General features: G+C 54.7%; 21 protein-coding genes across 21 annotated transcripts; 8 read left to right on the top strand and 13 right to left on the bottom strand.

Annotated features, from left to right (window-relative positions):
- Positions 1 to 5,251: 5,251 nt before the first annotated feature.
- On the bottom strand, positions 5,252 to 9,184 carry UV8b_06123 (uncharacterized protein; the record flags this gene model as incomplete). Its single annotated transcript, XM_043143620.1, has 7 exons — positions 5,252 to 6,176; positions 6,254 to 6,619; positions 6,718 to 6,810; positions 6,880 to 7,829; positions 7,903 to 8,116; positions 8,212 to 9,014; positions 9,122 to 9,184. 7 exons carry the CDS (start codon positions 9,182 to 9,184, stop codon positions 5,252 to 5,254), a joined length of 3,414 nt encoding a protein of 1,137 aa, XP_042999555.1.
- A 928-nt stretch (positions 9,185 to 10,112) lies between these two features.
- On the bottom strand, positions 10,113 to 11,768 carry UV8b_06122 (uncharacterized protein; the record flags this gene model as incomplete). The annotated part of the gene is made up of 1 exon (XM_043143619.1): positions 10,113 to 11,768. The coding sequence occupies one exon, from the start codon at positions 11,766 to 11,768 to the stop codon at positions 10,113 to 10,115; it is 1,656 nt and encodes a 551-aa protein (XP_042999554.1).
- Positions 11,769 to 13,470: 1,702 nt separating this feature from the next.
- Positions 13,471 to 15,662, top strand: UV8b_06121 (uncharacterized protein; the record flags this gene model as incomplete). The annotated part of the gene is made up of 2 exons (XM_043143618.1): positions 13,471 to 13,562; positions 13,640 to 15,662. 2 exons carry the CDS (start codon positions 13,471 to 13,473, stop codon positions 15,660 to 15,662), a joined length of 2,115 nt encoding a protein of 704 aa, XP_042999553.1.
- Positions 15,663 to 16,921: 1,259 nt separating this feature from the next.
- Positions 16,922 to 18,913, top strand: UV8b_06120 (uncharacterized protein; the record flags this gene model as incomplete). The annotated part of the gene is made up of 5 exons (XM_043143617.1): positions 16,922 to 17,181; positions 17,262 to 17,289; positions 17,411 to 18,016; positions 18,134 to 18,769; positions 18,860 to 18,913. 5 exons carry the CDS (start codon positions 16,922 to 16,924, stop codon positions 18,911 to 18,913), a joined length of 1,584 nt encoding a protein of 527 aa, XP_042999552.1.
- Positions 18,914 to 19,076: 163 nt separating this feature from the next.
- Positions 19,077 to 19,445, bottom strand: UV8b_06119 (uncharacterized protein; the record flags this gene model as incomplete). The annotated part of the gene is made up of 2 exons (XM_043143616.1): positions 19,077 to 19,302; positions 19,423 to 19,445. The coding sequence occupies 2 exons, from the start codon at positions 19,443 to 19,445 to the stop codon at positions 19,077 to 19,079; spliced, it is 249 nt and encodes an 82-aa protein (XP_042999551.1).
- Positions 19,446 to 19,593: 148 nt separating this feature from the next.
- UV8b_06118 (uncharacterized protein) lies at positions 19,594 to 21,055 on the bottom strand (the record flags this gene model as incomplete). The annotated part of the gene is made up of 2 exons (XM_043143615.1): positions 19,594 to 20,883; positions 20,975 to 21,055. 2 exons carry the CDS (start codon positions 21,053 to 21,055, stop codon positions 19,594 to 19,596), a joined length of 1,371 nt encoding a protein of 456 aa, XP_042999550.1.
- A 1,169-nt stretch (positions 21,056 to 22,224) lies between these two features.
- On the bottom strand, positions 22,225 to 23,494 carry UV8b_06117 (uncharacterized protein; the record flags this gene model as incomplete). Its single annotated transcript, XM_043143614.1, has 3 exons — positions 22,225 to 22,420; positions 22,488 to 23,073; positions 23,227 to 23,494. The coding sequence occupies 3 exons, from the start codon at positions 23,492 to 23,494 to the stop codon at positions 22,225 to 22,227; spliced, it is 1,050 nt and encodes a 349-aa protein (XP_042999549.1).
- A 1,056-nt stretch (positions 23,495 to 24,550) lies between these two features.
- Positions 24,551 to 27,943, bottom strand: UV8b_06116 (uncharacterized protein; the record flags this gene model as incomplete). The annotated part of the gene is made up of 2 exons (XM_043143613.1): positions 24,551 to 27,471; positions 27,607 to 27,943. 2 exons carry the CDS (start codon positions 27,941 to 27,943, stop codon positions 24,551 to 24,553), a joined length of 3,258 nt encoding a protein of 1,085 aa, XP_042999548.1.
- A 1,123-nt stretch (positions 27,944 to 29,066) lies between these two features.
- On the bottom strand, positions 29,067 to 30,512 carry UV8b_06115 (uncharacterized protein; the record flags this gene model as incomplete). The annotated part of the gene is made up of 3 exons (XM_043143612.1): positions 29,067 to 29,469; positions 29,540 to 29,739; positions 29,847 to 30,512. The coding sequence occupies 3 exons, from the start codon at positions 30,510 to 30,512 to the stop codon at positions 29,067 to 29,069; spliced, it is 1,269 nt and encodes a 422-aa protein (XP_042999547.1).
- A 4,020-nt stretch (positions 30,513 to 34,532) lies between these two features.
- UV8b_06114 (uncharacterized protein) lies at positions 34,533 to 38,178 on the bottom strand (the record flags this gene model as incomplete). The annotated part of the gene is made up of 3 exons (XM_043143611.1): positions 34,533 to 34,961; positions 35,059 to 37,853; positions 37,998 to 38,178. The coding sequence occupies 3 exons, from the start codon at positions 38,176 to 38,178 to the stop codon at positions 34,533 to 34,535; spliced, it is 3,405 nt and encodes a 1,134-aa protein (XP_042999546.1).
- Positions 38,179 to 40,013: 1,835 nt separating this feature from the next.
- UV8b_06113 (uncharacterized protein) lies at positions 40,014 to 41,305 on the top strand (the record flags this gene model as incomplete). The annotated part of the gene is made up of 2 exons (XM_043143610.1): positions 40,014 to 40,248; positions 40,371 to 41,305. 2 exons carry the CDS (start codon positions 40,014 to 40,016, stop codon positions 41,303 to 41,305), a joined length of 1,170 nt encoding a protein of 389 aa, XP_042999545.1.
- A 406-nt stretch (positions 41,306 to 41,711) lies between these two features.
- UV8b_06112 (uncharacterized protein) lies at positions 41,712 to 43,091 on the bottom strand (the record flags this gene model as incomplete). The annotated part of the gene is made up of 3 exons (XM_043143609.1): positions 41,712 to 41,917; positions 42,173 to 42,622; positions 42,818 to 43,091. 3 exons carry the CDS (start codon positions 43,089 to 43,091, stop codon positions 41,712 to 41,714), a joined length of 930 nt encoding a protein of 309 aa, XP_042999544.1.
- Positions 43,092 to 47,731: 4,640 nt separating this feature from the next.
- Positions 47,732 to 50,654, top strand: UV8b_06111 (uncharacterized protein; the record flags this gene model as incomplete). The annotated part of the gene is made up of 2 exons (XM_043143608.1): positions 47,732 to 49,528; positions 49,617 to 50,654. The coding sequence occupies 2 exons, from the start codon at positions 47,732 to 47,734 to the stop codon at positions 50,652 to 50,654; spliced, it is 2,835 nt and encodes a 944-aa protein (XP_042999543.1).
- A 2,230-nt stretch (positions 50,655 to 52,884) lies between these two features.
- UV8b_06110 (uncharacterized protein) lies at positions 52,885 to 56,010 on the top strand (the record flags this gene model as incomplete). Its single annotated transcript, XM_043143607.1, has 1 exon — positions 52,885 to 56,010. The coding sequence occupies one exon, from the start codon at positions 52,885 to 52,887 to the stop codon at positions 56,008 to 56,010; it is 3,126 nt and encodes a 1,041-aa protein (XP_042999542.1).
- A 1,106-nt stretch (positions 56,011 to 57,116) lies between these two features.
- Positions 57,117 to 60,049, top strand: UV8b_06109 (uncharacterized protein; the record flags this gene model as incomplete). Its single annotated transcript, XM_043143606.1, has 3 exons — positions 57,117 to 57,220; positions 57,305 to 59,266; positions 59,443 to 60,049. 3 exons carry the CDS (start codon positions 57,117 to 57,119, stop codon positions 60,047 to 60,049), a joined length of 2,673 nt encoding a protein of 890 aa, XP_042999541.1.
- A 658-nt stretch (positions 60,050 to 60,707) lies between these two features.
- Positions 60,708 to 62,438, bottom strand: UV8b_06108 (uncharacterized protein; the record flags this gene model as incomplete). The annotated part of the gene is made up of 1 exon (XM_043143605.1): positions 60,708 to 62,438. One exon carries the CDS (start codon positions 62,436 to 62,438, stop codon positions 60,708 to 60,710), a length of 1,731 nt encoding a protein of 576 aa, XP_042999540.1.
- An 807-nt stretch (positions 62,439 to 63,245) lies between these two features.
- On the bottom strand, positions 63,246 to 64,690 carry UV8b_06107 (uncharacterized protein; the record flags this gene model as incomplete). Its single annotated transcript, XM_043143604.1, has 2 exons — positions 63,246 to 63,616; positions 64,198 to 64,690. 2 exons carry the CDS (start codon positions 64,688 to 64,690, stop codon positions 63,246 to 63,248), a joined length of 864 nt encoding a protein of 287 aa, XP_042999539.1.
- Positions 64,691 to 67,312: 2,622 nt separating this feature from the next.
- UV8b_06106 (uncharacterized protein) lies at positions 67,313 to 68,726 on the bottom strand (the record flags this gene model as incomplete). The annotated part of the gene is made up of 3 exons (XM_043143603.1): positions 67,313 to 67,623; positions 67,701 to 67,886; positions 67,967 to 68,726. The coding sequence occupies 3 exons, from the start codon at positions 68,724 to 68,726 to the stop codon at positions 67,313 to 67,315; spliced, it is 1,257 nt and encodes a 418-aa protein (XP_042999538.1).
- A 4,719-nt stretch (positions 68,727 to 73,445) lies between these two features.
- Positions 73,446 to 73,850, top strand: UV8b_06105 (uncharacterized protein; the record flags this gene model as incomplete). The annotated part of the gene is made up of 1 exon (XM_043143602.1): positions 73,446 to 73,850. The coding sequence occupies one exon, from the start codon at positions 73,446 to 73,448 to the stop codon at positions 73,848 to 73,850; it is 405 nt and encodes a 134-aa protein (XP_042999537.1).
- A 690-nt stretch (positions 73,851 to 74,540) lies between these two features.
- Positions 74,541 to 77,224, bottom strand: UV8b_06104 (uncharacterized protein; the record flags this gene model as incomplete). Its single annotated transcript, XM_043143601.1, has 2 exons — positions 74,541 to 77,107; positions 77,179 to 77,224. 2 exons carry the CDS (start codon positions 77,222 to 77,224, stop codon positions 74,541 to 74,543), a joined length of 2,613 nt encoding a protein of 870 aa, XP_042999536.1.
- Positions 77,225 to 79,168: 1,944 nt separating this feature from the next.
- On the top strand, positions 79,169 to 79,715 carry UV8b_06103 (uncharacterized protein; the record flags this gene model as incomplete). Its single annotated transcript, XM_043143600.1, has 2 exons — positions 79,169 to 79,359; positions 79,469 to 79,715. The coding sequence occupies 2 exons, from the start codon at positions 79,169 to 79,171 to the stop codon at positions 79,713 to 79,715; spliced, it is 438 nt and encodes a 145-aa protein (XP_042999535.1).
- Positions 79,716 to 101,183: the final 21,468 nt, after the last annotated feature.

The following is a 101,183-nucleotide window of genomic DNA, read 5'->3' as shown; positions in this document are numbered from 1 at the left end:
AGCCCAAGCCACCGAGGTGCTGCGACCTGGGGGGAAGGGGGATGGGGGGTCGTGGGCTGGAAAACGAGCGAGTCTTTGTGAGGGGCGTGCTCGGGAGGTGGATGGTGGATGGCGGGAGGGAAATCGGTCAGCACCAACTGCCGCTGCCGCCTTGGGGAAACCGTCAATCACTGAATCAATGCTACCAGCAGTTCTGCAGCTGCTTGCTTGCTTCTTCTCCGAGCTACCTAGTAATTTCAAACACGCACAGTGTGCTGGAGCTCATGGTCTTCTCCCCCGCACCCCCTCCCTAGCAACAGAGCCTAGGCCCAGCCCGCGGGGGCGGTCCTGCCGAAGAACACTACATGTACGCTTCTTCATGTTGCGTGGCGTCGTCGCCCGCACGTAGCGTGCCAAGCCTTGTTTAGGCATGGGAGCTTCTGCCAGGCCGGGGGGGGGGGGGGGGGCGGGGAAGCTGGTGGGTCCAGAGAGGGGTGGGCGCGCCCTGCGGTGGTTATCTGAATCCGATCATGATTGGCAGAGCAAGCCGCATGCCTTTCGCACGGTGCTGCCGAAGAAATCAGATGCTTCGTCGGATCCAAGATCCCACTGTAGGATTCGGTCCTGCTTGGTCGATGCCGTTTTCGCTGTAGACTGGAGCAAACTAGGACCGGCCTTGGCATCCGCACAGCCTCCGAGGATATTGCCGCCAGCCGACCCGCGGGTGCAACCGCAAATACCTCGTGCAACGCCAACCAGACCGCCGTCCCGATTCGTTTGCGTCTTTTTTTTTTTTTTTTTTCTCTCTTTTTTCTTTTTCTTTGTTTTTTTTTTTTTCCTTCTTCTTCTTCTTCTTCTTCTTAAAAACACGCTTCGGCTCCGCGGAATAACCCAGGCTTGTGGGAGGGATTGAGTGCTGCCGCTCTCGGAGCCGCGCTCGGAGCCGCCCATCATGCGAGGCTAGGGCGCTGCAGGACGGACTTGTGACGGCACCGACCGACCGACCCCAGACCCAGCCACCACGTACGGAGTAGAGCGAGCAAACAATGGTACATATGTCCCGAGCAGCTGCGTCCCCGGCTGCGGTCCCCGGCTGCGTCCCCGGCAAGCGTCCCCCTCCATTACGTCATGGCCATGTCGCCACGGCCCCATGCCACATGCAATCTTTCCTTTGCGGCTTCTAGCCTGATGTCGAGTCGTCGACAGCAGCAAGACACCGTTGCAGGCCACCCACCACCTGGACCTACCTCGGGCACCTGGTACCCAGTACTTACCTAGGTACCTGGGTACCTGGGTAGGTACCTGTCGTGTCCTGACGTACCTGCGCAGACGACGCCACAGCTCGGCACCCTTCTGCCCGGTGCGGGCGGGCTTTGGAGAAGTGAAGAATGCAACCTTGCGCGGAGGAATCAATCAATGGTTGGTGAAATTTCAACAGCGGGCCCAGCGTCTGACTTCCCCGGGAGAGCAACAACCTCGCAGGCTCGCACGCACCCATCGAGTCAAGACAAGGCAAGGCGGCACCGACTGGGTGGCAGTCGGCAGAGTCCAAACGGACCTTGAAATGGAGGCACTGGCCCGTTTTCCGCCAGGTACAGTACCTAGGTACGTACCTACCGACATGTACCCACCAGGTGCCCGTCAGGTGCCCATCAGGTGCCCATCAGGTGCCCATCAGGTGCCCATCACCTGGTGCGCAGGTGCCCTCCACGCAGCTACATTAGGTACCTACCTACCTAGGTACATAAGGTAGGTACATGTAGGTACGGAGCACTTGCCTGGGCGGGCAGCCAAGGGCCCACAGCTGCAGCCACTAGTTGCCTTGCAGCCGAAGCCGACTCCCTCCTCCATGCCGGCGCGGCAACTCGCGACAACTCGACGTCTGCTTCGATGGTCCAGACAAAGATGCCAAATCGCAAGGGACGCACGCATAACCGCGCCCTGCTTGAAGCCGCACTCCGCTAACCAGCTGCCAGGCTCCTCCAGGAAGCTGCAGCCTGGCAAAACGCTCTGTCGGCGCCAGCAATGCCAGCTCGTCGCCATGCCCGCACACCCACGCACACACGCCCGCGCTTGCCGCAGTCTCGGAGCACGCCGCATCGCCTTTTCCCTGGCTGTCAAAGATTCCACGTCGGCTGGCAAGGGGAGCTGATGGCCGGCCTGCCTTCTTCCGTTGGGTTTGGGAACCGTCACTCGCGCCGCGGGCGGGGGGCAGGCTTCCTCTGTCGGCCAAGCCCAAGCCAAGCCATGCGCCATGCGCCATGCGCCATGCCGGCCCGTGTACACAGCCAGCCAGTCGGCCGGGTCGGCCGGGTGCTCGCGGACGTTGCCCAGCCTAACGGTGGGGAAAAGCTGGCATTGCTCGACGAGTCGGAAGCAGCTGGCAAGCTGCTCGCGACCCAGCAGAGCAGCCGGGTCAGTAGACGAGGACGCCGCCAACACCTCCGAGTCCCGTCAGTGAGCGTCGAGGCGGGCGCAACACGTGCCCACCTCCTCTGCAACGAGGGGTGGTGGGCAGCAGCAGGGTGAAAGTTGCACGGGTGCATCAGGGGTTCCCGCGCGCGCGCATGCATAAATAGCATAGCACAGCTATATGGATTGCCGCTTCCGATGCGCATTTGCCGAGACGCTGGAGGCCATGGTCATTGCGCGCCGCGCTGCTGTGCTGTGTCGACGGCTGTGTCGGCAGCCGAGCCAGCAAGCATGGATGCACGAGGTATGTACATAGTTGGCCATTGGAATACCGCGAATGCGGCCGGCTTCCAACGGGTCTCAACAGGTACGAACGACAGATGATAACAGCGTCTCCGATGAGCACGACCTTGCTCGTCTGATTCCCTAGACAGCATACCTCGTTCCTGGTGCCAGGCAGCAAGAACCATTTGCGGGCGAACAACGTCGTTGGGCCATGCTGTCTTGTCTGCCTTGCACAAAGTGGCCGGCATCCACCAAAAGGATCCCAAATCTGGCCTTGCTGCGGAAGATGGCGTCAGCAACCGTCTGGCTGCTGTTTTGTGAGGGCTGGGCTGCTGGCGAGAGCGCACAAGCGGCATCAGTCATGAGGGGCCAGGGCCTCTCCGCTCCAGCCAGTCGGCGAGAGGTTCGTCTCGTCACTCGACCAGACCGTCTCTGCAGGCTCCTGTCGGCGACAAAAACATGCCATCAAGACGTCTGACCGCGCGGGGGGGGGGGGGGGGGGGGGGGGGGGGGCGCCGCCGAGATGATCCAGGGTCGGGTCGACGTGACCCTTTTGCGCAGGTCGGCTGACGTCCGTTTGCGCCGTGCCAGCCGCCCTTGGACGAACGCCCCCGGCCGTCGTGATTCGCCCGGCAAGCAGCGGGCGAGTCGACGAGTCGACGAGTCGCAAACGGGACACGCCCTGCGGGAACAAGAGCGCCACCACCAGCATCCATCCACCACGAAACGCATCCGGCAAGCTCGACTCGGCTCGACGCGACCCGGCTCGACGCGACTCGGCTTCAAGCCCTCAGGTGACCCACCCAGATGCCTCCTCCTTTCTCCCCATTTACCCGGAAAAAGGGTGGGCGTGGGGCGTGGGGCGTGGGCGCGCGCAAAGCTGCCCCCCCCCCCCCCTCCCCCCCCCGGCTCGTCCAAGGGGTCGCCAACGGGGCAGGCCGCAGCTTCGTCTCGACGGCAGACCTACCCGTCGGTTGGCCGCCGACCAAAAGCCCAACGGACAGCTCCGAACGCTGCCACGCGGCGCGGTCGTCCCGAAACCGGCAAGGGCAGAGCTGGGTAGCCCGGGGGACCCATGCAGCTTGTCTGCGCCCCCTTCTCGTCAATCTGTCACAAACCGACCGATGGCTCTGGCCCACCCGGCGCAAATCCCCGCTCAACAGCTTTTCCTTTTCCCACTCCCCCCACCCCTGGTTGTACATGGGGTCGTATGTACCACGGGGGCTTGAAATCAGGCTTGAAATCAGCCGTGCGACGGGGGGGGGGGGGGGGGGGGGGCGCACGCAGTACGTGCTGCTGCGATGCACGGCACGCCTTCACACCGGTCTTTTTTTGCTCCTTCTTCTTCTTCTTCTTCTTCTTCTTCTTCTTCTTCTTCTTCTTCTTCTTTTCGCGAACCAGGTCCAAAAGGGGCCGACTCTCCGATGATGGGGAAAAAGGCCACTGTAGTGTCGATCCGGGCAAGCCCAGCCGCGCGAGGACGGGGGGCCAAATATGTACCCGAGCGGCCGGGCGAAACCTCGGGCTAGAGGATCACGTGGAGCCATCGATCGCTGGCCCTCCCTGCGTGGCGGAGGCGCACGCAAAGCGACATGGACGACCGCCTCGGCAGGGTCGGCGGAGCGGGACATACATACTGTAGTCCGTACATACATAGCAAAGAGCAGCTGTCGCGTAATAACGCATCCCAGCCGATAGCCGCCTCGGCAGGGTCGACGCAACGGGACATACTGTGGCAAAGAGCAGCTGTGCGCGTAATACGCAACGCATCCCAGCTGATAGCCGCCTCGGCAGGGTCGGCGCAACAACGACCCGTGACAAGGACCAGCCATCGTGGAACGAGGACATCCCGCCTAGCCGCCTCGGCAGCCACCCGGCGAAACATGACAAACCAGCAGCGGCACGCGTTGGCCATGCCTGACGACGACTCCGCAGGGCACAAGACCTGCCTGTAAGGACGGCCCTGTAATACCGGCTGCCTGTGTAATGGCGGCGGCCCGACAAAGGATCAATTCTTTTCAATGCCAACAGACACCCTCGCCCTATACACAGCACACGGCACACGGCACACGGCACACGGCACACGGCACACGGCACGTCCAGCCATCCGGCTCGGCAACGCCAAACGCCCCGCGACTTGCCCCCTGGCACAACACGCACGATCCGCAGCTGCTGGTGGCGGCGTCCACAGGCCCTGCTGGCTGATTCTATTGCCCTCCAGAACGTCTATCCAGGCCCTACGACGCAGCAGCGACGGCACATCCAGGACACCAGCAGCTTCCGCCCAGCCCAGCCCGGCCGGATGCACCACCCGTTGCCGCGCCGTTCGCCGTTCCTTCCTTGCGTGCCATTTCCCCTGTGACACGGATATGACAAGGTAAGCGGGCAACAAAAAAAAAACAAAAGAAAAAAAACAAAAGCAGTCTGGTCTTGGTGTCTTGCAACAACCCCATCATCACCCTGATAAGCCTGTGCCCAGACTTCCCCCTTCCCCCTTCCCCTTCCCTTCCCCTTCCACTTGGCCTCCGACCTCCGATCCGATACTTGCACTCCGTACTTCAAGGCGCATCCCCCCTCATCCATCCGTCGTGTCCATCCGCGCCCCGTCGTCAGCACCAGAGGATGCGGCATCCGCAGCCATCCGGCTCCTCGCAATCTGGATCCTCTGTTCCCTCCACTCTTCGATCCTCGCCTTCAAATCGGCCACGGGGACGGCGTCGTCAATCGTCATCGGCTGTCTGGTGTACGGATCCTTGGCGTCGCTCAGCAAGTGTTGCACAATGGTGGATCGGTCCACAATGTGACGGCTCGGCAGCAGCACCGGGTCCTTCATCAGCTCTCCCATGATGGGGTCCTCAAACTCGGCCGGGATGTCGCCCAGGTCCAGCTCGGCCTGGTCGAGCTGGTGCTTGGCCTCGGCAAACTTGCCCTTGACCGCCTCCCACCTGGCCATGTCGGCTGCGTCTTTCTGGTTCCTGCTCGTCAGGATCCGCGAGACGCGGTCAAACACCTCGGGCTTGTAGGACCGGCCATCGGCAGCCACGGCGTCCACAAACACTGGCGAGTGGCCCAGATGCAGGTAAATGTCGACAAAGTCGGAGATCAGCTGGATCGGGCGGAAGTGGTACTTTTCCTTGTTGGACACGCTCAGCTCCGCCGCAGCCCGCTTGCCCGCCAACGCCTCGAGGTTAAAGTTCAGCATGCTCGCCAGGCGCGACACGATTTCCGGCATGATGAAGGACTCGCTCAGGGCCTTGGTAAACAGCTTCATCATCTCCAGCGTCTCGTTGGCCAGCTGCATGTACGACGTGGCTTGGCCGCCCAGCGTTTGCAGCTCTTCCTCCTTGTTCTGCCGGTCCTCGGCAGAGAGCGACGACGGCTCCTGCAGCTCCAGCTCCAGGGACCTAATCTTTGGGAATTTCGAAAAGGCTTCGAACAAGACGTACGTCGCGTCGTTGAGCAGCATGTTTACAAACTGCACAAAGAAGTCGCGGTTCGTTCTGCGTCGAGGCCAACACATGTCAGTCATGGCAAAGCATCTCGGTGCAAGAGCGGTTTCTTGTCAGTTTCGACTTACTTGCTTTCTCTTGCCAACTGCCGCTTGTACACGTCGTTGCTCCAAACGCACTTGATGACCTGGAAAATCTCATATCGAATGTTGAACTTGTCGTAAAAGGCCGTGTTCGCACCCGTTGACTCGCACTCAATGTAAAACTTGATCAGGGCATGCAAAAGATAGTCGTTGGCAAAAGGCAAGGCTATCAGCTGGTCGCCCAGGACTCCCTTCTTAAGGTGCATCAACGGCCATGTCCCAGAAAACAGCAGCGACACCAACGACGACTTCAGATAGGGGTTCTTGACGAAATCCGACGATCGCAAGAAAGTGATGCACAGCGCAATCATTTCCTCCCCCACGGCGCTGGGGAGGATTTTCGGCAGCCATCTACGTCGCCACGCACACGCCCATCAGCAGGCGTTGGCCAAAACATGGGAGGGTGCCCGGAAGAGGCGTTGGGGGGGGGGGAGCTGCTTCTCACTGACCTAAACACGAATTTGAAATTGTCCACGATGTTTTGCAAAGTATACTCGGGGAGGCAGGCAAACGCTTCCGCATTGTCAGTCGACAGTGGTAATCTGACTTGTTGTAAGCAGAGTTCATGGCCCGGCGCACCCCCTGTCCGGCAATTTTGAGGCAATACGTACTTGATATTCTCGCTTTCCAACCCCGGTTTGTAACTGGACCCCGTGACAAGCCGTAGCAGCCAAACCGCCACATAACGCATGAACCGCAACGACGTGCTCTGCATCCTCTCGTCCAGCAATGCCCCCTCTATGGCGTATTTGAGCGCAATCGTCTTCTCCAGCACGTTGGTGTGCCGTTTCAGGGTCTCTTCAAAGAGACGCAGCTGTGCGGTCGAGTTCAACAGCTTCTGCCGCTCCGCCTCCATGGCTTTGATGTGCTTCTCCAGATACTTGATTTCCCTGTCGAGATTCTTCAGTTGCGTGTTCAGGGCCTCGCTGCCGTAGTGATGCGCAGCAAGGGTGATGAAAAAGGCTTCCGATATAAAGTTTGACTCTCCCTCTTCCTTTTTCGCGTAAAACTTGTCGGCTGCTGCCTGATCGGCATTCAGCTTTGTCTCGTCGCTGATGTCGATTCTGGGGTGTCTCCGCAGGTACCGGACGTCAATCTTGTCCACCTTGCTAAAGTCATTGTCCATAAAGGGTTCGCAAAACCGATCCATGACTGACGTCACATTCAGCATGAATCCGTCAGAGGCCACCTCTCGTGGATCCACCTGCATGGCTCGCCGCTTGTGGTTGGTGTTCATAATGTAGGCAAACCAGTTCAGCGTTCGGCTCCTCGTGTCGGGACCGGCCCGTATAAAGGCGTTGGCGATGGAGAAGAGATCGTCCTGGTGGGCTCTCAAGACAATGCGCAGCGACTCCTGCGCGTTGGCGATTCGAACCTTGTCCAGGGACCGGGCTCCTGCAAAATAGCTCTTTATGGCTTCGGGCTGGAGAGGGGAGATGCGGAAAAAGGGGCCAAGAATCGTATGTTTCTCGATGCCAGGAGCGGACTGCGGCATGTTGAAACATGGATGCGCGGCAAGGTTTGCGACGAGAACAGGGAAATGCGTGTAGGTGAGAAGCGCCTGCAGATGAAGAATCCACGGTTAGCAACAATCATTCCTTCCGCCTTTACAGCCCTTCTCCGGTCGACCGCACCTGTACATGTGGCTTATAATCGTCCCCCAGTGACAGGTTGGCCAGCTGACTACTCAGCTTTACCATTGCATCGTTGAACAGGGCGGGGAAGGCTTCGTCGTCGTCAAATCGCTTGATGGCTTCCCTGATAAAGTCAAAACAGAGGCCGTTGTCTTCTTGAACACCCTTGAGCAGATATGGTGCCAGCGTGTCATGCTGAGGATTTGGCTCCCGACTAAGAAACTCTCTTGTCAGTAAGGAAAAGAACTGCCGGGACGGGCGGGTCAAGATCGGCAATCGCTTGTCTCATATGCCAGCATAAAAACGAACCCGTAAAGTGCAGGCATGGTCAAGGCAAACAAACAGTTGCTCATGCACAACCTCTTGGCCTCGACGAGCATCTCCTGCCTCTGGGCCGAAGCGGTCCTGGCCGTGTTGGAAGCCTTGACAGCTCGTTTCCAACAGGGTAGAAGGTAATCAAGCAACGGTTGGTCGGATGCCCAGTTGCTGCATGCTTCTATTATAGCCTGATCCAGCAAACCGACGGATAGCTTCAGGGGTTCACCCGCATCGTTGAGTTCCTGATTCAGATTCGGCAGGAAAACCAGCCGCTGCCCTTGGGCGTCGGTCATTTCGTGAGGGTCGACAGAAACGCGGAAGATGCGCGAAAGCATCCGGTGGGCATAGTCTTGGTCTGACTCCACCTGTTGTTGTTGTTGTTGTTGTTGTTGTTGTTGTTGTTGTCGTTGGTGCTGCTGCTGCTGCTGCTGCTTCTGGACCGGCTGGGGGGCGGCTGGTCGGGACGAGGACGCTGAGTCGCCATCGTCAACGTCTTTGGCAGATCTCTTGCGGGGAGTATAGGGTGTGCCCCCCGTGGAAGCTGGTTGGTTTCCTCGGGCTGGACAATTTTGCACACCAAGTTGGTTGAAAGGGTTCGAACCCGGCGTGATGTTGATCTGCGTTTGGGGGTGGTTGGCAGCGGCGGCTTCCCCGGATTTCCCGGTTTCGGCTGCTTGTGGTTTCGGTGATTGTGATGACGAGGAAGCTGATGGCCGATGTGGTGATTTATCGGAGCCAGGCTCGCCAGGCCTACGAGCAAACGACCCAAGCATGGCAAGACGGCGTGATCTAATCTATATGCGACGAGGGGTCAGAAAACAGTTCCATCCAAGCCAGGCTCAAACGGGCCCTCGAGGCAAGTGTCTGCCGTGGCAAAAGCAAGGGGGGAGAGCGGACTTGCCCGCTCCATGTCGTCCTTGTCTGGGGCATCGGGCCCGGTGGATGATGGATGGCTCGGGTCCATGATGTCGAAGCAGTGAGGTCCGTCCGGACGGGGTCCTGGGAGCAAAGCGGACAAAGCGGACAAAAATGCGACAATGGCCAATGGTCGACGAAGAAGTAGGTGGACGTTCAGAGATGAAAGGGCCCCAGACTCTCGAGGTGGGAGGTGGGCTGACGTCGACACGAGGCTCCAGTCCAGGCCGCTCCAAATGGTCTGGTGGGAGGTCGGTCAAGACGACGTGCTGGCTGGGGAGCCCCGCCACCAGACTGCAGGCAGGTTGCTCGCCGGCACTGCACTGAAGGTTGGGACGTGCAGGGTCTGGTGGTTCAGGGCAGGTCAGTGCTTACTGCCCCGCGAGCGGCCAGACGTGCTGGACCGTGGACGGAAGGCGGTGACGCAACTGGTGCAAGTAATCGACTTGAACCTTGCATGCAATGCAATGTAATGTACATACATAGGTAGGTACCTACCTAGTCAATGACCTGCCGCATCGCCTGCCGTGACCTGCAGCATGTAAAGTGCCGTCTCGCCTTCGTCAATGCTTCTCCCCTAGCATTGGGCTCGACGGGAGGACTCAGGGCCTCTGCAGCCTGGCTCGGCCGCGAATGCAATGGACACATTCGTCGAACCTGCACTACAAGAGATGAAGGAGGCCCGCGGCTTTAACATCATGGCGCCTCAATCCTCGTTCTGATTCACACGCGTGTGCGCCATGCCGAGGATCCGCATCGAAACGACATGCCATCTTGATACGTTCTTATTTTCAAATATTTGCCGCCAACCAACTACACCTTGCACCGTCTTGTCCGGCTTTGCTCGTCCCGCTGCATGCATCATGCATGCCCTGGCGTCCCAACTTCAAAACGGGGGGGTTGCCACCTTGTCCTCTCCTCACTTCCGTCCGCGCCCAGCTATTTCTGCCCGAGTCCGTACTTCCCCCCGTTCCCAGTCACAGGCGAGGCACGTCCATGTCCGCGCTGGACGATCTCCGTCTGCCGGGCAGTAGAGGCGGCCCGTCATCCGAGCTGTCGCGCCGAATGGCCGTTGCCGGTCCCGAACTGTTTGCCGCTCGGATCCGCCCTTCCTCGCGGCTCCGATTCAGCAGCCAGTTGACGTGCATGCGTATCATGTTGATGTTGTTCCGCAGCTCAGTCACCTCCTCGCGGATGGGCATGACCTGGTTCAAGGTCCACATGCTCTGCCTTGCCTCCAGATGCGTCAGGTTCTGGTGGACCTCCTCAAAGCCGGCATCCAGGTCCTGCATGGTCCTGTTGTCGCTGTAGCTGGAGCCGTTCCTGCCGCTCCTGCCGTCTGCGCCAGCTCGCCGGTTGGCCAGGATCTGGTCGACACGCTCCGCCGTCTCGTCCTGACGGAGCTGCATGTTGCGCAGTTGAACCCCGAGGTCGCTGTAGGACTGGATGATGTCGCGTTGATTGCGGATGACGATCCCCGAAGGGGTATCTGGGTGGAAAGCGCACGTGAACGAGTGCGCCCCCATCTCTCCCCGTACGGTTCGGACGGGACATCCCAAGTCCCCGTAGGCGCAGCCAACCTCGACGCCGTCGCATTCCGCGTCGTGGTGAGCGCTCAGCTGCGACCGGCAGACCAGTTGCCAGCACGCTTCGCACCTCGTCTTGGCCTGGGAGCACGAGAGCAGGTGGGCCTCTCGGTCCACCTGCTCTATCCTGTCGCTGCACAAGGCGCAGCCGACGAGGCTGTGTTGGCATTTATCGTCCTCGGGCTTCGTCGGCACCTTTTTGTCGCACGAGGTGTCGGGGCACGTGAATTCGCGGAACCGGCACTCGGCTGTGGCGTGCCGCTCGACGTTCTCGCGGCGCAGCTCCCTGTCGCACCCGCGGCCTTGGTGGGGGCATTTCACGAGCAGGCTGCTGAGCTGTGTGCGGATGAGCCTGGCGGAGCTGAAGCATTCCGCCCAGAGCAGCAGCTCGCGATCTATGGGGCACGCCGTCCCGGACGGGCTCGACGCAATGCTGCGGCGCAGGCACCGATAGCAAAAGGTGTGGTCGCACGGGGTGGTGACGGGGTCGACGAGCGGATCGTGGCAGATGGGGCATAGCAGGTTCGGGTCGGGGTCGGAGACATACGTCAAGGCGTACAAGTCGAAGACGCAGCCGCCGCCGTACCTCTTGGGAATGTCGAGAGACGACGGGTGAGGGGGCAGCAGCGGGCCCGTCCTCCGGTCGGGGCCGGTGTTGGCGGGTCGTCTGCCGTAACGCTGCGACGCGGCGGCAGCGGACTGCAGCAAGGCCCGCTGGCGGAGGCGCTCGTGGGCGTCGGGGGCAATGTAGAAGGCTTCCGGTGACGGCGGCCTCACCAGGCTGGTGACGAGGTCGGGGGTGGCGGCTGTTCTCCTGAAGTTGCGCCGAGCAAACCGCCTCGCGGCGGCAGGGCTCATCCGCACGCCCTCGTCACTCGAGTCGGAAGCGAGGCCCCGTGGCGGGTCGATGCCGGCAGGTCTGGCGGCCGCGCGCGCAGTTGACGATGATGCGGCGGGCGACTGTCCGCCGCCCTCGACAGCAGCGGTCGGTGCCGGGGTCGGGGCGGCAGGGTCCGGTGCGGATGCGGATGCGGGTGCGGATGACATGCTCTGACAAGCACGTCGGGGGCCAGAGATGTTTGCGAGATGGTGTTGCGTATGTGCCTGTCGCCAGGGCTGGGCTGCTGGGAGGAAAATCCGACGCGAGGCAGTAGTCAAGGCGAAAAAGAGTACCGGTACCGGTAGCCAAACCTGCAAGTTATTCCCGCTCGAGGTGGGGAGAAGGACGACGAATAAACCAGGAGCGGACTCGGCGGAGCTGGATGGGTTTACTTGGTCAGTGAGGAGGCGTTGGGACGACGTGTTTGTTGGTCGGCCATCAACCTGTCAACTGATGGTTGTATTGATCGGCGTCAAGTCACTGGAGTCGCCCGACGCCGACGCCGACGCCGACGGCACAGCCAGCTAAGCTCAGCTCCACCCGACGTAGCGCAACAACGAAGCTGCAGCAGGAATAAGGCGTGCCGTACTTGGGTTCATCGCTGAGTTTTCCAAGGAGTAAGCATGCCCTTTTTTTTTTTTTTTGGTTTTTTTTTTTTTTGGGCAGCCCTGACCTACAGCAACAGCCCATAGATTACGTAGTTGTTAGATGTCCCGTCTGGTCGCTACAATCCCAGCTAACGGCGAACGGAGTACTCCGTTGAGAAATTTTCTCGGATTTACTTTATTTAGTGGCAGCGCTTAGCGGGGATGACGAAAGGGTCCAGCTGGTAATCGATAAGCCGTGGGGCAACCAACCCTGTCAAACACACCCGGCACTTATCCGCCAATCAGCCAGGCGGGTGAATATTGGTCCGCTTCCGTTCCTCCGTGCCATGTTGGCAATGAAAAGGGCCTTACTGATGACTGCCACAAAATACATCGACCACGACAGATTAGCTGCTGTGATGGATGCCTGCTGCCACGTTCGATGATCGAGGGTATGGGAGTAGCGACAGGTGCTAGTATCAACGTACCGTAACAAGGATTGCTACACTATGCGCACGTGAACAGTGTCCGGGTTTTGTGGCCTACCACGTGCCTACTGCCAAGGTAGGTGGTACCTAGGCACCTACCTTAGTAAGCCTACCTAAGTCTGTTCGGGTAAGTGTTGTATTCTTGCATCTGTGAGTGGCTGGCTGCCCGACAAGGTGGGAGAGAAACAATAGCATGTGAAAATCCCGGCCAGGTCTGCGATCCAGAAACTGCTCCATGACCATGACCCCGTTATTCATTCCAGTGTCCCCAGAACTGTTATATGTGGCCCAGACCCGTGACCCCTCCATACATTATTACATTGATGCCTCATAGCCCGCTTACCAGCTATTTCAGTCAGGCTTTGGAGCACCCCCCCCAAAGTTGTCTTTGCCCTGGATTCTGGTCCACTGGCGCATCGTTACCGCCTGTGACCAGCGACAGCGACACCTGTGGATGATTCTCCATCTCCATCCCGACTCATCAACATCGCCGTCACGTTGCCGGCTTCCGTCAGAGCCGGCATTCGATTGGGCCGACAACGGTGCCTGTCAGCACAGCGCCTCCCACAGAATCATGAGCTGAGCCGCATGCGGGCTAGTCACTCGAAACGAGCCGCTTGGTGCTTCTCCAAAGTCTGCTTCACCGGCCGGGCTTTCCTTGCGCATCACGACTTTGCACTTGTTTGGCGGGAGCCGCCCCGAGTCTGCATCGCCTTTCCTTCGGAAACATAACCCCGGGGGATAATATACCCTCTGTGGAGGAGGGGGGGGGAGAAGTAAAAGAAGAAGAAAAAATGCTGGACCATGTTTTGGGGCGGCCTTCGGCCAAGTCGAGGCGGTTTCAGGTGCTGGCTGTGCTGTCTTTGTGGTCCATATATCTGTACAGGTATGCATGCGCCCGCGCGTTGGTGCTTTCATCCCGCACCGGCACCATGCCCCCACGTGTTCTAACCGTCATCCAAGAGGTCATAAACACGGCCCGCCCGGGGCTCAGCCGCTCTCGAGGTTTCTCACGCGGCGACTAACGGCGTGGCAAACGACGGCCTTGACCATCATATCTCTCTATGCCGCCCGGAACTTTAGCGCCTTGGTCGGTCTGGCTAGCCCGGAACCCATGGCCAACATGTACGACACGACCTACTTCCGCGCAACGTGGGTGCTTACCGCGCTGGATGCTGGGTTCTGGACGGCAATGAAGATCAAGGTCAAGTGGCTGAGGGATCTGGCGAGCATCTTCTTCTCGCTCTTCTACCTCGTGGCAGCCGAGAGGGCCGATGAAAAGGTCCGCAAGGTCCGCGGCATGATCACGGTGGACCATTTGCGGGTTGCCTGGAACAAAGGCACAACGCCGTACCTGAGGGTGCTGCAGCGCTTGATGAGGCCGCGGTTCACGAGGTGGCCTCCGCGGCAGATTCGGATCCCTCGGCCGTCCAACAGCGACTACACGGAGCCAGTCATCGGCTGGCTTTACTACGACGGGCCGGTGGCGGATCTGGTCCACCACAGCAGGTTGGTGCTGGACATACCCGGCGGCGGTTTCGTGGCCATGGATCCCCGGTGCAACGACGACAAGCTGCTCTCGTGGGCTTCCAAGTCGGGCCTGCCGATCCTCAGCCTGGATTACAAAAAGGCCCCCGAGTACCCGTACCCGTACGCCGTCAACGAGGTGTTTGACGTCTACGCGGCCGTCGTCAACACCAAGGGCCGGTGCATAGGCATGTCCGGCGCCGAGACGCCACGCATCATTGTCACGGGCGACAGCGCCGGAGGCAACCTCGCGGTATCCGCGACGCTGATGATTCTCGAGACGAGTGACGGCGAGCTTAGGCGATTCGCCGGGAGAGGTGCGCTCCCCGTGCCGGACGGCCTCGTGTGCTTCTATCCCGCCTTGGACATGAACATTGGCAACTGGATGACGGACGAGCAAATGTCCCTGATCCGAGACCGCAAGATGCGCAAGACGAACCGGACGATTGCTCGCGGCAAGAGCATGCAATACAACGAGCTGGTCGGAACACCGCATCACTCGGACGACGAGGACGAAATCCGGCCCATGTCGAAGCCGGCCGCCGAGCCGCCGGCGAGCGCCCACGACTCTCAACCCCAGTTTTCCCACACCGGTCCCCAGACCTTTGCTCGGACGGGCGAAAGGGAAGCGCCCAAGAAGACGGACGGCATGTCCCACCACTCGCAGCCGCTGCAGACGCGCCTGGCAACCTCGTCCATGATTTCCTACTTCAACGACCGCGTGCTGACACCCGAGATGATGCGCGCCATGATCATCCTGTACATTGGGCCGCACAACCGACCCGACTTTTCGCAGGACTACCTGCTGAGCCCGGTGCTTGCTCCCGACTCGCTTCTCGCCAGGTTTCCCAAGACGTACTTTATGACGGGGGAGCGGGATCCTCTCGTCGACGACAGCGTCATCTTCGCGGGGCGGCTGCGGAGAGCCAAGGAAGCCTTGGCGAGACAAGAGGGCCGCGCGTACGACGACTCCGAGGCGGCAGAGGTGGCGCTCATTCCCGGAGTGTCGCACGGCTTCATGCAGTTCCCGGGCATATATCCGCCAGCGTGGAAGCACTTTGAACGATGCGTCGTCTGGTTCGAGCAGCTGTTCCTGGAGGCCGAGCATGCCCGGACCCGGCAGCGGCGGCCGCTGGCGCTCTCGCCTGCCACGGACAGGATGGCGTATCACCAGCACCAGCGGCAGCACCATCAGCTGGGAGAATCCAGCGGCGAAGAAGACAAGCCCTTGGAGATTAGCATGACGAAGCTGAGCAGGGGGCGCAGCTCGACAGTGTCGGGGGGGAGGGCCAAGGGAGAATCGCCGTCGAGCGAAAATGGGCCGGCGGCGTACAAGAGCAAGAAGAGGATACTGAGCAAAAACAAGAGCTTGATCAAGCTGAAGAGCACGGACGACTTGCTGGGCCGGAGGATGGAGGGGTTGGCTGGTGGCTTGACAGGGGCAGGGGAAGAGAATTAGTTGAATCGATGCTTGCTTTTAATGCTTCCAATGGTGCAGGCTGGGCGCCAAGTTCGGTTCGGGAACAACGGAGGGAGACCACCTGGATGCGGAGAGCTGGCACGTACATGCGGGGGGGGGGGGGGTGTCAGATCACGTCACGTCAGCTCGGGTGGCCTGAGATGGATTGAGGATGCAGAGGACAAGCACTTGAGGTGTAACAGGGCTGCTGTGGTGAAATGCTGGGGTGAATGCTGTGGTGAATGCCATGGAATCGGGCGGAGGCAATTGCATTCGGACCAATCAGTGACGGGGACGGGCCCAGGATGGTGGACTGCGCCTTCCTTTCTCGCCGTGCGGTACGGAGTATAGGTATGTATATGCAGCTGCAGCTGCCCTCTGCCTCTGAAGCGTGCATTGACGCCGCTGTAAAACTGTAAATACTAAACCAGACACTATCAATCGAGTCACTTGCTATCGTGGACCTTTCTCACCCAGTCGCCTGGCCGCCATTCGGCAAAGCGGATGCAACCAACCAGCCGGGCCGCTTTGTTCTCGAGCGGATGACATGACGGACTACCTACCTACCTACGGAGTACCTAAACTTACTAAACTTACTGCGGATTAGAGACGAGACCCGACAGGCAACAGGAGCCAAGAGCCCCACTTGCAAGAGCCTTCCTGAGCCGTCTGATCCGATCTTGTCGATGCACTCTCATGGGGTCCTTTTGGCCGTCTTCACCGTCGACCACGACCACGACCACGACCACAGCGGGGAGGAAAAGCCACAGAGCAGAGGGAGGGGAGCAAAAGAGATGAATCCGTCGAGCGGCAACAGGCAGGCCGCTTTACCAATTCTCCAGTGGGCTGCCTGTGCATGCGCCTCTTGCATCTCCCATCTGCATCTGCATCAGGAGCCCAACTCGCATAACCAATTTTTGCAAACCCAGCTTGCCTTGGAAGACAACCGGGGAACGGACGGGGCTAGCGGCCCGTCTGACATCAAGCGCAGCGCCCTTGAATGCAATGACATAACGAGGCGACGCCCTTTGCGCAACGTATATATAGCTTGATTCTGGGGCTCCCTCCCTCCCTCGCTGCGTCTCAATTGCGTCTCCGTTGCGTCACACCAGCTGTCCCTGTTTGTCTGGGGCTTTTTTTTTGTTAAAAAAAAAAAAAAAAAAAAAACAGCCCTTTCCCATTTCGTTCCTGGTTCCTTGCCTGCAAAATCGTCGTCGTAAGGGAGTCTGCCGCCAAACGCCCTCGACTCACTCCCCATCATGGTTCACCTCAGCGCGATTGTGAACGGCAATGCCGATGCTTCCAGCTCCGGCGACAAGGTTTCCAAGCTGGCTGACCAGGCTGCCAGCCTGTTGCGTCTGTCTTCGGATGCCGATGACATGACCACGAGTGTGTACGGCTCTCGTTTCGCCGAGCAGGACCTCCCCAAGTTGGAGATGCCTGAGCGTGCCATGCCCCGCGAGGTTGCCTACCGGATGATCAAGGATGATCTCAGTTTGGACAACAACCCCAAGCTCAAGTACGCCCTGGTGAATTCGATGCCTTGATCATTGCAGATGCGCAAAATGCTTTGGCGCGAATAGCTGACGCAACTGCTAGCTTGGCCTCCTTTGTCACCACTTACATGGCATGTGCTACACATCCCTTGCTCCCGCCACGACTTGAAAAATCATCCGCTTCTCGGGGAAGAAGGAAGAAGAAGAAAGAAAAAATAAAAGCTAACTGATATGCTCTCGGGGGAAAAACAGGAAGAAGAAGCCGAGAAGCTCATGGCCGACTCGCTTTCCAAAAACTTCATCGACTACGAGGAATACCCCCAGTCGGCCGACATCCAGAACCGCTGCGTCAACATGATTGGCAAGCTCTTCCACGCACCTAGCGGCACCTCTGTCGGCACCTCGTCCGTCGGCTCGTCCGAAGCCATCATGCTCGCCGTCCTGGCCATGAAGCGTCGCTGGAAGATGCGCCGCCAGGCCGAGGGCAAGAGCACCGACCGACCCAACTTGATCATGTCGTCCGCCGTCCAAGTCTGCTGGGAAAAGGCGACTCGCTACTTTGAAATCGAGGAAAAGTTCATCAACTGCACCCCGACACGTTTCGTCATTGACCCAGAGGAGATGGTGGCCAGCTGCGACGAGAACACCATTGGCTGCATTCTCATCCTGGGAACCACGTACACGGGTGATTACGAGGATGTCAAGGCCGTGAATGACCTGCTGGTGCACAAGAACCTCCATGTTCCCATCCACGTCGACGCTGCCAGCGGCGGCTTCGTCGCCCCCTTTGTGGTGCCCGATCTGCAGTGGGACTTTAGATGCGAAAAGGTCGTGTCCATCAACGTATCCGGCCACAAGGTAGGCTTTCCAATTACCATGCATGAGCAAGCCGTGCCGTTTCCTTACCCCCCCTCCCCCAACCCCCAACCCCGAACAAGCAGCAAGGCAAAGGCTCTGACGGTTGCTTTTTTTCAGTACGGCTTGGTGTACCCCGGTGTCGGCTGGGTCGTCTGGCGAGCCCCCGAGTACCTGCCCCAAGACCTCGTCTTCAACATTGACTACCTCGGAGCCCAGCAATCGTCCTTTACGCTCAACTTTTCAAAGGGCGCCTCCCAGGTCATCGGCCAGTACTACCAGCTCATCCGGCTCGGCAAGCAGGGCTACCGCGCCATCATGAGCAACCTCACCCGCACGGCAGACTACCTCAGCGACTCCCTCCAGGAGCAAGGCTTCGTCATCATGTCCAAGCGCTCGGGCCGAGGCCTCCCCCTCGTCGCCTTCCGCTTCGCAGGGCCAAACGACAAGGACGGCCGAGACGGCCGGCACTACGACGAGTTCGCCCTCGCGCACCAGCTGCGATGCCGCGGATGGGTCGTCCCCGCCTACACCATGGCCCCCAACACCAACAAGATGAAGATGCTGCGCGTGGTGGTGCGAGAAGACTTTACCCGGGCCAGGTGCGACGTGCTCATTGAGGACATCAAGCTGTGCATGGGCATGCTGGAGGAAATGGACCGAGACGCCGTCAAGACGCAGGAGGAATACGTCAAGACGCACATGCTTTCCTCGGGGAAGCCTCGAAATGCCAAGCACGCCACCCACCACTACAAGGTCAGTCAGTCAGTCAGTCAGTCAGTCATGTTGGGGTTTTTTTTCCGCGTGGGGAGCGATGGGACGCTGACTGGATCTGAACCTCTACAGAACGAGGGCCACTCTCTGCAAGGAAAGACGGGAAAGACGCACAGCGTTTGCTAGAAATCCAGGCGAGAACCAAAAAAAAAAAAAAAAAAAAAAAAAATACAAACCGTGGATGAGAGAGCAATGACGGGCCTGTAAAACATGGGGGGGCATGTATGAATGGCGCCGCTGGTCTTGAGAGGACTCTGGGATTTCGATCTGGCCTGCGTGGTCTCGCCGTTCAATAAGATATCAACCGGAGGAGGCCCGGAGGAGGCCCGGAGGAGGCGTAGGCTATATTATTAGATGGACTGGCAAGCGGACAAGCAGCCGGGGGCATGCGAGTTTGTGCGCAAGCCACATCTGGCAAGACGGCTGCTTGTGCTTGCGCTTGCTGCGGTCCACGCAAGCGCAACACCTTTTGCTGGGCATATATATCAAGAAAAGAAAAACCGCACATTTTCATACTTCATCTCGTGCAAGGCAAAGGCAGGAAGAGTTTGTGCAGTAATGGCATGTTATCAAGAACAGAAGACCCACGCATGCGTCTAATACAGGCAAGGCAGGAGGGCGGGCGTCTTTCCCACCGTGTATGGGTATGTACAATCATCTGGGGGCAATAAAAAAAAAAGATTTGAAACTTTTCCGGTCGTGGCGCTCCGCGGCACGTAGCTGCACCAGCGGGCCCTCTTGGACAGTTCAAGGCGCGAGCAAACGAGACATGCAGGCGACTCTATCCCAGCATCATCCCCCCCCCCCTAGCGAGTCGAGGCGATGGCGTCTCCCAGGATATCCAGCCCCAGCTGGATCTCGTCGTCGCTGACCAGCAAGCTGGGCACGAAGCGCAAGGTGTTGGTGCCGGCGGTGATGACGAGGAGCCCCCTCTCGCGGGCGGCGGTGACGACGGCGCCCGGGTCCTCGGTCAGCTGCAGGCCGAGGAGGAGGCCGCGGCCGCGGACGTCGGCCACGAGGGCGGGGAAGCGGGCGCGCAGGTCGGCGAAGCCCCGGCGGAACAGGCCCTCCTTGCGGAGCACGTCGCGCTGCAGCGCCGGGTCGGCCAGGCGGGAGACGAGGTGGTGGGCCAGGCGGCAGGCGAGCGGGTTGCCGCCAAAGGTGGTGCCGTGGTCGCCGACGCGGACGGCGTCGGCGACGCGGCGGTTGACGATGGCGGCGCCGACGGGGAAGCCGTTGCCGAGGGCCTTTGCGCTGGTGACGACGTCCGGGTGCGCGTCGGGGGGCAGGCGGGCGTGCGCCCACAGCGCGCCGGTGCGGGCCAGGCCGCACTGGATCTCGTCGTGGACGAGGACGGCGCCGACGTCGCGGCAGCGCCGGGCCAGGGCGGCCAGGAACTCGGGGGTGGCGGGCACGACGCCCCCCTCGCCCTGGACCGGCTCGACCAGCACGCCGCAGGTGGCCGGGGTGACGAGGTCCCGCAGGCCGGCGACGTCGTTGAAGGCGCCCTCGCGGAAGCCGGGGACCAGGGGCGCAAAGGGCGCCTGGTAGCGCGGGTTGTGGGTGGCCGACAGGCTGCCCATGGTGCGGCCGTGGAAGGCGCCGGCGAACGACACGACCTCGGTCTTGCCGCCGGCCGGGTCGAGCGCGCGGCCGACCTTGCGGGCGAACTTGATGGCGGCCTCGTTGGCCTCGGCGCCCGAGTTGCACACGAAGACGGCGGCCGCGTCGTGCATGCCGCCCGCCGCGCGGGTCGCCTCCACCAGCAGCTTGGCCAGGGCGCCCGTCCACGGGTTGTGGTACAGGTTGGACGCGTGCACCAGCGTGCGCGCCTGCTCGGCCATCAGGGCCGTGAGCTCGCGGTCCCCGTGGCCCAGGGCCGTCACGGCGATGCCGGCCGTGAAGTCGAGGTACTTGCGGTTCTCGAGATCCCACAGCCACGAGCCCTCGCCGCGGACAAACACGGGCGGCGGGCGCGCGTACGTCGCCACCATGTACGCCGCGTGGTCGGCCACCATGGCCGCCGACGGCGACTCGGGCCCGGGGTCGGGGTTCGGCAGCGGTCTTGCTCCGGGTCCGGGTCCGGGTCCGGGTCCCTGGGCAGACTGTTAGCCTGGGGTTTTCAGTTTTATTTGTTTCACTGCAGTCCCTGTTTTCGGCGATGGGGAGGAAGCCACTTGCCTTGACGCTGTGCTTGGCCGCCGCCGAGGCAAAGGCCCGGCGGGCCAGTCTGCCGGCCAGCAGCCGGGGGGGAAGCCTGATGGCCATCAACGGCGGAAGCTTGCTTCGCCTTGCCTCACCTGCTTAGTCTGATGTCGCGTCTCCCGCCGGGGGGGTTTCTGCCGGGCAGACGAGACGTCAGAGCAGACAGACGTCAGGCGACGAGGAACAGGAGAAGACGGGAGGCGAAACCGCAAGAGTTGCTGCCGGGAAAACAGACGTCAGTCGCCGAGGAACAAGAGAACAGGCGAGGCAGCACCGAGAGAAGTTGCTGCCGAACAGTCGAGACGCCAGGCAGTCGATACGCCAGGCAGCGAGACGCCAGAGCAGACAGACGTCAAGGCACCGAGGAACAGGCGAGCAGGAGCGGCGGCAACCCACGAGGTGGATAGCGGACAGGAGGTGGCCGCAATGTCGGTCGCTGCGCGTATGCAAAAAGCCTCATTCCGCATGCTGCACTTGTTGGCCTCTCTGCCTTTGGACTCACCCTGCTCCGGATGTTCGCCGGCAGACAGGGTTTGCAAGGCCGCAGCCTGGGGCTTATCGATAGCGCCTGCTGGGGCCGCGTCTCCGGTGTCGGCGCAGCTCACATCCTGAATGAACGAACAAGCCTTGGCGCTTATGCGCTGCTGCGGCCGAGCAGGCCTTGCTGGTTGGCAACGCGCAGCCGCCGGCGGACGATGCGGCGGTAGACACGGCGCGCCGAGGAAATCAGTCGAGGTTGGAGTTTTTTTCCCGGAGGCTGCGTTTTTCTTCGTTTCCCGCGGGGGAAGGCGGTGCCTCGGGATAAGAAAGCATCATGGATGATGGGTGTTGCTCGTTATGTCTGCACAGTCAACTTGTCCGACGGCCATTGTCTGCAGGCATCGTCCTGCAGGCATGGGCGACTGCAGCGGCCCCCGTGCGCTCGACGCCTTTATTAATAAATACAATCCCGGGGCCACCTTTATGACGGGGCGGAATCAAAGGAAAAGGGGGGAAGAGGAAGAGGGGGGAGAACAAGAGGAAGAAGAACAAGAGGAAGAGCAAGAAGAAGAACAAGAAGAGAAGAACAAGAAGAACAAGAGGAAGAAGAACAAGAACAAGAAGAAAAGAAAAAAAAAACATCATGAAACAGAAATCCCAATGCAACCCAAACTCCGTTTCTAGGCCAGGCGCAGCTCCCACCCCCCGTCTCCCTTTTGCGTCCCCGGCGTCATGTCTGACAGCGCCCCATCCTAGACTGCGCTGTACCCCCCCCGGCTCCCCGTGCCCTGCACCGTGTTGAGCACGCGCCTCGTCCAGTCCCTCAGCAGATACGGGATGTCGCGGATGGTGTCGCCGTGGGGAACCAGGTCCCAGCCTCTAGCGCCGTACCGGGTGTAGTTGAGCCACGATCCGAAGATGAGATAGGCGGCCGTGCCCAAGAAGACGCTGGCAGGCAGGGGTTAGCGTATCAAAGATTCAGTCAGCAAACTGCACCGCGTCGATGGAGCCTTACACAATGACGAGCCAGGTGAAGAAGCCCCAGTGCGCGCTGGCGTCACCACCATGGCCGCCGCCGTCGCCGCCGCCGTCGCCGCCGTCCTCTCCGTCCCGCTTCTTCTCGCAGGCGTACTTGGTGCGCCAGGTGAGTCGCAACACGTCGCCGTCCTTTTCCGGGCCGTAGCTTTCCCATATCAGCGCGGCATCCTTCTTCTTCAGCTGGTGCTCTGGGAAGGATTTGTCTTTGCCGTCGTCGTCGCTGCCCCCCTCGTGCTTGCCGTCGTCGCGTCGGCCACGCTTCGAGTACTTATCCTCGGACCCGTCCCACTCGCCTTCCGTGCCCTCGTTGTCGCCGCAGAGCAGCTCCACAATGGCCTTTTGCTCGCGACGCTCCTTGACGGGCCCGTCCAGAGGATGCTTGCCGCCCTTGAGCACGAGCCGCAGGCCGTTCTTTTGCGCGTCGCTGTTGGAGTCGCTGCCGTTTAGCCGCGTGGCCTCGTACTTAAACGGCGACCCGCCCACGTTCTCCAGCGCACCCGCGATCGCGGTGACCGTCTCGACACGATCGACATCGTCCTGGATGAAGCGTGAAATGGCGCAGACTGCTCATCCCGTCAGCCGGCGTTTCCCTTGCTTTTGGGAAGGAGAGGGGAAAAAAAGGAACAGAAATAAAACAAAAAAAAAAAGAAAGAAAAACAAGAAGAAAACTTGCGGCCAACGCCCGTACAATCCGGCATGTCAAGTCGGCGCCCTACCTCTTGACCCATTAGGGCATTCCTCTGTCGGCTTCGCCTTCCCGCTCTTCTTCAGGGTCCCGCAAATGTCCAAGGTGTACGTCGTGTTGTGGTACGTATGCGTCGCCGAATCGTACTTGGACGTCACCACGGAATGCGGCCCCTTGAGCTTCTCCAGGTTGAACTTGTACCCGTCGACGAGGACGTTTTCGCAGTGCAGCATGGCCAACCCGGGCAAGGGCGCGACAAGAAGCGGCAGCAAAACTGCCGACGCTGAGGGCGGATGCATCTGGCTGCAAAAGACTTGGGCCCCCCCCTAGATGGGTTGCGAAGGAATGGAGCGAGGACGGATCGGACAAGCTTGTAAAACGGGCGAGACGAGATGTCTGGGTAGAAAAGAAATAAAACGACGCCCCTCTTTTATGCTGTTTCAACCGAGTCCATGAAAGAGAGACGAGAGAATGCACCGCTGGGTATATATGTATATCCCTGGCATCTGATGCTGCTGCAAGTCAGGTGGGAGCGATGGGGAGGGTGGACGTGAGATTTGGTTCCTCACCATGACACCAGCTTGGAGTTGCTAGTTCATGACGACCTGCACGTGACGCTCTGGTTGCTGGCTGCCTCCATCGCCTTGTCCGTACGAGCGAGCTTACATGTGGGTCCTAGGTACGTATTACCAGGTACCTACCTCTGAAGCTGTGGATGGCATCACCTTGTTCCCATCGCCAGTCTTTGCACCTGCGCCGTTTCCCAATACAATCAATCAATCATTCATGGCCATGATGCATACTCTAGCAACCGAGCATATACTATACAGATACCCTTCGCCCGAGCAAATCAATACAACGCCGCGCTGTAGCTACTTCCAAGTCCTGCCTCCAGTTGCCCAAAATCCAGACAGCCATCTGCCCGTGCCGTCCTCGCCGCCGCAACACGCCGAAATGCCTCTCTTTCAAACGAACAAGAAAAAAAAAATAAAGGGGAAAGAAAAAAAAAAAAACCAAAACATCATGGGGTATTCAAAGACCAGGTTAAATCCATGGCACAACGAGGGCCGCCGTGGGGAAAAGAAGGGGGAAAACAAAAAAAAAAAAAAACTAGACCCAAAACCAAGAAACGGCAGCACGATGCCAGCCACGCGGAGAAATCCCACGCAGGAAACCCGCAGCAAAAAAGAAAGAAAGAAAGATATAAAGAAGAAAGAAAAGAAAAAAAAAAAGGCCAACAGCACCCAAAACTCCTCATCGTTAGAGCCAAGTCGTCAGCGCCCAAGTCACGCCCACCCCTTCCCGCATCATGCCGTGGCAAAGATGTCGTCCGTCACCCCGTGATGTAGCCCTTGTCATGTCCCCATTCCTTGGTGTCCCGCCATGCCGCCCATGCCTTGCATGGCAGCTTGCTGCTGCTGCTGCTGCTGCTGCTGTTGTTGCATCATCATCTGCTGGTGCTGAGCACGACGCTGGGCCATGGTGTGCTGTATAATCTGCTGGGCTTGCGAGAATGAAGCCGTCCGGATCTTCTCGATCGTCTCCTGGGGAACGTTCTCGGCGCTTCCGAACTTGGCAATGGCACCTGACATGAGACGGGCATAGATTTGCCGAGCGCTGTGATGTATTTGCGCTTGGATGGGATTAGCGCCCAGCTGTTGCTGCTGAGGCTGGCCCTGTTGCTGCGGCAAAAGTTGCTGTTGCTGTTGCTGTTGTTGATGTTGTTGTTGTTGCTGCTGCTGCTGCTGCTGCTGCTGCTGCTGTTGCTGCTGTTGCTGCATCTGCATCGCAGCAAACGCCTGCATATTCGCATTGTTCCCATTCATCATTTGCCCGCTCACCTGTCTCTGCATGGGGTTTCCCATCTGGCCCATCCTCGCCATTTGCTGTATCTGCGCCTGCATCTGGGGAGTAATCTGCCTCAGGTGATTGTTCTGCATGTTTTGTTGCAGTTGCGCGTATTGCTGGGCCATCTGTTGCTGCTGCTGAGGTGTCATCATGCCGCCTGGTCCCTGCTGCTGCTGCTGCTGCTGATGCTGCTGCTGATGCTGCTGTTGCTGCTGCTGCAGAAGCATTTGCCGTTGCATCATTTGCATCATCTGCTGCTGCTGCTGTGGCGTCATCCCCTGAGAGTTGATTCCTTGGTTAACACCTCCATTCTGCAACGCGGCGAGTTGTTGTTGTTGTTGTTGTTGCTGCTGCTGCTGCTGCTGCTGCTGCTGCTGCTGCTGCTGTGCGATGGCTCGTTGCTGGGCCGCCACTTGCGCAAATACTTGCTGGTTGTGTTGACCCATGCCTTGCTGGTTCATCATCATAGCCTGGGCTTGGCCCGCCTGCACGTTCGGGGCCATCATGCTCGGACGCGGGCTGGCTTGCGACATGCGCGGCGTCGCTGCCATTGCTTGCCGATTGATGGGAGTGCCGTGAGGTAGGTTTGGCGTCGTGTTCGGCATGCGCGGGGTGTTGGACGGGTGACTTTGCTGACTGCCCCTGGCAGACATGTTGTGGGCCATGGGCACTGCCATTTGGCCGTTTTGGACGATGGACGGAGGCCGCGGAGGGCTGGTTGCCATGCCCGAGTTGGTCTGTTGCATCGCCACGCTGGCTACCATGGGCGACGACATGTTTTGCGGCGTTCCTTGACGGATGACGGGCGACGAGGCAGCCGCAGCCTGGTGGTTCATCTGCGCCGGGAACCGAGGCTGGGCAGATCCTTGCATGCTGTTGCCATTCGTAGTGGCCATTGGGTTTGGACCGGCAGTAGCCACGCCATTGGGTGTGTTGGCCGCCATGGCGCTTGCAGCTGGGTGAGCGTGCTGAGTCGGGTGAGCCTGCGGCTGCGGCGGCTGCTGCGGTTGCTGCTGCGGTTGCTGCTGCTGCTGCTGCTGTTGAGCCTGAGCTTGAGCCTGAGCCTGAGCCTGAGCCTGAGCCTGAGCATGCTGCTGCTGCTGGCTCTGCGCAGCAGAAACGGCGGCGGCGCTGCGGGCGGCGGCGGCGGCGGCGGCGGCCTGTCTTTGAGCTTCCAGCCGAGCCTGGTTCTCTCGAAGAACTGCCTCGCGTCTTTGTCGCTCCGCCTCGGCCTGTTGTCGCTGAGCTTGCACCATTTGCTCCTGTCGCTGCTGCTGCAGTCGTCGGTCGATTTCCTGCTGCTTAATCTTCTCCTGCTCCTTCTTCTCCGCATGCTCCCTCTTGATGTCCTCGAGGGCTTTGAACCGTTCGAACCTCGGCTCAAACGTGGCGGCTCGGTTCGGCGCGTCAGCGTCCGCTCCCCCGGTCCCCTGCCCCCCGGGAGCTGCGCCCGACAGCCTATCGTCCAGCACAAGCATGTAGCGTTCCTGGTCAGCGGCCGCTGCCTCGTCGGCCTCCATCTCCGCGACGGTTCTCTTCCGGATTTTCGGCTGCGGCGGAGGGTGTGAGTGCTTCGGATGCGCAAACGCCTCGAGCAGGACTATGGTCTCTTCGGCGCTCGAGGTCGGCTCCAGCATGAGGGGTGCGGTGGTGGCCAGCAGGATCTGCCCTTCGACCGCGTAAATGCTGCTACCGTCCAGCTCCATCTTCTCCTTCTTCTGCCGCTTGCTGGCTGGCGGGGGCATGTTGCCGGACGACGAGGCTGGCGGCGGCACGTGCGACAGGGGGGTGGAGGGAGGAGCAAGCAAAGGCGTGTCGCCGCCCACTTTGCCGGCGGTCCTGGGCGTGCTGGCCTTGATCCGCAGGTCCATGTGCAGAGACTCGGTGGTCGGGTGCATGACGACAGTGAAGACCTTGGGCTTTGCGGCTGGCTTCGGCTCGGGGTTGCCCGAGGAGAGGGCGGAAGCGGGTGCAGCCTCCTGTTCCGTCTGATCCTCCCGCTTGACCTCGTTCGCGGCCTCGGCATCCTTGGCAGCTGCCCCATTCTCTGCGCCTTGGCCGTCCTTGGGAAAGGGTACGTATGGCGATGGCGTCAGGCATTGGTTGTAGTTGTGGATGGAGCCGGGCACAACGGTGCTGGAGGTGGACGTCGTCTTGGCAACATCCTTGGTCTGGGCCAGCGACTTGTGGTCGTGCACCTGAACGATGAGGCATCCGTCGTAGAATCTCACGTTGCCTTGGATAAACCAGGAAAGCAGATCAGAGGGAATGGTCCGGGCCCGCAGGTGCTCGAGGAAGTACTTCATGGGGGACTTGTACGGAAAGATGGTTTCTTGCGCCTCGAATCGGAAGTGGTTGGCGTGGAGATGGATGACCAGGGACGGCGGCTGGCCCGCAAACTTTTTCAAAATCCACGAGTCCTTGACGACTGCATCGTTGGAAAACGGGGGGGAGGGGGGAGGGGGCATGCGTTAGCCGGCGGATCACCTTTTTTACCGCGCTCAAAAACAAAGCCCAGGTAGGGGGCGGAGACTGCACAAGAAGAAAAAGAGGGCAGGCATACCGTAGGGGATCGGGCCATCGTCCCGGGCATCGAAGCCTGCAAACGAGGGCCCAGAGCGCATGCCGGCACTGCTTCTCGAGTTCCTGGCCGACGCAAGGCTCGACGAGTCGTGCTGCGCTCGGTTGGGCGGGCGAGCCGCCGAAGCCGCGACGGATCTGTCGCCGGCCGAACTCGCAGCTTGCTTCGCGGTCGTCGAGGGAGGGTTCTTGGCCGGCATGGATGGCGAGGGCGATGAGTTGGGCGCCGCGACGCCGTTTGTCTGGATGCCGGGCGGGGCAGGTCGTTTTATCCTGTTGGCGCCGTGCTGCTGCTGAACAACAGGGCTGGCGGGGGCCATGATGGGCTCGTCGATTGGCGTCGGCGGCCAACGGCGCGATTCGCGCTCAACGACGGCTGGGTATCGGGGAGTCTGTGAGGTTCCTTGACGAGAACATCGACATCCCAGATCGGCGCGTATCCGGCGGACGCTCCTTGGCAAGTTTGGCGTTTTGGGCGTGGGTTGTGTTGCAGCGAGGTTTGGTGTCTGGTAGTCAGTCGAGTTGTGTGGAGTCGGTCGTTCGGTGAATGCGTTGGGAGACCAGAGGCAAAGTCAGCGAGCGAGACAAGGCTCGGCCACGCGGAGCCCGCAGACGAGCTTCGCGGCCCGTCCGATGCACACAGGATTTGCGTGCGTGCAGCGGCTTCAGCCCTGATAGACACACGACCAAGGGGACACGGGACACGGGACACGGGCGCAAGTGCGATGCCGCTCGGTAATCGATGCCAGGCGATCGATCATCGATCCTTGCGGGTTCCGCCTTTCCTCCCGTGGCTCTCTGCTCGCGCCCGTTTGTCTCCAAGATGCGCCATTGCGACTGTCACGTGACGCCACGCGCAGCCGCAGCCGGGTGGAAATGCCGCGACCAACAGGTACTGTACTGTAACTAAACTTTGGACGAGTTGCTCTCTCTGGCTGCAACTACGGTTTGGAATGATCCCCCGTCTTGAAAGGCAGGGGGATTCTAGCAACGTCGCGGCTTGCGATGGCCAAGGCTGAAACGGAAACCTGTCAAGTTTGGTCGCGCGTCTGGCGGCCAGAGCTGCGAGCACGGGCAAGGCATGCGCTGCGAGCGTTGCTGCGGTGCGATGCTGCTCGCATCGTCAGAGGTATCGAGCTTGCTTGCAGTTGTGCTCGTCCGCAGCACATGCATGCCCTTGCCTTTCCACGTCTCCAAAAGACCCCCCTTTCGGAGGGCAAGGGCTCTAATTCGGCTCTTCACCCTTGATTTCCTTGCCGGTTTCTCTAGATGATGCGAGATGCAGATTCTCGTCACGATCAAAGGAAAAAAAAGATACTCTTCAGGGGCATACCATACCAAGTCGTCAACGTGGCCAAGTCAAAACTCAAAACACCCCGCCCTGGCACGTATCGACACTGCATTTTTTTCCCCCAGACTATGTACTCGCCATCTCATGCATCATCACTCCTGTCCTTGCACTCGTCGAACCCAGTCGTCGTGCACCCGCATGCCGTCCACCACCACGACTCCGCGGCCGCGGCCGACCCGCTCGGGATGCTGCCACCACTTCTCGGGCCGGCCGGTCTTTTCCGCTTCCGACTCGCTGTCCGCCAGCCCGCCAGAGGCTCGCTCCGCACCGACCACGAGAATGACATCATGTCGCATCCACGTCTGGAGGGTGGCGACGATGCTGCCGTTGTCCCCGCTCAGGGATTCCTGCAAGTACACGACCTCGGGCTGTATGTGGCGGAGGATGTGGACGTGGCCGTTTGGCGTGGTGAAGGGCAGAATCGTCGCCTCCTTGTCCACGAGCGTCAGCGCCTCCGAGTAGATTGCGCTGTAGGCAGGGTTCGTGGGGGGGATCCTGCGGGCCGTCCGTCAGCAAAAAAAAAAAAGCGCTTCAGAACGGGTGTGTGCGGCACACAACAACTAACAGGGGGCTCTTGGTCTCCTCCCGGGGGCTTTGGGCTTGATCATGGCCAATGTTAGAAAACGACGAGCTCAACGAAGGTGGCGGCGGCTGGTTACTAGAAGTACCGGCCAGTGCGGAGTCCTTCAGATGCGGAGCGTAAATCAGAATGTACAGCTTGATCTTGGAGAAGTCGTTGTGGCGGGGGATATGAGACAGGATGGACTGGCAAAAGAAGAAGGAGAAAAGAGTTAGCGTTTGCGTCTCTCGCTTGCTTGGTTAGGGGGCGAGGGCGACGGGGTGACGGGGTGATGGGAAAGTCAAAAACATGCCGCAAGCTCGTGTGTGCCGTCGTCGTCGACAGATGGTATTCTGGCGTCTGCTGACACGACAATGGCAACAGTCTTGCGTCTGGTGTCCCCCGGGGCCGGGACGCGGTCCTTCTTGGCGTCGGCCTCTTCAGACCACGGATTGTCGGCGTAGGCCCCGTCTTCTTCGCGGATCGAGGCCAGGGCCTTGCCCATGACGGCCCCGGCAGCCGCCACCCCGGCGGCGACCGTCCTGCCCGTCGAGTCGAGGAACTGCTGGGGGCTCGGGGTCCTTCTCAGGGCGCCAGACACGCGGGCGCCCCAGCCTGGCGCGGACGCGTCGCCGGCAGCCGCGGCTGCTCCGCGAGACGCCGACGCCGCATCGCCTCCCTGCTGGGGGTGCGGTCGCGGCGGCTGCTCCGGGCCGCTTGCATCATGGCGCTCGCTGGCGCCGTACGGCGGGTTGTCCCCGTAGTCGGCGTTTTCGTAGTCCAGCCCCGGCTCATGGTCGAGGGCACCGTGCCCGTCTGCGTGCCCGTCCGCGTCTGCGTCTTCGTCCTCGGCTTCGCGCTGGCTCCAGACCCAGGCGGCCAAGCCGGCGGTGGCAACCGTGATGGTGATGGCAAGGGGCACCCAGTGGCTCCAGACCCCTCGCCGCGACGATCCGCGGTCATACCGATCAGGCGACATTTCGGCAGTGACGGGGGCGGCGCATTTCCCAGAGGACAGTGAACCCGGCCGGAGAAGGCTCGGTGCAAGCAGATGATGCGGGACTTGTTGTCAAGAGCGAGAGTCGGGCTGTGGGGCGTGACGCGGGATGAATAACGAATACAACAACAAGAGAGGTTGTCGCAAGTGGCAGATGCAATGCCTCTGGAGTCTTGGTCTCTGGACGTCGGGGCGTCGGGGCGTCGGGCTGTCAGTCAGCTTGGTGGTGGCTGGTGTCGTCAGTGTCAACAATGGGGGCGGACCGCCGCCTTGGCAACGCTACGCGCCGGGGCTGACCCGAGGTACGTACGGTACATGCAATATGCGATGTGTTGAAAGGCCTTGGGCAAGGCCGGCCGCAGTATAGCCGTGAACACCATCCACCAGCCACCTGGGGAGCCACCATGTTGCCCCTACTTTGTACCAGCAACCAACCTACCCTAAGGTCGAGCTTATCCGTAGCAGGAGCAAAGCCTCTCCATGAGAGGAAGAAGCAAGCGCATCCGGTGTAGAAACTTGGCCGACAGTCTACGGAGTATAGGATTTGTAACTTGTCTGTGAGCTTTGCTGACGGCCGGGCCTGCAGCTCGAAACTTTGGTCGCCGTTGATGTTGAGACGTCTGGTGATCTCAATGCTACAGAGCTTGACAAATTAGTCCAGCGGCGCTACTTGTGAAGTCTTTGCTTTCCAACATGCCCGGCATCAACCAGCGCAGGTGTCACGTAACTCACTACCTGTGCTCCGTAGACATGCAGTGTTCATACCCTACACATGCTTCACCAGGCAGGCATTCCATCTCCATGAGCGCCACGAGGATGACTAAGCACACATGAATCTGAACCGAGAAAACAAATCGCTACTCCGTACCACGCAGCCGTTACTTTTCTGCTCCGTACCGATCCGTCCGAGAGACGTCTGCCATATCACATGTCTCGCACTCAGCGTGGGCCTTTTGCGACGGACGACAAGCCGCAGAAAATGATGGGTCCACTGTGCACTGTCCTAAATCGTCGCGTATTTCCAAGCCAGCCTGTCGCAAGTACTCCCTAGGGAGTACCTACTACCTGACGACAGTTTGCACGAGACTACATATCAACCGACCTGTGCCCCCCCCTTGTCATTCGACCCCCCCATAATAACTTAACTGACCTGACCAATGCTCTTTCCTAATATAGAGATACGCTAATAAAGAGTAGTGGATCCGTTAATCTACAGTAGCCCCTAGACTATAAGTATCTTTATATATATTTTTCTATAGAAAGTGACTTCTATTATATTTTTATTTAGTATCTCTACCTAAGAACCTAGTATTAGAAGAAAATCAAGTACCTTTATATAGACTTTTCTATAGAAAGTGTAAAGGACTGACCCTAGGGCGGCTGCAAATAGGCGTCGATGATATGTATTAAATAGACTAAAGAGGAAGGAGAAGGATCCAAATAGGAACCTTCTATCTAGTCTATTTATATCCTAATTGTGACACGTATCGGAGTCCTAGTATAGTCCCGTGACTCCGTCTGTCGCCCTTCTTAGGCTAGACGCGGGCGCAGCCCGTGTCCTAGCCACATTGTGGCGCGGGCGTAGCCCGTGCCCGTGATAGAAAGCGATTTTCTTTCTTTTTATTAGGTACGTACCTCTTGGGTACTTAAGTACTATAGTAGAAAGAAGTACCTTTATATATATTTTTCTATATAAAGTGACTTTTAGAACCTCTACTAAGTACCTAGGTACCTACCTACCTTAGGTACCTAGGTACCTAGGTTCTAGAAATAGAAAGAAAGGTACCCTTATATATATATTTCTATATAAAGTGACTTCTTTAACTTCTCTTACTAGGTATCCCTACCTAAGAACTTAGTAAAAAATATAGAGAAAGTACTTTCCTATATTATTTTCTATATAAAGTGACTTTATTAATATCTTTTATCAAGTACCCTTACGTAAGAACCTAATAAAATAGTAGAGAAAGTACTTCTCCTTATACTTTTACTATAGAAAGCGACTTCTTTAAATTCTTTTACTAGGTACCCCTACCTAAGAACCTAGTAAAATATCCGAGAAAGTACTTCTCTATATAGTTTTCTATAATAAACCAATTATATTTAGAGTATAGCCCACAGCAATAGTCAGGTCAGTTAAGTTATTATGGGGGGGTCGGATGACAAGGGGGGGACACAGGTCGGTTGACCTGTACCCTCAGTTTGCACGCGTAAGCTACCTCCTGTTTAACTTGTTAACTTGGCTTAAAGAGGAAAAACCAATGCAAATGCGAAACAGGCAGAACAACGACAGTCTTCCACGGAGTACTCCGTACCTCCGTAATTTCATCACAATCAATTTTTAAAGTGCTCCGCTCACCATGTGAAAACGTCGCAGCCAACCAAGACACACCGTGTGGATCCCCCGAAGATGCTCACCCAATGATCAATCCAGCCCGCCATATCCCATCACCCCACCGCACCCAATGCCAAGCACCGCACCGCACACCCTGCAAAATTCAAATGAACCAATTTCCCAGCCCCCGCCCCTTCGGCCCACCGCAAATTTTTTTTTCTCACCGTGCAGATTTTTTCTGCCTCCCAGAGCCTCACCGCCCGCCCGCCGCGCCTCTATAAAACACCGCTCCTCCTCCCTCCCTTTGACTTTTTTTTCCCTTTCTTCTTCACGTCGACAATACTTCAGTACGAGCACCCCTACTGCAGCCTCCTCCTCCTCCTCTTCACCCCCCCGAAGCCACATGCTGACAAATTCCTACAGAAGAATCATTTCTATAGTATTCGACCTCCTCTAGGTTCTCCAAAAGAGCCACAGAATCCACCCTGGTTGATGATGGTATATCCTCGACACCCTAGAGTGAAAGCTTGGTCCTCTCGCTCTGTCCGCAAGGACGGCGGCATGCGGCTTGCGCCGCGTGCTGTATAGAGAGATGTTCCCGGCGTGGCAACGTGCCGGGAAGCTTATTGATGATCTCGACCCCGTTTGTGGTCTTGCCCTCGGGCGCACGGGCGGGGTGGGTGTCGACGGACGTCTGACAGGCTATCTTTTCATTGCGGTCGGGGTGACTCGGCGTGAAGAAGAGACGATGGATTGGTCGTGGGGTCGATACAAGTGTCTGCATGGCCCATTCAAGTTGTTTTTCAAGCGTCGTTGCTGGGTGGGATTAAAGGTTTTCTGCTGTTATGTGTTGAAAGACGAGGAACTTGTCAGCGATGAATGTTGCAGGCACTAATCGAGATTTTCAAACCGTTACCGGACCGCTGTGCTCGTGCTGTGAAAAAGACGCACGCTGCTGTGCAAATTACCGTATGTCTTGTAGTTGTACCAGCCTGTTCCGCTTCAACGACCGGAACATGCGTTCTCCTTGTCCAGCTTGGCATGCTGTCTTTCCAGGCCCATTTTTCGACGCAACAACATCGAGAGTTGCATCGAGCACCCCTCCCGCCCCATGTCATCACGTCTCCGACATGAAGAGCTCGTCACAAAACCCGAGCAGTCGACTCCCGAGCGTCGAGTCGACAGCACAGCACCAGGCAAACCGTCACAACGCAGTTGACCCGCATAGACGCACCGATTGACAAGGCAGCTATCCGATTACCCCAGTGATGCGCGTCGTGTCCCAACGCACAGCGTCATTCCACCCCCCATGAAGTGCATTGAAAAGCCTCGCTTCCCCGTCTACACACATCCGCCAGCGCCCACGACTATGAAGAACCACCCACCACTGGCTCAATGTCCCGACGCAGAGATGGGCACTTGAGCAGCGGGACAATCTGTGCGCAGAGCAATCTGTGCGGCCTTTTGATAAAACTTGATGATGAAAAACATACGCTTCACGTGTTGCAGCATGCTGATGCAAATTGTACTCGTCCACCAAGACTTGGGAAAACAAACAACAGAGAGAAGAAAAAGGAAAAAAGGAAAGAAAAAAATCCACACACACACACACACACACACATACACACAGAGAGAGAGAGCGAGAGAGAGAGTGAGGACCCCTGTCGTCACACTTGGTAGGCCCGCCCGCTGCTCAGTTGCCCAATCGTCTTGAAACTCTGGTACTCTCCATCAGACCCCATTACGTCAAACCGCTGCAGCCCCATGACGGCAGTCGTAAACCCGCTAAAGTAGAAGCCTATCACGACGACAAAGTACGTCAAGACGAGAATGCTGCCCTTGAAGTAGTTGCTCTTGCCTTCGCCGTAGACGTAGCTCAGCAAGAAGACGCACAAAATCACAGTCACCATGTCCCACTGCGGGAACAGCAGCGAAAAGGTGTAGTTGCTCGGGTCGCCGCCGCTCGGCACGTTGGGCCACAGGGCCGAGAAGAGAACCAGGGCGGGGATCTGCAGCAGGCAGACCTGCAGCGCGTAGGCCGAGCCGATTTCCATGGAGAGAGCAATGTTGCCGTTCATGGCAAAGGAGATGGCGTTCTAGAGGAAGTCGGAGGAGTTAGCAAAAATCAGAATCAAAACGGTCAGCGAACGTGCCGCCAAGAGAGGAGGAGACTGGGGAGCAATGGCGCCCTACCAAAAACTCCGTCGTGTTGGGGACTAGAGCAAACAAGGTGATTCCGAGGAACTTTTGGTCAATCGAGAAACTCTCCAGCACAACGTCCACCGTGTCCACCAAAATCTCGGCAATGACGGCATACAGGACCGTGGCACCCAAGAGGATAATCGCACTCTTGGCCCGTCCCCAGTTTGGCGCGTCGTGTCCACCGTGACCCCCGGCGTGAGCCGTTGCCGTCTCTCCGCCTGCCGTGGCGGCGTCGTCCGCGTGAGGAGCGTGGTGGCGGATGCTTCCGTGGTGCCCGGGGGTGGCGGATAGCTTCCGTAGCCGGTCTCGTTCTCGGTCTCGTTCTCGAGTCGCCAGTGTGGCGGCCGTGGCGGCCGTGGCGGCAGCAATCTGGGCGACTTCGCGCGCGAGCAGGGTGTTGTCCGCCTGGCTGAGGCCTGGAACATTGATGGTCGACCGGAGGCAGTCTCCGCCACCTTTGGGGGGGACCACGTGGGGCGTCGCAGGCATGCCGTTGGTGCTCGCGTCTTGGTTGACCACAGAAGTCTGCCGACTGACTTCCTCGGAGCGTGGCTGCAGTCCGACTTGCTTGAGAGACTGCCCCAGGATGCGCTTGTAGAGGTGAGACTCGCGAATGTCGGTTGCCGTGGTCTCGGCGGCCGAGGGTTGCGAGCTTCTGACGACGGACGAGTGGAGCTGCTCTTCTTGCCGCTTCTCCTCGACTTCTGCATTCCAAATGACGGCGGCGTGCGTTCGCAGGGTGAACCAGAGGCCGATGAGGTACGAGAAGAAGAGCATTGCGGCCGCCAGATAGCAGTAAGGTCGCACGGCTTCCAGGTAGAAGCGATCGTCGAGCGCCGGAGCTTGAGAAAAGTAGCACCGGCGGCAGTCGCGGTAGTCACCGCCGAGGCTGCTGCCAGCTCCAGCTCCAGCTCCAGCTCCACCAGGGCCCGAGTCTTCGCAGCCCGTACAGCTCAGCTCGTGGGTGCCGTAGATTTGGTAAAACAAGGTCGGGCCAAAAGCACCGACGACGGCAAAGAGCAGCATGGTGGAGGTCACGCCCGCAGACCTGGCGTTGAACCTCTGGGTCTTGCGCTTCAGGGCGCCAAAGCACATGGAAATGCCCGGCAGAAACAGGATGCCGGCGAAAATGCTCCCGACGATGCTGCCCTCGACAAGCTGCCCCTTTCCTTGGCTCAGAGCGACGCAGTAGAGATACACCTCGACGACGGTGGCGAAAAAAGCGTTGACGGCAGCTCCCAGACCCATGGACGACTGGGCCGATATGGACGCCACTGCCTGGCCGATAAAGTAGGCCAGCGGAATGATGGACAAGAGGCCGGCAGTGAAGAGGAAGGCGGGTGAGGTCATGAAACCTTGCCAGTGCAACGTGCGCTCCAACACGGCCCAGTCAAAGATGACGAAGCACACGACGGCCGTGAGGTTGATGAGGAAGATGTTGGTGCCGTCGACAGTGTATTTCCAGTACTTGGACCCCACGGCTCGATAGGTGCAGACTAGGATGGACGAATCGACCGTCTCGTCGCTGCGTATGTAGTCCAGGTGAGACTCGAACGAGAGCGCAAGGGGGTGGCGGCGCAAATGGTCAAACAGGAGAATGGTAACCTTGCCCATGGGAATCCAAAAGACCAGGAGCCAGCAGATGGCCGACGTGGCGATGAGGGAGGGAGAAATCAGGCAATAGAAGAAGACGAAGAAGATGACGCGCCCAATGTTCCACTCGCCTCGGCCAAACATGCGCCTCTTCAGTCGGGGATGTCGGGTGTGATGCATGTCGCGATTTCCACCCCGGCGTCCCCTACCCAGGAGGCTCTCCGCCTCGCTGCGCTCCGAGTCGATGCTGCGCCGAGACCGTCCGACAATGGATCGGTTGCGGTCCGGGCCAAAGAAGAGTCGCCCGTACTCCAAGTCGCCATTCTGCCACTGCTCATACTCGGCCATGCTGCGCCCTTCGTCCTGATCCTCATGCAGGTACGCCTCATCCTTCTCCAGCCGCACAAACTTGCCAAAGGGATAGAACAGATAGCCGGACAGGCCCCAGAGGACTCGGCCGTACTCCCTGCCGCTCGGAGCGGCCGCGAACAGCAGGCAGACGACCGCACCAAGCGCCGCCAAGCAGGCCATCCACCAACCAAAGATCAAGGTCCACAAGAGGTTGAACACAACGAGCCACTTGCTCACGCGGCCACCTGGTGAGGAGTGGATGTCTGCCTGGGCAAACTTTTGAATGGACCGGTCCTTCTTGTACAACGCAGGCTTCCAGACTCTGATGCCAAACGGGTGCGTCTGGTTGATTGCCTGCTGCCTGTCCTTGAGGGTGAAGCTCTCGGCCTCGCTCATCTCGCCTTCCGAGTCGCCGTCATCATTCTCCTGCAACGACAAGTCGTCGCTAACGACTTGTTCCTCATCTTCCTCGGTGGTGGTGGTGGGGATACCTCCTTGGGAGTCTGTCTTGTCCTCCTCATCGCCGCGACACGACTGTATTCGCGAAAGGGAGATGGGCTGCTGAGACCTTCGACGGGAGGAAATGCCTTGGCGCTCAGCGGCGTCAGCCTCGACCTCGTGGGTATCGTCGTCTGCGGAGAAGACGCCTCCTCGGTGCGGCGTGTTGGACGAGGTCCTTCGCGACAACGGCGGCTTCCGCAACCGAGGGATCGACTTGACTCTGTGGGGGGGCTTCAAACCTGCGCGAGCCGGCAGCGGCGTGCCTTTGGGAGGGGGTCGGTCTTGCGATGATTCGGCTTGCGCGTGGCTGCTACTCGCAGTAGCCGAGTTGCTAATGGTTCCTGCGTATTGCCACCCACGAGGTTAGACAGGCCTGCAACGATGACTATCGGAGTGCAAATCAAGTACGACTATAGCACCAGCTCGTCGGTGCACACGGGGCGGGGGAAAAAAAAAGAAAAAAAAAACCGTCACAACGCGCGTACCGTATCCAGCGCCTTCTGGCCGGTGGCGTACTGTATCGGTGGATTGATAGCTCTCCCCCAAGCCATCGCCGGGACGACTAGTAGAAGCATCGCGTGAATTGTGGCTCGCGTCTGTCGGCGACGTGATGGCTGTGGAGCGACGACCTATTGGCGCGCCATCTGGAGTAGTAGAAGAATCCATGGTTCATGGGCAACGGCACAGCGGCCGCCGAGCATGTGCGTAAAGGAGCGGAGGCAGGAGCGAGCTTTGCTGAGACCAAAGGTTTGAGGCGCTCGCGCGTCTTTGAAGCCGACCAGGTGAAAGACGGGTAGGCTGACGGATGGGCTCGGAAACCTGCTGCTATGCTACAAGTTGCTTATCTGCGTCGACGGGAGTCGGCACCGTGCATATTGATTGACTGTCCCGGGCGGGGGTAGCAGGAACGCGTGGCCGCCTCGAGTGCGATGGCGTGAGGAGAGGATAAAGCAGCACGTCCTGCTGCGAAATGGAAAGGGGCAAATGGATGGGGAGTGCTCCGTACATGAAAAGGTTGTAAAGCAAGCCAAGCACGGCACTTGATCGGCGGAGGAGGGATGATGGGGGTCATGGATGGGTTGGGGGTTGATGGAGATGGGGGGATCGACGATGCAGCTTGAGTGGGGAAGCGCAAGGCAAGGGCGAAGCAAAAGGAGGCCTGGCCTGGCCTGGCCTGGCGTGCTCGAGAATCCAGGCCTGGCCACCAGGACTGAACTGAACCCACCAGACTGTGATGTGATGTACGGAGTACCAGGAGGTACGTGTACTTTGCGCGTATCGAGTCAATTGCTGTCGAGTTCAAATTCAAAACAAGGGAGGGCAGCAGCAGCAGCAGGAGCAGGAGCAGGAGCAGGAGCACCGCTGTACTGACGAGTACCTGAGGCTACCCCTAGGCTCTAGCGCGGCGCGGGAGTGGCCAGGCGAACGAACACACATAACGTGCCACATGGGCTGCCATTTTGATCAGCACCCATGACTTGACTGGCTGGTTCCAGCCCAGACTTGTTCTTGGCTGTGTCCTGCGAGATCATCTCCCACGGCCAATTGTCGACTCGTAGCTTCCAGCTTGCAGCCTGCACCCTGCGCCATGTCAGTTGGCACCCGCAACGGCAATGCCGCATTCTACGGAGTATGACGGGTTGGGTCTGGTTGGTCCTCGTCATCCACCACCTTCCCCCCCTCTCCTCCCTGTCCAGTGATCCTTTCATCACGTAGGGCATTGGGTCCCGGAGTAGCGAGTCTGGTAGACAGACGGCTGCAGAAACTGGGACGTGGTGAGCGACGGCTGAGGAACCGCGAAAAGCCGTCGACGTTTCTGCATCTTTACCGGCCGCTGCAAGAAAGAAACTGATGTTCACGCCAGCCGCTCCAGCTGTTGCACTAAAATGTACACACCACACAAAGCGCGGCTTTATTAGGTTTTATATTATGCTGCGACACCATCAGTTCCACCAAAAAGTCCGTCAAATCGACAATGGCAGAGACAGACAAGCTGACATGGATCGGTTGACGCCTTTGTATTAGGCACCCGTGCGGGCCGCAACGCCTAGCTTGTATGCAAGTACGGAGTACTCCGCAGCGCTGCCGTACCTTCCTTAGGCTGCCGTACTGCGTACTCCGTGCTGGGTACCTGTTCTGCGTCCCAGGGCAGAACGGGCTTCCGGACCGGGTACACCTTTGTCCGAGCTCAGCGGCCGACTTCCCGTGCTGCTTGCAAGACCACGCTGCATGCATGCAGCCTTGTCAAGCTTCAATTCGCACCATCAGCACCCATTCACCCCAAGCTGCTCCAGGCATCAATCAGCACATCGCCAACCGAGGATCCAAGACCCAAGACCCAAGACTGCCCGCCCGGCCCGACCAGATCCCGCCCCCATAGCCAATACCTGCGCCCCGGCGCAGACACACCTTTTGCGTTTCCTGCGGAGAACAACCCCCTCTCATCCCCTTTCGCGTCACAGCATCACACACAAGTTTCGCTTGCAGCACCGCCCGCTGCCATGGCGCTCGACGAGTACTACCACAACAAAATCGAGGCCATGAAGCTGGAGATCCTCAAGGGACAGGCCGCTCTCCGACGTCTCGAAGCACAGCGCAACGACTACAACTCGCGCGTGCGATTACTCAGAGAAGAGCTGGGCCTGCTGCAGCAACCAGGCTCCTATGTCGGCGAGGTCGTCAAGGTCATGGGCACTAAGAAGGTCCTCGTCAAGGTGCATCCCGAAGGCAAATACGGTATGGAAACCCGCAAACTCTGGCTGGCAAACCCCTCCGCCCCCCTCCGCCCCATCCTGCCTCGGTGTTGGCCCGGAAAACACGATGTAGCTGACGCTGACTGTTGTGCTCTTCCCCCGCAGTTGTCGACGTCTCTGACAATGTCGACGTCAGCAAATTGACGGCCGGGAAGCGCGTCACCCTCCTCTCAGACAGCTACAAGCTGGAAAAGCTGCTGCCATCCTCGGTCGACCCCCTCGTCTCCCTCATGATGGTCGAAAAGGTGCCCGACAGCACGTACGACATGATCGGGGGGCTGGACCAGCAGATCAAGGAAATCAAAGAAGTCATCGAGCTCGGTCTCAAGCACCCCGAGCTGTTCGAGTCCCTCGGCATCGCCCAACCCAAGGGCGTCCTTCTGTACGGCCCCCCCGGCACGGGCAAAACCCTTCTCGCCCGAGCCGTCGCCCACCACACCGCCTGCAAGTTCATCCGCGTATCCGGGTCGGAACTGGTGCAAAAGTACATAGGAGAAGGCTCCCGCATGGTTCGCGAGCTCTTCATCATGGCCCGTGAGCACGCGCCGTCCATCATCTTCATGGACGAGATCGACTCCATCGGCTCCTCTCGCGTGGAGGGCTCCTCAGGGGGCGACTCGGAAGTCCAGCGCACCATGCTGGAGCTCCTCAACCAGCTGGACGGCTTCGAGCCCACCAAGAACATCAAGATCATCATGGCGACCAACCGGCTGGACATTCTGGACCCCGCCCTCCTGCGACCCGGTCGCATCGACAGGAAGATTGAGTTCCCCCCGCCGAGCATCGAGGCCAGAGCGGATATCTTGAGGATCCACAGCCGCAAAATGAACCTCACCCGAGGCATCAACCTGACCAAGATTGCCGAGAAGATGAACGGGTGCTCTGGCGCCGAGCTGAAGGGCGTCTGCACCGAGGCGGGCATGTACGCTCTGCGCGAGAGGCGAGTCCACGTCACGCAGGAGGATTTCGAGCTCGCCACCGCCAAGGTTCTGAACAAGCATGATGACAAGGAGGTTTCGCTGGGCAAGCTGTGGAAGTAGACAAAGAGAAAGCCGGGTTGCGCTTATGGCTATGCTTGCCTGGATGGTGGGATCCCCTCGGCCCGGTCCAGGTGTAGATGCGTGGGATGGCATTTGTAGGGACCGCAATGTACCATTTATGCATGCCGTGCTTCTGGCGTCTTGTTCACGCTGTCATGTCATGTCATGTCATGTCATGTCACTGTGCATGTCACGAATCGAGGGGCCACCGAGCGGACTCGCACCCTCTTGATGCAGCCAAGAGCCTTTCAATCCAACAATGTGACGCAGAGGCGTGCAACCATGTGTATGCAGCACACGGTGTCCCCTCCTCACCCTATCCCGAAAGCACCCTTTTTTCGCATTCTTTGGACGCTTTCATATCTACATGCCGTGATCATTGGTCTTTTTTTTTTTTTTTTTTGCCTCATCTCTTCTCCCCCTCGGGTGATACCACGCCATGCATGCCCCTGTAGCTGGCCACCTGCGCCGGTTTCCACCCATGCTTGGCCAAGAGGTGCCCATCCTCGAGCCGGCAGACCTGGACGTGTAGCGGACGGCAGCACTTGACCATTTCCTTCACGTTGTCGCTTCCGAAACCCCATGCCGAGAGGTCGCCGCCGGGACAGGTGCCTTTTTCCGGTCAGACGTTTGTGCGTGGCGGGGGGTGATGGGTTTACGTTGGGATGGATATCGAGGGGATAAGAGGATGGAAGATGGATGCGAAAGAGAACAAGGAAATAAAGGTGAAAACAAATAAACAAATAATAAAATAATAAAATAATACAAAAGAAAGAGAAAAAAAAAAAGAGAAAAAAGAAGAGAGGGAAAAAAAAAAAAAAAAGAGTCAACAGCAACATCAAAGGGACAAGCGTGGGTCAAACTCACTCAAAGCCATCAACAGGTCCTGCTCCGCCAAAAACTCCACGCAGTCGCCCGCCTGCGCCGGGCACGGATTCATAAAGTACCGCCCTCGCTCATCCAGCCCCGTCACCTGGAAGAGGTTCAGCACGTCGTGGACGTCCGACTCGACGAGCCCGAAGCGCTGCACCGCGCGCGTCAGGTTCGAGTGGCAGTGGTAGTCGTACTGGTCGCCCGTGAGGAGGGCGCCGACGTACGGGTCACACCGCGTGCCGAGCAGGTCGTGGACGCGGCCGCCGTGGCGGTCGACGCCGTACCAGGCCAGGCTGTCGTGCACCATGGTGGCCAGCGGCCTCATGTACGGCAGGCACGACCACAGGCGGTGGTGCGTGCTGACGTGCGAGGCGTGAAGCTGCTTGGTGCGGCCGGCCCAGAAGCGCTCGCGGGGGTTGTGCCGGTTCCAGATGTTGAGATCGCCTTGGGGCGAGAGCGGGTTAGGATCTCGTCAGCGCTGTGCGTTTCCTTTTCAACGTAACGGATGGGGGGGGGGGGGGGGGGGGGGGTATTATCTGCTTTTCTTTATCTATTCATTTTGAACGGCCCCCCTCCCCCTCCCCCATTTTTTTTTCTTTTTGCTTGGTGATGATGCGGTTTCTGCGCATCCCTACGTACCGACTTGGGGCCCCTCGGGCGTGCTGATTCGTATGATTGACCCGGCGGGAGCTTCCCACGCTCTGCCTGAGCGGGCGGGGATGGTAAACTCTTCGATGAGGACCCTGGGAGCTTGCTGGAAGGCGGTATACGCGGCTTTGTCGACGGTGAGTGGTGAGCCAGCCGGTGCGGCGTAAGCTGGTGGCGCTTTGGGCAGCTTGTCTCTGGCTTGCAGCCGAGCCTCATCAATGCCTGCTTGGGGCCGGGCCTGGGGCATGATGCTGGATTGCTTCATGTTGGTTGCCGGCCGACAGGCCATGTTCTTTGCTTTCTTCTCGTGCTTGTTTGCGGGGGGGGGGGAAGGAGGTGAGAGACGTCGGCCGTTGTCGCACGCTGGCTTCCGGCTGCCGGGGCTATTGTGAAGCTCCGGTCGGAAAATCACCCCCTTCGCTTGATTGAACGACTGCACATGGGAAGCCGGGATCGTGGGAGCTGTCGGGTTCAATCGCAGGAAAAAGATGTCCGGTCGGCAGCGTCGTCCCTCAGCGCGGCACGCGCGGCTTCCAGAGTTGATCACCATCGGTCAAGCGTCTCTGCGGCAGGCAGCACCTGGATAACTTGCAGATATGCATAAAGTGCGGGGGGGCAGCCAAGTCCAGATCCTCTCGTGGCTGCGCCCCGAAGCGACGTACGGAGTATGCCATGGCGAGTCTGGGGATATACTCACTCTAGCTGGGGTTCTGATCTGATCCCTGCTTGCACACACACCAAGACTGGACTCGGCGGGCAGCATCAACGAGCACATCAACGAGCACACCGTCACGACAAGGCATGCGGTTCTTATTCCAGAGTCCAGAACAACCGAGGCCTGCTTCCCAACGGGGTAAGCGAGCGCCAGGCTAGAGGAAATTCACCCGGCGGTCGGGTCCCCAAGGCCAAAGCTCTCTCTCTCTCTCTCTCTCTCTTTCTTGTTGGTTCTCGATGCGTCCGAGTGGCGATGGGGCGGCAATTTCCGAGCGGGTTCTACAGGTTCTACACATTGCTGGGAGACCTCCCTTCCTCTGCTGGGATGCAAAACCCAAGCCCAAACCCAAGCCCAGACCAAGCAGGATCAGCAGCAAAGCGCGGCCGGGGCTTCCGACTCGGGCCCGGCTGCGAGAGTCTAGAAGTTTTGATCGGCGCGACGATTCGACGTGATCGGCAAGGCGAGGCTCAGTTGCGGCTGCGGCATGGGACTAATCAATCGCCTGCGGCTTTCTCCCCGCCACCCACGGGGCAGCACGTGTGGCCCACTGGACTGGCGGCTATCCGGGGGACTCGAAACAGTGATAAGCCCAGGTACCAGGGCAAAAAAAAGCGGAATCATGGACGGAGTACGGAGTACGGAGTACTGCTCAGTAGAGCCGTGAGGATGAGCATCAAGTTTTTTTTCTAGGTTGGTGGCGCTGGGGCCAGCGGCTGCACAGACCCCCCTTGCAACTTCTCGACGCATCCTCCCACGTGACGTCATGCAACCAACCAGACAACCAGACAACCAGACAACCAGACAACCAGACAACCAGACAACCCTGCGACAACTTTACCCGTCGCTGCGCTTTGCAGGTCATGTCATGTCATAGCCTTCTCTAGGGCATTGGCATTTGAAAAGAGGCAGGCAGGCGTGTGTGAATTTCCTTCCAGGCTACGGATTACAAGCGATCCAATCAAGTTGCTGGGGAGCAAGAAACGTAGCCAAACACGTGCCTACCTACATAGGTAGGTACCTACCTAAGGTAGTTTTGTTACCCAGCAGACCGTCTTGGGTTTGTTTGGTTCTTGTCATTGAAAGTTGGACGGCAGCTCGTTAGGCCTTGGGAGGGAGGTTCCAGGTACCCAAGGTAGGTGCGTACCGTACCGTACCGTACATACATACCACGCTTCAGCCGTGTCGCCCAGTAACTCGGCACTGTGCACAGCAGAAGCACGGGTCAACTGCCCCGTCAACGTGCCTGGTTCCTTCCAACTGTTTGCTTCGTCTTCAGAGCAGACGGTCCGTCCAGCATCAGCTTCGCGACAAGTTTCGGGATACAGTTCTGCAACACTAGTGTTCAATACAAGTGTTCTTCCCGACGTGCAGACGTGTGTTGGCCCTTGAGGCACCGGTGACCAGACCCAATCGACAACTCTGTTTGGCTTTTACCCAGCAGTATCAATATTTCGGAAGTACATATGTACCTGTAGGCACCCAGGCAAGGACCCCGTTACTTCCTGCTATCATGATAAGACTACCAAGGCCTGCTAAGGCTGTAGCAGGTCAGAGTGGGATACGATACTTGCCTTGGTGCTCGCGTCGGTACCCTGGAGTCCGTACTAGCGTGCAGAGTAAGCGAACTGGAATCGTCCGAGGGTCGAGAGTCGAGCGTCGAGCGTCGAGAGTCGAGACCCCGAGCCGCTTGCCCGCCTGCCAAGTTTCATCATATCGTCGTGGCAAGTCGAGGCAGTGGGGTGCGCTGACAAAGGTTCACCCGCCAACAATGAATGGCCTGCATTGTGCAAGACGTCACGTCACATTCCCTGCAGGGAACCTGGCCGATTCGAGTCCGGACACAACTCCACACTCCACACTCCACACTCCAGAGTCCAGACTTGTCCGGCCCCCGCCGCCTCTGGCATTTGGGCGTCAACTGGTGTGCCATGCGATTCGCCATTTGCCATTTGCCATTTGCCGTTTGCCATTTGCCAGCGATTCTTTCCGAAATGGTCTGCGATTGACACTGGAAATCATCCGCTTTGCTGCTCCACGACTTGTCTTCAATGGGAATAGTTGCCTGGGCCGCCTCAAAAGGTATTCAGGGCCGGAGAATAGAAGCTGGTTGTGGTTCCTGGTGACAGTCACGCCACCTTCCTCGTCAGCTCCGACATGACATGACACAGCAGACATACATACCTATACCTACCTGTTACAGACCTCTCGCTGACAGGTATAGGTATTCTGTGCGGCCTCACCGTGCCGTTGACGTTGAGCCAAACACCATCCCCAGAGTCAGGATGGCGCGCGTAGGAAGTCAAGACTCTCAAAGACCCCTTCCCTTTGCGACACGGACGTCTGCATGGCCAAAGCAAGCAGTCAACAGCTTCAACGAGACACTGACTCTAGCCGGATAAATCTCCGTCGACGGGTGTCTTGAAGCCTTTGGTTTATTTGGGCTTTTGCTCGTAATGTAAACCTTGCCGTCCATCACTGCAATGCGTGTAAAAAACACAGATCATGGCCATTTCCCAATTCAGCAAGCCGGTCTAGGAGAGGCACGGCAATCTCATCTGACGCCCTTGTGCCCCTATTCGGAAGGCTGTCAAGGCTGCCAAGGCCTTCAAGGCCGTCGAGGCCGTCGAGGCCGACACGACCTTATCAGCCGCCCCAGCACGATGCTGTGCTGTGCGTACATGTCGTGCTACAAGGACGCAGTCATGTCCAGTTTCTAAGCTGGTCCCCGCAGAAGACGAGGTGACGTTCCGTAAGCTCTGGAAGCACTGATTACTTTGCAGATGCCGACTGGTCTCGAACACCCATGGCATAGCTAGCTGTCGTCCAAAAGCGCGCGCATCACCAGCATTGGGGGGTTCCGCAGTGGGCAGCCTTTGCCTCTTCTTTTGACTCGTGTTTTGTCGTGATGAATTTGGAACAGGTTACGCCGAGAAAAGGACGAGATGAACCTCTCGGTGGTTTCGTTTCACCCAAGCGCCAGCACATATGTAGGTATTTACATTAGGTAGGTGCTCCGTACCGAACCCAAGGTGCCAAAGTCTCGACCTTGCCCAACAGTTCGCCAGTTCGAGATGACTAACCAACCACTGCGTCACTGGTCTATCGGTGATTTTCCCCTTTTTGGCTTGCCGTTTCTTTTCGGGGTCGCCAACAGTTGAGTCAAGGCCTGGGGCCGTCAAAGGGACCAGACCAGACCAGACCAGACTGGAGAGACTGGAGCAAGTCAATTGTCCAACCGGTTGAGCCTGGCCTTGAGGCTCCCAACTTGCCCTCGTTCCTGCCAGGCTCAAGCCACCAGACAAGTCTCCTTCAATGTTCCTTCTCGCTTGCTCCGATGTCCTGTTGATGGGAGGATCGCATTGATTGATTCGTGCGTGATTCGTGCGGCTAAGTCGCCCACATTCTGGATTGCCATGGACTGACGGGCTTTCCCCATCCAAACGGAGACAGGAGGCACAGGAGGCTCTTTCGTGGGTCCCGAGTGGTTTCGTAGCGCCGTCCCGCCCGACGCCTCTACAGTCCTGACTCCTGCATGTGGACTCCTTGAGCTTGTCGCCGCGCTAAGACGCCACAGGGTGGTTCGATGCGTCACCCAGCCCACCCACACCTGGCACCTTCCCTCTCCTGGTCCTGGTCCTGGTCCTGGTCCTGGTCCTGGTCCTGCCTCTTGTCATCTGTTTAGGAGGTAGGAGGTAGGTTAGGTACCTAAGGTAGGTACCCCAGTCAGGGTCCTACTCCGTACTCCGTACTCCGTACACGTTTTCTGTCAAGACCTTTACCGCCACTCCCACTTTTTACCTTGGGGGGGTATTTGACTGACTGGCTGCGCATGGGACATTAGCCCAGCCAACCTCGACATTCTTCATTCTTCATTTTTTCATTCTTCTTTCGTCCTTTGTCCTTCGTCCTTCGTCCTTCCTTCCTTCCTTCCTTGTCCCCCATTCAGCCTCGTGCTCGGTCGATCAAAGGCACCGTCCTCTTCCTCCTTGCCTCGAGCCAACGCCGTTGCTCCCCTCTTGTGCATTGCCACCCTCCAACCACCCGCTGACGCCACTCGAAAAATCCCTTCACGCGCAATCAGCCATGACTTCATAGTTCGCCATCCGACCTGGAATCTCGGTTTTTCCGCGCTCCAGACGGGTGCATGCCGTCTGCTCAGGCGAAACGAAACAATCCTAGATTTCCATTCCATGCCTGACCCTAAACACGGCGCAAGATCGCCGTTGCAGTACAACATGAAGGCTCAGTCGCGCGTCTCCCCCGTCGCATCCAGCCCATATCACCACACCCATTCGTACGGGTCCCGTCCCTACAGGGTCAACAAGTCAACAACTTCACCCGCAACATCGCCCAGAGCCCCCCACTCTGTCGGACAAGATATCCCGCCCATGTTGTCACCGCCCATCAACGCAGAGAATAACCGGGCACCCAGCCCCAACTACTTCGGGCTTGTCGTTGAAACTGGCAGTGATCCCAGAGACTCGTCTGGACTGGCGAACCACAACTGGAGCCCGAGCTCTTCCGTCAAATCATTTGCCGCTGCTCTTCCCAAGCCCGTCACTTTGGACCCGAATGCCGAATTTGAAGCCTTCAAGAAGGCTGCCGATTTCAATAGAGGCAGGTCTCAAGCTGCACCACCGTCCTCGCATCCTGCCCCCGGACGACCTAGACCGCCGAGATGGCACACATTTACGAGCGACTCCGGCTCTGATGCCTCGCTTACCATGTCGATCAGCGTCAAGGGCCGGTCGACCAACAAAGGTGAAATTGATCAGGACAGCCTTCATGACTCTGCGCATGTCTCGTCTGACTCGAAACGCAACTCGGAATCGTCTCTGCGGCCCAACCAAATCACAGGCATGCTGCCATTCGAATCTCCGAAACAGATTGACAGCTCTATGCAAGGTGCTCACCTGTCACGAGAGCTGGTCAACGAATCTCGACTTTCCCTAAGCTTGCCCAAAGTGGAGCCTCCGTCTGCTCAACTCAGTGATGTCACTCGTGCGGTGACTTTGCCTTCGAAGCTGGAGCAGCCTGCACCGGTCATGATGGCGGGAGAACGGTTAAAGGACTTGATGGAAACGGTGGGCTTGGAAAAGTTACTGCTGCTCGATATTCGATCATCCTCGAGCTTTGCGCAATCTCGCATCCGAGGCGCCCTCAACCTGTGCATCCCGACGACCTTGTTGAAGCGCGCCACGTACAACATCCAGAAATTACAACAAACCTTTCAAAGCAGCTCGGCCTCGGAGCGATTCTCCAAGTGGCGTGAGATGGAATGGATCATTGTCTACGATGCACATGCTTCTGACAAGCGTGATGCTGTAACGGCTCAGAATATGGTGAAGAAGTTTACCAACGAAGGCTACGCTGGCAAAACGGCCATTATTCGCGGAGGATTCACAATGATCAGCGCAACGTTCCCCGATATTGTTGACAAACGGATCGGCTCACAGCCATGTGCATCGCAAAGCCCCAAGTCGTCGAAGAACGCAGGAAGCCTCGCCGCCGTCATTGGCGGTGTTGGCCTCCCGACTTTGCAAAATGATGATAATCCCTTCTTTGCAAACATTAGGCAGAACATTGATCTTGCGGATGGTGTGGGCCAGTATGACGTCGCACGGCCACGGGACCTGCAATCCCCTCTGATCCCCAAGTGGATGCGCGAGGCATCATCAGAAGCTGATCACGGAAGGAAAGTTTCCAAAAAGTTTCTGAACATTGAGCTGGATGAGCAGTCACGCATGCGCGCTGCTTACGCCGCCTTTAATCCCAAGCTGAAACAGGAATGCAAGTTTCAGCTCTCAGGTGTCGAGATGGGAACCAAGAACCGGTACAAGGACATTTTGCCCTTTGAACACGCGCGAGTTCGTCTGCGGGAGGCTGGCAACAAGTCATGCGACTATGTCAACGCCAGCCACCTATCCGCGTCGAGGAGCAACAAGCGATATATCGCCTCCCAGGGTCCGTTGCCGGCCACGTTTGAGGTAAGTCATGCTTTTGCAGACCATGTCCGCTGTCGGGGCCGTGCCTTGAGACTCGAGCCGAACCTGCTAAAACTGCTTGCTTCATCAGGACTTTTGGTCAGTCATTTGGGAGCAAGACGTACGTGTTATCGTCATGTTGACTGCCGAGAGCGAAGGCGGGCAGCTCAAGTGCCACCCTTACTGGAAAGGAAGGGATTTTGGTCCACTCAAGTTGAAGGCATTGTCGGAAAAGAAGGCCTCTCTGGACCTTGACAAGCACCGATCGCAATCGAACTTTTCCCCGCCATCCGCGACTTCTACCGAGAGCGGGCGTAGAAGAGCAAACACGACAAGCAGTTTCCAGTGTGTGCCCCAAGCTACTCCGGAGCCCGGCGGCAAAGACACGCCGCACGTGACGATTCGAAAGTTTGCTCTGTCCCATGCGGCGCATCCGTTTGCTCCCATGCGAGAGATTACTCACCTACATTTTTCGGCGTGGCCAGACTTTGGAACCCCCGCTCAGCCTGGTCACCTGCTAGCCCTGGTGGAGTTGGCCAACGTGATGCAGCGGGCTGCGATGCCGGTTGAGACGTCGGCCATTGTTGGCTGCAAGGCGCCGATGACGGACTCGGTCGTTCCGGCTACCTGGTACGACGAGCCAGAACAAGATGGCAACTCGCGGCCGATGCTTGTGCACTGCTCCGCTGGTTGCGGAAGGACGGGGGCCTTTTGCACAGTCGACAGCGTCATCGACATGCTGAAGCGTCAACGACGGGCCAATGTAGCCTCGTCAAGATGTCGAGACAAGGACGGGGATGTATCGATGATGGACGAGCCCGTTTCCCCTACGACGCACCGGGGTCATGCGTCTCCAGGCTTTTTCGATAGGGGTCAGGGTGGACATAATTTTCAGACGTGGGAGTCGTCGGAGATTGACACCAGCTGGCTACACAGCGGTGACGTTGACCTGATACAAAAGACGGTGCAGGAATTCAGAGAGCAGCGACTGAGCATGGTGCAAACACTTCGCCAATACGTGCTCTGTTACGAGACAGTGTTGGAATGGCTGAGCAGGGTGCAGGACAAGGCATCCAACACCGTTGCTGCGCGAGCGCGGAGCGGCAGCCTGAAACAAGTGCGGCACTAGTTGCAACGGGGATATGGGCTCTCTCTCTCGGTCGGGCATTGCAAGGCAATCGAACAACCGGAATCGAGAGCACCCACCAGGTGCAGCAGGTGCAGCAGATGCAGGGAGAGATGGCAACGGCTGCCGCCGCCACGGGCAAGTGGTGACGGGTGATTCACCACGCAAAAACGAAAATTCTGCCTTGTCCTTATTGGAGTGCTCTGTCGTCTTGTGTGCGTTTTGGTTCCCCCGGCAGGTCACACACGGCCTTTTTTTTTTCCATGGGAGGGCATTGTGGATAGGATGAAGTAACATTTGGAGCACACGCATCCCGGCGTAAATACAGCCGAGGCTATGGGAACGGCGTTTGGGGTGCCTTGGATGGGAGGGGGGGGGGATGAGAAGATTCGGTTTGGGCTTTGGGTTGTATTCATTCTGAAGCGTGGCCAGCAAAAATAGACCGGATGGTTTAATGACGGGACGGGGGATGACTAAATCGGCTCGGATTCTGTAGCCAGGGGCAAATTATGCCGAGTGGCTCTGCCACCGCGCTGTGGGAAGTTGGGGATTCTTCGTAGACTTGAGAATATGATTTTCGACATGCTGCTACCGTTGACGGCAAAAGTTGTGTTGATGCGTTGATGATGGTGCGGATCAGGGAAACAAACTAGCAAGGAATCAAAACCGACCAGGGGACGTGCTGATGAGTAGGTATGTATCAGGTGACGGAGTACGGAGTACGTATGTATTGACCAGACCCCACCAGACTGGCGTTGGGCAGTCAGCCAGGGCCAGTGCCAGGGCCAGTGCCAGTGTGACTTATTGGGATGGTGCCATGTGGAAGGTGGAAGGTGCCCCGCTTTTGCGAAACCGGAAGCTTCTAGAGACGTTCTGGAGGACGGGCAGACTGACGTCGGCAGAACGCAGTGTTGACACTGTCGAGTACGGAGGACGGGTGCGATGCGATTTGGCAAGAAAAGGGATCCACGGGGGTTGTCGGTACGTCTGCAATGGAAAGCATGGCAAGCTTGGAAAGTAACTCGACACTCCGTACTCGATAGTCGAGTTCATATGCTGACACTTGGGTACGGAGTACGGAGTAGTGGTTTCGGCATCGACTTGGTCATCAGATGACGGCCGGCTGGAGCAGCCCCCCTCCCTGCCCCCCTCGCTGCCCACCAATCACGCCTCGCAGCTTCCTCGCAGCTTCCTCCATGTCTGTCAGCCCCCCCTCTGGCCCATCCGACCATCCAGTCGTCGAGTCTTGACCGACCCATCCCACAGAATCCTTACTTTTACGCGGCGAAAACCCCCCCTTCCCCTCCGCTGCAGCGGCTGACCCGATCGAATCACGAATCAACAGGCGCGCACCGAAACCAGCACAGACTTGTCTTGTCTGGTCAACTGGGTGCGTCCAAGTCCAAAGTCGCCCCCCCCCCCAAATCCCGCCACCCGCCGCAACCGTCAATCTGGTCGCCGCCGATTCCCGTTGGCCCCCCCCCCCTGCGCGCCCCGACGAATGAGACTCGCCTCGCCGCCGTGCGTATTTTTGACTTCGTGTTAAGTTTTCCGCGAGCGGCGCCGAAACCGTGCCCATTTGCGTTCGCATGCTAAAGAGGGGGGGGTGGTGGGCCAGTTGCCGTTCTCCAAGTCTGGGTGGTGTTTGTTGCTTCCTTTTCGTTCCGTCAACAGCTGTTGCTGCATCATTTCTACTCGGCAGCACTACTCTGGAACAGAATTGGGCGTCAGTGTGCGAGCTGATGGATCGCCTTTCGCATGCCAGGTAGGAAGATTTTTTTGGTTGATTCGGAATTTTTTTTTTTTTTTTTTTGGCCGCCATCAGACGAAGCATTCGCCGCCGCAGCCGCAGCCGCCGCCGCAGCCCGCTTGTTTCTCAAACCTACACAGAAGCCACGAAGCCACCACGAGACTACGATACCCATATTTGATGCCCTATTGAAAGTCGTGCATCTTTCTCCTGGTTACAGGTCTACCAGCGGTAACCCTGTTGATCGTTGATCAAAAATTTCTCCCCTTTGTTGCTCCGTGCGTCGTCGCCTACCCGCCCGCCGCTTCTGACTCGTCGTCGCCGCCTTCACGCTACGCTGACGGCCGTCGCCCGCAACCTGTCTCATCTCCCCTGGTTGCGAATGCCCGCTCGACTGATTTACTTCTCCCCAAGCCCGACCTCCGCCCGCTGTCTTCCGCACTGCACAGCACTGTGCATGCGAGAGAGACGGAGAGAGTCATGATGCGTCCTCCATCTCCCCATCTTACAGACCCGACCCGCACCATCCAAGAATCGGACGCCTCTGTTTCCTCGGACGATGCGACCAACATGGATCTTGATCTCGCTCTGCCACCGCCCGATGACGACGTGCTGAACGAGCAGCATCACAGGATATACGCGCCGCCTCCGCGGGTCGCTGCTCGCTTCTACCGACCGTCGCAGGCCCGTCGTCAGAGCTCTGCTGCTTCGTCGCGGCGCAATTCCTTCTCCTCGGCGCATTCGCGCTGCTCTTCCGTCCAGCACGCCAGTGCGCGCAATGCCGCCGACAACGGCCAGAGCAAGTACGTCGCGCAGCATCTTCGACGGGCGTCCTTCCTGGAGGACCGCCGCGCTCGCCTTGCCGACAGGGCGGCTCACGCCGAAAAAGTGCGGCTCCGCGCTGCCCTGGCCAAGGCGGCGCCGCGTGGCCCGACGGCGTCGGAAGAGCGCGCCCTGGCCGCGCAGCAAGCCAGGGAGCGCAACCTCGCCGAGATTGTGGCGACTTGCGCCGAGGAGGTTCGAAAGGCAAAACTGGTGGCCGAGCTCACCAAGGAGAGAAGAGAGCAGGAAATCGCCAAGATGCGTGCCCAGATCGAGGAGCGCATGGCCGAGGCGGAGAGGAGGAGGGAGGAGCTGCTCAGTAAAAACGCGACGAAACGCTCTCGCGGCCAGAGCGTCGCAGCAGCCAGGAGGACGGGCGACGACGCGCCGTCGCAGACCAAGGAAGGGGGGGGGGAGGAGGAGCAGGAGCAGGAGGAGGAGGAGGCCACGAAACCCAGCTTGACCGAGGACGCTGCTGCCGCACGCATCCAAGGCTGGTGGCGCGGACGCACTCGGAGGTTGGTTACGCTCACGTTCAACGCCCTGGGTCTGTCTGTGGACGGCATCAGAGACACATTGTTTGACACGGTCGTGCAACTGCTGGCGCAAGAGGATGTCCTCGTCGTCACGGCGAGGCTCCTGAGGATCTGCGGCTTGCGAGAAGGCGACCCTGCGTCGGTGGCGGAGATGGCTGCCGTCCGCACGTTCCTGAGCGCTTTCCTCATCCTCGGCCACCCCAACCAGGTGCTGAGCAACAAGCATGACGAGAGGGACGAGGCAGAGGCCGGGGCGGGCGACGCTCTGGGGGCCCATCGATTGCCCATCGCGGATCTGGCAAACCCGCAGCTCCGGGACCTGGTCGGCAAAGCAAAGGACCTGCTCGTCTGCTTCGAGAACATACTGGCGCGGCTGACGGCGTCGAACCGGTACACCTGCCCCCCCGCGCTGAGGGACGCGCTGCCCGAATCGTACGCCGTCTTTTACAACGCCTTCATCGCCTGGAAGTCGAGGGACTCGGACGCCCTGATCGAGGTGATGCTGATGCAGTTTGTGGAGCTCGACGCCATTTTCCACACGGTCAAGGACGCGACAGACGATGCCGCGGCTGCCCTGTACCGCCAGAGCATCCAAGACAGCCAGCTCATGCTGGTGGTGCGAATCAAGAAGCTGGCCGGCGCCGAGAGGGGGAAAAGACTCATCTTCAAGGCAGTCAGCGAGGCGAGACGGTCTCGCCGGTCCAAGAAGAAATCCGGGGACACGAAGCCGCGGGTGGTGGCCGAAAGTTCTGCGTGCGGCGGCGGCGACGGCGACGACGACGCTGCCGCCACGGCCACCAGCCTCGTGTCGGCCGAGTCCCACACGCTCATGATGACTCCGCCGGCGACGCCGCCGGGCGGAGGCGACAGGAAGCGGCCGGATGATGCGGCGACGCCCAAGGCGGGGGTGCTGAACGGCTTGCTGCCCGACAACCGGGTGGTGGTGCACGAGCTGGCCATCAATAGGGAGTACCAGATCCCGGCGCCCGAGTATGTCGAGCACAAGGCCGCCCTGGCGCGACCGGTGTACGCAAAGATGCGGGCCGCCGTGGCCAGGAGCGACACGGCGGCCAACTTTGGCTACTTTATGCTCATGGTCGGGTACATCCGGGACAAGCTGCGGCGGCTGCTCAAGCCCGGCAACTCCATGCACAACCTGATTGGCGAGATGCTGGACCCGGAGATGGCCGAGAAGCAGTTCCGGGTGGGCAGCTTCTCGTACGAAAAGTTCTTCTCGGCCATGGGCTCGCTGCTGCCGAAGCTCTGCGCGCCGTTCCGGGACGACGAGGTCAGGGACCTGGTGCAGAACAAGCTCGGGGGCCAGGACCTGATTGACCGCGTCGAGGCGCTCAACGGCTTCATCGACGTCATGATGTGCGACTACATCAACTACCTGCTGAAGACGGCGGCGCCGCGGCTGATCGAGTCGGCGGCGCAGTACGAAGCCAAGCGGTTCGACGCGGACGTTGCGCGAGGGGGGATGGGCCTGGCCGCCGCCGAGGCCGCCTGGCGCTCCGCCCGGGCCAAGGTCACGGCCGAGGCGCAGAAGCGCGACCCGGAGGGCGTCGGCCACGGCAGGCCGACACACGCGTCGCCGCAGCCCACGGCGGCGCGCTTCTACGCCCAGATGCTCGTCGACGTCTTCACGCAGCCGACGCCGGTGCGGGCGGAGCACATCCCCGAGATGCTGCGGCTCGACGGCCAGCGCGTGGCCGACGTGTCGGCGACGGTGCAGCGCATCGTCACCGCGGGCGCCGTGCTCCTGCAGTGCAAGAACCTGCTCAAGCGGGACGTGCGGTCGCCGTGGAAGACCGAGGCCAACCGCATCATGGCCGTGCTCGAGGCCGACCACGCCTCGGCCGAGGCCACCCTGCAGGGCACCATGGCGGCCCTGGAGGCGGGGCGCTCGATGCCGGCGGCGACGCGGGGCCACCTGCGCGCGCTGGTGGCCAAGGTGCTCAAGGCGGGCCGGGAGATGGGGCGGCAGGGCGCGGAGCCGCGCGAGCCGGTGCTGAGGCTGCTGCTGGCCAGGCTGAGGGGCAACATCCTGGCGAGGCTGGCGCCGGGGTCGGCGAGCGACAAGGTCAGGGCGGCCAACGCGGCGGGCGAGAGGCTGGCGAGCCTGGGGCTGTCGGAGTTTGTGGACCGCGTCAGGGGGATAGCCGACCTGCTGGACAAGGTGGGGAGCGTGGACCGGAGCGCGCACGGGGTGTGGTGGGACGCCGTGAGCGCCAAGGTGGAGCAGGAATGAGAGCCCCGGCGTGGATATTGTCATCGGGGGGGGGGGGGGGGGGGATTTTGTTGTTGTCCGGATGCAAGTCTGGGGACGGGATGTCGTCTTTCCCGGCGGGTTCACACTTGGGGCTCACACTTGCGGCTCACGGTTTGCGGCCTGTTTTTTTCTTTCTGCTTCCCTTGGCCCGCTTCTCTTCCTTCCTTTTTTTTTGAAACAGGGCGTTCAGCGACGGGGATGGGGTATACGAAAGCGTTTTCTTGTTGTGCACTGGGTGCTGGCGAGTCGGGCATGGGTTGCCGCGGGCGAGAATCGACTCTGGGTTGCGTCATGGCTGTCTGGCATGCATGCATGCATGCGTGCAGTGCGGTGCGGTGCGGTGCAGTCCGGGGCAGGTATTTACGTATTCAACCGCAAGCACTCTTTTCGATGGGCACTGCTCATTACCCGAAGTCGGCATTTTTCCAGGCCAGCGCGCCTGTGAAGCGTCTCTAGCCGAAGCCGCCAGCACCAACCGTCCATCGTCACCATCACCATCACCGTCACCGTGATGGGCAGGGAAAAGGCGGAAAGTCGACGGGCCGGAACTCGGCTTGTCAGCTGCCCGTCCGCCCCGCTTTGCCGGCTTCCAGCTGCCTCATTGGACCCCAGCACCCCGCCAGCACCTGCGGCACCCCCGCCTGCACCCACCCCGCCCGCTTCAAAGGTCCCTCGTCCCACCGCGGCGAGGCGAGGCTCCAACACGTCGGACGAAATGCACCCGGCTTTCCAGTGCTCGTGTCTCTGGTCGCACGGGACATGCTGACCAGAGCGAGATATTGGGGAAAAGTTTTTCCAGCTGACCGCTTCGTGGGGTTGCCGTTGCCGTTGCCGCTGCCGTTGCCGTTGCCGCTGCCGCTGTCGCTGCCGCTGCCGCGTCTGCTGGGATTGACTCGGCAGAGACTTGGAACCTGGGACGAGCAGCTTGCCCAACCTTTTGCTTCCTCGCCTCAACAACGCCAACGCCAACGCCAACGTCAACGTCAACGTCAATTCCTGGCTCAGGCCAACTCTTCGACCGTTTCCTCTACTACCTCCCCTCTCGATTCTGCTCTGCCCACGCAAGGGCAAGAAATCCCAAAAGGATGACGGACCGCGAGATTCTCCCTGACAATATCAAGCCTGTCCACTACAACCTCTCCCTCCGAGACCTCGACTTCAAGAATTGGACATATCAAGGCACCGTAACGTAACGCTTCCCACCCGGCTCCCGATCTTCCCCCCCGCCCCATGCCTCCCTCGGCTGCTTCCCTCTGCTGACTGCCCTGAGCAGCATCGACGCGGAAATCGTCCGGCCCACCAAGGAACTCGTCATCAACACGCTCGACATCAAGATCAGACATGCCAAGGTTGTTGTTGCGGACCGCCCCGAGGCTCCCTCCCAGGCTGTCGAGTCCACAAACGTCAGCTACGACCCGCGCGCCCAGCGCGCCACCATTGTCTTTGGCCAGGAGCTCGCCGCCCCGGCAAGGGCCTCGGTCGTCGTCGGCTTTGAGGGCGTCCTGAACAACGACATGGCCGGGTTCTACCGCTCCAAGTACAAGCCCGCCGCGCCCGCGTCGCCCTCGGTCCCCCGCGACGACGAGTGGCACTACATGCTCAGCACGCAGTTCGAGTCCTGCGACGCCCGCCGCGCGTTCCCCTGCTTCGACGAGCCCAACCTCAAGGCCACGTTCGACTTTGAGATTGAGGTCCCCGCCGACCAGGTGGCCCTCAGCAACATGCCCGTCCGGGCGTCCAGGCCGACCAGGGACGGGTGGCGGCTGGTCTCGTTCGAGACGTCCCCCGTCATGAGCACCTACCTGCTCGCCTGGGCCGTCGGCGACTTCGAGTACGTCGAGCGGCTGACGGAGCGCCGCTACGACGGCGGCCGGCAGCTCCCCGTGCGCGTCTACACGACGCGCGGGCTCAAGGAGCAGGGCCGGTGGGCCCTGGAGCACGCGCCCAAGTTCATCGACTTCTTCTCCGACATCTTCGGCATCGACTACCCGCTGCCCAAGGCGGACCTGCTGGCCGTGCACGAGTTCACGCACGGGGCCATGGAGAACTGGGGCCTGGTCACGTACCGCACCACGCAGGTGCTCTTTGACGACGAGACGTCCGACGCGCGCTTCAGGAACGCCGTCGCCTACGTCGTCGCCCACGAGCTGGCGCACCAGTGGTTCGGCAACCTCGTCACCATGGACTGGTGGGACGAGCTGTGGCTCAACGAGGGCTTCGCCACCTGGGTCGGCTGGCACGCCGTCGACCACCTGCACCCGGACTGGCAGGTCTGGGCGCAGTTCGCCAACGAGGGCATGGAGGCCGCCTTCCGCCTCGACGGCATCCGCGCCAGCCACCCCATCCACGTGCCCGTGCGCGACGCCCTCGACGTCAACCAGATCTTCGACTCCATCAGCTACCTCAAGGGCTGCTCCGCCATCCGCATGCTGGCCAGCCACCTCGGCGTCGACACCTTCCTCCGCGGCGTCTCCAGCTACCTCAAGGCCCACGCCTACGGCAACGCCAAGACCGACGCCCTGTGGGCCGCCCTCGCCGAGGCTTCCGGCAGGGACGTCGCCGCCCTCATGGGCCCCTGGATCGCCAAGGTCGGCCACCCCGTCGTCACCGTGACCGAGGACGGCCCCGGCCGCATCTCCGTCCGCCAGTCGCGCTTCCTGTCCACCGGCGACGTCGAGCCCGCCGACGACACCACCCTCTGGTGGGTCCCGCTCGGCCTCGAGGGCCAAAGGGGCGGCGGCGGCGGCGGCGGCGGCGTCGCGTCCCTGGAGCGCAGGGAGCAGACGATCCGCGACGTCGACGACGGCTTCTACAAGCTCAACAGCGGCGCCACCGGCTTCTACCGCGTCAACTACCCGCCCGCCCGCCTGGCCAAGCTCAGCACCCAGCTGGGCAGGCTGACCGCCGAGGACAAGATCTCCATTGTCGGCTCCACGGCCGACCTGGCCTTTGCCGGGGACAGCACCACGGCCGCCCTGCTCACCTTTCTGCAGGGCTTCGGCAAGGAGGAGACGCACCCCCTGGTGTGGAACCAGGTGCTCGACTCGGTCGCCTCTGTCAGGTCCGTCTTTGCCGAGGACGACGACATCAGCAAGGGCCTGGACAGGTTTGTGCTGCAGCTCATCCGTGACAAGGTCGGCGAGGTGGGCTGGGAAGCGGCCGACAACGAGGGCTACCTGGACACGATGCTGCGCAAGGCCGTCATCGCCGCCGCCGTGGCTGCCGGGCACGCCGAGTACGTATCTTCCGTCGCGTCTTTCCGTCTCTGTTTTCTCTTTTCTCTCTCTCTCCTCTTTTATTTTTATTTTTATTTTTATTTTACCACTCGTCTTTACTTTTTGCCTCCTTTCTTTATCACCCCCCCCCCCCCCCGTCCAGCACGCACGCAACCTTTTCTAACGCCCCGGCCAGAGTCACCGACGAGGCCGTCGCCCGCTTCAACGCCTGGGCCCGCGACCCCCGCGCCAGCCCCCTCCCCCCCTCGCTCCGCCTGCCCATCTGGCGCGCCGCCGTCAGAGCCGACACGGCCCGCGCCGTCGCCATCCTCAAGAAGGAGTGGTTCACCACCACCTCGGTCGACGGCAAGCTCCTCTGCCTCGGCGCCCTCGCCGCCGCCGAGCGCGAGCCCGCCCTCGCCGCCGTCGTCGCCTTCAACTTCAACGCCGCGCCGCCCAGCGACGCCGTCGGCCCCGCCGACATGCACGTCCTCGGCGCGGGGCTGGCCGCCACCCCGGCCGGCCGCCGCGCCCAGTGGGCCTTCCTCAAGAGCCGCTGGGACGCGTGCGTGGCCAAGCTGGGCAACCCGATCGTGGTGGACCGCTTCGTGCGCGTCAGCCTGGGCGGCTTCACCACCCGCGCCGAGCTGGACGACGTCGAGGGCTTCTTCCGCGGCCGGGACACCAAGAGCTTCGACCGCACGCTCGAGACGGTCAAGGACAGGATCCGCGCGAGGGCGGCCTACAGGCAGCGGGACGAGGGGGCGCTGAGGCAGTGGCTGGTGGAGAACAAGTTCCTGTAGGGGGGATGCGGCTGCGTCTTGTCTTGGCTTGTAGTTCCATGCGCGGTGTCTGCACTTCCACCGTCGTGCTGCCGTGACTTGAGACTCTATTTCTATTCCATCGTCGTCGTGCACGTCTGTCTATTCCATTGCCGCCTTGCACGTCTGTCTCTCTGACCCATCATCACCGTGTTGCTATTACACCTCTGCCCCCCTCTAATTCTATCGCAGCGGTGCTGCTACTGCATGAATATCTCCCTGGTCCATCCTCATTTTGCAGCTCATTACACGTCTGCTCCAATCCCGTCGTCGCTGCGCTGCGCCCATCCATCCACGCCATCCTTCTGCTTTCGCATGCCTGCTCTGCTCCCACCGTTGGCTGCGTTCTCCCTACCGCACGGCGTGCCCCCAAAGTCCACATCACGGGAGCCTCCTCGCCTCGCCGCGCCACGCGGCAGCAGGCATTCATTCGCATCGCCTGCCACGCAGCTGCGGCGAGGCGTCAGTCACGGCGGACACGCGCGGGCACCGGAGCCGGATTCCGGACTCCGGATGCCGGGAGCGGAGCAGGGAGCTCCCGGACCTCAAAAGGACGGCCGTGCAGCAGGTTGGTTTAAAAAAACAAGGTCCTCCATTCCCATTCAGAGTTCGAGTTCGTTTCCCGTCGGGGCGTATGCTGCTACACGCGCAAGCTGTCCCTGTTCTGCGCTATAAAGTCCGCCGCCTGGCTCCGGAAATTGTCCTCCACGTAGTCGTTGGCAAACGGCCACCGGAACCACATGAGCTTCTTGGCATCCTGCCACCTGGGCCAGTTCGCGTACCCGCCCACCCCCTTGTTCGGGTCCTGGTTGTGCAAAAAGTTAAAGTAGTAGGTGCGGCAGCTCCGCATGGCGTTGTTGTCGACGGTCCCGAAAAAGACCTGCAGCAGGTCCGAGACGTGGAAGGTGCCGAGGACGGGCGTGCCGTACAGGTAGGACGAGAGGTACGACCACACGGGCACCGAGGGGTTGGCCTGCGTGGCGAGGCCGAGGGCGACGCGGCGCGACAGGGTGAAGCTGAGGTCGCCGAGCACGGCGGCCATGCGCTTGAAGCCGGGGTACCAGTCGTTGAAGAAGCCGGTCCGGAAGGGGCTGCCCTGCAGGACGGCCGGGTTGTAGAAGCTGACGAACTGCGCGAGCTGGGCCTTGGTGGCGCTCGGGAAGTAGAACTTGGAGAGGTAGTCGACGGCCCGCTCGGCCGTGGTGAGGTTCCTGGTGCCGAGGGCGAACATGGTGCCCTCGTCCTCCTGGTCGCCCACAATCATGGGCACGGCGTGGTACCGCCCCGACTGGAGGAGCTTGTCGGGGCTGTCGGTGAGGACCCTGCCGTCCGGTCGGGGCAGGTACGAGAGCGCGACCGACTGGTACGAGAACATGCCCGGGACCGAGTTGGCGGCGGCGAGGAACGTCTTGTAGTCGCGCTGGCGCAGGCACGCGAGCGTGTCGGCGGCGCCCGAGCAGTTCGCGGCCTGGACCACCTGGTTGTAGACGGCCTGGCCCTTGGGGCAGTCGACGGGGTCTGCGGGGGCTATGGTCCCCGAGTTCATGATGGCGCCGCGAAACAGCGGCTTGCCCTTGTAGGTGGCGTTGCCGTCGAAGAGCACGAGCTGGTCGAAGACGGAGATGGCCCCTGCCGACAACCCCCAGGTCGTCACCTTGGACGGGTCGCCCCCAAAGGCCGCGATGTTGTCGGCGACCCACTCCAACCCCATGCGCTGATCGAGCAGGCCCAGGTTGGCGCTGCCGTCGGCGAGGATCTCCTTGCCAGGCATGAAGCCGAAGCCGCCGACGCGGTAGTTGACGGCGACGAAGATGAACGGCTGGTTCTGGCCCACTGCGGTTTTCAACAGACTCGTGGCGTCGTACGTCGACGTAGCACCAAAGTGGAAGGCGCCGCCGTAGATCCAGAAGAGAACGGGAAGCTTGGCATCTGCCTTGGTGCCCGCCGGGCGCTGGATCGAGACCGTGAGACAGTCTTCTTGTCCGGTGAGGGCGGCAAACATGGGGAGCTGAAGCACATCGCTGGCAAAGGGCCCGAGCTTGTCCAGGGCGGCCTTGGGAAAAAGCATTTGCGGGCAGGCAGGGGCAGTCCTGGTCCCATCCCGCCTGCCAAAGGTCCCGGAGAATCGTACGGGCGGTTTCAGGCGCAAGGGGCCGACGGGGGGGTCGGCGAAAGGGATTCCCTTGAAGCTTTCGACATTGCCCGACGAGGATCCTGTGATTGTGCCGCCCGAGGGCAGGTTGACTTCTAACGTAGCGCGCTCCTCGAGGATGTGCTCAGAGTCCGGCTCCAAGGGTTGCCTAGCAGGGGACGAGGCGACCAAGGCGGCGTACAAGCCAACCAGGGCTGTTGTTCGAATAAGGGCCCTCATGTTGGTGAAGACTATTGAAACTTTGCAGACCCTGTTAGTGAGCGAATGGTGCTTGGCACTACGTCAAGGCTTTGCAGCGGGTGGATTGTGTGAAGCAACTCACCCAGCAATAGACTTTGTTGCAGCTCTACGTGTAAGGAAAGTAAGGAAGGACTTGTCGCAATGAAGGACTTGTAGAAAGAACGTATAGCAGCCTCCCTCTGTTATCGCCGCAAAGCAGAAAGCTGGCGGGCATTGACTATTGTGAAATGGGATGAGAGGGAAAACCTCTTTATGAGTATAGCGCCACCGGCATCCTGAGGTCGGCGATCGCTGGCCAGAGTATACAAGGCCGAACCGAACCACACGCGCCTAGACCGCGAAAGGCCAAGCACGACATGTGTCCACTGCCTCAAGGAGATACTGTACGACTCGGCACCCAAAGGAGTGTTACTGTACTGCTCCCCTCTTCTAAGCGGCCAAGCCGTGACGCCAGGTGGTTGGCATTTGAGTAGGGCTAGTCCACGCGCTACCATGGTGGCGTCGGTACTTTATGCTTGATCCGTTTCTAGACACGTTGCCGTTGCCGTTGCCGTTGTCGATAGTATCCAGTCTGGCCCCTACCTCCTCTAACTTTCCTTTGGATAAGAAAACAGGAAGCCCGCTGTGGGGTCCGTTGGGGAGGCGAGGGAACTTGGAGAACCGGCTTGGCCGCAACGAATGGCGTTGTTGGCTTTACGAAGTTGTCGAAGCCAACAAGCCAATGCCCGAAACAACGGCCGCTGATAGCGCGGTCTGCGGTTCTGCGGCGCACCCGGGGCGGCATGCTTATGTTGGCGGGAAAGGTTTTGCTCGGTGTTTGGGGGCGGGGTGGTCTGGCGGCGCGTGTGAACTCGAGATGGATCTGGACTTGACGACGCCAAGGACAGGCTCAGCTGGCATGGCAAAGCTGCGTCGGCGGCCTCTCTCGACGGCTGCCGCTGCTGGGCAGCACGGCCATGAGCGGATGGGCAAATTGGAAGTCGGCGGGGGTTTGTGTTGTTGTTGTCTGGCTCTGACCCAGCTGGTGGACGAGGGGGCAGGTGATGCGCAGACGATGAACCGGGCTGCGTTGTCGATGCATTCATTCATTAATCCAACCGTGATCCAGTAGTTTGCAAACACGGCTTGTCGGTCCAGAAACGGAACGTTGGACAAGTCTGGTTGGTTGCAGCAGGAAACAAACGTGGAACCCCAGACTTACCCCAGGGCCCACAAGCTCTTGACCCACCCCACGTGACCAACCGACTTGCCCACCCGCTCCTTCCCCCGTTAGGCTACGTACCTGCCCGGTCTCTCCGCCCCGGACTATCTTTTGTTCGACCCGACATTTTCTCTTATGCCGGCGCGAATGGATTCCTTATTCCTCGTTCTGTTGACTGGATCCGAACTTGTCGGAGGAACGCGGCGCGCTGCAAGCATTTCCAGCCCCTGTTTCGACGGGGCAGGCCAAGGCTCCTCCTGCCACTTCTATGCTCGATCTCCTGTCGCCTTGCTCGGCGTCACGTGTCGGCCAGCAAACGTGCGATCCTGCTCCTACCCCAGAGACTGCATGGGAGTCTGCCTCTTGGCAGCTGGCATCCGTCACTTGTGCACGAACCACGAGCTACCTGCACGTTCGAGACGTTGAAGCGATGGCTCAACCCGGCACAGCGTCGGCACAGCTCCTGGGTGTCAGCGCGCGAATAAAACCGCACGCCGTCTTGTTCAATTCCCGGGACGGGGTGGCAGCGCCACGCACCGTCTGCGGCCAGAGTCAGAATACAGAGGATGTCGATGGCCCATTGACGGCGCTCACCAGGCGGCGGCGTTGCGGGATTCATGCTCGGATCCCGTGCTGCCTGCCGATACATCCAGGACTTGACTGGTAGCCGTCCATGCTTGTCGTTCAACGGACGTCGTTGTGCGTCGACGCCTACTCCCGGCCGCCAGTACGCATCGCGCAGTATAAGGTATAAGACGACCTTGACAGCAAGCCAAAAGCCAAAAGTCAAGTGGCTGGCGTCTCTCGTGGGAGGCGTCATGGCACTCGGCGTGCAAGCCACCACGGCTTTCAGCCCATCTTGAGAGCGCAGAGGCAGAGGCAGAGGTTGTGGCTCGCTTCTTCCATGCAAGCGGGAGCAGATGATCCACAGCAAGTTGTCATTGTAAATGAAGTGATGGCGAGTATCAGCCTCTGGCAGCTTTCTATTGACTGCCTCTCGTATTGCACGGAACCGCTTCGAACAAATCATTTCGAGACGATGGACCTGGCCACTTTGCGTCTGAGCGGAATCCCCGCTTACTACTAGGCCGTTCTCGTTCTGGTGGACACTAGCGGTTGACGCTACGAGTTAATTCTGTCATCTGGAGGGTGGCTGTCGCTAACCTGCCACGTGTTCTCGGACCAGAATCACCTAGACTCTTTCGCAGAGGCAGTCGGGCAGTCCATTGGGGGCCACGGGTGATGTACTGCATAGTCACGGCTATAGCAGAACCTGAGCGTCTCTCCATGAGCAAGGCGAAACAACAGGGCAGCAACCAAAGCCCTCGGCGCAACTTATTACAAGGCAGCCCATCCATCCATCCACTCAGCTTATTTACAGGTGCAGCCCGAATCCACACACAATCCCTCAAGGTCTGCGTTCAGACAGCTGTACTTGCTCCCGCTGCAGGTGCATTGGCTTACGCTCGTGCAGTACTCTATTGGCGCGTAGGCTTGAGTGTTGCACTTGGTGATGCGCCGATCAACAGCCCTGCCCTGGGTCGGATTCGCCAACGCACAAGGCACGAGCAACAGTGCTGCCGTAAGCAGTCGTAATGATGCCATCTGCATTGTTTTGGCTTGGCGTTGAGCTGTTTTGGTGATCAAGGGCAGTGAGAATGACGTAGGTATACGGTTTGTGTCAGGAAGCGTGCAGAAGATACGGTAATATTTGAATAATGATTAACAAGCACCGGCTGGCCGATACTCGCTGTACCAGCTATTTATAGTGGGAATAGGGGTAGCCTAAAGGGCTTCTATTCCCTCGGTTACATTCCAGCCGGACGTCTCCGATATTACGTACGAATCCACCGATATCCACGGCAACAGTGAGGTACTCGCAAATCTGCGTCTACTTCATTCCCGGGGGTCAATGCTCGGGACAGACGCGCTCTAGTCGGCAGGCTGCGCGTACAACGGGGCATAGATATGGCTTGAGGGAATTGGCACTTTACTCTGTACGAGGCGCCGGCAGATACACTGGTACGGTACGGTACGGTACTTGCAAGCGATCTCTAGATGCCATCTTTCATCACCCATCCGGCAGGTAGGTATTCACAGGCCCGACAGCTTAATAAGTGGTTTTTCGCACAGGAAGACCCTGCAAAAAAGTCAAGTGTGCCAAGTGCACGACGGCTTTCTTGAAATCTCACGGACTGCAAGGCGGACGTGGCCAGTGGCCAGAGGCCATGTTTACAATTCCTCGCTTGCTTCTCCTATGTAGGGGTGAACCCTGACCAGAAGCTCTTTCAACCCGCCAAGGCCGTGCGAGGCGAAAATCAAATAAAGGCTTAAATAGGGTTCCAGCACTCCCGGCCTGATGGCCTACCCTACCCCCTAGGCACGTGCGACGACGGCCATCGTGCGTGATCCTTTTCACCCCCGCGCGCATCGGCGCATCCCATCAACCAAACCAAACCGACCACTCAGCCAAATGCGCACGTGCAGCCCATCGCGTCGCACAACATGGACAGCTGATCCCCTCTGCAGCTGTACCTCTTCCCGCTGCAGCCGCATAGGCCGCCCGTGCCCCGGCATACCTCCGCGCCTGGCCCGTAGCCGTCACCGCGACACCCGGCAACGTGCCAAGCAGCCGCCCGGCCTTGGAGAGGGTTAGCCAACGCAGACGGAGCCAGCAGCAGCAGCGCCGCCGTGAGCGAGCGAGCCAACGATGCGAGCTGCATAGCTGGGGGGGGTGGGGTTATCGCCAAAGGGGCGCGAGCGTTGACTGCCGACGTTGGGGAAGGGGGGGGGGGCTGTGCTGTGTTTGCCCTCGGCTTGGCGATGGGATGGATGGATGGTGAGGGCCAGGTTGGAGGAGAGCTTGCAAGCGGATGCTATGCGTGCATGTGTATGGCATAAGATTGGGTTTTTTTGGGTTGGCAAGGGCGTTTGTTGGTTGGGGGATGGCTAGTGACGAGGAATTTATACTTTTGCCTCTTTGCAAGGCGGCAGTCCTCGGACCAGACCAGATGGCTTTGCTCAGTAATCCGTAGGGCCTGCGTAGAAAAGGGCATGGAGAGGGTTTGGAGGCGTTCCAGGTTATAAAGTTCGCTGGGGGCGTGCGAGGATATCGGGAGGTTCGGCATTTCAAGAGAGCGATTTTCAAGCAAGGCCTTCCAATCACAGCCAGGAAAGCCGGCAACACGGGTTAACTCGAGAGTCGTCGACACAGACATGTACAAAAGAAAGGATTCGGATTCCCAAAGCCATGCCTCGAGCGATGCCTCGGCCAAGGCAACCAACCATGCCATTCATGCAAACCACAACCCAGCCGCCGCATCAACGTCGGACCCCGTGCTTGCTTGCGCCGCCCCATCTTGGTATATGCGCCGCCAAGAAAGAAAGACAGATGACAAAAAAAAAAAAAAAGAAAAAAAGGCAACAAAAAAAAAGATCAAAGAGGAAAGAAGAGAAAAAGAAGAGAAGAAGCAAAAGAAAGAAAAAGAAAGAAAAAGAAAGAAAAAGAAAAAAAAAGAAAAAGAAAGAAAAAGAAGAAAAAAAAGAAAAGAAATGCAGTAGAAAAAAAATAAAAAGAAATAAAAACAAAAACCACCGTGCCAAGGCCAAGACACACGCACACACGCACAATGAACCCCCCCGTCGTCGAGACCTAAGGCGGGCTGTAGCCGTGCTGCTGCTCCGGGAGTAACGAATACGTCGTCGAGTGTGGGGAGACGTCGTGGCCGCGACCAGGGCGGGGGTGCAGCTCGACGTCGGCGTCGGCCGCCCTGACGCGGTCGGCGTCCATGGTCGGGCGGGAGGGCGAGCTGGCCGACTGCTTGCTGGCGTACCGGGCGACGGCGGCGCTGACGGGCCTGCCGAGCATCCAGTCGCACACGGGCTTGATGGGCGGCAGGCTGCCGCAAACGATGATGACGAAGAGCTCCAGCCCGGACCAGACGTACAGGTTGTACGTTTCCCCTTGCAGCCGGGTCACTTTTTGTCCATTGTTCGGCACGGAGCCCCGGGGAGGAGAGGGGGGGGGGAGGCTTGCATACAGGTAATGTCGGATCGCGCAGACAGCTGATATAGGTAGCTGGTCTTGACGGCGGCAAACACGGCGGCCGTGGCGCCCAGGCCCAGCAGGGCGCACAGCCCGAGCTTCTTCCTAAACGTCAGGTTGAGCCTGTAGAGAAAGGTGGCCGGCAGGACGGCCAGGTACAGATCGGTGAGGATGTTCCAGGCTAGCCTTCCGTCAGCCTGTTGCATCGGGGAATGAAAAGAGGGGGAGAGGGATCCTCTTGTAAGCCAGCCGCTTGCCTACCAGACAGCCCGAGGGCAAAGTTGGTCTGGATGCTCGGGTCCCAGCACCGCGCGGTCTCCCCGGCCAGCAGCTCCTGCTTCCACAGGGCCTCGACGGGCGAGCACTGCGCAAACGTGAGGACGACGTCGACGACGCTCAGGGCAAACGCCGACGCGACGGCAAACACCGTCACCCACTTGCGCCAAAAGGTCGTCGACCCGACCACGCGCCACAGAAGCACGCCCACCGAGGCCTTTCCCGTGGCGAAGCCCATGACCACAAACGGCTGCGACATCCAGCTCCACTGCGCGGCGCGGGCCATTTGCGCGGCGCTCAGCCGGGCCGCGTGGGCGAGGCCGCCGCACGAGATGACCTTGCTGAGGAGCGCCACCCAGACGATGTAGAGCACCTGCACCAACCATGGCGGATCGATCAGCCGGGGGTTGGGGGGAGGAGAACGGGGCACGGAGGGACGGGGGACGGGGGACGGGGCAAGACGCACCAGCGTGAGGAGCATGATCCAGTCGTCCAGGCCGGTCCGGCGGCGCATCTTGCGGCCGAGGAAGCGGAGGCCCACGATGACGGTGCCCGCCGCCGCGGTGGTCCAGAAGAGGACCAGGGCGCCGTGTCCGCGGTCGGCGACGTCGCCCGGGGGCGCGGCAGCTTTCGTCGACATGGGTGGTTTACGGGACCATCGTCTCAGGGTCGAGCCGCAGACGTTGTCGACAACAGAGGACAGGACGGGGGTGGAAGCGAGGGATGGAAGAAGGTCGAGAGACATTGGACGAGGCCTGCCGCCGTTTTCATACGAGCGAGGCCTTGGGTCGGTGTCATTCGCGAGGTCGGTCGACTCGTGCCCGCTACCCCTGTGCCTGGAACCTGGAACCTGGAACCTGGATCGCCACTTTGCGATGTGGGCGCAAGGACCTCGAAGCCCAGTGGCTTCTGCTGGGGCCTGCGGTCTGGGTTTTGCACGAGTCTGCTGTTGTTTCGTTTCTTTCCGTCTTCATCCTCCATCCATGCTCGTGCTCATTCTCCCGGACTCGTCTTGTCGCCGTCTTTCTTCTCCGGCCCTCTCTGTCGCCTTCGTCGTCCCCATCTTGTTCAATTGAATTCGAAACGCCACCTCTTTTCGGCGCAGTACCTTCAATTCAAGGCAAAACAACCACCGATACCCCCAAGGCCACCCTGCAATCCGCGTCATCTACCAGAACCCACCCTGGCTAACAGCGGTCTGGCCCCTGTGCCTCGTCCGTGCCCGCCAGGGCCATTCCATCTACTCGGTAGCCGCAACCCCGACCTCCGTCGGCCGCACTGCAGGCGTAACATCGTTGTACTCTTGTCACCCGTAATTCCCATCGACATGCCTCGCACAGGGGCCCCTAGTCGAGCTGCAGGCGTCTTGCAGCGGCTCTGGCCGGAATCGACGCACTGCCGGGCTTTGATGCTGCCAGAGAAAAACATGGCGCCAGATGAAACCCAACCGGCCGACATGTCAGAATGGGCATCCCGAGTCCCATTGAGCTGTCAATTGGCACAACAAAAAAAAGGTCGGTTCGGTTGGTTTTTCGCTGGTTTCGTTGGTTTCCCCCATCTCTCTCTCTCTCTCTTTTTATTACTTTTAATTATTACTTTGAAAGCAGGTGGCTTTCTCCCCGACCATCGACCATGTCGGATATTGCGACCCCTTTGCTTGCTTGGTTTGCTTCCCCTGCAGCGGACTTATCTTCCATCGCGCCCAACGCAAAGGGTCCGTTCTCCTTCCAAGCACTCGTGGCAACGAGACATGACATTCGGGATGGTCGAGGGATTGACTCACACCCAGCCAATGGCCTTTCTTACTGTCATCAGGCACCCATGGCCGAGTGCTCGCATGGGTGATGCCGGTTGCTAGGATCAATGCGGGCATTTCACCGAGGCTGGGGATTCCTTTTTCCTATGCCTGCCCGCCACCTGGTGTCGGAGGAAAGAAGCTCAGCTCAGCTGGAGGCGGGGAAATTAAAACGGATAGAAACGAAGGAGGAAAGCGGAAAATAACACCTGTACGAAGTACTCCGGAGAGTTACGAAGAACGTCCTCGGTCGCAGTACAGAAGAAGCAGCCACGTCGTGGCTCGTGCCGCTTGGCTTTTTCGATTCGATTCGATCCGCACCTGTACCCGTCTCCTTGCTTGCAGGGTTTGCATGCTCTGGTCCCTGAGCGCATTGAGCCTTGACTCAAGCTTGACATTTGATAGGGACATGGCCTGCCCGGGGTTTACCTCTTGCTACCTTGCTGGCTGGGTCTGGCTTTTGGCTTGGCTAGGGATCCCGGGTCCGCAGAGTCGTACGGAGTAGAACGTGCCATGATCCATCAGCAAGTGAGGTCCTGCTCCCGAATGCTCTGTACGGAGTACGGAGTACAGAGTTATAAAAAACGAAATGACTGGGGGGTTTGTGCGGCCAAGATTAGATTAAGCTTTCTGCTCGTCTTCCTCGCTTCCTGGCTTACTAATATGAACGCCAAGGCGGCAACTACCTCAAAGCTAGTGTGGGTGGGTCCCTTGACCTCTCCGGGGCCTTCGCGCACTCAGGAGGCTGAGGGTTGCCAACAACATCCTCGACCGTTGTTTTGGTTCCCCATCAACAGGCACAAGGCACAAGGCACAAAAGTTTCCCGAATTTTTCGACAAGGCCTTCTGCCGCGTAATCTCGCTCATCTGGCGCTCTGAAACGACACCGTCTGACTCCCCACGGATCCCAGAGGCCCCCCAAAGCTGCTTGTCCTGGCGACACCAACTTCAGGGTTGATGCCGCCATGGAAACTTGCAGCAAGCAGGATGGGCCGGAAATTCCATCCGCCTGTCGGACAGGTGATTTCATTAAGTGACGCGCCAGCATCGGATGAGACATGTTTCTAGCATCTACGAGGCCCGTCGCTTGGGTTAGTTAAAACTTGCGGCTGGCTTGGCCCAAACCTTGCGTGTTGGTCCATGACTCCCTGGCAATTTTAGGCGAGGGAAGCTTCATCCAACCGATGACAATCCTGCCGAGACTCTTTTTTCCGTCCAACGGGACGCTGGCAAGCCGGTGAAGGCTCTCGCGCCGGCTATCTATCAATAGCAGGCATCTATCATGGTAGATATCCTTATAGTAGTCATTGGATAGTCAATATATTAACAGAGGCAGAGCAGCATTCACCCACCTGGCTACCTCCACATTCCCCGTCCCTAGGATATTCTCAAGAACTTCATGCAACAGTGATACAGTATCTCACATTGGCATACCGAGCACCGTGCCAAAATGACTCTGATCCCAAGGCGGTGCTTATGCGGTACAATTCTATGTACAATCCAAGGCCCGTCCCAATATTGCCAGTTGACAGTGGAGGCGGACTTCATGGGTACTACGAGGGTAGGATAAGTGGTCAGATGAGACGCAATTAGATCCTCAGGGCTACCATATCACACTTTCCTGCAAAACGCAGCATCTCTTTCTGCACGCTGCCAGCTTTGTGTTGGCTTCATCAGCCATGAGCCAGTACGTTGTGCTCTCGTCTCACGCCGTGAATAACGCGGCAGACGGCCTAATCACTACCACAGCCGACAGGGCGACAAATTATCTCCGCCGCGGCAACCGAGCGTGTCCCAGTCACGGACCCCTTGGAAATCAAGCCAGTCTGGCCACCACGACACTGATGCACAATTGCATTGGTGCATTTGGATCTGCGCCGTGTTGGTGATGCTATCCAGGTTCTCCATCGATTACCATGCTTTTATCACGGTCCTTTGCACTGCATGTCGTGTTTTCATTTGCCAGCCACTGTTGCAGTTTGATTGAATAACTGAAAAAGGGCCCTTGTTATTTATCGAGCACTTTTCACGTCAGCCCTAGACTCGGATCACCCCACGTCATCAACCATAATCGGCAATGGGTAGAACTTGTATGGCACCTGCAATATCTCCATGTTCCATGCCTGGGCGCTCGTCCGGAACCCAGGACTTGCTTGGAGAACGGCAAGGATGACGACGTTGCTTCCGTGCCCGAGAGCCTCTTATCAGAACTTGAGCGCCCGACCTTACTGCTCAATCCGACCCCTTGAAGAAGGCCAGGGACCGCCTCTTATTCGCCCCGTAATGTCCGGAGACATTCAGAACTGCGCAGTTGCTAGACATGACAACCCAGACCCCCGGCAGATGCAACCCAGCATATACAAGGACATGATGGCCGGGCTGGCTGCATGCCGGTGCGGGATATCACCGCTGGGTAGATGTTCGAACGAAAAAAGGGACACTGCGCCAAGACTTGCTGGGCGCGCACATGGAGAGGACAAACATTGTCGAGTCAAGGCGACGGGCGCAGACGATAGGAGATGCTGTCTCTTCAGTGCTGCGGTGGATGCGGTCCCTGCGAAACGGCTTTGGACGATTGTCGAGCAGCAAGGATGGAATCTCACACTTGTACATTGACGTGGCCTTGCTGCTGCCGGCTTAGCCGCTTCTTCATCCACAGTGAATGAGGAAGATTTCTCTGGTGGAGTGCCGGCTTGCACAGAACGGGCTTTGTTTTTCACAGGCCCTGATCTCGAACTTGGCATGAGCTGGAACGCTGTGGCTACCAGATACTTGGAAGCTGGAGCAGCTGAAACAACGACCACAGGCAGAGCGCATTCGTCTTCGTTTGCTGCGTACATGACCAAGACAAAATGGCATCGGAGGCAAGCAAGCATTTTCGAAACTGACCCACGTTGAACTGACCTACAAGGAGGTGCACACTGCATCCCTCTGGCTGTCCTTTGGCTCTATTCTTGTCAGATCACATGTTATTACTTGGTTATGATGCCGTGGGACGGAAAAGCCACCAGCAGCAAGACTACATAGGTAAGACTAGGGGGTTGCCCGAGAGGGCCTCCTCTGATGCACAAAGAGGAAATGACGTGCAAACGTGCATTCTGACCAACCAATTCATAGCGCGATGTCCTGAAGACCCTATGACACACGCTGTCCTTCAACACTGATGGATGGTCGGCCGCTGGCATGTTGGGCTGGCGCTGGCCAAGCCGAGCTTCACTTGCGGCCCTATTTCGCCATGTAAACCACAGCGACCCCCATGCCGCGGACCAAACCCGCCCAAGCTCTTCTTTAGCCACATCACACCTGGCTCGTTTCGTCACCATGCCCATACCAAGGAGCGCTCCTAGGGCGGACAGAAGTCGTCGACTCGGAGGCCAAAGTCGCCCACCTGGTGGACTGGATCGTCCTGCAAGATTCCTCAATGGGGGACGCACGGCCCCTTTTATATATCGACCTCGAGGGGGGAGAGGTTGAGCAGGAATGGGAGTGCTTCGCTTCTCACTGTGCTGTGCTATTCCGGACCAGGTCTTGGCACCGGTCGTGTTGTCGACGTGTTGACGCTCGGGCGCGCGGCGTTTCTGGCCAAGGGTACCCGCTGCAAGAGCCTGCGAGGTATCCCAGAGTCTCCGGATATTGTGAAAGTTTTCTTGGACGTCAGGAACGATTCGGATGCGATTTACGCCCGTTGCGGAATTCGACTGCGAGGGGTTCGGGACGTCCAGCTCATGGAGAGCGCTAGTCGACGCAACACCGAGGCTAGGAAATACGTGTCCGGGCTTTTCCCAATGCGTGCAAGAAACGAGCAACGGCATGCTGTGGAAGAATCGAAAGGGCCTCGGAGAGAGCCTGTTGGAATCCATCCAAGGGGGGGTCTCCTACACGGCTTTCGGCGTCAGACCGCTCCTGACCGAGCTTATGCTCTACTGCGCCGGCGACGTGCAGCAGCTTCCGGCGCTGTACTTCAAGCAAGCACAGAAAAGAAACGGCTCGCTGGAGGGCCTTGATTGCGGAGCAGTCGCAGAAGAGGGTGTCAGACTCTCAGCGGGCTGGGTATTGTCCTCACGGTCCGGGTAGAGCCCTAGCTCCCTAGACCGCTGAGCAGAACCAGCTGTTGGACCCGTGGCCCGAGGTTAACGGGGCCCGTTTGCACTAGTCAGGCAGAGACGGAGGGACGACCCTTGGGGAATTGGTTTGTTTTACTGCTCATGGAATCTACATGCAACATGATGAGTTTCCAGGGGTACGTCGATGCAGCATCTTGGATCGTTTCATTCTAAAAGGCCGGATATAAGGCGTGGCTGGGGCAGCTGCACCCTGAGGTACAGTATCTCAATGGGCAATGCTACCATGGAACGCGGAGTCTCTGCCACCGCTTGTTTCTTAGTTTTTCGCCAAAGCGCTCTACCTGCTCTGTAATCTCACCCCCCGTCTCTTCGTTTCGGGACGGATCGGCTTGTGATGGCCGATCTGGTGGTCTCGGTCATTGTAGCAGGCGGCTATTGTGACCGCTACATCGTGTACAGAGTAGGAATCTATCGCAGCTGGCATCCATTGCGGCCAGCATCTCTCGTACGAAATACCTGATACATGTGGTGTAAGCGCCAATCTAGCGCGCTACGGGCGGCTGCATTTCCGCTTCCAACACTCCCCCTCTAGACGGAATGATGACGAGGTATTTGTGACGTCCCATCATGATACTAGCGAGCCAAAGATGCGAGGCACCGCCCAAGATTTTGCCAAGCCTTTCTCTATACCGAACACCTCTTACGACGCTCGAATACCCTTTGCCTGTCGTACTTCTGATTGCAAAGGCGCTTTTCTCTTCGACGTCTGTGTCGCCAAAATCGGCCGTCTGGCAAGCTTGGCACGGTGAAAATCGATGATTACGACACGCTCGGATTCCTTGTTCCACAGCATGTTCCGAATCCTGAGGTCCTGGTGAACGACGCCGCAGTTCTTGACCTCCTTTATTGATCTTCGAATCTCCCCCTTCAGCCGGCCCCGTTGGTCCTGTGAAATCTCGTCGCCGCCGTATGACATGATGAGCATATGTCGGATGTCTCCTAGATAATAGTCAAAGTATGTTATGCTCAAGTCAATGCTGCCGAGAAAAACAGGAACAGCAACTCCCTGAAGCTTTTGTAGGATTCTGTATGCCTGGGCTTCTTGGGATACTTCGCCCCAGAGCCTTCGGTTTGTTCCTTTCCCCACAAGGGTGTAGCCATAAGCAGTCAGGGTGAGCTTGAATGGCATGCCATATCCCCCCCGGTCGGCGAAAGGCGTGCAGTAAGCATCTATGTTGCTGTCCAACTGCTCCTTAAGCTTTTGGAGCAGCTCATCCGCTGAAATGGAGTGATGGGATTGTGTTGAAGAGCGCCTATGAAGTTCCGCGTTTGGGCAGTCATTATCTAGCGGCGCGTTGTTCCGCAGACCAAGAATACATAGCTGCGAGCAAAATCTAGCATTATGCTCCGGCGGCTCGTAATCTTCTGGGACAGGAGGACCCGGTTGACGAGCTGATTGGCAAGATGCGCTTACACTGCTGAAGCCCCGCTTCCTGGCGGGGTTGGCCTGGTTATCATCAGAGTCATCAGAATCCGATGAGTCTGGCGAGGTATCGCGTGCCCTGTTTTCTTTGTCTGAAGGAGCACAGGAAGCCCGAGTCCGTGGCCGGGCAGCCGTTTCTTTGTCCGCTGCGGGGTTTGAGAGCGGTGACGATGGTATGTATTCTGAACTTGCTTCAGGGCTTGGATAATCCGGCTCCGAGCTGGGCAGCTCTGCGTCTTGTCCTCCATCTGGGCTCGGTGGAACCCGATGAGCGTAATCGAAACTCGTCCTCCAACCCTTAAGCTGCGACCGGGCCCAGGCCCGCCACTGATTGCCTCGTGGGCGTGATCTGAGGCTCATCATCAAAAGGCATAGGATGCCGGTGACGGACGTCGTCGGCTGATTGATCGTGTTCCCGACGCTTATATATCCTTGCTTGCTTGGTTCAGCGAGATGGAAATGAAGCGTGCTAGGATCATCGTACGGAACCCATAACATCACATCCGCGTGTGGTCCATTGGTGAGATACGAGTACTCCAATCCCAACGAGATCATCACATGGTACTCCTGGACAATCGCTGAGCAAACTAGGCGCGCAGCATCATATTTCATCTTCTCGGTTGGATCGGTTGGTATCTTGTTGGATTTGACCATTTCTTGCCACAGGTTCATGGGCCTCAGACCCATGCGGATCGTCTCCACCGAAAGCTTGTGAGGCGGCTTCTGCTCACAAGTCGAAATGACTTTGCAATCTTCACCATTTACCTTGCTGATGGAGAAAACATCGGGTAGTGGCTTGGTGATGGTCGGAAGACCACCAGACGCCTCGCTCGTCAGGGTTTCGGTCTCGGCCGGGCTTGCATGGCTTGCAAACTCTATCCCGTCACCTAGTTGCAACTCTTGCCGTGCAGCAGGGATTTTGCATAACTGAGAAACAACATCACGTATGCGATTTTCCCTAGTTAGACGGTCATAGATTAGCAAGTCCTGCTCGCAGCTTATTGCTTTAGCCATCACTTCTTCCTGAAATCCTTCCAGGAGGATCGAGGACGGAAAGACTCGTTGAGCTGCATTGTCTCCCGATCGGAAGTGACGGCGGATGGAGTCGTAGACGGATTGTAATTGAGACGGACAATCCACCCATGGAACTAGTCGTGCAGGACAATATTTGCGTTTTGGCGCAGGAATCGTTCCAGTAGTTGACTCCGAAATATTTGCGACTTTCGGCAGGTGAAATAGATTGTGGCACTGGAGAACAAACTCATCAAAGGTGGTCTGTCTCTGTCGCTCCTCGGCTTGCTGCAGTGACTTTCTGTGTCGCTCCTCGGCTTGCTGCTGTGACTCTCTGAGTCGCTCCTCGGCTTGCTGCCGTGACTCTCTGAGTCGCTCATCGGCTTGCTGAAGCTTCTCCTCAGCTTCTCGGAAGAGGCGCTCGTAATCCTTAGGAGCGTTGCCAGTCATTGCTTTAGTGGGATTATTAAGAGGGATCTTTCCTGCAGTTAACTGGGAAGAATCTAAGACTTTTGGCAGGTGATATAGGTTGTGGCAAAGGAGAATAAACTCGTCAAAGGTAGTATATCTTTCTCGCTCCTGGATTTGCTGAAGCTTCTCCTCGGCTAGCTGCTCTGTCTTTCTGTATCGCTCCTCGGCTTGCTGCTGTATCTTTCTGTATCGCTCCTCGGCTTGCTGCTGTATCTTTCTGTATCGCTCCTCGGCTTCCTGAAGCTTCTCCTCAGCTTCTTGGAAGAGGCGCTTGTAATTTTCACGAGCGTTGCCAGTCGTTGCTTCAGTTGGACTGTTAGAGGATCTCCACTCAATCTCCTAATCTCCTTCTGGTAGACGCGTAGTTGCTCACCTGGCTGCGAAGTCGACGTGGTTTCCTCTTGCAGGTCTGCTGACATTGTCTGTTGACCAGGAAGGGATGCCTTCAGAGGTATTGTCGCGGCTGAAATTCAGGGGGCCCCCAGCCACATTTATCATTGCCGCGAACTTTATCGAAATTTGACCAACCCCTGATGACTAATTTTCTTTCAACATTAACCCCTGATAGGGAGTATATTAGAATTGCTGCGCCTAATCAGCTATTAGTAAATCGCCCCACTAAGCGACGGAATATAATTAGGTACCTTACCTACCTCCTAAGGTATGTGCGTAAGCATATTCTTCTATATATTCCGTATATTTCTCTGTATAAAGAGTCTTGTAGCCTGCATTGTTGATAGCGGCGGCAGGCGAGTCACTTGTGCGCTCTGGCGATTGCGGGCGCCGGGGGGTATTTTCCTTCCAAGTTAGGTTACTTGTGCTATATGTTTTGCCAGCAAGGTTGCAGATGATCGGGTATATAAGGGGATCGTACAGGCTATTTACGCACATGCGTAGAGCCTCTAAGGTGTCCAGTATACATTGATATAGTGGTAGAAGAGAGCCTTTGGCGTCGCGAAGCTCTGCCGCAGCCGCTAGCCCGCGATTCCGAAGCAGGTGTAGTATGTCACGTCACGGTTCCGCGGTCTAGGTACGACTGCCCGATGGTGTGTAGATCATGGAGCCCGACCAGTATGTTGTATGAATATTGGGCAAGGGGTAAAATAAAGCCATATATCATCGGCATCGGGTGTCAAGAGTGGTTTACGATCACGCTAACGCTGAGTGGCAACTCTCTACAATGTGCAAGCACCTGCCTTGCAGAACACGTGACCTCGCACGCGGCTGCATATGCCCCCACTGTTTGCTGCCATGCTGGTCGCTGGTCTAGGCCGGCACGATGCACTGCCCCCAAGCTCCAAACTGTCGGCAGCTTGAGCCAGCGTCGCCTTTCCACTTGCTCTGTGCCAACATCCAACATCCTCGTCATGCTCGCCAGGTGAAACGCGTCTCATTTTCCCCCTTTCTTCTGTAGCGAGAAGTAGCACGGATATGGAACTACGACGACGCCAATGCCCGCCCAATCGACAGCGGACACAGTATCTTCGATGACTGAAATTCAGTCTCTTCAGACTGGCAGTTGGCGTACCCAGATGCAAGGACCACATCAGTAACGGTCCTCTCTCCAACATATCAGATCCACCACCTCCCGCATGAGGCAGGTGTTGCTTTTACAAAAAGTCCAACCTTCGAATCGGTGCGGGTTTAGCTTGCTGCACAGGGCTCCGCAGGCCAAGGGCCGTCTCGTCGTGCGTTGTACCAGTTGAATCGAGGCTAGTTGCACAGAGCCCTGGCCCGCGGCTCGGTTCACAATGATGAGGCTGATTCGCCAGACCAGACTCGTTGGTCTTGGCGGTTCCCCGCGTGTCCACAGTTTATTTGCACTGCAGATGACCTGGTTCTTGTAGCTGGTTAGGCTAGGCATTTATAGTATATCGAGGAGCTATCTAATGACTGACAAAGGGACTGCAGGGCTGTCCTGTACTTACCATGCTATCCTGTGGATGCAAGACTTGCTCTGCGAGTTTTTGGCATGTGCATGAAGGCCTTGGGCCAGCAGCCTACTGGAGAAGAAAGCGGCCTCGACCCGGATGGCTGCAAGGGCTGAGGCTGTAGCCGCCGGTTCGGCTGCATCAGCCAAGACTTGCTCATAACATGGGTGAAGGGACTTTGCTGAAAGCCTCAAAGGTACCCGGTCCCTTTGCCCCTGTAAGACCACCATTCAGGAAGCAGTCAGTTTGTCAACTCGTGTTACGATATTCGGACGCTCTTTTTTTTTTGTCGTATATAAACGGCCATCTGGTGTACAGCGATGACTCTACTTTGCGATTCTCGCTAGACCAGACATTTCTCCATCTTCACTTCCAGTCGCCAGTCATATCAGGACCAAACTCCCTTTTCCTCTCAGCCACAGAGGTCTTATAATGAAGATTGCCGTTGTTCTCTCTTTCGTTGCTGCGGCCGTTGCCAAAGCCATCGAGGCGCGTAAAGGCCACTGTGGTGGTGACAACTGCGCTCGAGAGGTTACCGGCACCCGGGATGGGCTTGTGCCCCTTTCTTCTCGCCAGGCCGACTGCTCCAACTTTTTGAAGACAACTATTGTCCCGGATGCTACGTACGTTTAGAAGATAGCCAATAACTTGTCCTGGCTCCGTCAATTGAAACAGAGCTTGGAAGAGACGACGGGTTTGATATGGACCCGGGGGCTAACCGTTTGCCCACAGCACCGTCACCGTCACCGTCACTGCCGACGCCGACGAGACGTCTTCCAAGACGAAGCGTGGTCTTGAGCTCCCTGCTGCCACCGAGGCTCCTACTTCTGTGCCAGCCTACGCTTCCTCTTGTGGAAACGCCAGCAAATACTCTTCTGCTTGCTCTTGCTGGGGGATCACTCCAGCGGCGATAACTGCTCCTGTGCCCACCGCGACCACCACCGTCACAGTCATTGCCGACTTTTGCGAGGATCTGTAGATTGCTTTTCCGGGCGTGCAGCCGGGGGCCAAAGGTGTGAGTCCTGGGTTATTTGCTTTAGTAGAGGGAACATGGTACATGGAGTGTCTTTCCGAAGCGGGCTCTCGCATGGGCACTCGATTTTCGACACCATGATTGTGTTTTCTTTTTTCTCTTCTCTTTCTTTCTTTTTTCTCTTTTATGAACTTCGTCCTGTTTGGGTGACAATGAAATTATAAGTAGACGTAAAGAAGGACAAGCGCGCTTTAATGTGATCTCAACACTAGTCCCTTCAAGTGCTATACCGTATAACAATGAATCAGCACCATTAGTTCTTTCGATCAACGCGTCGATCTAATGATATGACTTCACGCTCGTGGTCCAAGCTATTAGAAGCATCGTATTTATTCGCTCAACTTCCTCCGCCGACATGACTACCTTTGGCGTCCAGAGAGCCCGTGTTGAGTAAGGGCGAGCAACACTCTAGGCGCTACTTGCCAAGGGTAATTTACGCGCGTGGTACTTAGGAGTTGACACACTGCCAGATCTTGAAACAGAAAAGGGTGCGTTCGCCAAATCGAGCGTCTCATGTACGCATAACATGTGGCATGATATGTTGCTGCTACTAGGCGAATTTATGGGCTTATGAACGCGAGCAGGTACCTAGGTAGTGACGATATATTACACCAACATTACTGTCATTAAATAAGATATACTAACTACCTACCTAGATAGTGCTAAATCTTGGCCTACCTACAGTACTGTCACATGTCACTCACGTGACACCCTCACGTAATAATACCCATATATATATATGCATAAATTAGCTCCCTATAGACATTAGCTAGAGAGAAAGCAACTAAGCCTATTATAATACACACTCTGACCTCATTAATCGTAACAATTAGTAGCAATTATATAGCACCAGAACCAGAACCAGAACTAAATATATTCTTATTTTTTCTTTTTAACGCTAATAACACTATAGAGCCCCCCCCGCCGTTTTCCTACGATATTCCTCCCTGTAGCCATCCAAATAGACGAAATAAATAAGTTTTCAAACTCCCTCGTTTTTTAAAGCTATTCATAAGAAAAGGCAGTATCGTCTTAAAGCCATTTATATCCTTATACTCCCCTAGTAAAGACTTAATCCTAGACTCGCAGTATCTCTACGTTTTCTGCAAAACGAGTTATCTATAGTCGATATAACTCACTTAACGTTAACGAGATACTGCCTTATACTTAGCAGAAAATTTCTTACTACTTAACGCGGATACTATTTACCCCATTAAATAGGTTAAGTTACGCTATTCCTTTACTTCCTTCCTAAAAAGGTAGACTAAAAAGGCCTAGCAATTTGCCCTAACAATAAATAATATTACTAATACCTAACCTCCTTCCCTAACTTTAGGCACTAATACTCCAGTCGATAACCTTATTAACACATTAAGTAATCTATCTATCGAAAAATTAAACTACTCCTTTAATAAATCAGACCACTTATATAACTTACGTAGAACTCTTAATATTAATAAATTAGTTTATCTTACTTACCTACTAAGAAGAGAAAAAGCTAGATCACTCTCTACTATTATATAATCAATTAAAAGGTCTCTATTAATTACTCCCTAATAGTCCCTATTAATAGAGTAAAACCTATCTAAATAGTCTAAATAGTCTTAAGAACCACTTTAATTAACTATATCGTCTAATGCTTCTTAATCTCGATAGCCTTTAATAGCGCCCTGTTACGGGCTCGGGCTACGCCCGCGCCATAATATGGCTAGGACTCGGGCTGCGCCCGTGCCTAGCCTAAGTAGGGTCATATAAGTCAGCGGCACAGGATCACAGGACTACGCCAGGACCCCGAACCGTGCCAATATATAGTTAAATAGACTATCGAGAGCCCCCTATTCGGGTCCTCTCTCTTTCCTCCTTAGTCTATTTAATATATTTATTCGACGCCTATTCGCAGTAGCCCTAAGGCTAGTCTTTTATATTTAAATAGACTCTCTCAGCCTTACTATTATAACCTTACATTATAGAGCCGATAATACAGGCTATACAAGATATCGAGATGAGTACACCTAGAGAAACGGGTACAGACAACCCAAGACTATAACACCCCCGATATAATATACATACCCAAGTAGAGCAGCTCGCATCAGAGTTATAATAGATAGAGGTATAGATACAGACTAACGCATAATACCTTACTGCTATTGCCGCCTCGCTATAGACCCTCCTTGCAAACTAGTTAAATAGCTCCTAAAACGCTACCTAACCGGCCCTAATCGTATAATAGAACGACCCCCTCCCTACTACTTAGGATACCCAGCTAAAGCGCAAGCCGATCCTAATAGGGGACCCCTTTAATAGTAAAAAGGCTATATTTACAGCCTAACGGACCTTTATGCAATACAAGCTTAAGGTCGATAGGGACTTTATTGGAGACGAGAAGACTTAATAGATATTTATCTTTTAGAACCTATCGTCTATAGTCTAATTATAGGTCGCAGCCTTTTTCGAGAATAATACGGCTTATAATTATAATATAATAAAATTCTTCGAATACCTCTAATATCTCTTTAAGGACTTATACCGGTAGGATCGCACTATTACTAAGCTTAAACACTCTTTATGCTAAGGCCCTAAAGAACCTTTTGCCGCCTTTTTTATATAATTTAAGGAAAAACTTATACTTATTAGCGGTCTTAATTGGCCTAAGGAAGTTAAGCTAGAATATCTCTAATTAGCGCTTAATACTCGTATAGCTAATAAGATTATTAGCCTTAGGGTCTTCCATTACGATTACTATTCGGCGGTAGACTACTACTAATAAATTGCTATCGATATCGAGATTAGCCTGACTATTAACTACTAACCGGGCTCGGCCTATTCCCGACCAACCTATGCCCAGGATTCTAAAGGCGATATATAAATATTAGGCATTAATAAGCTAAACTCGAAGGGGAATTCACTTAAAGCGATATAAGTCTTTATAAAATGATATAAAGAATATAGGAAGAAAGGTCTTTATCTTTAATGCAGCTCTTCTAAGTATCAGAGGAATATATACCACCTACTGCTAGTAATCCGGCTAAATGCAGTTAAGGTGGCCTCGCTAGACTTATAAGTCGTAAAGGTCGAAAATAGCAATAAAGATTAAGAAAAAGAATAGCCTTTAAACCTAATCTCGTTAAAGGGCTTAAGATATATATATAGACCCCGGCCCGATTATAAAAAAAATTAAAGGAGATCGCAAAATAAATAGATAGATATCCTTTTTTAGTATTAATTTTATATAAATCTTATACCTTTATTAATACCTTAATCGACTCGGGATATAACTACTATAGCGCTATAAGCGAAAAGATAGTATAATAATTAGGCCTCTAACCTATCTACCTACTATAATATAGGGAAATCGGAATAGCAATAGATATTTAAAGCCGTTTAAAAGAACGCAAAGTAATATATTCCTCTATTACCTATATCATCTATATAGCAATCGATATCGATAGATAGCCGTCTATAGTTATACTTTATATTATCCCGGGCCTTACCTGCGATATTATCCTTAGGATGCCTTAGATAGAGTATTATAATATTATACTATAGGCGAAGTAGCACTAATTGAAGATTAGATCGGTAGGTAGCCTTATTATTAAGGAATTGACGAGAAGACGATAGGGTCTAATTATAGTAAATATCTTTAGCTCTATCTTCTATAATATACTAAAATAGGCAAAATACTCTAGGGACCGGTCGATTTCTTTTATTATAATAAGCTTATAGGAGATAATACGCATCTTCTGCATTATACTACTATTTTATTAAGACTCCGCCCTATAATCGCAGGAGCTATAGGTGCTCTTAATAGAATTATAGGAATTTACTAACCTTTTTAATAAAGAGAAGGCTTCCGGTCTCCCTCTATACTAAGGCATATTAGATTACTATATCCAGCTTAAAAAGACTATAGATAGGAGCCAGCTAGACCTACCTTAGGGCCTATTATATAATATACCATAAGACTAATTACTTAAGGTTTAGAGATAAGTAATTAACCTAATAAATAAAGGATAGATCCGAGCGAGCTCTTTATCGGCAGTAGTATTAATCCTATTAGCTAAAAAGGGGAATAGTAGGTAGCATTTTTGCATTAATTACTAAGCCCTTAATAAGGTTATAGCCTAAAACTAATACCCCTTCCCCTTAATTAAAAAAATATTATAATCCCTATCCTAGGCGAAATAGTTTACTAAGGTTAATATATATATAGTATTCCATAAGATACGTATTGCAGAGGGCGATAAACACTTAACCGTATTCCGCATATAATTCGGACTATTTAAATGGCTTATTACGCTATTTAGCCTAACTAGGGCCCCTATAACCTTTTAAAGATATATTAATAGGGCCTTAGGGAATACACTAAAAGACTTTATAACCGCCTACCTTAATAATATTCTAATCTATACCGGGGGATTAAAAGTAGACTATATAAGGCATATTAAGGAAGTCCTTTAATAACTGCAAAAGGCCGGCTTAAATTTAGATCTTAATAAATACGACTTTATAATAAAGGAGGTCTAATACCTAGGATATATTATAACGGCCGGAAAGAAAATTTATCTAGACCCTAAAAAGATTAAAGCTATCTAAAACTAAGAAGCACCTATAAAATTAAAAGGCGTTTATAATTTCCTCGGCTTTACTAATTTCTACTATAACTTTATCTTAAACTTCTCCCGCCTTATTAACCCTTTAGTTAGGTTAATAAAGAAAGGGGTTCTATTCTAATAGTTAGACGAAGAAGAGGCGGTATTCTAAACGCTTAAATAGTATTTTATATTATCTCTAGTTCTCGCTTAATAGGATCCCGATAAAAAGATAGTCTTTAAAATAAATAATTCCGATATAGCCCTTAGTGGCTATCTATTATAGGTCGGGGAGGATAGCATACTATACCCTATCGTATATTATTCCGCTCGCTTATTAGATATAAAATAGAATTATACTATATACGATAAGGAACTCCTCGCTATTATCTTTTGCCTTAAAGCGTAGTTAGTAGAACTCCGCTTAATAGCCTCCCCCTTTATTATCTTTACTAATTATAAAAACCTAGAGTATTTCGCCCGATTATAAGAAATATCCAAGCGATAAGCCTAATAGGCCGAAACTCTAGTGCTTTTTAACTTCTATCTTTAATATAGGCTAGGGTTATAAGCCTAATACCCTAATACGCTTTCTCAATAGGAATAAAAAGTAAATAGGGCAAAGCTATAAATCGGCTAGATCCTAAAACCGCTATCTATTTTAGCACTCGATATAGATAAAATAGAAAGCATTAGGATCCCAATCTTAGATTTAGAGGTTACCCTACCTTATAGCCTATATATTTTTGCTAATATTTACCTTTAAGCTCTTTAAGACCAAACGATATCTAAAGATAGTATATATTAGGCATAATAGATAGCAATAGCAAATAGAAAGTAATAATTCCCTATAGAGGCAGCAATATAGGAATAAATTGCAGATTATACCCTAAACGCATATAGCACGTTATTTTACCGGGGGCAGGTATAGCTCCTATCGTTCGAGCCCCTAATTATAACGGTAATTTAATAGTACTATAACTCGCCTATAGTAGGTTACCTAGGGAAGAATACTACCTTCTAATTACTATAACGGGATTATTATTTCGATAATATATCATCTAAGGTAGCGAGGTTTATTCAGAACTATTAATACCGTAAGGCGTATAAGAGCCGCTAACTACAATAGGGTCTACTATAGCCCTTACTAATCCCGGACCGTTTCTAATTGCAAATATTAATAGACTTTATAATAGACCTTTCCGCCTATAATTCTTCCGACCTATGCTTCCTTATAGTAATTACTAACCGCTTATCGAAGTATATCTAACTAAAGGCAATACACTTTATAACAGCTAAAGAATATATAGAGCGATTTTAATAATACTAATAGCGCTTCTATAGATTCCCTAATAAGATTATTAGCAATAGAGGCTTAAATTAGGTAGGATAATTCTAGATGATGCTTTATAAGGCAGTTAGGACTAAATAACTCCTTTCGACTGTATACTACCCCTAAACCGATAGCGGTATAAAATAAATAAACTAAGAGGTCTAGGCCGTCCTCTATATTATAGTCTCCTTTAACTAATACGATTAGCCTAAGTACCTTACGGTATACTAACTCGCCCTAAATAACCAGACATTATTAGTAATAAGGTTTAGCCCGAACCGACTCCTTAATAGGTTCGATATACTAATTATTGCGCTAGCCTTAAAGGTAATACTAAGCTTAAAAACACTAAAAGGGCAGGCGGCTCTTTTCCTAGCTAACCTTTAGGAGGGAGGGGAATTAGCCTAAGCTACTATTGCTTTCGCATAATAATAATAATAAAACGCAATAAACCGTTTATACCGCCTAATAGAGCGTTTCTAGGTTAGAGACCGTATATAGCTTAACCTAAGGAATATTAAAATGAACCGCCCTTATAAGAAGCTCGACTAAGTCTCTACTAAATATATTATTATTGCCATCCTATCCCCGCTTATTATCCGGCTTGATATCCCTAAGGGTATCTATTTAGTTTTTTATATTAACCTTATCAAATAGGCTATATTTAATCTACTCTTAATATAGACTATAACCGATATTAGGCTAAGGCCCCTACTTATTCTCCCGTAAGACTCTAATTAGCTATATAAAGAATATAAGGTTAAGGCGATACTAGCAGCAAAAAACGCTTAAGGTCGGGATAAGAACCACAATATATTAGTTAAATAGAAAGGGTACGATTTACTTATATAAGAACCCCTAAAAAACTTTAAAGATTCAGCGGCATAAAAGGCATTTAAAACCAAATAAAGTAATATTCATATATATAATAGGCCCTCTAGGCTATCGAAACGAGGTCTACCAGACCTATAAACGATACCTAAACACCTACTTACAAAAAAAAAAAAAAAAAAAAAACCCTTAAAATATCAAAAAAAAAAAAAAATAAACTATTAAGCTTATATACCCCTCTCTCGGGCTAGTACCATCCTCCCCCCTCTCTTATATTATAACTATTATACTCGTTATTATATAGGCCCTCTTCGGCACTATTAGGATCGGCATACCCTTACAGCAATAGCTACTATAGGGGCGGTAGTAGCGGGGGCGGCTATATATAACCCCTATAGTGGTATCTATAGGGGGTCGGATATATATAAGGCGAGTAGGCCTAATATAGATGGTTGCCTATACGACCCCAATATAACGGTATTCCGGGGGATATACTATATGGGGAATATAGGGGGGGCTGCGATAGGGCCCGATAAAGATGCCGCAGGGTCTATAGCGGCGGCGGCTAGGGCTACTGCGGTGCTGGGGCATTCTACAGCAGGTAGTACGGCTAAGCCTCTAGGGGAACCCACACACCCTACTTATAAGCAGGCGGTTCCCTGGTGTAGTAAGTCAGTAAAGGGCAGGCGGGAGGGGGGGCTAGACGGGGCCAGGTAGGAGCCGCTAGGTACTACTCTATCTAGGCGTAGTACTCCCGGGCCTCTTATTATATATCCTATATTACGCTCAATATAGGGGCCAGATCGACGACTAACCTGGCTTAGCGGCGGGAGGGAGTTATAGCCTAAAAGATATCAGTTAATGCCTTACTGGCGGCACCGCAGGGACTAAAAGCAAGATATAGGACGTAAGGAGTCATTTAGTTAGCGGCTATAGCATACCGCTACTAATTATTAAAGGCTCGAAAAGAGGGCGAGAGGATAGCAGCCCGGGCTTTAGTCGTCTCAATCGTAGGATATATAGGTTTAATAACGGCGGTGCCGTCTTTATATACCTTAATCTACGCCTAATAGATCCACTAGAGTCTAAGATTGCCGGCAAACTTAAAGTCAAGCTATACGCATAAGCTATACGCATCTTAGCAGCAAAAGTAGCCTTTACTCTTGCCTTTTCGTATATAGATAGGGAGAATACCAATCGCCTACATTTTTCGGTTATAGCGCTTGTATAAAAACTCTTCGTTATAGGCGTATTTATGCTCCTTATTAGAGGAATTACCCTCTAATAAGTAATTGCCTGTGGCGCATTATGGCTTACGTTTGCGCTCTAAAGGGCTAAAATACTTAGCAGATAGGGCGGTTAAACCGCTCGCGGGTCGTAGGATTTCTATAATATTAGGTTCTATAGGGGTTATTACGCCGCCTATAGCTTAGCCGCCACTAGGGTTCGGCTTAAATATATTCAGGGTCCTAATACGGTCAATTAGGGGAATATAAAATCGCACTAAGCTCGAACCGATATATACATCAAATGCAGGCGGAGATAGGGTATAACCTTTTAGAGAACACATAGGTAACTAGTCTATTAATATTAGCATCTATTACAACCCTAGGCAGGGGGGATAATACTTACAGTAGGATGCCGATAATAATTAAATCGGCTATAAGAAGGAAAAAAAAGGGAAGAAAAAAGGTAATAAAAAAGGCGCAAGAGAAAACGCATCTTTACCTAAGGGGATTACCTACCGATAGCTAGCGAAAAATTTTTTACGACACTAACGGCTGCTATAGATAGCTTCCAACTGGCGATATAACGCCGGCCTTTTATATGCTTCTACTATACTACTATTGAATTAACCACTCTATAATACCCCTATGCGTATAAACCGGACCCGACGAACAGACTTAAGGTTATCGCGATAAAAACCTAGGCGACCTGATTGGGCCTACGTAGAGGAGGGGCGGGTTTTAGAATGCAATTAATTCGATTGCAAGGCGGAGGAGGGGGGTATATTACAGGCTCGGGCTACGCCCGCGCTATAATATGGCTAAGACTCGGGCTACGCCTATGCCTAGCCTAGGTAGGGTTATATGAGTTAGCGGCATAGGGTTACGGGACTATGCTAGGACCCCGAACCGTGCTAATATATGGTTAAATAGACTATCGAGAGCCCCCTATTCGGGTCCTCTCTCTTTCCTCCTTAGTCTATTTAATATATTTATTCGACGCCTATTCGCAGTAGCCCTAGGGCTAGTCCTTTATACGCCCTAAGATTTAATAGCCGCTTTTTTTTATCTAGCCGAATAGATAGTAAGACAAAATAAGCAGATTGCCTATCAGAATAATAGCCTAATAACTCTATTTAACCAATAGGCTATTACCCCTACCCCCTCTAGCTTAGGTAATACCTTTAATACCAATATTATTAATAACTCTTATAATACTCTTAGAGTAGTTAATATTAGATATTTCGATTTAGGCCTAGAAGACCCTAAAGGACTTAAGGTTATATCTAACTCGAAGGCAATAACTTATACCTATATTTTTACCTTTACTTAACGTCTGCAGACTTTAGTATAAATCGATTCTAAACTCGCTATTAAGAGAGTTTAAATAGCTTATCTCTAAGGATATGCCCTTAACTAGCATACTAAACTCACTATAGAAGCAAATAGGCAGCTCTTCGATAATACTTTACTCGACGAGCTATATTATATACTTACTAAATATTTTAAAGAACCCGAATAGAAGGTATTAGCTTATATTAAAAAAGCCTACTACTCCTTCTGCAAATATATAGTAAGAGAAAACTTTACCTCTTTTATATATAATCTTCTCCGTAATATTTAAGCAGCTAGGCGTAATATACTCTTTTAGCTTTAGATAGTCTACTTAGGCTTTAAAGCATCCATCCAGGCCTTATTAGACCCTCTAGATGCCTATATATCTATTAATAAATTCCTTATTTCTATCTAAAATAAGGAACCCATAATCTAGCAATTAGCCAAAAAGCGTTTTGTCTTTTAAACCGCAGTAACTTCACGCTTTTAACGACTCACCCTATACTCTGCTGGATAATAACCCCTTTAACCTATTCAATCTAGGTTTTTCCCGCAGCAGTATAATAATAGTTACCAAAAGCTATACCGCTAGCTATACGCACCTTAATAGCAGTAGGCTTATCAACCTTATTAGCCTCTACCTGCTTCTATAGCTAGACTATTAGCACTAGGCAATCCTAACTAGCAGCCGAGTCAACCTAATAGGCGCTAGCCATTTATAGGTCTAAATAACCCTCTATAATTCAACTAATATAGGCAAAATAACTAATATAGGCAAAACAGGTTTAATAATAACTAGTAGTATCGACTATAGAAAGCTATTACCTACTATATCAATAAGGAAGAACTTAATAAGGATGATCTTATCGAACTTAAGGAGCCTTTCCCTCCTAATAAGTAACTATATTTAGATAAAGATTAGATTAATATTGCCTAATAGGAATTATAGGTAGACCCGCCTCCCCTAACTAGCGATATTTAAGACGTATAATTTATTGCAATAACTTAACCCCGTTTTGCTTAGGGAATGCAATCTGCCTATCGAATATACTATATAATATTCACTTCTTATAATATACTATTTAAATATTTAGTTAATAAGTACGGCCTTAACTATAAATGTTAAAATCCTATAGTAGTCTACTAGGCTGCTGGCCTAATGCCCTACTGGCCTACTGACCTTCTGGCCCTTATACCGCCTCTTAGACTTACGGTAGTCTTACTAACCTTAGGCTTTTGCCTTTTACCTTAAGGATTTTCAGTGGATTATTACTGTATATCAAGTAAGGTAGGCCTTGTTGAAAAGGTGTGGCATTGCTAAATTAGCGTGGTTGCCTACTAGCGTGGTGGCGGCCTACTAGCGTGGTGTGGCATTGCTAAATTAGCGTGGTGGCCTACTAGCGTGGTGGCTAGTCCACTAGTGTGGTGGTTAGTCACTAGCGTGGTGGCTAGTTACTAGTGCGGTGACTAGTTACTAGTGCGGTGGTTAGGGTGGTTGAAAAGGCCCGATATAGTGGGGCTGCTGACGTATTATATACGTGGCAAAGCGAGCATTACGGGGAGCTTTCTTACTGGCTACCTTGGATGCCTGGGCCCACCCCTTCTTCGTGTATATATAGGATAGCTTTCCCCCTTCTTTCTAGATAGTAGAAGGGCAGCACAATCGAACCTGTTAATGCACTACATGCCTCTTAACTCCCACCTTCCCTGCGTTATTCTGGTTATCTTATATTTGCCTTGCCTTTACACTTGCCTCGCTTTATAGCACTTGTATAGTCTTAGGACTTAGTGAAGAATCTAGTATTGTTGCAAAATGGTGACTTAGAACACTGTTGGAAAGTATACTAAGTACCGACAGTGGCGTACAAGGCGTTGCAGAATAAAACAAGCTGGTTAAAGATTAAAAACGCACACACGAGGTTGACCAGAGCAAAGATGTCAGGGAAATCTGATTCTAATTGTTGGTGACTATTCTAGCTAGAAAGAGGGAATTTTGGGCATATTTCTACCATCTTGAAAAAGTGGTTGAAAATAATGAAAAACCGCAAAAATAGCGAAAAACCCGACGAAAAGTCGGTCTGCCCAACCGTACCCAATATCCTACCCAATGCCTACCCAACCAAGCCCAGTGGCTTATAGCGGTGTGCCGGATGCCCTATAACAGCCTGCCGTACGGGCCGGAAGCCCTATATCGGTCTGCCGTAAATGACCGGTGTAGCGGGTGACTGTATGTAGAAGGCCGAAAGTGCTGGTATTAGCAAGGTTTGCCCATTTGGTAATCCCGTAGAAATGCGCCGCCTGTTGTGGGCCCTGTGGCCCGCTGTGACCGGCCGCTGTGGCCGGCTGTGGGGCGCTGTGCCGGTGCCGTGACCGGCGCTGCGGCCCACTGTAATCGGCGTTGTGGGGCGCTGTGCCCCACCATAGCGCCTAGTATAGCCACCGCGATATCTCAACGTAGAGACATCGTACGGTAGCGAGACCAATACCAAAATACAGCTAAAAAGGCGCTGATTTCAACACCCCCTCTGATTGGCAATATGGCTAATCCTAGCGTTAGAATAAAAGAAAGAAACCCTGTAAAAAATCAGAAAAAAAAGATGATGATGCTATAGGGATTGCAGCCCTAATAGCTGCCGAAATATGGGGAATTTCGGGCTTGGAAGTGGTTTGGTGAGTCCATCCGCAGGCATATCTATCGTGGGTAAATAAGATATTTTTATTAGGCCACCGTGGGCCTTCTCATATATATACCGGAATTTAAGCAAGGTATGCTTAGTGCGGGCATGCTGATTTGGGTCATTTGCATTAGAAATAGACCCTTGGTTATCGCAGTATAGTGGTATCGGGCGTTGAATATCGACCTGGATTTCTTTAAACAAATTAGATATTTATTCCACTTCGCGAAGCGCCTTAAGCATTACATTAGACTCGGCTTCAAGCGTTAATAAAACCACAGTCGAAGACCGTTTTAACCTCCAGCTAATAGGCCTACCATTTAAAGTAGTAAGATAACTACTAGTAGACTTAGAAGTAAGGCGATAACCAGCAAAATCGCTATTAGAAAATGCAGCTAATACTACGGTAGCTTTAGCGGCTCGGTAATAAATGGCTGTATTTGCTGTACCAGCTAAGTAGCGAAAAGCGCCCTTAGTAGTATTAAGCTGTGTAGTAGAAGCCTGTTGCATATATCGTGATAGGTATTGCGTTGGAAAGGCAAGGTCAGGTCTTGATATCATTATCAACCACATCGATGTCCCTACCAGCTGCTAGAATAAGTGTTGATTACTAGCATCTAGCGGCGTATTATTAGCCTTAGACTTAGCGAGTATACCGGGCTATAGTAGGATTAGATGCGGTTGTGCGTCCTTAAGGTTAAATTTCTTAAGGACTTCCGCAATAAATTGCGATTAATGCAGCTATAATAGGCCCTTTTTTCTATCCCTAATAATTTGCACTCCTAGAAAGAAGGAGGTAGGTCCTCGGTCTTCTATGGCATAAACCTTATGGAACTTGGCCTTAAGCTGGTCAATATAGCTAAGGTCCGGACCGACAATTAAATAGTCATCCATATAGGTCACAATAAAAGTATACGTTCCTTTATTATAAAAGACGATAGCATTAAAAAGTAATGGCTTAAAACCCTCTTATACTAGAAGGTCTTTTAACCGTAACTGCCACTCGCGAGGGCCTTGTTTTAGCCCATACAAGGCTTTCTTTAATAGTATAACTTATGATATAGAGGGGTTATATCCAACCTTAATAAGCAAGGCTAGAAGTCGATGATGCTGCTAGTCAGACCAAAAGGCTGGATTAGGTGAGAGTAGGCTTTCTGCAAATTCTAGAAAACCAGCTGGAATCTCTATATAAATCATCTCCAGTAGTTCACTATTTAGAAAGGCACTAATAAAGTCGATCTGCTCTATTTCCCAGTTGTTTGCAGTAGCAAGAGCAAGGATAATCCTCCATATTAGTGGGATCGAAGTAGAGGCATAGGTCTCCGTAAAGTCTTGCCCAGATACCTGCATAAAGCCTTTGATAACTAATCGTGCCTTATATTTAACCGGGTTATTATTCGCATCTTTCTTAATGCGAAAAATAGGCCGGTTATACAATATTTTCCTACTAGTAGGAATATTAGTCTTAGGAATAAATTAGAAGATATTTAAATCGATTAATTGCTCGAATTCCGAAAATAAGGCCTTAACCTAGCTATCCTTTTATAGACTATATAAGACTTCCTTCCAGCTATTAGGCATACCTTCTAGGGCCCGTTTTGCAGCCTTAATCTTTATTGCACAGCAAATATCGTATATTTGCTGGTAAAAAGCATAGGAAGGGGGGAAATCCTATATGGGAGCCTCTGGGGGGCTGCCTAGGTATCCGAAAATCTAGTCGTTTTTCGGCTAGGTGGGTAGGAAAGCACCTCATTAGTCAGTCTATAGGTCAGACTATTAGTCAGACTATTGGTCAGTCTATAGGTTAGGCTGTTAGTCAGCCTATAGGTCCAAAAGTAACCTATAGTATCCATAACCTAGGATACCTTGCACGTCTCGTATCCGTGGCTACATTCTTCCTCGAATTCTACCCTTAGTAGCCCTAACCTAGTATAGCTGAATAGGCACTTTTTCTAATACTCGAAATATTTTCTCCCATAATCTCTTATTTAAGGCGATATCTAGACTCTCGAATTTCAGATATTCTAGTATAGGCAGCGTTTTACTATAGCGAAATGCTGCATTTACTAGGAAGCCGGGCGAAAAGGCAGAATCTATTGTGTCGGAAAGTCGCAGAAAATCAGTATGTATAGGGCTTTAAGATTCGGACCATTGAAAATTTGTTATATAGGGCAAGTCAGAATTTTCACTTATGTGGGTCATACCCACTTTTGTGGCGGATTCGGAAAATCTCTGAGATTGAGATTCCTAATGACGAGAACTTTCTACATTTCCTAGCATTTGCAGCCTTTTTGTATAGGAAAAAGGCGCAAATTCCTTAGCCGGTGAAAAAGGACCGTCTTGCCTAAGCTGAAAAGCTGAGTTAGGCTGAAGCGATTTGGAATCGAAAGACGGCGAATTGCTAGGAAATATTGCAGAGTGCTGTGGCGGGCCAATTTGTGGTAGGCCCACTGGTTGTGGCAGGCCCATTAGTTGTGGTAGGCCCGCTGATTGTGGTGGATCCGTATGCTGTATTAGGCCTATTGGTTGTGGTGGGCCCGTGGGCTGTATTGGATCCATGGCCTGTGGTAGGCCTATGCCTTCGACTAGGCCCATACCGTCGGTCTTAGACGAAATAGGCATATCTAGGCGAGGCGACTTCCAGATAGGCTCTTCTAGAGCAATTTGGTCGATATTTACCCCCTCTAAATTAGAAGGCGGTTGGAAATCAAAGGTGCCCTCTAGGCCACTTGAAATAGGGCCTATACCTTCATTTTGGTAGGTGAAAGTAATGAAAGAGGTCTTGGTGACGACCCGGCGATATGGGATATAGACGAGGTAGGTGCCATTACCTAGCGTAGCTAGTAACCTACCTGACTCGGTCCGGGGGGCCAGCTTGTGGCTGATGACCCGTTTTTCTAGAGGGATTAGCACCTCTACAGCCGCATTAATAGCCCTAAAGCTAGTAAGGTCGGGTAGGTGGTAGTGCGTAATTTCCAGAAAGTCCTTCTTTAATTCCTCGAAAGGTAACAAGGAACGGTTTATAACTACTATTAGATTTATTAAGGTAGTAATACTAAGAATTACTGCAGACCAAAGGTAAGAAGGTAACCGAGACTAAAGCATAGTAGCTCTAAGTCGGTCAACGATAACCCATATAGAGCGTTCTACTAACCTATTTTGCTTATAAATATAAAGGGAAGAGGTTAAAAAATCTATGCCCTTAAGAGCTAGCCAGGCTGTAATAACATCGTTAATTTCCTTGCCACTATTATAGTAGAATTCAACAGCTGATTTACTATAGCGATTCCGAAGACCTTAGAAGAACCCCTGTAATACTGGGAATACCGTGGGCCCTTCCTTATTGGGTAGTAAATGCACCTAACAGAAGTATGATTTCCGGTCAACTAAGATAAGGCAAATAGGGCGTTTATTATATAGTAGAGGGTTAATTTGGAAGATATCGCCCTCTATAATATCCAAACAATGCATAGGGTCTAGTATAGCCCCTGATGTAAAACGCCGAACTGACTTTGCCCTTTTATAGGCGATACAGTTGAAATCAGAATCCTTTACCTTACTAAGATTAGGTAACCCTATGGTTGATGCACAGGTTTTCTTTAGAAGTTGGATTCCGATATGCCTAAGCCGGATATGCTAAAGTCCGGCTAGTAATAGCAGCTTTTGATACTCAGTATCAGCTGCTAGGGCTAGATCGAGGGTGACTAGGGCCCTCTGTGGTGGTTAGGCTGATGGGAATAGCAGCCTCTATTGGTACCACCGAAAAACCAGGACTAGCTAGTGGGGTAGCTTGCGAATTAGCTAGTAGATTAGCTTAAGAATTAGCTAGTGGATAGTCCGAGTCAGCTGGTAGGGTAGGTAAATCCTCTAATAGGGGATATTCCTTGTATTCTTCTAGGTTGGCTAGGGTAGGTAATTCGACCGAGATACTATATAAAACCGGTTAGCTGGTATAGTGTAAAAACGGCGAATCTACCCCTTTTTGTTGTAAAAAGAAGCCATACTTCTTAAAATTAAAAAGCCTAATGCACTTATTATTACTATTAACTAGGCTTTAGCCCTAAATACTGCCACGATTCAGATAGTATTTAACGCCGCTAAAGATATTAATATTAAAAGCTGGTATGAAGAGGGCGTTGGTTAGCTCTAAGGTGCCCCACTAAGGTAGGTTGGTAGCCTATAGCACAGTAAAACGCGCTATGCCCTACCCACTGGGCTTGATTAGGCTACCACCTATGCTAATAACTGGTCTGTTTCCGGTATAGTATTGGAAGTAGGTAAAATGCTTTTTATCGTTGATGATATGCACCGTAGAACTAGTATTGTAGAGCAAAGAATCTATTAGCGTTTTCCCACCGGATTGTGCACTATAGCTAGTAGCTAGAAATTGCATATATTCGCGGTCCTAGAAGGAAGAATAGGCTATCTCACTAGGTGTAAGACTTAGAGTATTATAATTCCCTAGTACGAAGGAATCAACAGTTTTTTCCTTTTCGTCGGTCTTTTGTGGGGTATCTACTTTATTAGCTGAATCTTTCTTTTCTTTCTTCTTTTTATTTTCCGGCTTGCCTTATATGGCTGAAGAAGACCCTTATTGTTAGGTAGAAGAAGACCCCTGTTTCTTTTTGTTGGTATTAGTAGTAGTATTTTTACCACCCTTACTAGTGTTATTACTAGCTGGCTTGCTACTGTTATTAGTAGCGGCACCCTTAACCTTTGCGAGGTAGGTAGTAGCCCTTACTACTAATAATCCTTTAATGCGTTATTCTTCCAGTAAATCAACTATATAAAATTGCAGATTAATATTTGATGTATTTCCCTGAGTATAGGCGATTCTCATCATTATACAGTGCCGTTCTGCCCACTAAAAAAAGACCCCTTCTACAGTATGTAAATATTGGCTGATTTGGTCGAAAGGTTGTATATAGGAGCCTAAAATTTGCAGCCTAGATAGGTAGCTATTAAAGGAGGCATTAAAAGATTCTAAGGTACCCTTATAGCCTATAAAATTTAATTGATGGAAGGCAGGGTATAGGTGGGTCCGCTATACGTCTAATGAGTGAGAATACTATTTAGTAAGTAACGTAAAGGCTAACTCTAGGTCAGTGCACTAGTTGATAGCGGCAGCTAGTCCTTCTGTATAACTATTCTTAATAAGTAATAGTAAAAATGCTTACTCTGAGTCGTTAAATTTGCTAGCAATAGAAAGATCTTCGATAAATTTAGCGATATTAAGTGCCCTAAGTTGAATCATAAGGGCCTGTTTCTATTAGTCGAAGTTAGATGCCCCCCTTAGCTTTTGGGATTCCTGGAATCTATTGGCTGTTTTAGCTAGTTCCTTGATAGCTATAGCGCTGACTTAGCTGCTAATACTGGATAGAACCGGCAGGGGTTATTGCTAGGCTTTAGGTAGTAATAGTAGGTTATTTCCTTTACCTACAGGGGTTTGGAAGGTATCCATATCTATTATATCCTAGGATAGTGGGCTAGCAGTAGGCTTGATTAGTCTGTCCACTAAGGTGCCCACCTTATTAGCCAAAAAATCGATTTTAGAGTTCATTCGATTAAATTTATAACTGAATTCTTTTCTTATTTCCTATTGGTCTTCCCTAAGCTAGGCAATTTCCTGGTTATTATTAGATTCTTCTACCTCTGCCATATTAAGGACTTGGTAGCCTGGGTTATTAGCGGTAGGAACGTTCTAACTGGCCATTATAGGAAGAGAAAAGGTGCCGGAAAGTCTTAAAAATGCGAAGAAAATCAAGACTGAAAATCTAGATAAAAAAAAATCTAGAAGAAAGCTACATTAAGGAATAACCTTAGAAAATCCTATTGCAAAAAGGATATGTTGTAGCTTGGTGTGGTAGCTAGGTTCCTAAATCTGGGATGATTAGTCCCTTATTAGTAGATTTCTGGAAGGTTAGCTGCCAAATGCGTTAAAATCCTAAGTTAGCGTAAAAAAGTCTTAAGCTGGAAGTCTTAAGACACCGGGCTTATAACCTATTGCAAAATGGTGACTTAGAACACTGTTGGAAAATATACTAAGTACCGACAGTGGCGTACAAAGCGTTGCAGAATAAAACAAGCTGGTTAAAGATTAAAAACGCACACACGAGGTTGACCAGAGCAAAGATGTCAGGGAAATCTGATTCTAATTGTTGGTGACTATTCTAGCTAGAAAGAGGGAATTTTGGGCATATTTCTACCATCTTAAAAAAGTGGTTGAAAATAATGAAAAACCGCAAAAATAGCGAAAAACCCGACGAAAAGTCGGTCTGCCCAACTGTGCCCAATATCCTACCCAATGCCTACCCAACCAAGCCCAGTGGCTTATAGCGGTGTGCCGGATGCCCTATAACAGCCTGCCGTACGGGCCGGAAGCCCTATATCGGTCTGCCGTAAATGACCGGTGTAGCGGGTGACTGTATGTAGAAGGCCGAAAGTGCTGGTATTAGCAAGGTTTGCCCATTTGGTAATCCCGTAGAAATGCGCCGCCTGTTGTGGGCCCTGTGGCCCGCTGTGACCGGCCGCTGTGGCCGGCTGTGGGGCGCTGTGCCGGTGCCGTGACCGGCGCTGCGGCCCACTGTAATCGGCGTTGTGGGGCGCTGTGCCCCACCATAGCGCCTGGTATAGCCACCGCGATATCTCAACGTAGAGACATCGTACGGTAGCGAGACCAGTACCAAAATACAGCTAAAAAGGCGCTGATTTCAACAAGTATTTATACTAAGATTAAGTCACAGGTCGCAGACAGTCTTGTGCCATCTAGCTAGCTAGTAAGGCTTTGCTTTATAGTGACCTTTAGAATTGCAATAGGTTATGAGCCCGGGTTTTTACTTCTTTGTTTTTACCCTACCTTTTTGTGTTCAACCCTTGGTCTCTTTTGCTTATTAGTACTACTAATATAGCTTATCCTTTGGCACCTTTGGCTTACCCTTATTACCTTTGGCTTACCTATTATCACCTTTGGCTTACCCTCTATTACCTACGGTATTACCCTGCGGCAATCAACGGCGTACCCCCACGGTAACTTACGGTGTAACCTCACGGCACTTTTAGCGTAACCTTACGTTATTTTCGGAGTAACCTACGGCACCTACGGACTTTATAGTGTGATATTTATCACACTATACCACTGTATAACACTTTTGCACCTAGTGCACGACACCCACTGCACTATACGGTACTTGTTATACTCTTCCACTTATAGCACTTTTGGTACGGCACTTACGGCACCTTTTATATTACGGCACCTATAGCACCCACGGCACCTACGGCACCTACGGCACTTACGGCACCTTTATATTACGGCACCATATAAGCACCTTGAATACTAACGCTATATTCTAGACTTGCACAACGCCTACGGCATCTGTGCTTTTATACTAAGACTTACCGCTATACTCTGCGGTTACCGTTTATATTATTCGACTATTTTGCTAGCTATTCAGCTAGTTATTCCTCTGTTCTTATAACTATCGGCACCATTTTTCAACGGATTTTTAAATCCTTTTTGCCCACTATGGCAGAGTCAGGATCCTATAAGGTCCCTGAATCCGATACTGAAGTTGATACTAATGCACAACTACAGCTGGATATGGACGATATGAAGTCCCAGATGAATATACTAACTGACCTTATACAGGGCCTAGTTAGTAGGCAAAATAACGACACCCAGGCTACCCAGGCTACTAATAAGAAGCCTACTAAAGCCACTGAAGCTGGACCTTCCACTAAGACGACTACTACTAAGGATGATGATAGTGAAGCTGACGTTATGGAAATCGACCAACCTTCTACCCCTATAAAATATAAGGGTAAAGAGCCTATTTATACAACGCCACCAACAACTATCACCAACCAAATTAGTGATGGGGCTATCAAAGAATTAGCTAAGACTGCCAACCGTTTTAAAGAGTCCCAGAAGCTAAAAAGCCCTTATAATTTCGACCAGTGGAAGCAGGCCCTTACTATACAACTTCGGGCCTTTAAAATAGCTAATTTTGTCAACGACCCCTCTATAGCAAGGCACTTTGATGAGTCTGAGCAGGCACTTCTACTACTAATGCTAAAGAATAGCTGTGGTGAAGAAGCTGCAGAGGCTATAGACTGGTGTAATGACCCAGAGGAAGCCTACCTTTTGCTAGTGGCCCAATACTGCCACTCACCAGAAGTACAGCGGGCACACTTATACCCTACCTTTCACACTCTTACATTCACCGGTTATAAGGGCACATTGGAGGCTTTTAATAGCGAATTTAACAGCTATATTTCTCGCCTCAGAATCCTAGGTTCTAAGATCGACTCTTTCGACCAAGTTAACCAGTATCTTTGGGCTGTAGAGGGGGTATTTACCCGCTGGACGGAACGCCAACGTTCTATGATTAGGGCTTATAGCGCCCAGGGCGTTATTAACAGCAGCAAATTTAACCTCCAGTATTTTATGGTTGACCTACTAGAAGAACAGCGTTCTAAAGGGTCTAATAAGGTAGCTGCTAATAATAACCCCAAGCAGCTCAAGGCTTCTAAAGACCCCAAGAAAGGGTCTGCTAATACCGCTTCTACTAATAATAGCAAGAATAATTCTACTAATAATAGGAAAAAGAAGCAGCAAAAGAAGAAGGAACAGGACTCTAAAGATGTTGAGGCCTTTATCATAGGCAATTATAATACCCAGAATTCTGACATATCCTATTCCTCTTCTTCTTCCACTATATCCACTGATATAAGCTATAGTGCTAAATCAGGCGGTAGGACCCCTAAGGATGCCCTCCTTTACGATACAGGCTCCACTTGTCATATTGTTAATGATAAGAAGCATTTCACCACTTTTCACCATTTTGAGAAGGATGATAAGCCTGTAATTACTACTGGTGGTGGCCCTATTTCCCCCACTGGTTGGGGCACAGCACGATTTACTGTGCTACAGGGCGTTAATCCCACCAAATGGGGTATTATAGAGCTTAAAAATGCACTATATATTCCTGCCTTGGATATTAACATCATTAGCGGTGTAAAGCACTATGCCGCTAAAGGGGTATTAATTAAAAATCAGCTTTGGTCAGCAAGCCGTAAATGCATCGGCATTTTTAACTTTGAAAAATACGGCTTTTTCCTTCCACAGAAAGGAATAGACACACCACTGCTACATCAACCTTGTAGTCATTATACTACTACTAATAGTATAGTAGTAGAGGTTCCCAGTCCTACTAACCCTGCTGATTATAGTGATCCTCTGGATACTACTATTACCCCTGTTTCTACTAACCAGCCCGCTATTACAACTAGCGACGTTCCTACTACTGCGACTAGTAAGGAACCTATAGAGGCTACTAGCCCTACTATCAACTCTCCCGCTATTACGACTAGCGAAAATCCTGTAGTGGCTACTAGCCCTACTCCTGCCCCTATAGCAGCTGATACAG

The sequence above is a fragment of the Ustilaginoidea virens genome, chromosome 5 (genome assembly GCF_000687475.1).
Source record: "Ustilaginoidea virens chromosome 5, complete sequence".
Classification (NCBI taxonomy): Eukaryota; Fungi; Ascomycota; class Sordariomycetes; order Hypocreales; family Clavicipitaceae; genus Ustilaginoidea; species Ustilaginoidea virens.
Note: the sequence above shows the minus strand (reverse complement) of the source record. Positions and strands in the feature narration are given on the sequence as shown.